Source organism: Oncorhynchus nerka, linkage group LG7 (assembly GCF_034236695.1).
Source record: "Oncorhynchus nerka isolate Pitt River linkage group LG7, Oner_Uvic_2.0, whole genome shotgun sequence".
Lineage (NCBI taxonomy): Eukaryota > Metazoa > Chordata > Actinopteri > Salmoniformes > Salmonidae > Oncorhynchus > Oncorhynchus nerka.
In genome coordinates, this window is record NC_088402.1 from 42,549,959 (window position 1) to 42,671,854 (window position 121,896).

General features: G+C 43.1%; 1 protein-coding gene and 2 long non-coding RNA genes across 6 annotated transcripts in view; 1 reads left to right on the plus strand and 2 right to left on the minus strand.

Moving 5' to 3' along the window:
• The window catches only part of LOC115131710 (uncharacterized), an 84,630-nt gene extending 69,508 nt beyond the window's left edge, over positions 1-15,122 (minus strand). Inside the window, exons 1-2 of one of the 2 annotated variants that reach the window (XR_003863994.2) lie at positions 14,903-15,122; positions 13,556-13,615 (exon numbers count right to left, since the gene is read on the minus strand). This is a non-coding gene — a long non-coding RNA (uncharacterized LOC115131710). The remainder of the gene's footprint in view (positions 1-13,555; positions 13,616-14,902) is intronic. The other variant, XR_003863993.2, reaches the window with a different exon arrangement.
• A 42,842-nt stretch (positions 15,123-57,964) lies between these two features.
• On the plus strand, positions 57,965-121,487 carry LOC115131711 (angiopoietin-1-like). Of its 3 annotated transcripts, none has more exons than XM_029663650.2 (9): positions 57,965-58,990; positions 87,132-87,287; positions 87,785-87,906; positions 90,271-90,503; positions 97,214-97,338; positions 98,362-98,463; positions 100,905-101,071; positions 115,733-115,863; positions 118,941-121,487. In XM_029663650.2, the coding sequence occupies exons 1-9, from the start codon at positions 58,565-58,567 to the stop codon at positions 119,102-119,104; spliced, it is 1,626 nt and encodes a 541-aa protein (XP_029519510.1). In that variant the 5' UTR covers positions 57,965-58,564; the 3' UTR covers positions 119,105-121,487. The 3 variants fall into 3 exon arrangements, with proteins under 3 accessions (XP_029519510.1, XP_029519509.1, XP_029519511.1); XM_029663649.2 differs by having other exon boundaries at positions 57,966-58,990; positions 97,211-97,338; XM_029663651.2 differs by lacking the exon at positions 57,965-58,990 and adding an exon at positions 73,758-73,846 and having other exon boundaries at positions 97,211-97,338.
• Positions 67,317-71,805, minus strand: LOC135572492 (uncharacterized). The gene is made up of 3 exons (XR_010464343.1): positions 69,820-71,805; positions 68,142-68,408; positions 67,317-67,914 (listed from the first exon to the last, which is right to left on the minus strand). It is a non-coding gene; the product is annotated as an uncharacterized LOC135572492 (long non-coding RNA).
• Positions 121,488-121,896: the final 409 nt, after the last annotated feature.

Below are 121,896 nucleotides of genomic sequence, written 5' to 3' on the forward strand. Positions count from 1 at the left end.
AAAATTCTAGGGGATGCGCATCAAAACTTCAAAATGACATATTATATGTCGACTAAATTGGTCAAACTAAGTGCAGAATCACGCTTTAGGATGTTCTAAACGTGCAAAACAATTCTCAGCTCGAACAGACAAACTGACATCGTTTGGTGAATCCTGGAACAAAGAGAGCTCCAGACCCGTGACCCGAAGGTTTTAGCCTGCCAAAGGGCGAGGGAGCGCGCGATTCTCACAATGAAACGCCCCATTGAAAGGAGAAGAGGTAAAGAGATGAAGAGATAGAAACTGTTCCCAGATCCGTAGCTGGTTGGGAAGGGTGGGGGCGATGACGTCAAAGTTGGCCCAACTTTCCTGATGACAAGAGAGAGTTTGGGAGAATGGCTGCCCTGGGAGTTCTGCTTTACATACAGACATAATTTGAACGGTTTTAGAAGATTTATAGTGTTTTCTATTCAATAATTATTATTATATGCATATATTAGCAATTTTTGACAGATTTCTTTTCTGTTTACTATGGGCACGCAATTCCTCCAAAGGGGGCAGTATTCAGCCTAGCCCTAACAGGTTTTAAATAATGAACAAGTAATTAGGGGAATGAAACCAGGTGTGTAAGACAAGGACAAAACAAATGGAAAATGAAAAGTGGATCGGCGATGGCTAGAAGGCCGGTGACGTCGACCGCCGAAACGCAGCCCAAACAAGGAGAGGGACCGACTTCGGCGGAAGTCGTGACAGTATGGATGGATTAAATACAAAATTGTCCTCATCAATCTACACAGAATACCCCAAAATAACAAAGTGAAAACAGGTTTATTTAATCTATTTTAGAACAAGGCTGTAAAGTAACAAAATACGGAAAAGGTCAGGGGGTCTGAATACTTTCCAAATACACTGTAAATAAGATGATGCTGGGCTTGTTCATATGTTGTGTCCTAAATTGGAATCAAATTGGAAAATAATATTCTCTCTACTTCAAGGAGCAATAGGAATGGGATTACATACAAATGCAGCCTCTGTCTTGCTGAGAATGAACTTCCCAGAAAATACACCAAACGCTTCCATGCTCAGGTCACTAACTCTCATTGTTAAAAGGGTCATTTCAAGGCATTGGAAAGAAGAGCACTTGCCGTCATTTGAAGAATGGCTCAAACTGTCAATGACCACTGTGAAATTTGAAAAAAATGACTGCAAATGTAAATGGGAATCTAAAGGAATATGAAAATAATTGTCCAAGTGTGAAGTTGTCTTGGAGTAAACTGAACCAGGGGAAAATGTTATCTATAATATCTAATTAATACTAATCACATTGATACAAAGTTATTTATACAAAATCAATATAACAATCAATAATATGTACATTTACTGTAATACCAGTAATGTACCTAATGAGAAATTGCTGGGTCTAACTCTACCATTTCATGATATTAATTACCTATTTATTTCTTGTTCTTTAAAGTTTTTTTGCAGCCCTCCCGTATATGCAACATTTTTATTTACATTTTTTGTCAATTTAGGAGGAGAGAGATCAACGTTTTCATGTTTACATGTGGTCTTTTGTTTATTGGGGTTTGGTTACTGTGATATGTTGTAAAGATATTATTAATAAAAAATATTCATCATAAAAAAAGGACATCCAAAAACGTATACATACCATACTAAACAAAAATATTAACGCAACATGAAAAGTCTTGGTCCCATGTTTCATGAGCTTAAATGAAAGATCCATTTCCCGTATGCACAAAGCGCTTATTTCTCTCAAATTGTGCACAAATTCATTTACATCCCTGTTGGTGAGCATTTCTCCTTTGCCAGGATAATCAATCGACCTGACAGGTGTGGCAAACAAATAACATGATTAAACAGCATGATCATTACACAGGTACACCTTGTGATTGGGACAAGAAAAGGCCACACTAGAATGTGCAGTATGCCAAAGATGTCTCAAGAGTGTGCAGTTGGCATGCTGACAGCAGGAATGTCACCAGAGCTGTTGCCAGAGAATTGAATGTTAATTTATCTACCATAAAACGACTTCAACGTCAACATGTGGCAGTACATCCAACTGGTCTCAAAACCACAGACCATGTGGAACCACACCAGGACCTCCACATCCGGCTTCTTCACCTGCGGGATCTGAGACCAGCCACCTGGACAGCAGATGAAACTGTGGGTTTGCACAACAGAAGAATTGTCAGAAAACGGTCAGAACCCATCTCAGGGAAGCTCCTCTGCGTACTCGACATCCTCACCAGGGTCTTCACCTGACTGCAGGTCGGCGTCGCTACTTACTTCAGTGGGCAAAAGCTCACCTTTGATGATGAATACTGGTTTCATATGTACCGTGGAGATGGCTGACAGCATGTATGGCGTCGTGTGGGCGAGTGGTTTGCTGATGTCAACGTTGTGAACAAACAGTGTCCCCCATGGTGGCTGTGGAATTATGGTATGGGCAGGCAGAAGCTATGGACAATGAAAACAATAGCATTTTATTGATGGCAAATTGAATGCACAGAGATACCGTGACGAGATCCTGAGGCCCATTGTCGTGCCATTCATCCGCCACCATCACCTCATGTTTCAGCATGATAATGCACGGCCCTATGTCGCTAGGCTCTGTACACAATTCCTTGAAGCTGAAAATTGCCCAGCCTGCATACTCACCAGATATCTCACCCATTCAGCATGTTTGCTCTGGATCGACGTGTACGACAGCATGTTTCAGTTCCCACCAATATCCAGCAACTTCGCACAGCCATTAAAGAGGAGTGGGACAACATTCCACAATCAACAGCCTGATCAACTCTATGCAAAGGAGATGTGTCACACGTCATAAGGCAAATGGGAGTCACACCAGATACGGACTGGTTTTCTGATCCTCGCCTCTACCTTTTTATTAAGATATCTGTGACCAACAGATGCATATCTGCTTTCCCAGTCATGTGAAATCCATAGATTAGGGCCAGATTAACCTTTACTATGTTGATGGCTACCTCTGAGTCCAGGTTGGTTAGATACGTGCTCTGTCACTAGAAGCACACTCCAAAACAAAATTGAACGAAGAACAGAGCTTTTAAACCCCCTGGGCACACACTGGCTGAATCAACGTTGTTTCCACGTCATTTAAATGAATTTACGTTGAACCAACGTGGAATAGACGTTGAATTGATGTCTGTGCCCAATGAAACAGTCCTTCCTGTTATTCTCTGTGTCCACCCGGCACCCTACCCAGAATGCTCTTATCTCTGCTCATCGACAGCACACCACCAGACCATCATAGTAGAGTACGTGTGTCAGTGTCTGCCTCCACAGAGAGAAAACCACAGCGCTCTCTCATGTGGCTATTTACCTTTTTGCCAGGGATGTCTGTTTAGAAGTCCGTGTTGAATGACTCCCTTGGCGTAAGATGGCGGGACAAGAGGTGCTCAGTGCTGCCTGAAACCCAAGCCTCTCACTGATGCCCTACTCTGGGAACATCGTGCGCCGCGTTAAGTCAACTTGGCTGCGTCCGAGTGCAAATATTTACGGAGCGCTGTATGGAAGCGGTACTGCTGGCAGGGGCTCACACAAGCCTCCAAACCTCCAAAAGAGACATTTGGGAACGCTGGGGGATGAATTTGGGGAATGTGCAGGACGTGGGGGTTTCTATGTCTCTGAGTCTTTCCACAGCCTAGGCCTCTTTATTACGATGGACTTGATTGATCAGGGAATGTGAAGGGGAATTTTGAGAGTAAAGTGTACATACTGGATAAGAGCGTCTGCTAAATGACTTAAATGTAAAATGTATATTCGCGCCGTTGATTTACAGTAAACTGACGGCTGGATTTGACAGCTGGACAGGGTGTTGTGATAATTATCAGGTACAGCCTTCCTGGATTCTTTCTTAGTCATATTAAATCTGTCAGTCATTGTTGTACTGTAGCGCGGTAACCATAGCAACTCTCATACTCATGTGAATAGGGAATTGCCTTTCTTTGTTTCTTCTGTGGCAGTCGTGTAATGTGTTCCTCACACCCAAAAAGCTGCACATTGTTCAGTACTGACATTCACCGTTCCTCACCATCATTCCCAAACATCAAATAAGATTTAAATCCCAAGAAGCATTGCATTGTAAGTTATAGTGTTTATGCAAAGTTAATGTGCCGTCACTGACTATGTATCTGCAATATGACATGACGTCTATAGAGTAGTATACAAGTTACAGTATCACCCATAGTCATATAAGTATTCAAAAAATGTAGAACTAAGAACAGATATAGCCCTTGGTTCACTCCAGACCTCACTGCCCTTGACCAGCACATAAACACTGGACCCTCTCTTTCTAAAATTATCTGCCGCAATTGTTGCAACCTCTATTACTAGCCTCTTCAACCTCTCTTTCGTATTGGCTCAGATCCCTAAAGATTGGAAAGCTGCCGTGGTCATCCTAGACCCAAACTGTTACAGACCTATATCTATCCTACCCTGCCTTTCTAAAGTCTTCGAAATCCAAGTTAACAAACAGATCACCGATCATTTCTAATCCCACCGTACCTTCCCCACTATGCAATCTGGTTTCCGAGCTGGTCATGGGTGCACCTCAGCCACGCTCAAGGTCCTAAACGATATCATAACCGCCATCGATAAAAGACAATACTGTGCAGCCGTATTCATCGACCTGGCCAAGGCTTTCAACTCTGTCAATCACCACATTCTTATCGCCAGACTCAATAGCCTTGGTTTCTCAAATGACTGCCTCGCCTGGTTCACCAACTACTTCTCTGACAGGGTTCCGTTTGTCAAATCGGAGGGCCTGTTGTCCGGACCTCTGGCCGCTATGGCCCATTTATTGCCTTACCTCTAATCTTACTTCATTTGCGCACACTGTATATAGACATTTCTATTGTTATTGACTGTATGTTTGTTTATTCCATGTGTAACTCTGTGTTGTTTGTGTCACACTGCTTTGCTTTATCTTGGCCAGGTCGCAGTTATAAATGAGAACTTGTCCTCAACTGGCCTACCTGGTTAAATACAAAATATATTAAATAAATAAACCATCTTTCACAGGGTTAAACCATCTTTCACAGGGTGAAACCATCTTTCACAGGGTGAAACCATCTTTCACAGAGTTAAACCATCTTTCACATGGTTAAACCATCTTTCACATGGTTAAACCATCTTTCACAGGGATAAACCATCTTTCACAGGGATAAACCATCTTTCACATGGTTAAACCATCTTTCACAGGGATAAACCATCTTTCACATGGTTAAACCATCTTTCACATGGTTAAACCATCTTTCACAGGGATAAACCATCTTTCACATGGTTAAACCATCTTTCACAGGGATAAACCATCTTTCACAGGGATAAACCATCTTTCACAGGGATAAACCATCTTTCACATGGTTAAACCATCTTTCACATGGTTAAACCATCTTTCACATGGATAAACCATCTTTCACAGGGATAAACCATCTTTCACATGGTTAAACCATCTTTCACATGGTTAAACCATCTTTCACAGGGTCTGCTAGGTCAGGGGTCTCCAACCCTTTTCCTGGAGAGCTAACCTCCTGTAATTTTTCACCCCAACCCCCATTTATAACTAACTTGGTTCAGTTTAATCAACCAGCTAATTATTATTTAATAATAATAATTACACCGCAGCCCGTCTGGTGTTCAACCTTCCCAAGTTCTCTCACGTCACCCCGCTCCTCCGCTCTCTCCACTGGCTTCCAGTTGAAGCTCGCATCCGCTACAAGACCATGGTGCTTGCCTACGGAGCTGTGAGGGGAACGGCACCTCAGTACCTCCAGGCTCTGATCAGGCCCTACACCCAAACAAGGGCACTGCGTTCATCCACCTCTGGCCTGCTCGCCTCCCTACCACTGAGGAAGTACAGTTCCCGTGCAGCCCAGTCAAAACTGTTCGCTGCTCTGGCCCCCCAATGGTGGAACAAACTCCCTCACGACGCCAGGACAGCGGAGTCAATCACCACCTTCCGGAGACACCTGAAACCCCACCTCTTTCAGGAATACCTAGGATAGGATAAAGTAATCCTTCTCACCCCCCCCTTAAAAGATTTAGATGCACTATTGTAAAGTGGCTGTTCCACTGGATGTCTTAAGGTGAACGCACCAATTTGTAAGTCGCTCTGGATAAGAGCGTCTGCTAAATGACTTAAATGTAAATGTAAATTATAATCAGGTGTACTAGAGTAGAGTTGGAGTGGAAACCTACAGGACGGTAGCTCTCCGGGAACAGGGTTGGAGAGCCCTGGACTAAGTGCTTCCGAGCCTAATGTTGCTGCAATAACTACACTTCAGCTTAATTCACACTTCTTTTTCTTTATTTTTTTTAACAACTATTGTTGTTGCTGTCATTTAATTCTGACAAACCTGCATGTGGAAAATTGGTAGCTTAGGTGTTCTTCGGTCAGTAGCTATCGAATAGGAGGTGAGCCCCTTGCAGGTGTAGTGATAATGTAATGCCTGTGTATGTCTCTTTGTTTGCAGTGGCCTGCTGCCTGTCCATCTGGACCACAGGGATGCCCGGGGCTACCAGGGATAAAGGTGAGGAATCTTAATGACAGACAATGAATGAGTACATACAGTGGCTTGCAAAAGTTTTCACCCCCTTGGCAATTTTCCTATTTTGTTGCCTTACAACCTGGAATTAAAATATATGTTTTGTGGGGGGGGTTTATATAATTTGATTTACACAACCATTTGATTTGCCTACCACTTTGAAGATACAAAATATATATATATTTAAGTATAAGGTTACAACATCCCTTTTGCAGGTCACCAGATTGCTTCTACTCTTTTCACAGGGAAATAGTGTAGCGTACACACAATTACACTGCTAGAGGGCGGTTCCAGTTGTACCATTCCATTCCAGTTGTACCATATAAACATGCATATACAATTATATACAATGATGCTTAAAGGGAAACTTCACCCCTTGACACTATTTGGGGTGTTTTTCCAGTCTCCCTACATAATTATGAGTGATGAGAGATGTTTAAGGCATAATTGTGCACCATAGCGGTATTATATATTTTTCTCACCGGAAAAGTTCAACCAATGACATCATTGGTTGATTGAGCCGGTTGTCTGATCTAACAATGTATGGAGTCATGTTTTTGTACAAATTATTGTGGCCTTTGTGTTTTGCCGATTGCATGATCACACTAGCAGTGAGTAGATATGGTGGTCCTTGTTCAATAAAGCCATTGAACCATTGTCTCAACGATGTTCCTATCTGCCACGGTGCACAACTGAGCAGGAGGACAAGTACATTAGAGTGTCTAGTTTGAGAAACAGACATCTCACAAGTCCTCAACTGGCATTAAATAGTACCCGCAAAACACCAGTCTCAATGTCAACCGTAAAGAGCCGAGTCCTGGATGCTGGCCTTCTAGGCAGAGTTGCAAAGAAAAAGCCATATCTCAGACTGGCCAATAAAAATAAAATATTAAAATGGGCAAAAGAACACAGACACTGGACAGAGGAACTCTAACTAGAAGGCCAGCATCCCGGAGTCGCCTCATCGCTGTTGACGTTGAGACTGGTGTTTTGCGGGTACTATTTAATGAAGCTGCCAGTTGAGGACTTGTGAGACACCTGTTTATCAAACTAGACACTCTAATGTACTTGTGCTCTTGCTCAGTTGTGCACCGGGCCCTCCCACTCCTCTTTCTATTCTGGTTACAGCCAGTTTGCGCTGTTCTCTGAAGGAAGTAGTACACAGCGTTGTACGAGATCTTCAGTTTCTTGGCAATTTCTCGCAGAACGAGGATAGACTGAAGGGTTTCAGAAGAAAGTTCTTTGTTTCTGGCCATTTTGAGCCTGTAGTTGAACCCACAAATGCTGATGCTCCAGAAACTCAACTAGTCTACAGAAGGCCAGTTTTATTGCTTCTTTAATCAGAAAAAAAGTTTTCGGCTGTGCTAACATCATTGCAAAATGGTTTTCTAATGATCAATTAGCCTTTTCAAATGATGAACTTGGATTAGCTAACACAACATGCCATTGGAACACAGGAATGATGGTTGCTGATAATGGGCCTCTGTACGCCTACGTAGATATTCCATAGAAAAATCTGCCGTTTCCAATTACAAGTCATTTACAACATTAACAATGTCTACACTGTATTTCTGATCAATTTGATGTTATTTTAATGGACAAAAAATGTGTTTTTCTTTAAAAAACAAGGACATTTCTAAGTGACCCCAAACTTTTGAACGGTATCGTATATATACACTACATTACCAAAATCATGTGAACACCTGCTGGTCGAACATCTGAAAATCATGGGCATTAACATGGAGTTGGTTCCCCTTTGCTGCTATAACAGCTCCACTCTTCTCTCTTCTGGGAAGGCTTTCCACTAGATGTTGGAACATTGCCGTGGGGACATGCTTCCATTCAGCCACAAGAGCATCAGTGATGTCAGGCACTGATATGGCTCGCAGACGGGGTTCCAATTTATTCCAAAAGTGTTCGATGGGGTTGAGGTAAGGGCTTTGTGCAGGCCAGTCAAGTTATTCCACACCGATCTCAACAAACATTTCTGTATGGACCTTGCTTTTTGCACGGGGGCATTGTCATGCTGAAACTGAAACATTCTGCTGTCAATGTTTGTCTATGGATATGCAAGGCTGTGTGCTTGATTTTGTACACCTGTTAGCAACGGGTGTGGCTGAAATAGCCAAATCCACTCATTTGAAAGGGTTTCCGCATAGTTTTGTATATATAGTGTGTATGAAGTGGGTTAAACAGTATGTAAGCAGTATTAAAGTGACCGGTGTCCCATGTCTATGTACATAGGGCAGCAGCCTCTAAGGTGCAGGGTTGAGTAACCGGGTGGTTGCTGGCTAGTGACAGTGACTAAAGTTCAGGGCAGGGTATTGAGCTTTCATCCAATAGGTCTACAGGATCTGTACTACTAAAGCTGGTGTCAAGGTCATCAGCGTCATTATCATCATCAGCAGCAGCAGCAGGATTAGACTGTAGGATGTACACTAGTCAGTGATTAGCCAACACTTTACCACTTTTTTGTCCCCATCAATAGACACTAAAACGCAGTACTATACCCACCCATCCACCTCTTGTCAATAGATCATTCATTCCAACCTTCAGACACCAGTCAGTCATCACCACCATCCCCTCCTTAATAATAAGGACTTCCGGGTTGGAGCGAGCCGGTCGCATCCGCGCTTCGGTCTGCAGGTTGTATAACTTTTTCATTAGATTTCATTACATTTCATTATAGTACAACGGTCTGATTTGTCTAATCTTAGCAATTTCTTCTTAGCTAGCTACATAGTCGTCGTTGTATCAAAGATTATTGCGTAATTATCGTATTTCGTCGTCTCCTATCTGCCCAACACGTTCACCGTCTACCGTAGCACTGTAGTAACTATCACACTCAACTGAACGACTTGATTAGTGTAGTGTTAGCTAGCTACATAGTTGTCTTTGCTGTTTTCGTATCCAAGATCATTGTGTAGTTTAGAGTGTGGAGTCTTAGAGTGATAATTGCGTTATTATCGTATTTCGTCGTCCTCCTATCTGCCTAGCAGCTAGCCAGCTAGCATACGTTCACCGGCTACCGTAGCACTGTAGTAACTATCACACTCAACTGAACGACTTGATTAGTGTAGTATTAGCTAGCTACATAGTTGTCTTTGCTGTCTTCGTATCCAAGATAATTGTGTAGTGTAGAGTGTGTAGTCTTAGAGTGATTATCTTAATTCACCGAGGTTAGCTAGCCAGCTATTTTGTCGTCCTTAACGTAGGAGACACTCCTAGCTAGCCAATAGCCAGCCAACGTCTACTGAATAGAACTTTCGCATTCGGTCGCATTCCGCTTCGCTCCACAGGTAGTATCACATTTTCATTTCATTTCATTACAGTCCCAACGGTGTGATTTGTTTGATCGTAGCTAGCTACATAGCTAGCTACATAGCCGTCTTTGTTCAAAGATAATTGTGTAGTCTAGAGCGATTTTCTAGGTTAGCTAGCCAGCTATTGTCGTTCTCCTAACGCAACGTAACGTAACCAACACTGCTAGCTAGCCAGCTAGCTCCCGAAAAGCAGCATTGTAGAAACTTCACACTCAACGGTACGACTTGATTAGGGTAGTGTCAACAACGCAGCTAGCCTACCCCAGCAGTACTGTATCATTTTAATCATTTTAGTCAATTAGATTCTTGCTACGTAAGCTTAACTTTCTGAACATTCGAGACGTGTAGTCCACTTGTCATCCCAATCTCCTCTGCATTAGCGTAGCCTCTTCTCTAGCCTGTCAACTATGTGTCTGTCTATCCCTGTTCTCTCCTCTCTGCACAGACCATACAAACGCTCCACACCGCATGGCCGCGGCCACCTAATCTGGTGGTCCCAGCGCGCACGACCCACGTGGAGTTCCAGGTCTCCGGTAGCCTCTGGAACTGCCGATCTGCGGCCAACAAGGCAGAGTTCATCTCAGCCTATGCCTCCCTCCAGTCCCTCGACTTCTTGGCTCTGACGGAAACATGGATCACCACAGACAACACCGCTACTCCTACTGCTCTCTCTTCGTCCGCCCACGTGCTCTCGCACACCCGAGAGCTTCTGGTCAGCGGGGTGGTGGCACCGGGATCCTCATCTCTCCCAAGTGGTCATTCTCTCTTTCTCCCCTTACCCATCTGTCTATCGCCTCCTTTGAATTCCATGCTGTCACAGTTACCAGCCCTTTCAAGCTTAACATCCTTATCATTTATCGCCCTCCAGGTTCCCTCGGAGAGTTCATCAATGAGCTTGATGCCTTGATAAGCTCCTTTCCTGAGGACGGCTCACCTCTCACAGTTCTGGGCGACTTTAACCTCCCCGTCTACCTTTGACTCATTCCTCTCTGCCTCCTTCTTTCCACTCCTCTCCTCTTTTGACCTCACCCTCTCACCTTCCCCCTACTCACAAGGCAGGCAATACGCTCGACCTCATCTTTACTAGATGCTGTTCCTCCACTAACCTCATTGCAACTCCCCTCCAAGTCTCCGACCACTACCTTGTATCCTTTTCCCTCTCGCTCTCATCCAACACTTCCCACACTGCCCCTACTCGGATGGTATCGCGCCGTCCCAACCTTCGCTCTCTCTCCCCCGCTACTCTCTCCTCTTCCATCCTATCATCTCTTCCCTCTGCTCAAACCTTCTCCAACCTATCTCCTGATTCTGCCTCCTCAACCCTCCTCTCCTCCCTTTCTGCATCCTTTGACTCTCTATGTCCCCTATCCTCCAGGCCGGCTCGGTCCTCCCCTCCCGCTCCGTGGCTCGACGACTCATTGCGAGCTCACAGAACAGGGCTCCGGGCAGCCGAGCGGAAATGGAGGAAAACTCGCCTCCCTGCAGACCTGGCATCCTTTCACTCCCTCCTCTCTACATTTTCCTCCTCTGTCTCTGCTGCTAAAGCCACTTTCTACCACTCTAAATTCCAAGCATCTGGCTCTAACCCGAGGAAGCTCTTTGCCACCTTCTCCTCCCTCTTGAATCCTCCTCCCCCCTCCTCCCTCTCTGCAGATGACTTCGTCAACCATTTTGAAAAGAAGGTCGACGACATCCGATCCTCGTTTGCTAAGTCAAACGACACCGCTGGTTCTGCTCACACTGCCCTACCCTGTGCTCTGACCTCTTTCTCCCCTCTCTCTCCAGATGACATCTCGCGTCTTGTGACGGCCGGCCGCCCAACAACCTGCCCGCTTGACCCTATCCCCTCCTCTCTTCTCCAGACCATCTCCGGTGACCTTCTCCCTTACCTCACCTCGCTCATCAACTCATCCCTGACCGCTGGCTACGTCCCTCCCGTCTTCAAGAGAGCGAGAGTTGCACCCCTTCTGAAAAAACCTACACTCGATCCCTCCGATGTCAACAACTACAGACCAGTATCCCTTCTTTCTTTTCTCTCCAAAACTCTTGAACGTGCCGTCCTTGGCCAGCTCTCCCGCTATCTCTCTCAGAATGACCTTCTTGATCCAAATCAGTCAGGTTTCAAGACTAGTCATTCAACTGAGACTGCTCTTCTCTGTATCACGGAGCGCTCCGCACTGCTAAAGCTAACTCTCTCTCCTCTGCTCTCATCCTTCTAGACCTATCGGCTGCCTTCGATACTGTGAACCATCAGATCCTCCTCTCCACCCTCTCCGAGTTGGGCATCTCCGGTGCGGCCCACACTTGGATTGCGTCCTACCTGACAGGTCGCTCCTACCAGGTGGCGTGGCGAGAATCCGTCTCCTCACCACGTGCTCTCACCACTGGTGTCCCCCAGGGCTCTGTTCTAGGCCCTCTCCTATTCTCGCTATACACCAAGTCACTTGGCTCTGTCATAACCTCACATGGTCTCTCCTATCATTGCTATGCAGACGACACACAATTAATCTTCTCCTTTCCCCCTTCTGATGACCAGGTGGCGAATCGCATCTCTGCATGTCTGGCAGACATATCAGTGTGGATGACGGATCATCACCTCAAGCTGAACCTCGGCAAGACGGAGCTGCTCTTCCTCCCGGGAAGGACTGCCCGTTCCATGATCTCGCCATCACGGTTGACAACTCCATTGTGTCCTCGTCCCAGAGCGCTAAGAACCTTGGCGTGATCCTGGACAACACCCTGTCGTTCTCAAATAACATCAAGGCGGTGGCCCGTTCCTGTAGGTTCATGCTCTACAACATCCGCAGAGTACGACCCTGCCTCACACAGGAAGCGGCGCAGGTCCTAATCCAGGCACTTGTCATCTCCCGTCTGGATTACTGCAACTCGCTGTTGGCTGGGCTCCCTGCCTGTGCCATTAAACCCCTACAACTCATCCAGAACGCCGCAGCCCGTCTGGTGTTCAACCTTCCCAAGTTCTCTCACGTCACCCCGCTCCTCTGCTCTCTCCACTGGCTTCCAGTTGAAGCTCGCATCCGCTACAAGACCATGGTGCTTGCCTACGGAGCTGTGAGGGGAACGGCACCTCAGTACCTCCAGGCTCTGATCAGGCCCTACACCCAAACAAGGGCACTGCGTTCATCCACCTCTGGCCTGCTCGCCTCCCTACCACTGAGGAAGTACAGTTCCCGCTCAGCCCAGTCAAAACTGTTCGCTGCTCTGGCCCCCCAATGGTGGAACAAACTCCCTCACGACGCCAGGACAGCGGAGTCAATCACCACCTTCCGGAGACACCTGAAACCCCACCTCTTTAAGGAATACCTAGGATAGGATAAAGTAATCCTTCTCACCCCCCCCCCTTAAAAGACCTAGATGCACTATTGTAAAGTGGCTGTTCCATTGGATGTCATAAGGTGAAAGCACCAATTTGTAAGTCGCTCTGGATAAGAGCGTCTGCTAAATGACTTAAATGTAATGTAAATGTAACTCGGCTTTTGCATGAAGAATCAACTAAGCCTCCATAATACAGAGAACTACAGGAGAAGTTGTAGCCTACTTATAAACACACCAACTACGGCAACAAAACACAGACCGTGTTTATTCTTAGCACCATATACTTATTTGCTCATCGTGGAGTCATGGAAATACTTAGCAAAGGTGACTTACACTAGTTCCTGGTGCTGAGCTTGATGTTGTTGCCACTGCAGATGTTGATGGGATCGGACTCTGTAAATAGAACACGTAGGCCAGTCACGTTACCCTCTGCAGTAGTTAATTAGCTAGCTAACGGTTAGATATGGTCCAGTAGACTGTGGCTAACGTGACCTTATGTAAGCTTGCAAAGTTAGAAAATCAGATTGCCAGATAGCAGCTGGCTAATTACACTAATTTGCTTTGGAATTTCTAACCAGCGTATTTTGACCCTTACAAAAAACGGTTGCAGTTTTGAAACTGCAGTAAAAGTGCACTAGCTGCAGTCGACTGTGGTATTTTGTAATTGCAGAATAATTGCAGTGTACTGCAGCTGAACTGCATTTATACCGGCACTCTAACTTACTGCCGTAAATAAAAGGTGTTATTTGGAAGCAGTATTTGCAGCATAATGCAATTATACTGCACTCTAACTGCAGTTATACTGTTCCCTGCGCCGATGACATGGATGTCAATTAAGGCAGCGCGTCTCTGATTCAGAGGGGTTGGGTTAAATGCGGAAGTCACATTTCAGTTGAATGCATTCAGTTGTACAACTGACTAGGTATCCTCCTTTCCCTTTACTGCACTATCTTTTTCGTAAGGGGTTAAGCTAGCTCGATTTTGGTTTAGATAAATACATGTAGATCGCTAGCTTGTTAGCTAGCTAGATAAGTTAGCCACGTCACCTCTGCTCAACTTCTAAGTAAGATAACCGAATAAATGTTACCTCAGCAGCCCGTGCTTGCTGGTAGTTTGCACATCCAAGTGAACTCTGAGGTAAAAAAAAAAAAAAAAAGCTAAAGAACTCACTTCTCTTTGTATTGACATTGCCTTTGAATGAGGACTCAACTCTTTTGCCAGTTCACTTCACCTATTTTGTGGCCAAGGTATTTTTCCAATGTTCACTCAATGCACTCTGGGTTTGTGCGGGACAAGCTACTCCATCAGAACGTGTTATCGGACAATATACCTACTTACATTTTGGAAGCGAATCGATTGCATTTAGTTAAAAGGTGAAGACATAATAGTAAATAATAAAGAGCATAATAAATGCAGATTAAATAATACTGTAAATGAAAACTGTACACCCAATGCCCCTTTAATTAAGCGCTAGCATTGATTCACCAAATATGTTGTTGTCTTCTCACACTATTTAAACTCCACAATAGAATAAACAGCGTGAACCTGTTAGCCTATATTGCAAGCAAATAATCTGCACATCGTGTCAGTACAAAACGCCTTACATATTTTGTTATCTCTGTGCATCCTTATCAATTGCTTATCTATATTCAAAAACAGCACAAGTTGTTTTCTGCGAACCTGCACATCGCCATCTTCTCTCTTTTGCAGAACCAATGTGAGGGGTTATAGCTGGAGAAACGGTGTTGCAGTAGTCGAGTGTGTTCACATTGCCCTACAAAAGGGAACCCGACCATGGAATTTGAGCGAGTACGAATGGTCTGAGCTACAAACTATTAAAAGCTGTCTATGAAAAAAAGCTCCTCTGTGACGCTCACAAGCTACACAAGAGCCGTCAGAATGTAAGGGGTTCTTCTACATAGAGGATCATAGGAAATCCAAGGACATAGTGTCTGTAACACTATAATAAGCTTACGATGTTGCTGTCACAAACTCCACACAGTTGTCACTGATTAGTTGGATATTAATTTCCCACTGAGCAAACCATTTCTGTACTTCATATAAATCCTGTTTTTGTCAGCTTTTTGCTTTGGCTGACTGTCTTTCTTTTTGACATTTGAATACAACTGTTTATGTCGAATTGTGTTGTGTTCTACTTGTAGCCCTGGTCTTCCAGAGGCTAAATATGAGTGTTGGACATGCAGATAAATGAAAGTCAGAGAAATGATGAATGATGAATGAAGTGGGTTCTTGGGACTGATAGGGTTAATGGACATGCAGTGAAAGATCAGCAGGGAAATGTCCCTTTAAGACTATATCTCCCCCCCCCCCCCCCCTACACACACACACACACAACGGCTTTAGAAACACCAAACACACCAACACCTTTTTTTCATGCAGATGTTTTCAGGATCAATTTCACGTTCTGCGGTGACACACATTCTAACGTGATCGCCTCCCGGGTGCTATATCTCTATGCACAATATGTAAATGCATACCCATTTTAAGACACCACGTGGCATAAGCACTTATGGTGTTGTGTTTCTTTAGAATTTTGGAAATAGCTTGAGGGTTAGTGACTTAGTAGTAGGACAGTGACTTGACTTTCATCCCTCAAAGATCCTTTAGTCTAATACGATGTACTGTGGGGCCATCTGGTGGTAAACAGGAAAAAGGAATTTCCACATTGGGGGCAGACTGCAAGTGTGGTAAAACTGCTACGATTATAGATCAGTGTCAGAACAGATCGCATGCAGTTTAAATGGAATATATGTATATGTTCATGACTGACTGTTCATGGACTGCAGTTAGCAGCCAAATGAATGTGAAGCTGAATGACGCTGTACATTATACTGTCATCTGGCTGCAATGTAGCGGTTTTATCTGAGGAGTCAGCCAAGGTCAGGTTAAGTATTAATTGAAGTGCAACATATCTTTCCATTGAGTTTTGAGTTCCATGGGGACTTTTCTGTCTCCAGTTAAATCTTCCTAATGCAGGATATGACATGACTTCTAGTGGGCATCAAGTGTGACACAGACTCTCTCTCACACACACACACTCACGCACGCGCGCATGCGCACACACACACACACACACAAACGCACGCACACACACACGCGCACGCACACACACACGTGCTCTGACATGTGAGTAACTTGTGGAACTGTGTCACAGTATCTGGCTTGTCTCCAGTTTTCTACTAGGGTAAAGAGCAGGGCCCCGTGGACTCAGTGGACAGAAAATTGAAGGCAGGCACAGTGACAACCCTCTATCATCCCCACTACCCTAGAGGACAAAGGACCAGGCGGACACAACCCATTCCGTTCTGCACTACCTCAGTACCAGTGGACCCTCTCTGTTCTGTCCTAAGACCATAAGGAGGAATGGGGGACAGCCCTTGCCTTCCCCTTTTAGCCATGGCCCAAAGAAAACTTGATCAACTACAGAAGACTGTAGGCAGGCAGAAAGAAAATAGACTGTTCCTCTCCCTCCCAACCCCAATGGACGGAACCTTCCTTTCTCGCTATAGTACTACACCAAAAAGACAGAAGACCATAGGCAGGCCAGGCAGACTCAGCCCTCTCCCCACCTTTCCCCTCCCTATTTCTACCTTATAGGACCATGAGCAGACTGACAATGCCCTCTCCCAGAGGACCATATGCAGCCACAGACCAACCTGTTCGCCTCCCTACTACCCCAGGTCCACTGGACAGAGGCAGAGGACCATATGCAGCCACAGACCGACCCATTTGCCTCCCTGCTACCCCAGGCCCACTGGACAGAGGCAGAGGACCATATGCAGCCACAGATATCCCCCAGCCCTGTGTCCCCTCCCTCCCCTTTCAGAAAGCCGGGGCGATGAGTGACGGGACCTCCTCCAGACAGCATGTCTGGACCCACACTCCCTTGTCACAGCTCTTAGGGGCCCATGCGCCGTAAACGCAGCTCACACACAAACACAGAGCCCAGTCACCATTTTACTGCTCTTTGACAGTTTTTCAAGTTTTGGCCCCTTTCAAAGAGACCAGGAGTTGACAAATTCATGAAGCCTAGTGATTTTAGTAACTAGGCCAAAGTTTGTCTTTGAGCATATTGAACCTGACTGTATTGTTTTAGCCAAGTGACATGTGTTCAGTGAAAGACCATAGTAAATTACAGTAGATGGGGGCCAAAGTGAATTGACCTTTGTTGGTGTTAAGTTAGGGATGTAGTTAAACTGTGCCTCCAACAGGTGGCAGTCACGAGCCAGGCAGTGTAACTATAGAGACCCTCAGTGGTGAAATTAAATAAGTTCTACGTTTTCTTTTTTACCTGAATCACTTTAAAACAACACTGACTAGATTTGTAACATTTAACGTGTGGACTTACTTCTACTGAAAAATAGAATTAGCAATACAGATGATCCTATCTCTGATGAATCAATCTATGTACATGATGAATCATACACAAGTTATATACTGAGTGTACAAAACATTTCCACGACATTGACTAATCAGGTGAATCCATGTGAAAGCTATGATCCCTTATTGATGTCCCCTGTTAAATCAACTTCAATCAGTGTAGATGAAGTGGAGGAGGATTTTAATAAAGGAGGATTTTTAAACCTTGAGACAATTGAGACGTGTGTCTGAGTGTGTGTGTGTGCCATTCAGAGGGTGAATTGGCAAAACAAAAGATTTAAGGTCCTTTGAACAGGGTATGGACACCGGTCGGTTTGTGTTTGTCAATAACTGCAAGTCTGCTAGTTTTTCCACACTCAACAGTTTCCTCTGTGTATCAATAATGGTCCACCACCCAAATGACATCCAGCCATTGGTATAAAATGGGTCATTGCAGGCTGGTGGTGGTGATGGTGCGGGGTGTGATTTCATGGCACACCTTGGTTCCCTTGATAAAAGTGGAGCAACGTTTGCATGCCACAGGATATCTGAACATCATTACCAATCAGGTGCATCCCTTCATGGCAGCAGTGTATCCATCTGCAGGATAATGCCCCATGCCACAAGGCTAGGATTATCCAGGAATGGTTCCAAGAACATTACAGTAAATTCAGCTTACTGCAGTGGCCTGCCCAGTCACCAGATCTCAATCCAATTGAGCATCTGTGGGATGAGATGGAGCGAACTATTCAGAGTAGAGGTCCACTCCCAGCCAACTTGACACAACTGGAGGAAGCATTGGAGTCAACATAGGCCAGCGTCCCTGTGCAACCCTTTACCGCCTTGTGGAGTCCATGCCCCGACGAATTGAGGCTGTTCTGAGAGCAAAAGGGGGTGCAACTCTGTATTAGGAAGGTGTTCCTAATGTTTTGTACACTCAGTCTGCATTTATTACTGGAAAGCTTCAAACCCCATGTTCATCACAATGAGGGTACTCTCTGAGTGGAGGTAAAATATCTCCAACTATCTGTTGGGTTGACTGAGATTAATTCTTGCCTTGTGTTGGGCTCCCACCCGTTGGAATATATTCCACAGCTTCGATAAATCAATATATCAGAGCCTTGTCTCAGAATGTTACATTCTATCCCAGCCTTATTCCCAGCGCAACAATCCATTACACTCCAATCCCAGATTTCCTACAGTATACCGGCGTTCCACAGCCATTCCCAGAATGACCACGGAGGATGGAGAGAGCACATGGCATAAGGATGATTTATCGGAGTTCAACTTTTACAGTTTCTTATTCTGTAGGTGGGCCAGGGTGAAGAAGAGGGGTTGTAACCCAAGTCATGTAAAACACAATTGGAATCAGCAGGTCTTTGTGAAATTGGCAAAGTTTTCTCTACTCAGATTATTGTTTTTGTGGCGTCTTCTTTGATTTGGATTAGTCATCAAATAAAACGGAATATTTATTCAGCTGATTCAACAATATTGGTTTAACACTATCTACTGCAATACATCATATAAAGACTTACGAATATGGAGTTAATTCTAGCAAATACTCATCTATCAACAATTATAGCACAGACGACAAGACATATTAGAAGTCCTCACCTTCCGAGAATTCCATCATCTTCTTGCAGATTTTTGACTATTGTTCTCTGCTAGCTTTGATCAACTTCACCGGCACTTCAGTGCAGATAGCACACAGCCTTGACCGATAACCCACTACCCCACCCTATAGGTGCAGTGGCTTTTGCCCCTCTTTAAAAACCAATCTACCCCCAGAGATGGTGGACAATAGCTGGACTACAAACGCTCCTTTGATCTTCCCCACAAAGCACTCCAGCGCAGTTAATTTAAGATTAGATACCCCCACCCCACCCCCCACCCCTCTACCTCTGACCCCATTCCAGTCGCGTGCCTGTGTGTGCCCTTAAAACAGCAGGTTTGAATTACCAGCCTGATGATGACTCCAGCAGTGCTGCAGTGCTTGTAACCTTTCCTCAGCCCAGACACTGTAGCCGAGATAAAGAGAGGTCGTCTGGACCGTTGCATCAGGAGCTGACATGGAAGACACACACACTCACACTCACACATACCACCTTCCTGAATAATCTGTAATCTCATGAGAAACCAGTGTTTAGTAAACAGAAAGAGATACACTTAGTCAGTCCTCAGACACTCCCCATCAGGATTTGACCCGATTTGTACTGTTGAGGGACCAATGTCCCTAAGTCCACAGGAAAGGTTTTGAGTCTTATTTATGACAAGCCTAAATAAATTCAGGAGTAAAAACGTGCTTAACAAATCGCATAATAAATTGCATGGACTCATTCCGTGTTCAACAATAGTGGTTAACATGATTTTTTAATAACTACCCCACACATACAATTATCTGTAAGGTTTCTCAATCAAGTAGTGAATTTCAAGCACAGATTAAACCATAAAGACCAGGGAGGTTTTTCAATGCCTCACAAAGAAGGGCACCAATTGGTAGATGTGTAAATATCCCTTTGGGCATGGTAAAGTTATTATTTAGGCTTTGGATGGTGTATCAATGCACCCAGTCACTACGAAGATACAGGCGTCCTTCCTAACCCAGTTGCCGGAGAGGAAGGAAACCTGTCAAGAATTTTACCATGAGGCGGATGTTGACTTTAAAACAGTTACAGAGTTGAACGGGCATGATATGAGAAAACTGAGGATAGATCAACAACATTGTTGTTACTCTACAATACGAACCTAAATGACAGAGTGAAAAGAAGGAAGTTTGTACAGAATATAAATATTCCAAAACATGCATCCTGTTTGCAAAAAGGCACTTAAGTAATACTGCAAAAAAAGGTGGCAAAGAAATTAACTTTAAGTCCTGAATACCAAGTTATTTTTGAGGCAAATCCAACACATCACTGAGTACCACTCTCCATATTTTCAAGCATGGTGGTGGCTGCATCATGTTATTGGTATGCTTGTCATCAGCAAGGACTAGGGAATACAGCTAAGCACAGACAAATTTACCTTTCAGCAGGATAATAACCTAAAACACAAGGTCAAGTCTACATTGGAGTTGCTTACCAAGATGAATTTGAATGTTCCTGAGTGGCCTAGTTTACACTTTTAACTTAAATTGTCTTGAAAATCTATGGCAAGACTTGAAAATGGCTGTCTAGCAATGATGAACAATCAACTTGACAGAGCTTGAAGAATTAAAAAAAAGAATAAGTAAGGGATAAACGCACTCGTTCTGTACATTACCTTGGAATTAGTGGACGACGCAGAATTAATTAGACACATTAATAAAGCCTATTAAGCTCGGTTGAATAATGGTTTATAAATGCACTTAACATTTTCATAAGACAAACTCTTATTCCATGTCGCCTTCTAAGGGTTTCACCATTGAGGAACATTCTCACTTTTGGATGGGATGCATTCAATTATGTTTATGAACCCTGGATGACTGACAGGGGGCATTGTATTGAAGCCACAGCGCAGCCGTCTTTGCACTCCTCAATTGTAAACAAGTGTTTTGGAAGCTATAGAAATGCATTTATTAACATCTACATTCGTTTTGACACATTTATTATATTACAGACACCATAATTCATACTTTTAAATTAGATTAGGTGAGCTTAATTAACATAAAAATAAAAATGGAAAAAATATATACACTTTTCCTTAAAGTATATATTTTTTTGAGAGTACTAAAGTTACTGTCCCCACTACAACAACAAAAAAATACTAAAAAATATTTTGTCCTTGAAACATTTAATTGAAAGACTGTAGAATTCCATTCATTCCTATGGAGGGATTATCATACTAGGCAGTGGTGTAAAGTACTTAAGTAAAAAATACTTTAAAGTACCACTTAAGTCGTTTTTTGGGATATCTTTACTTTACTTTACTAATTATATTTTTGACTACTTTTACTTCACTACATTCCTTAATATTGTACTTTTTACTCAAAACATTTTCCTTGACACCCAAAAGTACTGGTTACATTTTGAATGCTTAGCAGGACAGGAAAATAGTCAAATTCACACACTTATCAACCGAACATCCCTGGTCATCCCTACTGCCTCTGATCTGGCGGACTCACTAAACACACATGCTTCGTTTGTAGATTATTTCTGAATGTTGGAGTGTGCCAGTGGCTTTCTGTAAATAAATAAATAATAAATAAATCTGATTTGCTTAATATAAGGAATTTGAAACGATTCATACTTCTACTTTTGATACTTAAGTATATTTTAAACCAAATACTTTTATACTTTTACTCAAGAAGTATTTTACTGGGTGATTTTACTTGAGTTGTTTTCTATTAAGGTATCTTTACTTTTACTCAAGTACTTTTCCCACCACTACTACTAGGTCGTGCCAATATGGCCTACCGGGGGGTTTCAAAGCCTCTCAATAGCCAATATACAGCATCAGCAATCCAGGGTTTATATATGTCATTGGATGCATCAGTGCAATTAGTTATTTATCCAAGTAATTAAGGCTGGAATATATAACTTTCTGGGTGACTTGACCAACTTCCCATAGAAATGTGAGTTATATATCTGTCATTCACATTAAAAGCAAGTCTAAGAAGCAGTAGATCTGTTATATGTGCGCTATTTCTATGCTTCCCGTTCTTCTTCGTTTTCACGTCTTTTACTTTCGGTTTTGTAAACCAACTTCAAAAAGTTTAAAATACAATATTGTTTGTTATTGCACCATCTAACAGCGGTTTAGATGGTACAATGATTCTCTACATTACAATGATTCTCTACATAAACTGAAATTAGGTGAACTATTCCACATAGCGCACCTTTAAGGCATCATGTCAACATTTACCCATCTGTACTACATGCTCGAAATTACTACCACTTTGAAAGGGCCCGAATTGGTTGACACTGACATTCTCATCAGTGTGCAAAATCTAGACATGGGAGATTGCTGCAAAAGAAACAAAGTGTTGTAGACAAGACACACACGTTAACACAGGAGTAAGTTTTACATGCAATATGTATACATTCATTTTGCTGAACAATTTAACACAGGTAGTTAACTAGCTAGTTAGCATTTGCCAGCTAGCTAGCCTTGTGTTAGCTAGCTAGCTACAGTTATTTAACTAGCCAACATTTGTTTTTCTGGCATTTTTGTTAGAGCTACAAACTTACAAACTAACTTTAGCTAGCTAGTTAATGTTAGTTACCATCTACAGAAAACACTTTCCATGCAATCTGTTGTGTTTTTTGGGGATTCGCAAGCTAGTTTTCTAACCCTGACCAGCTACTTAACTAAAGATGGCAAATAGTTATGTGTTAATAGTGTTAGCAAGCACTATTATTGCTAGCGGGATAACACAACAACTAGCTAAGTAACATACCTAACATATAGAAATCATTATGATGATAACTAGTATAGGGTCATGAAAATTGTCATAGCTACAACCTTTTTTAATACCACAAGGTTACAGACTACAGGTTGGGGAAATGCTTACAACAAAGAAACAGATGAAGACAGAGACAGAGTTGATGATTTCCATTGTTACTTGTCATGTTAAAAAGGGAAGAAAAAGACCACCAGAGTGCGCTCAGCTCTGGCCGTTCCTAAATACAGAGCTTTGTCAGATTGTCGGTTGCTAAATTCAAAGTGTTTCGCTCTCGGAGCGTTCTGAGCGCACACTGGACGCTTTGGCCGTATGAATGCTCTGAAATTGGAGTAGATCTTTTGGAATTTAGGAATGCACCCCTAGACTACTACTCACCACCACTATAATAGTGAGGTTTATGTTATTGAGTAGGTCTATATCTTTGTTTCATCTTGTAATTTTCAAAGAAATGTAAGGTCTTGTTACATGTTGCAATAAAGTTGACTAATGGAGAAGCTCACCTTTTGTTTGTAGGTATTTTGACTTGGTAATGAGAAGTAGGTAATTATATAGAAATAGCTCATAGGTAACTTTAAAGTTACACTTAACTCTACACAGGTAAATCCTGTGTTACAACTAGCGACAATGCTTTTGTACGTATGCAGATATTATATGTACTTTGTCATATACTAGTGTGTTTATTTTCTCACTTGTATGGTGCTTCCAGAAGGTTTGCAATTAGGGCCAGATTGTCAGGATGGGTAATGTACTATGTAAGTACGCATTAATTACAAGTAAGTATTGACTAGCGTAATCCCATTTAACACCTAGTAATTACATTGTACTTAAACAGTTTTTACTTGTACTCTGTGGTGTACTTGTGTGTTTATCCTCCCACTTGAGGATGACACCCACTTTCTTACATTGTTAGCCCAAGTGTTATTATATACAGCTGGGAAGAACTATTGGATATAAAAGCGACGTCGATTTACCAACATTATGACTTTCCTGAAGCGAATCCTTTGTTCGGACCTGCACCCTGAACATGGGATCTCATCCCAGAGGCCGGCCAAAAACAACGCAGTCGCTGCAGAAGAGTCAGACGGAGCGGCCTACTGGTCAGACTTAGAAGGCAAGCACACCATCCACCGCTTTCGAGCATATTACTCGCCAAGGTCCAAGCTCTAGACAACAAGGTGGACGAAATTAGGGCACAAGTTGCCTTCCAGAGAGTCATCAGAGATTGTAACATTCTCTGTTTCACGGAAACATGGCTCACTCTAGCTACAGCCACCCGGTTTCTTCACGTATCGCGCTGACAGAAACAAACATCTCTCTGGTAAGAAGAAGGATGGGGGTGTGTGCCTTATGATTAATGACACATGGTGTAATCATAAAAACATACAGGAACTCAAGTCCTTTTGTTCACCTGATCTAGAATTCCTTACATTCAAATGCCGACCGCATTATCTAGCAAGAGAATTCTCTTCGATTATAGTCACAGCCGTGTATATTCCCCCCCCACCCCCCCCCCCCAAGCAGATACCTCGACGGCCCTGAAAGAACTGCACTGGACTCTATGTAAACTGGAGACCATATATCCTAAGGCTGCATTTATTATGGCTGGGGATTTTAACAAAGTTAATCTGAGTACCAGGCTTCCTAAATTCTATCAGAATATTGAACTCGCGACACGAGCTGGTAGCATTCTGGACCATTGCTACTCTAACTTCTTTGATGCATACAAAGCCCTCCTCTGCCCTCCCTTCAACAAATCTGACCATGACTCCCAACCAATAGACAGAAACTAAAACAGGAAACGCTCGTGCTCAGGTCTATCCAACTCTGGTCTGACCGATCGGATTCCACGCTTCAAGATTGCTTCAATCACGTGGACTAGGATATGTTCCGGGTAGCCTCAGACAATAACATTGACGTATACGCTGACTCGGTGAGCGAGTTAATTAGCAAGTGCATTGGTGATGTTGTACCCACTGTGACTATTAAAACCTTCCGTAACCAGAAACCATGGATTGATAGCAGCATTCCCGCAAAACTGAAAGCGCAGTTTTAATCATGGAAAAGCGACTGGAAACGTGACCGAATACAAACAGTGTAGCTATTCCTTCCGCAAGGCAATCAAACAAGCAAAACGTCAGTATAGAGACAAAGTAGAGTTGCAATTCAATGGCTCAAAAACGAGACAAATGTGGCAGGGTCTACAGTCAATCACAGATTACAAAATGAAAACCAGCCCCATCGCGGACATCGACATCTTGCTTCCAGACAAATTAAACAACCTCTTGGCTCCCTTTGACGACAATACAGTGCCACTGACACGGCCCGCTAGGAAAGCCTGTGGGCTTCCTTCTCCGTGGCCAACATGAGTAAAACATTTAAACGTGTTGACCCAGTCGGCATCCCTAGCCGCATCCTCAGAGCATGCGCATACCAGCTGGCTGGTGTGTTTACGGACATATTGTTCTGTCCCCAAGAAAGCTAAGGTAACTGAACTAAATTACTTCTGTCATCATGAAGTGCTTTGAGAGACTAGTCAAGGATCATATCACCTCCACCCTACCTGATACCTTAGACCCACTCCAATTTGCTTGCCACCCCAATAGGGCCATAGAAGATGCAATTGCTATCACACTGCACACTGCCCTTTCCCATCTGAACAAGAAGAATTCCTATGTAAGAATGCTATTCATTGACTACAGCTCAGCATTTAACACAATAGTACCCTCCAAACTCGCCAAACTTGCCCTGGGTTTTGACCTCACCCTATGCAACTGGGTCCTGGAAATTCTGACGGCCCGCCCCCATGTGGTGAAGGTAGGAAACAACAACATCTCCATCCTGCTGATCCTCAACACTGGAGCCCCACAAGGGTGCGTTCTAAGCCCTCTCCTGTACTCCCTGTTCACCCATGATTGTGTGGCTATGCATGCCTCCAACTCAATCATGTAGTTTGCAGAGGACACTACTGTGGTAGGCTTGATTACCAACAACGACGAGACAGCCTACAGGGAGGAGGTGAGGGCCCTCAGAGTGTGGTATCAGGAAAATAACCTCTCACTCAACGTCAACAAAACAAATCAGATGAATTCAGGAAACAGCAGAGCGAGCATCCCCCCATCCACATCAAAGGGACGGTAGTGGAGAAGGTGGAAAGTATTAAGTTCCTCGTGTACACCTTATGGACAAACTGAAATGGTCCACCCACACAGACAGAGTGGAGAAGATGCAACAGTGCCTCTTCAACCTGAGGAGGCTGAAGAAATTTGGCTTGTTACCTGAAACTGAAATAAAAAAAACACTCACAAACTTTTACAGATGCCCAATCGAGAGCATCCTGTCGGGATGTATCACTGCCTGGTACGGCAACTGCTCCGCCCATAACCGCAAGGCTCTCCAGAGGGTAGTGCGGTCTGCACAACGCATCATCGGGGGCCAAGTAAATTCAGTAAAAATAGAAAGGGCCCCTCACTGTCAACTGCGTTTATTTTCAGCAAACTTAACATGTGTAAATATTTGTATCAACATAATAAGATTCAACAACTGAGACATAAACTGAACTAGTTCCACAGACATGTGACTAACAGAAATTGAATAATGTGTCCCTGAACAAAGGGGAGGGGTCAAAATCAAAAGTAACAGTCAGTATCTGGTGTGGCCACCAGCTACATGAATTACTGCAGTGCATCTCCTCCACATGGACTGCACCAGATTTGCCAGTTCTTGCTTTGAGATGACCCCACTCTTCCACCAATGCACCTGCAAGTTCCCGAACATTTCTGGGGGGAACGGCCCTCACCCTCCAATCAAACAGGTCCCAGACGTGCTCAATGGGATTGAGATTCGGGCTCTTCGCTGGCCATGGCAGAACTGACATTCCTGTCTTGCAGGAAATCACACACAGAATGAGCAGTATGCCTGGTGGCATTGTCATGCTGGAGGGTCATGTCAGGATGAACCTGCAGGAAGGGTATCACATGAGGGAGGAGAATGTCTTCCCTGTAACGCACAGATTGCTTGCAATGACAACAAGCTCAGTCCGATGATGCTATGACACACCGCCCCAGACCTTGACGGACCCTCCATCTCCAAATCGGTCCCGCTCCAGAGTACAGGCCCCAGTGTAGCGCTCATTCCTTCGACAATAAACGAGAATTCGACCAACACCCCTGGTGAGACAATTCAGTGAAGAGCACCAGAGTACAGGCCCCAGTGTAGCGCTCATTCCTTCGACAATAAACGAGAATTCGACCATCACCCCTGGTGAGACAATTCAGTGAAGAGCACTTTTTGCCAGTCCTGTCTGGTCCAATGAAGGTGGGTTTGTGCCCATAGGCAACGTTGTTGCCGGTGATGTCTGGTGAGGACCTGCCTTTCAACAGGCCTACAAGCCCTCAGTCCAGCCCCTCACAGCCTATTGGGGACAGTCTGAACACTGATGGAGGGATTGTGCGTTCCTGGTGTAACTCGGGCAGTTTTTGTTACATTTGTGTGTATAAGATAGTCTTTGTGAATTTGTTAGATTACTTGTTAGATATTACTGCACTGTCGGAACTAGAAGCACAAGCATTTCGCTACCCTCGCATTAACATCTGGTAACCATGTGTATGTGACCAATAACATGTGATTTGACTTGGTTTGACTTGAGGATGACACCCGTATGGTAGACCCCAGACAGTGAGGTTGACCTACATCTTATCTGTTTCTGTGAATTCAACCAAGTTAACCCAGATGGTCCACTTTTTGGGGGCAAGTGGTAGCAACAACATTGAGAGGAAATTTTGAAGTGTGCTTTTGCAGGAAGATAATTAGAGCCCATGTAATCTCGGAACATCCAGCGTCTCTGTCCACAACCGATTACAACCTTGTGATCGCTATTACTGAATCAGATGCTGCTGAGTAAGAAATAAAACACTAAATTGGTGAATTTAATGGAAACTTGCCCATTTGTAACAAGCATGGTGACAAGCACTTGTTGTTACACCTCTGTAATTACAGACTGCAATTACCACCAGTTACATGTTATTACAGTGTAACTATGAGTTATTACAATTAACTACAATGCTTGTTAGTTTTATTATACATGTAATTACACTGTGATATGGACCCCTTAAAATAAAGTGGTTTAGATAAAAATGCATATATGCCTTGTCTCTTAGCTTTTATTTGACACCCAATTTGAAATGCTCCTTTGAACTTCACATGTTGGTGCTCATGGGTCCTTTGACATGGAAATGATCTAAACTGAAAATATATAACATGCAAAATATGATTATTCAAAAGCCCTCAGCCTCAAACCTGAATCCCTTGAAGTAGATTCTAGAATTACCCTCATGCCTAGTTGAGCCTCAAGCTTGAGTATCAAGCTCTGCACAATCTAAAATATGACCAACCCATTTGTTTTTCTACAAAACAAATCAACAACAATCCTCAATTTTCGAGGATACACCTAACATCACAGCACATCACATTACATTGAGGAGACGAGGAAAGATAGACGCTTAATAACTAAAGAGGAATGTATTCTGGGTGTGTGTTGTCAGAGCAAAGACCAGAGAGGCATTCCTTCACATAGGGGTTAACAACAGACCAAACAAAGTCTTCTACAGTCAACCATCCTTTATCAGGCGCTTTCGCCGGCATTCTTTACATGTGTTGCCACATAAATGGAACCCTGCAGGCTTCAAGTGGTGGCAGAGCCCCTGCGTGATGAACCGGTGAACCCCTCTATCTGCCTGCATATTCCTGTCAATTGGCTGAGTGGGAGCTAAGTCCTTAGTATGGCATGGCCATGAAGGGCTGGTGTGGATAGTATAGGTCTCCTCTCAGCTAGCTGCGCGAGTGAAAGGCATAATTAGAGAGGGTGGTGATAACTGCAGCTATGGGGCAATGGGAGAATGGGAGAGAGTCATGAGGCTGTACAGCTGAGCTAATGGATAAAGTGCTACTGATGGCTGTGTGTACATACACACATTCAAACCTACTTGTATGGATTAGTCATATACACATAATACTCACTTCTAAGCATAAACACACATACAGCTAGTGCATATTTCTACCCTCAAGGCACAGCTGCCCTGAAAGCAAGGTTCTACAAGGACAAGTCCAGTCTTCATATTGCACATGCAGGCCCAATGGGTCCATCCACTCACACATGTTTTTAAACACAAATAGCTACACTGCCCACCGCACACATACGCAGCACAGGAATTAATTACCAAGGAGATAGTGGACCTTAATTTTCACAAAAAATTCTCTCTGGATATGAGCTCAAAGGGGGACCATACATAACCCAGCGATAGTGTTTGGTAATATGCTCCAAGGCTCTTTCAAGGCTCTTGCTTGTGCATTGTTTGAGAGGGCTAAATGTGAGTACAGAGGTGAAAATGGATGAGATTTTTGCTGCCTCAGTTCAACAGCCAATGCTGAGAGAAAGGTTGTTGCAGTTTATTTCCAGCTGAATGATTGATGTGGCTTCATTCAGGCATATTCATTCACTCACCTTTCAAAGGCTGTTTATAAATCACTTAAAGGGAAGGGAAACCTTTCATTTCCTCACCAAATTATCATCAATTTCCATCCAAGTCTAACCAAAACACTGTTGTGTCATTAGGAACTCTTTTCAACACGGGCAGGCTGAGCTAAAAAATAAATAAACTACCAAACGTCCATAAATAACAAATAACACCTAACGTTTCTTGTTCGTCAAATCTGGAACCCATTTTTTGCATTTTCAGGTAACAACTTGAGTAGCACATTAATGTTCTAGCACAATGACTCCATTCATTAACTGGGCCTGAAATACCATTTCACAGCAGATGCCATCTTTCCACCTGCACGCAGGACGTCGAGTCGAGCCACAGCAATAATACGCATTCCATTTTTTTTGGGCAGCTTTCATCCATAAATGGCTCAGGTATGTATATTTAAGGCTGGACAAAAAAAATACAATAGTCAAATGAAGCAGCAGTTGGTCTGAATCACGAAATTGAGGTCAGATTTATTAAGTCGCTCGAGGGATCTTGCGTCGGTTTTCAGAGGAATTGTGTTTTTCATACCTGATACATATATATATATATATATATATATATATATATATATATATATATATATACACACTCCGTCCTGGCAATGCTATGGCAACCATCGCAATTAGTGAGAAAATATTTCGTAAAATGTTGATAATTGATCGTTTTCATGACTCCTCCTCATATTAGAGATGTCAAAAAGACAGTTGTGTGCAGAGCGAAGCCAACCCAAACACGCCATTACCCAGGCGGACCCGTGGCACTGTCTGATGACCTCGGCTCTCGGAGCGTGTCCAACGAATTGACCCTAATACACTGCAGCTGCGAAGGCCATTGCATAATTACAGATAAATGAAGACATCATATATCCTGGATATCCTGGACAGTGATACCCAAGGTCTGTTAGCATAAAGTCCCACCTTAATTGGTAGAAATTGCTAATTGAGATGTGTTTTGAAAAGGGATGACGCCCACAGTTGCCCAGCACAGTAATTGCCTGTGAGTTTTGCAATAACCAATGACCAATGTGAACAATCCCATGGGCGTAATTCAAACTGATGAGGAACTGGAGGAGGAATGGCACGTCTGGGTGATATAAGGCATTAAATCCGGACTGTATCAATATTTCGAGTTCTTTAACACGCGAGTCGGGATTACATTGGTTGGGCCTTGCATCCGGTTGTTCCAACTTCCAACCTTTTTGTAAAAGGTTTCATGTGCTGGTTTACTGTACATGTATGCAGCTGTCAAGTGGTTAAAAATAGAGGGTGTAAGAGAAAGAGCCGGTGCCAAAATGAAAAAGGACCTCACGCAGGCCTCTCATCCAACACCTTTCAGCAGATATGAGACACTCACAATTAATCGAGCAGTTCGTCCATAAAGGAATTAACCTTTGACAGGAAAGGCCAGCTAGGTCACCCTAGATACAAGTAAGTATTTGGCGTCCATCCATGTCTGAGGACGTTGGGAGATGACGTGGAAACCGGCCACTAGGAGCAGCAGTGAGCACTGTTACCTTTAAGTATGTTTCGGTTTTGCTAGGGCATTGTGGACAAGGATGGTGGATGGGTGTAGGCATCTGCCTCTCATGCCAAAGGTTGCAAGTTGGAATCCAACAATAGAATGTTGTTTTTTAAATTTTTATTTTAAGCCTGTCCCAAACCTTACCCTTACCTTAACCTTTCGGAGTGAATGTCTAACCTTAAGATTTTGGAGTTAATGGCTGAACTTAACCCTTACAAATTCAGAGTTAATGCCTAAACCTAACCTTAAACACTTCTAAATTTGACATTTGGAACAACTTTGAAATTTGACGTTTGAGAAACATGGAAGAACGTCTAATTCTGACGTGAGACTGTGAGAGCTAGTTGGGTAAGGCGGTGTGTGTCTAATCTCGACACACCTCTGTGACACCAGGCTTCAAAGTGGGACTCTTCAACAGTATGGGTGAGCCCTCTCTGGTCTATCCCTTCGTCATTCAATGTATCTTATCCAACACACACACTCACGCACAAGCATACGTGCACAAAGGCACACACACATACACAAACACACACACACACACATGCATATTGCCAATCTACAGTACAGGCATGCACACACCCAATCTAGTGGCTCCTAAATGAGCTATCTTTTAGCTTACACAGCAGAGCACATTCTAACAAAAAAAATTGTGCTATCTAGAACCTAAAAGTGTTCTTCGGCTGTCCCCATAGGATAACTATTTGAAGAACCCTTTTTGCTTCCAGGTAGAACCCTTTTTGTTCCAGGTAGAACCCTTTTGGGTTCCATGTAGAGCCCTTTCTACATAGGGTTCTGCATGGAACCCAAAATGGTTCTGCCTGGAACCAGAAAGGGTTATCCTATGGGGACAGCTGAAGAACCCTTTTGGAACCTTTTTTTCTAAATGTACGTTACACTGCTGATGCTGTACTTTTACAAACATTTTCTCTATAAACATTAATCCACCTAAAAGATTACCTCACGCTGTGATCAAACTGGATGATACTGTACAACAGCCAGAAGAGCTGTATATAGAGCCACTAACATTGTATATCCTTACCAAACCAAGGCGCCAAATAGTTGGCTGAGACATCACTGGGTCACAGTTCAGTGTTTCCAGGCAGAAGTTGGATTTCAGTGGGGTGTTTATCTAGTTGTAGAGGGTGAAAGGAAAGCTGTGGTGATATCACAAGAGGGTGTTAGCCACAATGCTAATGCGGGCTAATACACACACACAGGCCTAAAGCAGTCTTAGAAAGCCTTCCACGTGATCCTCTGGCAAAAACATTGCCATAGACACAACACAGATATGAGTGGTACCTATATCAATAAATCCATTACTATAGTATTTCAACATGTAATTTAGATGATATATTAAATGTACAGGTAACTGACCAAATCAAAATAAACACCAAAATAAAGTGTTTTAATAGGGCAGAGTGCCACCTCAAGCTGTCAGAACAGCTTCAATGCACCTTGGCATAGAGTCTGAAACGCTATTGGAGGGTTGCAACACCATTATTCTGTGAGAAATTCCCTAATTTAGTGTTTTGTTGATGGTGGTGGAAACCCCGTTCCAGAACACTCGCAGAAGTGTTCAATTGGGTTGAGATCTTGTGACTAAGACACACACACATACACACCATTTAAACCCCCTATGCTAATTTGAGACCCATCTTTCGAGGTCAATGAAATTTCTTCTACTAGCCATGGTAGCAAAAATAATGGCCAACTGGGCATTTTTAGACATGACCTTAAGCATGATGGTATCTTTTAATTGCTTCATTAAATCAGGAACCACACCTGTGTGGAATCACCTGCTTCCAAAATACTTGATATCCCTCATTTACTCAAGTGTTTCCTTTATTTGGTCAGTTACCTGTTTGTCAACGTAAATAACTAATGTCTTCGGCGTCATCAACTCCTCTATCTAAAAAGTGAAGAGAGAGATGTTAGTGTTTGTGAAGTAGCACTCAGCTGGGGCTTCAGTACTCATCCTACTGTTTTTTAGTTAACAACTGCCATCCTACGACCCGTTGCCAAATGGGGGGAGAGCAGAGTAGCCAACGGGAAAAATAAGGCAAATTTATTAATGCTCATTGGCCCCTCTTCAACATGTGCACACACACACACATGAATGCACAAATGTGCAGACACACACACATATGTAACAGTATAACTTTAGACTGTCCCCTCGCCCATACCCGGGCGCGAACCAGGGACCCCCTGCACACATCAACAACAGTCACCCACGAAGCATCGCTCCACAAAAGCCGCGGCCCTTGCAGAGCAAGGGGAACTACTACTTCAAGGTCTCAGAGCAAGTGACGTCACCGATTGAAACGCTATTTAGCGCGCACCGCTAACTAAGCTAGCCGTTTCACATCCGTTACACTCACCCCCCTTTTGACCTCCTCCTTTTTCCGCAGCAACCAGTGATCCGGGTCAACAGCATCAATGTAACAGTATAACTTTAGACCGTCCCCTCGCCCATACCCGGGCGCGAACCAGGGACCCTCTGCACACATCAACAACAGTCACCCACGAAGCATCGTTACCCATCGCTCCACAAAAGCCGCGGCCCTTGCAGAGTAAGGGGAACTACTACTTCAAGGTCTCAGAGCAAGTGACGTCACCGATTGAAACGCTATTTAGCGCGCACCGCTAACTAAGCTAGCCGTTTCACATCCGTTACACATACAAATTACAGCCCCTAAGCTCTGCTACTGAGAATAAACGTTGGTGCCCAACTCTCCGATGAGCTCAGCCTCTCTGTCTCCTTAATCTGCTGGGGCTTACAGAAACCATCACAAGTCTGGTTTATAGGAACATCTTGTTTGCATTCTCTCAACCAGATACATAAACTGACATGCTCTGCCAATGTAACTGACTCCTGAGCAGCGATGCTGTTTGTTTGTTAGCGACGGTGGTGGTACTGTTTTGACGTGAGAAGAAAAGGAGCCGCCGTACCCATGACCATTTATAGTAGAGACATTATACTGTACATACACAGTATTCTTTTTGTAATGAACATCTGAACTTAATTCAATCAAAATGAGGAGTGGGGTAATATTTCTGTTAATAGAATAGTTTGGTGTTTAATTTCTCCTGATCACGATTTCGTGGAGAACCACCTGGTGAACACGCTTCCTTTCTTTTCTTTCCCTTCTTGCATGATGGAGGCCTCAGGGGCAGAGTTACTGTCTTGACTGGTCTTTTTCTCGTTCTCCTGTACATTATCACTACTGCCCGCCTCTCCCCTACGCCTCTGCTCCTCCATCTCGCCATTCCTCCTCTCTCACTTTTTCCTCCACCTTCCGCCACTCCGTTCCTCTCCCTCTCCCTCAACTATGACAGACGAAATAAGAAAAAAATCCAGAAAATCACAATGTAGGATTTTTAATTAAATTATTTGCAAATTATGGTGGAAAATACATATTTGGTCACCTACAAACAAGCAAGATTTCTGGCTCTCACAGACCTGTAACTTCTTCTTTAAGAGGCTCCTCTGTCCTCCACTCGTTACATGTATTAATGGCACCTGTTTGAACTTGTTATCAGTATAAAAGACACCGGTCCACAACCTCAAACAGTCACACTCCAAACTCCACTATGGCCAAGACCAAAGAGCTGTCAAAGGACACCAGAAACAAAATTGTAGACCTGCACCAGGCTGGGAATCTGCAATAGGTAAGCAGCTTGGTTTGAAGAAATCAACTGTGGGAGCAATTATTAGGAAATGGAAGACATACAAGACCACTGATAATCTCCCTCGATCTGGGGCTCCACGCAAGATCTCACCCCGTGGGGTCAAAATGATCACAAGAACAGTGAGCAAAAATCCCAGAACCACACGGGGGGACCTAGTGAATGACCTGCAGAGAGCTGGGACCAAAGTAACAAAGCCTACCATCAGTAACACACTACGCCGCCAGGGACTCAAATCCTGCAGTGCCAGACGTGTCCCCCTGCTTAAGCCAGTACATGTACAGGCCCGTCTGAGGTTTGCTAGAGAGCATTTGGATGATCCAGAAGAAGATTGGGAGAATGTCATATGGTCAGATGAAACCAAAATATAACTTTTTGGTAAAAACTCAAGTCATCGTGTTTGGAGGACAAAGAATGCTGAGTTGCATCCAAAGAATGCCATACCTACTGTGAAGCATGGGGGTGGCAACATCATGCTTTGGGGCTGTTTTTCTGCAAAGAGAGCATTTAAAGGTCCTGGAGTGGCATAGCCAGTCTCCAGATCTCAATCCCATAAAAATCTTTGGAGGGAGTTGAAAGTCCGTGTTGCCCAGCAACAGCCCCAAAATATCACTCCTCTAGAGGAGATCTGCATGGAGGAATGGGCCAAAATACCAGCAACAGTGTGTGAAAACCTTGTGAAGACTTACAGAAAATGTTTGACCTCTGTCATCGCCAACAAAGGGTATATAACAAAGTATTGAGACAAACTTTTATTATTGACCAAATACTTATTTTCCACCATAATTTGCAAATAAAGTTCATTAAAATTCCTACAATGTGATTTTCTGGATTTTTTTTTCTCATTTAGTTTGTCATGGTTGAAGTGTACCTATGATGAAAATTACAGGCCTCTCTCATCTTTTTACGTGGGAGAACTTGCACAATTGGTGGCTGACTAAATACTTTTTTGCCCCACTGTATGTGCCCTCGGTTCCCTCTGTCCTTGTCGGTTATTGTTCCCATGTCCGTTGTTTACGACTTCTGCCACCTCCCTCTTTTCTGCAGCCCCATGTTTTTGTATTCGTGTTTGTTTTGGGTGTATTAAAACCCCCTGTTGTGTATTCCTGCGCCTCTCTCCAAAATCCTTCATACCAGTGTGACAGGCGTGACACCAGGTGTAGCAAGCAAATACATTCTACCTCTGTGAAAGAACTCTAAAGGATTTGAATTACAACCATATATTTAGAACTTAGTATTAGATTTAGCTTTCTATTTCCGTTCAAATATGAATACAGTGTTTCCATTGCTCAGCCTGACTTACTATTCTTGGCTTACTTGGCGCACTTTGCGTACTTCACTAAATAACCACACACACACACACCTGGCTGTGCTGTTCCATTTCTCTCTCACACCCTCACAGCTGGTAATCTTGTTGTCAGGGTTATTATTAGGGCTTGTGGCCCTTGGCTAGCCTTTTTATATATTGGTGCTGCTTTCATCAGCCCTATCCTCCCTATTGCTCTTTATCTGTTTGCCCTTAACCTTTCCCCCCATGGCTCCGTTGGCCAATGTTACGCTACTGGAGTATAAAGAACGTTCATAAACGTTTGAATCTAAGGTCTCATAGATCTAGGTCCCCAATGTGCTAATCGCGGCCCGATATTGCACTATAACTGTTATTTTACAGACCTGTTACATGTACCTTACGTTAACCTGAAGGGTTTATTTGTTTGAATCTCTTTAGATATTCATGTTGGAGTACAGACAGTCCTACATCAATGATTCAATATTGTTCTTCTGCATGTGGCAATCACTAGTTATTTGTGGCATGAAGAGGAAAATGCCCGTGTGCAAGAAAATGCCAGTGTGCACAGCATGGAAGATATGTGATACTACATCCATACGGTTAAACTGGGTTATTGGTTGGACCTGGTGCCTAAACACAACCAACTACATAAAATACATGAAAAGTACAGTAACCAAATAACCAGTGGAGGGAGTTTAAAATACATGTTCAATGAAAATACAATTCTTAGATTTTCACCTCTCTCTGTCACCTACATTCTTAACCTTCCACTTGTGTCCTTAAGTCATTTGTACAGATAGATTTCACCTTGCACAATACTAACCAAGCATGCCAATTTCCCACTAATGAACGTGGATTCATAATGCAAGACCTGGAATCTGAGATGTGGAAAGCTTTCCTTTTCTTTTGCCACATATTTCGGTTTGGGCTCTTTCCAATCGCTTATTATGAGGATAGTCCATCGTTGTAAATACACATTTGTTCTTAATTGACTTGCCTATAGTTAAATAAATGTTGAATAAAAAAATGAAATTTAAAAAATAACCATGTTCTCAATTCAATGGTCAAATGCCAAATTTGGTGATCAGACAACAAAGTAGAAGCCTAAATTATTGACAGCCTCGATAAAGATAAGTAATAATGACTGTATAAAATAAATAATTAAAATACTGAGCTATATTGTATACTCAAATAAATGGGGAAATTATATTATGAAATACTAATAAAATAGCTCAGAGAAAGAGATTTTTTTTTAACAAGTAATATTTACAAGTAAAAAATAATTTCGAACCACACTGTACGTCTCCACGTCAGGCCCCTCCTGGGCGAGCTAGATGCCGAATTCCTTCGAAGCTACACGTAGGGTTTGAGTCGGCCATTTACACCCTTTTAGATAGCGCTGACAGTTTGTTCTGACCTGGATTTATGTCTATTTAGTGTTGTAATCCCCTCAAGAGCACTTTAATACTGTAATCAAGAACATATCACTATGGCGGGAAGGACGAGGGTAAAAATACGGTTGATTTATCATCTCCTGTGATGTCCCTTATGTGGCATTGCCAAAGAAAGTGTCAGCTTATTCTCAGAGTCTGTCGACCCGCCTACCTGTCACGCCGCCTGCTGAGTTCAGCACATGTCATATGGGGACCTCGGTGGAGCCACTCTCTCATACAGTCAGGTGTGGCTCTTGCCTCCACCCATCGTCCTCCTCTTCAGGGCTAACGGGGAAAGTGACAGTGACAGACGAACCCGGACTCTGGTCCAGAGGAGCTCATCGTTCTGGGCCGTTCTCCATGTGTTGAGAGCTAACTTGGCAACGGGCTCACAGCATATGAAGGTGCTTAGCACAAGACCTCTCCCACTCTCCCTCACCATGGCAGGACAGGAAGAAAAAAAGAGCTAGCATGTTAAGAGCATCAGGAGTTGGATGAAGTGTTGAAAGGCTGGCGAGTGTCCAACGGAGTATGAAATGCTCAATATGGTGTGATGTTATAGACAAGCTATAGATGATATACAAGTTTTCGTTTTGCGCACATCCGCTGTTCATTATATTCAAATTGGGCAATAGTATCTCTTTGGCATGAAAAGATATATCTGACACAAAATAGTATCTCTGGCACGATCGCATCTTCTGAAAGACTTGCCTTGTGCTGTGTGGTTGGATAATTTCAATAATGAATTATTGAAATTAAGATATGGACCTACATCAGTAAACCACACGCTTCTGCACAATGTTTAATCAAATATAATATTTTCAACAGCTTGTGATGGGTTCACAAAATGTTCTTGGTTCATATTGTTTGTAACAGGGTTTTATTTTAACACAAACTTGGCACAGAGTGAGCTTCAACATTACCTTCGACCTTCTCAATGCTGGCCCCTTGCCTCACGAGCCATGGACCTTCAGTATCATTTTTGACATTCCAGGAGAATTGGAGTGTTAACTTCACATCGAATATAACTATGTGTTTTTAAACCCAACTCAAGCTTGGAAGTGATGAACTGAAAACTTTGTAGTAACGACCTTTCAACCCTTTTATGAACATTGTATTTTGGGAGACATTACCTGTGGCTCCAAAGGCCATAACTTTCAGCACAGCAACTTCCATTGCTACTCAAAAACAAACAAGGAAGTTGGAGGTTTGAGATGACCCCTTGTTGCAGTTATTGTATCAACTGTTTTCAGAACATTGACACCCCAGACGGTTGTGTGGTTATTGAAAACAAAATGGCTGCCATGTTCCATTATGGTAAGTCATGTTCCATGGCAACAATGTATTTTAGTAAAAGTTTCAATACACCGTTTACATTTCCTTCAAAGGCACCACAACACCACCTTTACACCCAGGAGAAGACCATTGCCGACATGGAGACATATGTTTGTGATGGTAACACACATGGCCAGATTCTGGTTTTGGCTGACTATGAAATCCTTGCTGTTCACTTTATTTATCATAATTTTTTTGCCTGCCCACAACCTGAGGTACGGCATGCCAAAGGCTTGAACAAGAAAAAAAATGCCGAAACATTGTCCACAAAATCACACTCAGTCTCTGGCTGCATTTCTAATATTTTCCTCTCAATCATCTTATTTCCATCTGAAACCGATTGACGTGTTTCACATCAAGTTTGCTGGCTTCTAATCACATCTTTGATAAGGAAGTCTGATAAAGTCACGATGAAAGTACACAGTGAATTGAAATGGTCTGCTTGGAACGTTTTTTGACTTACTTACTACCACAACTCACCTCCATCGTCAGTATTCACAAATCCACACAACCATATGCTGCCTACTGCTTTACCACTTCACCTAAACAGGATCTTGAATTTGACTTCACATGGGAATAAAATGCCAGTTGTAACATGCTACTGAATGTTATTATTGGATAGCTGTCTTCATTTATAAGATCATTGTAACAGACTGATTACAACAACCCAGGGTAATTACTCATAAAGAGCATATTGAAGTTGGAATCCACACTTCTGGCTTTGTCAAATGTTTTCCATGTTAAGTACACATGGGCTTCACTCAGTACAGAGCGTCGGGTGGCTGTCACTCAGACACGGTTGAACGAGCAGAGAATGTGCGCTAGCCGTGCCCGCCGTCTGCCCATCTGTGAAAACGGGGAAACGACACTGCATGACCGGTCCCCAGTTCTGTAAACTGTTAAAAAACTAGGATCAACAAACAGAACCACCACAGTCAGCAAGCTGGTCAAACTCTGGGTCAGAAAGGTTGCACACCATGTGCTGGTGCTTTCGGCTCCCCTTTATGGAATTTAGTTCTAGTATTTTTCTACGAGCTAATAGTGACTTCAGTGCATGACAAGTACATAGACATACACTCAAAGAACCACTGAAGCCCGTACACGCCTATCCTGAGGCACAGAGAGAGAGGGAGCTCCGTTGATTGTGTTTATCGTTGGCCTCCTGACCCATACAACAAAGTGACGTGATGTAAACCATTGGACCACTTCTGGTTTTATTTGATGTGACAGTCTCATAGTAAACATATACTTAGCGTGACCAAGCTTATTCTTGTCCTCCACTTTCCACCCTAAAGACTTGACATGAAATTGACGAGTGCAAATTAGCAACCACGTCAACAGAAATGACATAGATCAAAGTCAATAATAAATGTGCTTCGATGGTGAAATTAAGGGGATTCGTTTTTAGATAGTATGTGAAGAATCTAACACCCCGAAATGGAGTTTTTCCACGTACTAAAGTTACTTCACATCGTAAAGAAAAGTGTGGCGGAGGATAGTGGGTCTGGTTTGTACCACGGTCAGTGTTCCTGACAGGTGATCCCCCCCTCATATCAAAAGGAGGATAACTTGCTGTTGGCTGAAGACACGTCGAGCTGACTGTTTTATTATTTTCCTGTGTAATATGGAGCTACATCAGAAAAGTGTTTAAGGTCCTCGCTAAACTCTGTCACCTCATGCAGATCAGTGAGGCACGCGTCACCAACCATGACACAATGATCCTTTACAGACCCTTTCCATATTCAGGGACTAAGAGAAAGCAGCTCTGACTTCCCTATGTGGAAATACTGGACTTATGGTACACTTGGGCTCCATGTCCTCCATCTTCTTCTCATCATTTTTAGTTGGGGTCCCATAAAAGTCTCCCATAATCAGAAAGTCTTGTCAACCTAAGGGAGTGCTGCTGTCAGCAGTGTGTTACAGCATTTATTTATATTGCTTTGACATTACACAACCCGCACACAATCTTAAAGAAGCCTAAACTTAACCTCGCAACAAGAGATAAAGAATAATGACTTTGGCTTCTTGGCAAAGAGATTTAGGAGTACACGTAGAGATGTGGTCATACCGTATCTAGGCTTTTTTTTCACGAAGGTCTTATCGTAGAATAAGCTCATGCCATATCTCTCCTAAATGCATTTGAAAACATCACAGTTTGGCATAGTCCCATGCTTGGCAGAGGTTCTCAGGCTATCAGTGTTGTACTATCAGAGCTTCAATAGGTGGCCACCACTTCACATGCGTACAAGAAGATAATTCGGTGCAAGAGAGCTTCATTTGGATTCTGCTGAGCACAATTTATCTCAGCAATTGAATGTTTCTTTAATGCTGCTAATCTTGGGTTGCTTTTACACTTTCTGTGTGCTTTTCTGAGAAGTACATGTCCTTTTCGAGGCAGATCAGCTTTTGCTTGTACAGATCCAGTTCAAGTGTGCTTCGAGCAGCTTGAGGTTCAGAGTGAGGTTTGTCTCCATTATTACACTGTGGCTTCAGATTTGTGGCTTATTTGGCAAAAAACACTAGAGCTAAAACAATTTATTTTCTCAGGGCGGGTCATCGATCTGGTGAAGAGAATGTGAGAACGAAAGTGATATAATCAAATCACTCCGAGTTAACTGCAAGAATGCACAATCGAATTGAAGAGACGTGGAGGAGATGTCAAAACAGATCGAGAAAGTGTCCATGATAGCTCACATTGACCGGTGCACGTTTGTAGGGTTACCTGGGTAGATTGGTTCAATGTTACATCAACTGACAAAAAGCACAGTCAATGCAATGAAACTTTCGGAGATCAATGAACCTCAGATGATAACAGTACAGGTGTAGAATCTCAGTTTGAGCCAGTTTGCTACAGCAGGAAAATAATCCTGCAGCAACAGGAAATGTGAATTATTATGTGGATTATAATTAATGGACATTTTTGGTAGGGATTGATACATTTTAGTTAGGGCATGTCCAATCAAATCTAGTCACACACACACACGCACACGCACGCACGCACGCACGCACGCACGCACGCACGCACGCACGCACGCACACACACACACACACACACACACACACACACACACACACACAGGTGTAGATGGAGTCTCCTGACATCACAGTGTGACACTAATCATTTTCTGCAGTAGGCATCAAATAAAGGCATGCCATTGAAACGATCCGACGTGCCAGCCAGTCAGCCTTTTAGGGCCTACTCCACCTGTCCCCCTGTACATGGCTATCTAACTGGGTACTATTCTTAGACCAGTAGCTATCTCTAATATCACACAGGAATTCGCAGGTCTGGTGCCAGTGGATGGAAAATATCCGGGGCAGGGGGAATAGGAGAGTGGAGGGCCATAGTCTCTGCAGGTGCTACTCTGGATTTAGATCTAGATACAGGGAGAGAAATAGAAACAAATTGACTATTGTGGTGAGGACATCTTGGTAGTTAATAAATGTACATGTTATGAAATCGTTTGTAAAAAATGTCATGAAAATCTTATGAATAAGTCATTTGTGCATCTCATAGCCAAATGTATACCAATAGAGCCAAGGGTTTCTTTATTTTAGCATGTGAGAGTGAGCGGATGTGAGCCCAATACGTTTTCCACCTTTATTGTGTAAGCAACTAAATATTATATTATAACAATGAGTTCCACTTTACCTATATATTAATTTGCATTGTATTACCAGATATGTGCCTGTATTTCTCTCTAATTTACCACAAAAAACAATTAAAGAATCCTTCCATTACCCTCATTTCCGGACTATTGCTTCACAATTTCAATGTTTCTACAGTGAGCCATTCAAAAGCAGGTGGGGGTGACTCAATACTACTGAGGCTTTGTAAAGTAAGTCAACTGTAAATGGATACAGGATTCATCATCCCACTGTTTGTGTCTGAAAACATGAAAGGGGCTGGCTTTAATTTTATGGGTCACATGGGACTTGGTTGCCATACATGTCGGTTGCCATTTTGTCCAGAGAGCAAATATTTACATTTCCAGTCCATAAAACATGATATAAAACAGTAGGTTGTGGTGGGCATTTATCTAGCTGGATTACAAGTTGCTCCACAGGTGTGTTGGCCTTTGTTTCATACGCAGTCAATGTTTTAGTTCACTAGTGAAAAGGGATTGATTTACTGCTATTTTTGTGTTTAGGTAAAATTGTCTAAATGTCCCCATTTTTTTCCTTTTGCATGTCGTTTTGTTAAACAAGACATGAGACATGTGCACAGATGTGAACTATATTATCATAAATGACAGGCTTTGTAAATTAATGTTTCGGGAAGGCTTAACTCGCGGCATTTCAAATAAAGGTATAATTGATGAACAACAACATAGATACTCCAGAAGATGAATATCATAGAAACATTTAATCACATGAGAAAACAAGGCTGGAACATCTTACATGTAGTGTTAATAGAATGAATTATGAATGAACGTCTTCTTTGGCTTTGCTACAAGAAGTACATTATCTATCAAAGTAGAAGATATGTTTTCATCAGTGCCAAACAGATCTACAGCAACGTGACCTGGATAGTTGTTACATCAAGCACAAGTAAGATTCATCTGTTGTACATGAGTCCTCATATTGTACGTTTCCTGACAATAAAATAAAAAGAAATGTCCTCTCACTGTCAACTGCGTTTATTTTCAGCAAACTTAACATGTGTAAATATTTGTATGAACATAACAAGACTCAACAACCGAGACATAAACTGAACAAGTTCCACAGACATGTGACTAACAGAAATGGAATGATGTGTCCCTGAACAAAGGGGGGGTCAAAATCAAAAGTAACAGTCAGTATCTGGTGTGGCCACCAGCTGCATTAAGTACTGCAGTACAGCTCCTCCTCGTGGACTGCACCAGATTTGCGAGTTCTGGCTGTGAGATGTTATTCAAATCAAATCAAATTTTATTTGTCACATACACATGGTTAGCAGATGTTAATGCGAGTGTAGCGAAATGCTTGTGCTTCTAGTTCCGACAATGCAGTAATAACCAACAAGTAATCTAACTAACAATTCCAAAACTACTGTCTTATACACACAAGTGTAGGGGGATAAAGAATATGTACATAAAGATATATGAATGAGTAATGGTACAGAGCGGCATAGGCAAGATACAGTAGATGGTATCGAGTACAGTATATACATATGAGATGAGTATGTAAATAACATGGCATAGTTAAAGTGGCTAGTGATACATGTATTACATAAAGATGCAGTAGATGATATAGAGTACAGTATATACGTATACATATTAGATGAATAATGTAGGGTATGTAAACATTATATTAGGTAGCATTGTTTAAAGTGGCTAGTGATATATTTTACATCATTTCCCGTCAATTCCCATTATTAAAGTGGCTGGAGTTGAGTCAGTGTGTTGGCAGCAGCCACTCAATGTTAGTGGTGGCTGTTTAACAGTCTGATGGCCTTGAGATAGAAGCTGTTTTTCAGTCTCTCGGTCCCAGCTTTGATGCACCTGTACTGACCTCGCCTTCTGGATGATAGCGGGGTGAACAGGCAGTGGCTCGGGTGGTTGTTGTCCTTGATAATCTTTATGGCCTTCCTGTAACATCGGGTGGTGTAGGTGTCCTGGAGGGCAGGTAGTTTGCCCCCGGTGATGCGTTGTGCAGACCTCACTACCCTCTGGAGAGCCTTATGGTTGTGGGCGGAGCAGTTGCCGTACCAGGCGGTGATACAGCCCGCCAGGATGCTCCCGATTGTGCATCTGTAGAAGTTTGTGAGTGCTTTTGGTGACAAGCCGAATTTCTTCAGCCTCCTGAGGTTGAAGAGGCGCTGCTGCGCCTTCTTCACGATGCTGTCTGTGTGGGTGGACCAATTCAGTTTGTCTGTGATGTGTATGCCGAGGAACTTAAAACTTGCTACCCTCTCCACTACTGTTCCATCGATGTGGATAGGAATACGACCAAGAATATGACTTTCGCGAAGCGGATCCTGCGTTCTGCCTTTCACCCAGGACAACGGAATGGATCCCAGCCAGCGACCCAAAAAAACGACTTCGTAAAAGAGGGAAACTCCAACAAAAGGGGGGTCAATATCAAAAGTAACAGTCAATATCTGGTGTGGCCACCAGCTGCATTAAGTACTGCAGTGCATCTCCTCCTCATGGACTGTACCAAATTTGCCAGTTCTTGCTGTGAGATGTTACCCCACTCTTCCCCCAAGGCACCTGCAAGTTCCCGGACATTTCTGGGGGGAACGGCCCTAGCTCTCACCCTCCGATCCAACAGGTCCCAGATGTGCTCAATGGGAATGAGATCCGGGCTCTTCGCTGGCAATGGCAGAACACTGACATTCCTGTCTTGCAGGAAATCATGCACAGAACTAGCAGTATGGCTGGTGGCATTGCTGGAGGGACATGTCAGGATGAGCCTGCAGGAAGGCTACCACATGAGGGAGGAGGAAGTCTTCCCTGTAACGCACAGCGTTGAGATTGCCTGCAATGACAACAAGCTCAGTCCGATGATGCTGTAACATACCGCCCCAGACCATAACGGACCCTCCACCTCCAAATCGATTCCGCTCCAGAGTACAGGCCTCGGTGTAACGCTCATTCCTTCGATGCCAAACGTGAATCGAACCATCACCCCTGGTAAGACAAAGCTGCGACTCGTCAGTGAAGAGCACTTTTTGGCCATTCTTGTCTGGTCCAGCGACGGTGGGTTTGTGCCCATAGGCGACGTTGTTGATGGTGATGTCTGGTGAGGACCTGCCTTACAACAGGCCTTCAATCCCTTAGTCCAGCCTCTCTCAGCCTATTGTGGACAGTCTGAGCACTGATGGAGGGATTGTGCATTCCTGGTATAACTCGGGTAGGTGTTGTTGCCATCCTGTAACTGTCCCGCAGGAGTAATGTTCGGATGTACCGATCCTGTGCAGGTGTTGTTACACGTGGTCTGGCACTGCGAGGACATCAGCTGTCCATCCTGTCTCCCTGTAGCACTGTCTTAGGTGTCTTATACAGTACGGACATTGCAATTTATTGCCCTGGCCACATCTGCAGTCCTCATGCCTCCTTGCAGCATGCCTAAGGCACGTTCACACAGATGGGCAGGAACCCTGGGCATCTTTCTTTTGGTGTTTTTCAGAGTCAGTAGAAAGGCCTCTTTAGTGGCCTAAGTTTTCATAACTGTGACCTTAATTGCCTACCGTCTGTAAGCTGTTAGTGTCTTAACGACCGTTCCACAGGTGCATGTTCATTAATTGTTTATGGTTCATTGAACAAGCATGGGAAACAGTGTTTAAACCCTTTACAATGAAGATCTGTGAAGTTATTTGATTATTACTAATTATCTTTGAAAGACAGGGTCCTGAAAAAGAGCCTTTTCTTTTTTACATTGTTTACATTGTGAACATTATTGGACTCCCATTCCCTCCATTAAAATACTACCATGGAGGCCTCCCGGGTGGCGCAGTGGTTAAGGGCTTACGACAGAGCCTGGGCGCGAACCCAGGGACTCTGATGGCACAGCTGGCGCTGCAGTATCCCTGGGTTCGCGCCCAGGCTCTGTCGTAACCGGCCGCGACCGGGAGGTCCGTGGGGCGACGCACAATTGGCCTAGCGTCGTCCGGGTTAGGGAGGGCTTGGTCGGTAGGGATGTCCTTGTCTCATCGCGCACCAGCGACTCCTGTGGCGGGCCGGGCGCAGTGCGCGTTAGCCAAGGTTGCCAGGTGCACGGTGTAGCCTCCGACACATTGGTGCGGCTGGCTTCCGGGTTGGATGCGCGCTGTGTTAAGAAGCAGTACGGCTGGTTGGGTTGTGTATCGGAGGACACATGACATTCAACCTTCGTCTCTCCCGAGCCCGTACGGGAGTTGTAGCGATGAGACAAGATAGTAGCTACTACAACAATTGGATACCACGAAAATTGGGGAGAAAAAGGGGTAAAAATAAATAAATAAATAAATTACTACCATGGTGACAGAATCAACAAAACCCTGCTCTGTCTGGTGTTGGCTGCATCATACCTCATGATATCGGCAAACAGCCCCCCAACAGGCGATGGCTGGAGCGGATAGGCAGACAGAGAAACAGACTCTGCCCTGTTTAGGCCTTATCAGATTCTCTACTTCCATCCTTCATGCGTTGGGAGCCAGAGAAGTGTACTGCAAGTAAACCTGAAATGTACCCATCCCCATTCATCTCAGGGGGTTCATGTATCATCCTGTGTGTCATGAAAACACAGGCCAGCACTGTCAAGAAAACCAAGGCAAGGGTTAACTAGAAGAGGATGAACACACACACGAACTCTATCTGTGGCTAATTGCGTGTGACTTCCATGTTTCAGCACCACTTTGGTGCTTTTACATCCCAGTAAGTGAACCTGATAGGCAACTACATTTGAGTCAGGAACGGTTGGATAATGATGGAATAGACGAAAGACAAAGTACCATAGGTGAACACATTTATTGCTCTCACGTGGGTGATCTCATCCACACTCACTCACGCACGCACGCACGCACGCACGCACGCACGCACGCACGCACGCACGCACGCACGCACGCACACACACACACACACACACACACACACACACACACTTTGACTTGATATGTGTTGTTGATTCCACAGGCAACGTGAGTCCAGAAAGTAACCGTGCGATGATGTCATGCTCTTTTCCCATGTTAGAGCGACCAGTCCCATTACCGCAGATGAAAATACAACATGACAAATGGCAGCATGCTGGCTGCATTCGAGATTAAGAGTGCAAACAGGGCTGGCCAATGGGGAAATTAGAAGAGTAAGTAGAAAGATAGCTGGGCTTGCTACGTCTGTCTGATGTACGTCATCGGGCCAATGCTGACGATGACAAAAAAGCTTCCTGTCAGTGACTTTGGGGCACATACATCATGACTCGTGTCAAACAGTGGTCCAGGTAGCCAGCTAAATGAGTTGGGGCTAATTACTGATGCATTGCTATCTTTTCCCCATAGTGGATCGGGTTGCAGGTTTGACAGTGTTGTGGAAGGCTGACAAACACCAGGGACGAAGAATAGTAGGCTACATAGACACTCGCACAGAAGAAACGCATTGTATTGATGAAGTGGATGAGGTATTTATTCAAAGGAAAATAATTGATGTTGAAGGGGCACTGAATGAAATCCTACAATTAGGCGGCTACGATTAGGATTTCTTTGTTAGATCAACAACAACAAATTTACAGGCAAAGTAAGTCTGTTGACATCAACTGGTTTCAGCTTTCAGCAGATGTCAGTTGCACTTCGTGCATGCAGTCCACTACTACAGTAGAATCTTAGCCAAAATGTCACCCCCATTTAATGACAGAGAGCAATAGATCTTAAATGGGACGTTAACTCAATGCAGAGGTATGGGGTTGGGGTCCTCTTTACGCAGACCTAGACTATTAGAGTGTAATTTTTAGAGATCTTCTAATCCATCTTTATGGCCAGTGTATTTGATAGGTCTGCGTTAGTTTAGGCCACTGAGCACAGACGTCAGTTCAACGTTTAGTTTTGATTTACATTTGGATAAGTTGTCAATGTGAAATCAACCAAAAATGTCTCCCTGTCATTGGATTTAGGTTCAAAGTTGGGTCAAAACAAACATGACATTCCCTTACCTTGGTGACTTTTTGCAAATCCAATCAGTTTTCCACATTGCTTCAACGTCATCACATTGAATTTTTGGGTTAAATGACACGGAAACAATGATGATTCAACTGGTTTTTGCCCAGTGTGTGGAAATGGAAGTAAACTTTAAGGGGATATTATTTGCCTTGTTAGCGAGAATGGAGGAGTGTGATTCTAATCTTCCGTAAACACTTCTGAAGGGTCTCTCCTCCCTCTGCTTGCCGAGATAAAAGCATAGCAGCATTGACCACTTGTTTAAGTACACGCCAGATTCCTTCGATTACAGAAGCTAATGGCCCATAGGGGATCTAAACAAGTTTGATCTGGAAAGCCAATCACCCTGGAAATGCAGTGATTGTCCACACTTCAGTGAAGGACCTTGAACTTTCTCCCACCAAAGCAGACCTGCAGGCACACGTTGTTTAGTGTTAACTCTGTTTTTCAGATTATGGAGCAAAGGAAAGGGTAGCTGTCTGTATGACGTGACAGATATCTCTAAGTAGCGCCAAATTCCGCTTGCCTCGCAAACAAGCAGCGAAGATCACGTTCTTTGTTTACGCGTGTTGATTGCATAAGGTAATTCTATGTGACAGACCTGATCAAATTGATTTGTAAAAGAGTCCTATGAATGCTGAAAAAGTTGAAGTATTCAGATATGTGCTTTAGTGTGCTACAGTAGGTACTTGCTCTGTATTGTGAGTGTACAGAGCACATTGCAGATTGTTGAAGGTGTTGTGTGTTCAGGTGCTGTAACAAGCAAGAAGTATAGTTGTATTGGCATGTTAGCATTAGCATGCAAAATGCTGTAGGCTTTCGTAACTGGTTGGCCCTGAAGATTAATGACTACTCAAACGTTTTGCTTGCTTTAGCTACAATGCTAAACTGGTTAGCTGTAGGGGCAAGTACCCATGAGGTGAGAACTTTCATTTTTGCTTCACTACATTTCTAAAGAAAACGATGTACTTTTTACTCCATACATTTTCCCTGACACCCAAAGTACACGTTGCATTTTGAATGCATAGCACAACAGGAAAATGGTCTAATTTAAATACTTATCAAGAGAACATCTCTGGTCATCCCTACTGCCTCTGATCTGGCAGACTCACTAAACTCATGCTTCATTTGTAAATTATGTTTGAGTGTTGGAGAATGGCCCTTGCAATCTGTAATTTATAAAAAACTAGAAAAGTATGCTGTCTGGTTTGCTTTATATAAGGAATATGAAATTATTTATAATTTGACTTTTACTTAAAATTTTAGCAATTACATTTTCTTTTGATACTGAAGTATATTTAAAACCAAATACTTTTAGACTTTTACTCCATTCTATTGTCACTTCTAGATTAGACTACTGCAATGCTCTACTTTCCGGCTACCCGGATAAAGCACTAAATAAAAGTCTGTTAGTGCAAAACACGGCTGCTAGAATCTTGACTACAACCAAAACTGCGTTCATCCACCTCTGGCCTGCTCGCCTCCCTACCACTGAAGAAGTACAGTGAACGGAAAGGCACTGGAGCAACGAACCACCTGGCCGGTTCCCCTCTCTCCACTGGGATTTTCTGCCTCTAACCCTATTACGGGGGCTGAGTCACTGGCTTACTGGTGCTCTTCCATGTCGTCCCTAGGAGGGGTGCGTCACTTGAGGGGGTTGAGTCACTGACGTGATCTTCCTGTCCGGGTTGGTGCCCCCCTCGGGTTGGTGCCGTGGGGAGATCTTTGTGGGCTATACTCGGCCTTGTCTCAGGGTAGTAAGTTAGTGGTTTGAAGATATCCCTCTAGTGGTGTGGGGGCTGTGCTTTGGCACAGTGGGTGGGGTTATATCCTGCCTGGTTGGCCCTGTCCGGGGGTATCGTCGGACAGGGCCACAGTGTCTCCCAACCCCTCCTGTCTCCGCCTCCAGTATTTATGCTGCAATAGTTTGTGTCGGAGGGCTAGGATCAGTCTGTTATATCTGGAGTATTTCTCCTGTCTTATCCGGTGTCCTGTGTAAATTTAAGTATGCTCCCTCTAACTCTCTCTCTCTTTCTCTCTTCTCTCAGAGGACCTGAGCCCTGGACTACCTGGCCTAATGACTCCTTGCTGTCCCCAGTCCACCCCAGTCCACCTGCTGCTGCTCCAGTTGAACCTGTTCTGCCTGCGGCTATGGAACCCTGACGTGCTACCTTGTCCCGGACCTCCTGTTTTGGACTCTCTCTCTCTACCGCACCTGCTGTCTCTAACTCTGAATGGTCGGCTATGAAAAGCCAACTGACATTTACTCTTGAGGTGCTGACCTGTTTCACCCTCTACAACCACTGTGATTATTATTATTTGACCCTGCTGGTCATCTATGAACATTTGAACATCTTGGCCATATTCTGTTATAATTTCCACCCGGCACAGCCAGAAGAGGACTGGCCACCCCTCAGAGCCTGGTTCCTCTCTAGGTTTCTTCCTAGGTTCCTGCCTTTCTAGGGAGTTTTTCCTAGCCACCGTGCTTCTACATCTGCATTGCTTGCTGTTTGGGGTTTTAGGCTGGGATTCTGTTTAGCACTTTGTGACATAGGCTGATGTAAAAAGGTCTTCATGAATACATTTGATTGATACTGGGTGACTTTCACTTATACTTGAGCAATTTTCTACTACGGTATCTTTACTTTTACTCAAGTCCAAAAATGTGATACTTTTTCCAGCACTGCTCATACCTTACATTCCTCCTGTGACATTGCCACATCTGGAAACCGCCAATGACGATGAGAGGAACTAATGCCTCAATCAAGAATTACAATAAAAGACCGCATTGTGAAAATTGACAGGCAGGGACTTTCTTACCTTTCTTTAAACTTGACCTGAACTTTGCCATCTGGGGTGGATAGAAGGGGAGAACCGTCTGCTTTGACAGAGGACAGCGCCCAGTGCCGGTGTTGAGTTCGGTCTCAAGAGTGGAGGGGATAACTAGGAATGGCAGCCCGCTCGAGTTAATGGCTTGGGGGTGTCACTCTTTGAGCCGGCTTACCCTGATGACATCATCCCTCCAGACATATGCCATGTTAGGCTGTTTATAGAATCAGTCAATTCATCTGCTGCAGCAGGAATTAATCCAAGGGGCTAGGAGGCAGACTAAACATGTTGGCCGGTCTGTCTGTCTGTCAGTCACTATCTCTCGTCCGGGGACATGTTATCCATGGTGCAGGCCCGACCTGTGACAAGACGCCCACTTTGTCTCTTGGCTGGTCTTTTCTTTCTGGTGTGTTGAGTGTGTATGCTTCTATTCTTATGTCATTTTTAAATGCACTTCCTTGCAAGGAAATCCGTGAGAGATTGAGCCGCTTAATTTTTTGGGGCGTCTAGGATCTTGGTAAGTGAGCTTACATTGTGAGCTCATTGTAATGTAGGCCTTGTTGAAGCACCCTTATGGATTTAATTGTAGGTGAACAGTCCTCCTCTCTCAGCATACCACCTTGCATCCCGCTGCTGGCTTGTCTCTGAAGCTAAGCAGAATCGGTCCTGGTTAGGTCCCTGGATGGGAGACCAGATGCTGCTGAAAGTGTTGTTGGAGGGCCCGTAGGGGACACTCTTCCCTCTGGTCTTAAGATTGAATCCCAATGCCCCAGGGCAGTAAAGGGGACATTGCCCTGCTCAGGGTGCGGTCTTTCGGATGGGATGTTAAACAGGCATCCTGACTCTCTGTGGTCAAGAATAGGGGTGTTTACCCAGGTGGGTGACACACACTGATGAGGTGAGTTTCCCCCTTATTTCCCCACCCTTATTTAACCAGGTAGGCCAGTTGAGAACAAGTTCTCATTTACAACTGCGACCTGGCCAAGACAAAGCAAAGCAGTGCGACAACAAACAATAACACAGAGTTACACATGGGATAAACAAACGTACAGTCAATAACACAACAGAAAGAAATCTATATACAGTGTATGCAAATTAGGTAAGATTAGGGATGTAAGGCAATAAATAGGCCTTAGTGGTGAAGTAATTACAATTGAGCAATTAAACACTGGAGTAATAAAGTGTGTGTGTGTGTGTGTAAAGCACTCAGAGTACCTCAGTTGGTAGAAAGGCACTATATAAATCCAATCCATTATTATTATTATGATATACTCAAACGCATAGCTACTCCCTTTCACACCAAGACACACACGCACGCACGCACACACACACACACACACACACACACACACACACACATACCCACACACCACACACACACACACACACAGCTTCAATCCCTAATTCTCACCTCTCAACCGTCAAGTTTGAAAAGTAAAGTCATCACGCCGAGGCTTGTTAACATAGCCATTGTGTGTATGCTTTACGGACCCCTGAGACCATGGTGGGACTCAACTGTGGGTCTTTCAGTAGGAACTCAGAATATGACAGGTCTGCCCTGGACTCCAAACTCCAAACAGGAGAATAATACACTGCTATGACCCGCATTAGCACTTGCAATGAATGGTATGGATGCTGGCGCAGGTTCAGCATTGCCATGACAAACCTGGGGATTAGGGGCTTTAGCCTATTCTATGTCCTCATAGTGTCAGTACCACAGTGGAGCTCTGAAAGGATTGCACAACCATGTAATTCATTCAAATTTTCCTTGTTATATACGAAGGGTGTTAAGCTATTGAAGAGGGTCTGAATACGTTGCTTAAGTCTCTATTGGGCTATAACTCTGGGTTAAATTAAACTCACTTTGTGCATTTTGTAACAGTTATCTTTCTTTCATAATATCCCAAGAAAATAATGTGCTATTTATCTATGTAAGAGGCTAATGTGATTTACAGTTGTCATCTGGTCATATGGAGACAACGTAATAATTGTATGACAATTGAGACTTGTCTTCTACGTATAACCATACTTTTTTTATGCAATTTGTAAATTTTTCTATCTTGATATTTATAGACAATTCAGTAGTCTCAATGTAATAATTGTCTTGCATGTATAGCTGTATTGTGTATGTACACATGCATTGAAGAAATCAACTGACAACCAATAAATGTTGCTCATTTTTTTTTCAAAAGCACAACATGAGCCAGATTCCGATTTAGAAAAGCTGTGTAGCAGCCTTGAAAAACGGACATAATCCATGCTGTGCTTGATTGTCACAAGTTAGCCGATTTTCACATTTTGTCAAAGAAAGTGGTATGTCGAAAGACCCACTTGAGACCGCATCAGTTTTTTTTTAAATGACTGTAGTCCTGTAGCTTTGAAACTGCGTTTGTTTTCTCAATGTTCAATGTTTACATTTCTATGAGAATTCAGATGTGAGATTACACAACTCAATTAAGATGCTGCAAGTACGAACATCTCGTGTGTTTCCTCCTGTAGACTTACAACTGCTGCTTGTTGTGAAAAGGCACAGACGATGCCAATATGAGCGGAAAGGAGGTTATTTCTGATATGACAATGTATTTCTGCTTCATAATTTGATAGTACAAAGTACGACTACGTGGCCGCGCACGACTCCAACATCATCAAAGTTGCTGACGACATGATGTTGGTTGGCCTGATCACCGACGACTGGACTGCCTATAAGGAGAAGGTCAGTGACCTGGCAATGTGGTGCAGGAAACAGAGGGCGGGGCAAACACCCCCATCCACATCGAAGGGGTTTGCAGTGGAGCGGGTCGAGAGCTTCAAGTTGCTCAGTGTCCACATCACTAAGGAATTAACACGGTTCACACACACCAACACAGTAGTGAAGAAGGCACGACAACGCCTCTTCCCCCTCAGGAGGCTGAAGAGATTCGGCATAGGCCCTCAGATCCTCAAAGGTTCTACACCGCTTGGTATGGCAACTGTTAGGCATCCGACCACAAGACGCTAGAGAGGGTAGTGCATCCGGCCCAGTACATCACTGCCCAGTACATCACTGCCATCCAGGACCTCTACACCAGGCGGTGTCAGAGGAAGGCCCTAGAAATTGTCAAGGACTCCAGCCACCCAAGTCATAAACTGTTCTCTCTGCTACCACTTGACAAGCAGTACCGATACACCACGTCTGGAACAGACAGGACCCTGAACAGACCCCAAGCCATCAGACTGCTAAAGAGTTAGTTAAATGGTTCTTAAAAAATAGCTATCCGGATTATCTGTATAGACCCTTTTTGCACTAACTCTTTCCTGTATGTACAGTATATAGATATTTTTAAATATATTTTCTCCTAACCCTCCCCTAATTGTAGTAAACTAATGGACAACAACACTTAGATTTCTACTTCCATACATGCTATATACATTTTACGGACACAGTATATTTTACAATAGTTATCTTTTGTTTCTTATAAGTCCCATCCTTCAGCTACCCTCAACCCCTCCCATCTATCTATGAAGACCTTTCAGTCCCAGCCTTCAGCTATCCTCAACCCCTCCCATCTATCCCTGAAGACCTTCCAGTCCCAGCCTTCAGTTACCCTCAACCCCTCCCATCATTCCCTGAAGACCTTCCAGTCCCAGCCTTTAGTTACCCTCAACCCCTCCCATCTATCCCTGAAGACCTTCCAGTCCCAGCCTTCAGTTACCCTCAACCCCTCCCATCATTCCCTGAAGACCTTCCAGTCCCAGCCTTTAGTTACCCTCAACCCCTCCCATCTATCCCTGAAGACCTTCCAGTTCCAGCCTTCAGCTACCCTCAACCCCTCCCATCTATCCCTGAAGACCTTCCAGTCCCATCCTTCAGCTACCCTCAACCCCTCCCATCTATCCCTGAAGACCTTCCAGTCCCATCCTTCAGTTACCCTCAACCCCTCCCATCTATCCCTGAAGACAATCCAGTCCCAGCCTTCAGTTACTCTCAACCCCTCCCATCTATCCCTGAAGACCTTCCAGTCCCAGCCTTCAGCTACCCTCAACCCCTCCCATCTATCCCTGAAGACCTTCCAGTCCCAGCCTTCAGCTACCCTCAACCCCTCCCATCTATCCCTGAAGACCTTCCAGTCCCAGCCTTCAGCTACCCTCAACCCCTCCCATCTATCCCTGAAGATCTTCCAGTCCCAGCCTTCAGCTACCCTCAACCCCTCCCATCTATCCCTGAAGACCTTCCAGTCCCATCCTTCAGCTACCCTCAACCCCTCCCATCTATCCCTGAAGACCTTCCAGTCCCAGCCTTCAGCTACCCTCAACCCCTCCCATCTATCCCTGAAGATCTTCCAGTCCCAGCCTTCAGTTACCCTCAACACCTCCCATCTATCCCTGAAGACCTTCCAGTCCCAGCCTTCAGCTACCCTCAACCCCTCCCATCTATCCCTGAAGACCTTCCAGTTCCAGCCTTCAGTTACCCTCAACCCCTCCCATCTATCCCTGAAGACCATCCCGTTTTGATTTCTATTTGCCATATATTTTGCAACTGTGCTGTGATGTTTCACAAAAGCTCTGAACCTTTCTATTCTCATAGTTTCTACAGGTTGCACATTTAAGATAAACATTTTTTGCTCTGAGTATCGTTGTATTTTATGATCAATTGACTAGGACTTTTTAAATCATCCAGCAGTGCTATTTGCAGAGTTAGCTCCAGGCAAAGGTTACAATTCTTCAGCCATTCCTGAACCTGCGACCCCAAAAACAAGCTACATTATGGACCGTACCAAAACAGATGATCTAATGATTCTGTATCTTCGCAGCATGATTCTGTATCTGCAGAGCTGGGATGGTTGTATACCCCATATATATAACATTCTGTTGGTGGCAAGAATGTTGTATAATCATTTAAATTGAAAAACTCTTTCAAGAGTTGTTTCAGGCGTAATGTTGTGTATCAGTTGATAAACCACGTGCCATGGAATTGGTACATTGAAAAACTCTTCCCAACTATTTTGCAATCTATATGGTACAGCTTTTTTTTTATTTGTATGTCCTTAAATGAAACAGGTGTACTTTTTAATTTGTCACAATTTTTTTGAACCGCTTTTGGTCTTTAATGCCGGGCCGACATTAGTATATTATCAGTTAGTATATTTGAGTTGAACCATAATATTTGTTGTTGTAATATTTGTTCCGTCTTTTCTGGTGGATTCAACTGAAATTGCAACCAACTTTCTATGGCTTGTTTTTAAAAAATAGCGATATTTTGGAGAATATTTCATTTCAAATAACAGAAAGTGAGAGGTCGTAATCTGAATAAAGGACAAAAGGCCAAGTTATGGTACTTATTGTGTATTTATTCCTTGTGTTAATATTAGTTTTATTATTCTTGTGTTGTTGGGAAGGACCCATAAGTAAACATTTCACTATTAGTCTACACCTGTTGTTTACGAAGCATGTGAGTAGATTTGATTAGATTAGATTTTAGATGTTTGCCTACGTATGTATCAGGGTTGAGCTCAATTTAAATTGACGTCAGTCAATTCAGGAACTTAAAATCGCCCCCCCAAATTTTTGTTGCTCACATAAATGGCTTCTTCTTTTCAATTTATTGAGAGGTCGTTGAAAATAGATGCCCTTTTTTCAATAATTGAATTGGAATTTCAGTTTACTTCCTGAACTGACTGCCTTCAACCCTGCTATGTATACAGCAGACTGTATGATAGTATATCTTATTTGACAGCATGGCATTTAAGCGAATGTTCATGGCAGTGCAAGTAGTTTTGATTTAATACATTCAATGACTCTCTGCTTCGTTTGGACTTTGTAACAGTCGCCAGCAAAGTACGTCAACAGTACCCAGATTTCCCAGAAATGTTTGCACATGCTTTGTGTCTTTGGTAGTCTTGGTTATTCTGGGGATTTGTTATCTTGGGTCTCCTCAATGCATTAATTCACACACCCTTCCTCTCCCACACTGTGCCCCCACTATGACAGAATACACACACATCTCACACACACATCGGGGTGGTTTGGACCACAGTGAAGTGATGAGGACCTGGTCATTTGTATCTGTTGATAGCCTGCCCTGAATCCTAGGGATGTCAGGGCACTGTCCATAATAGGGACTTGACCTTTTGACCCTGGGCCTTTCACCACAGTATTCCCTTGACTTCCCTCGCTGGCTGCCGATGAAGACATTCCTCCTCTATCTACTCACTCTTGGATTTCGGTTGTGTTTTCCTGAAAACACAGAGCGCTCTCCCAGATTGGAATTTTGACAGCTTTCGCAGGGTTTTGCACCATGTTGTGGCTATTTTTGGTGGGAGGAGAAAAGAACATTAGATATGATATATCACTTAATTTAATATGATAAAGTATGTAAACATTGAATTCTATTACCACCTAAATGGGATAAAACTACATTTACTAAAAAACAGGGAAATACAACCTTCTGCATGTGTGATCAGCATTGTGAACGCCTGTGTTATATAGTTGAGTGATGGACAGTGAGAATCCTGTGCTGCCTGTTGTTTACTGTAGTGCAGGGGAGATGGGAACAGGCTTAGTGTTTACAGGGGCAGGGCTACCACACAAGCCTCAGGTCACAGAGCTTGTAAACCGATCCTCGCAGTCTGAGCACATCCTCTGTACTGGGGTCCCTTTCTGCCTTACACACACACACACACACACACACACACACACACACACACACACACACACACACACACACACACACACACACACACACACACACACACACAGAGCGAGAGAGACTCGTCCATACACACACATTCCTCTTCAGTCTCTGTGAGGGGCAGGCTCAGAGTGTGCTGGAAGCCTGGTGCTGTTCTTTAGTGAGCCTCACTCCAGTCGTTTAGTCACAGAGGCAAACCAGAGCAGAGACGGAGGAGGAAGAGCAGAGCAGAGACACAAGAGGAGGTCTGACGACACTATCTGCATGCACCGACACTCAAATTCAACACATGTAGACATACATGCACATGCTGCGTTGATACAGTGTAAACAAGGATCCTCTAAATAAACACACAAGCTGTCGCAGTGCAACACGTGTATGTGGTGAGCCCTGAACGACTGACTTCTGGCTGACTTGTGACCGGACTTATAGCACTCCAGAAACCCATTACACGCGCGTGTGTGTACGTGTGTGTGAGCACACCGGCGATGCCCTCCAGACCTTCTCACAGTAGGAGGTCCAGCATGGGGATGGAAGGCACATGTTCTACATCGACTGGGATCCTTACAGCGCTCTGATTCTACTCCAACCAAAGGGAATACTGGCCCAAGACCGCTAAAAGGAAGAAAATCCAGAATCCAACGATACAAGGACTTTACTTTTCAACCTTTCCCCCCAGGCTGATATGATGTTGTGGAACAAGTTTTCCGGCCACTTGCTTTCCTTGGCAGCCCTGCTGGTGGCAGTAAGCTGTGGCGGGGTGGAGCAGAGAAAAGGGGCAGATGGCAGCGCCAGCAGCACAGGACAGGGTAGCACAGGTGGCATCACGGGTAGCAGTAGTAGTACTAGTAGTGAAAGTAGTAGTGGTAGTAGTAGCAGCAGTAATCGGAGGTACCACAGAGTGCAGCATGGACAGTGCACCTACACCTTTATCCTACCTGAGGGCGACGGCAGCGGAGGGAATTCGTGCCGACAAGGGAAAGCCGCGACCCAGTTTAACAGCGCCAATGCGCTGCAGAGAGACGCTCCTCCACTGGAACAGGACTTCGCTTCCCAGAAGATCCAACACCTGGAGCTCGTCATGGAGAACTACACTCAGTGGCTGCAGAAGGTAAGCGAGAAGTGGTCACACTGTCAACAACTTTGGATGAACACAGGTGTTCATTTATGTTTACTTTCAGATTTCTTCTTCTTCTGGTGTTTCGTGACATCTTTAACAGCGATGTGTGTTTGAGAATGACGTTCTCCGGCTTTCAATTTCAGTTCTCCTGAGGTTGTCTTTAATTCGTGTCCTTACTGCATTGTCGGGGATACATCCGTGTTCATATTGGCTGGAGCTGTGTTCTACGAGTCTTTTATTAATGGTTTAAGATCTTGGTAGCGGATCTTGCATTGATGAACGATCATTATGACAAATATGAAACTTTGTGAGCAAATCTCATACAGAAGCCCACGGTACTGAACGAGGGTCCTATTAATCTGGTTAAAAGCCTTTGTGCGACTGTCACATACCGACAAATAACCAACATCCATATATAATTGAAATCCACAAAGCTGCTTCATTACATTCATTGTAAATGAGAACTTGTTCTCAACTTGCCTACCTGGTTAAATAAAGGTGAAATAAAACATTTAAAAATTACGCAACTGTCAACCATCAATCTATTTGTGTAAAATCAGTACTCAGTACTTCTCCGAAAATCTCCGTGCTCCTTGAGTTACGTTCGGCGTCACAAAGTGATGGTAGTATTGTGTTAGTCACCCAGAGTTATCCAGTGTGCTGTCTCTTTAATGACAGGAAACCAATAAAGACCCCTGTGAGAGTGCGAGGGAAGAATGCCCCCTCTATGTGCTGCTACCCAGGACTTCTCATTACTGTAGCATTAGAATAGAAAAAACAACAACATAAATGGCATAATCAGATATTTTCAAAGTGCATTATATTGATTGATGGGACAGGATTAACTAATAGGAAAGACATTAAACCATTTTTTATTTTATTTTATAAAAGGGGATATTTACTTGTTATTGGGAATGCATCTTCAATTTTCCCTTCTGTATCTTTTGCCGTGCAAAATTGTGTATCCATTTTTATTTCAAAGCTCTGGATGCTTTTGAAGGGTAACCTTCAAATTGGATTCTCAACAGGCAACGGCAGTTTCAAGATTTAAATAGAGGTTAAAGCTAATATGATGTTACAACTGGGTAAGGTACAGTATCGCGGGAAACATAAATAATGATTTTGCAACGCAGTGCTCAGTGAATACAACTGGGAAAGCAATCAACAAGCAAATATACTTCTCATTAGGCTTGCCAAGAAGTGTAGGCAAGGAAAATGAGCGGCATACATTTCAAATTGAGTGTTGCTAATTTACCATCTATTCAGGGTTTAAGAGACAGATGCCTGTGGTGCATATGACTATGTCCAGCCTGGTCTCAGAGCGTTTTGTATTACTCTGAAAGTAAATCTGTGAATTTCATTTAGTATGATATGTTATGTTTGGTATAGTTAACTAAGACAGATGGTTACTTAAGGCAAAAATGAAAGGAGGGTGGTTGGTAGGGGTGGATAGGTATGTGTATAATACAATTATTAAGCAACCCAAAGGTTGCGAGTTTTGAATGTCATTACAGACAACTTCAGTATTTTAGGTCATTCGCAACTTTTCAACTACTTACTATTTTTTTTAGCTACTTTGCAACTACTTAGCATGTTAGCTAACCCTTCACCTAAACTTAACCCTAACCTTAACCGTAACTCTAACCCTACCCTAGCTAACGCTACCTAGAATGTGTAACACATCATAAGATTAGCAAATTCCAACATATTGTACGTTTTGCAAATTCGCAAGATATTGTACATTTAGCAAATAAGTAGCATACAGTATCAGTCAATAGTTTGCACACACCTACTCATTCAAGGGTTTTTCTTTATTTTTACTATTTTCTACATTGCAGAATAATAGTGAAGACATCAAAACTATGAAATAACACATATGGAATCATGTTGTAAACAAAAAAGTGTTAAACAAATCAAAAAATATGTTATATTTGAGATTCTTCAAAGTAGCCACACTTTGCCTTGATGACAACTTTGCACACTCTTGGCATTTTCTCAACCAGCTTCAAAGGTAGTCACCTGGAATGCATTTAAATTAACAGGTGTGCCTTGTTATAAGCTAATTTGTGGAATTTCTTTCCTTCTTAATGCGTTTGAGCCAGTCATTTGTGTTATGACAAGGTAGGGGTGATATACAGAAGATAACCCTATCTGGTAAAAGACCAAGTCCATATTATGGCAAGAACAGCTCAAATAAGCAAAGACAAACGACAGTCCATCATTACTTTAAGACATGAAGGTCAGTCAGTACGGAAAATTTCAAGGACTTTGAAAGTTTCTTGAAGTACAGTCGCAAAAACCATCAAGCGCTATGATGAAATTGGCTCTCATGAGGACCTCCACAGGAAAGGAAGACCCAGAGGTAATTCTACTGCAGAGGATAAATTCATTAGAGTTACATTTACATTTACATTTAAGTAATTTAGCAGACGCTCTTATCCAGAGCGACTTACAAATTGGTGCTTTCACCTTATGACATCCAGTGGAACAGCCACTTTACAATAGTGCATCTAGGTCTTTTAAGGGGGGGGGGGGGGGGGGGAGAAGGATTACTTTATCCTATCCTAGGTATTCCTTAAAGAGGTGGGGTTTCAGGTGTCTCCGGAAGGTGGTGATTGACTCCGCTGTCCTGGCGTCGTGAGGGAGTTTGTTCCACCATTGGGGGGCCAGAGCAGCGAACAGTTTTGACTGGGCTGAGCGGGAACTGTACTTCCTCAGTGGTAGGGAGGCGAGCAGGCCAGAGGTGGATGAACGCAGTGCCCTTGATTGAGTGTAGGGCCTGATCAGAGCCTGGAGGTACTAAGGTGCCGTTCCCCTCACAGCTCCGTAGGCAAGCACCATGGTCTTGTAGCGGATGCGAGCTTCAACTGGAAGCCAGTGGAGAGAGCGGAGGAGCGGGGTGACGTGAGAGAACTTGGGAAGGTTGAACACCAGACGGGCTGCGGCGTTCTGGATGAGTTGTAGGGGTTTAATGGCACAGGCAGGGAGCCCAGCCAACAGCGAGTTGCAGTAATCCAGACGGGAGATGACAAGTGCCTGGATTAGGACCTGCGCCGCTTCCTGTGTGAGGCAGGGTCGTACTCTGCGGATGTTGTAGAGCATGAACCTACAGGAACGGGCCACCGCCTTGATGTTATTTGAGAACGACAGGGTGTTGTCCAGGATCATGCCAAGGTTCTTAGCGCTCTGGGAGGAGGACACGATGGAGTTGTCAACCGTGATGGCGAGATCATGGAACGGGCAGTCCTTCCCCGGGAGGAAGAGCAGCTCCGTCTTGCCGAGGTTCAGCTTGAGGTGATGATCCGTCATCCACACTGATATGTCTGCCAGACATGCAGAGATGCGATTCGCCACCTGGTCGTCAGAAGGGGGAAAGGAGAAGATTAATTGTGTGTCGTCTGCATAGCAATGATAGGAGAGACCATGTGAGGTTATGACAGAGCCAAGTGACTTGGTGTATAGCGAGAATAGGAGAGGGCCTAGAACAGAGCCCTGGGGGACACCAGTGGTGAGAGCACGTGGTGAGGAGACGGATTCTCGCCACGCCACCTGGTAGGAGCGACCTGTCAGGTAGGACGCAATCCAAGCGTGGGCCGCGCCGGCGATGCCCAACTCGGAGAGGGTGGAGAGGAGGATCTGATGGTTCACAGTATCGAAGGCAGCCGATAGGTCTAGAAGGATGAGAGCAGAGGAGAGAGAGTTAGCTTTAGCAGTGCGGAGCGCCTCCGTGATACAGAGAAGAGCAGTCTCAGTTGAATGACTAGTCTTGAAACCTGACTGATTTGGATCAAGAAGGTCATTCTGAGAGAGATAGCGGGAGAGCTGGCCAAGGACGGCACGTTCAAGAGTTTTGGAGAGAAAAGAAAGAAGGGATACTGGTCTGTAGTTGTTGACATCGGAGGGATCGAGTGTAGGTTTTTTCAGAAGGGGTGCAACTCTCGCTTTCTTGAAGACGGGAGGGACGTAGCCAGCGGTCAGGGATGAGTTGATGAGCGAGGTGAGGTAAGGGAGAAGGTCACCGGAGATGGTCTGGAGAAGAGAGGAGGGGATAGGGTCAAGCGGGCAGGTTGTTGGGCGGCCGGCCGTCACAAGACGCGAGATGTCATCTGGAGAGAGAGGGGAGAAAGAGGTCAGAGCACAGGGTAGGGCAGTGTGAGCAGAACCAGCGGTGTCGTTTGACTTAGCAAACGAGGATCGGATGTCGTCGACCTTCTTTTCAAAATGGTTGACGAAGTCATCTGCAGAGAGGGAGGAGGGGGGGGAGGGGGAGGAGGATTCAAGAGGGAGGAGAAGGTGGCAAAGAGCTTCCTAGGGTTAGAGGCAGATGCTTGGAATTTAGAGTGGTAGAAAGTGGCTTTAGCAGCAGAGACAGAGGAGGAAAATGTAGAGAGGAGGGAGTGAAAGGATGCCAGGTCCGCAGGGAGGCGAGTTTTCCTCCATTTCCGCTCGGCTGCCCGGAGCCCTGTTCTCAGAACAGCCAACAGGAGCCCAGCCTCGGAAATTGCAGCCCAAATAAATGCTTCACAGAGTTCAAGTAACAGACACAACTCAACATCAACTTTTCAGAGTAGACTGTGTGAATCAGGCCTTCATGGTTGAATTGCTGCAAAGAAACCACTACTAAAGGACACCAATAAGAAGAAGAGACTTGAATGGACCAAGAAACATGAGCAATGGCCATTAGACCGGTGGAAATCTGTCCATTGAGATGGTTTGGGATGAGTTGGACCTCAGAGTGAAGGGAATGCAGCCAACAAGTGCCCAGCATATACTCCTTCAATAATTCCAGGTGAAGCTGGTTGAGAGAATGCCAAGAGTCTGCAAAGCTGTCATCAAGGCAAAGGGTGGCTACTTTGAAGAATCTAAAATATATTTTGATTTGTTGAACACTTTTTTGGTTACTACATGATCCCATATGTGTTATTTCATAATTTATGTCTTCACTATTATTCTACAATGTAGAAAATAGTCAACATAAAGAAAAACCCTTGAATGAGTAGGTATGTCCAAACTTTTGACTGGTACTGAGTAATACAAATTGTAAACCGTAACATATCATACATAATGGTGGATGGACATCCACAAATGAATACATACCATACAAAACTTACCAACTTGGATTTACATACAGAATAATACGAAATTCTCTGAGACCAGGTTGCGCCATCACGTCCTTTTCCTCCAACAAATGAAAACCTGTTATGTATTAGATATTGCAAATAATGAATGAGTCTTTTCATGGTGAGGTGTCATGTTCTTTTGCCTATGTCTGGATAATGATTTGTTTGTAAAGCCAGTTAGGTGTTTAAGATCACAAATACGGTTTCACTGTGACGTTAATGAATTGTGAGGTCATCACTGATACCATTTGGCAACTGAATTGCTTTTCTTAGCTTTGAGACTTTGAAAAGACAGATTGTCTCTCTGAAATGAATACATGAATCAAATAAACAAACTCTAAATTCGGAAAAGCAGCTCTGCTGTACTTTTCACAATATTGTGACTTTCCAATGAGATTAGTAAGGCCAATCTATGATGAATTGCTTAAACACATAATAGTTTATTTTTGTCTGTAAAATGTTGGCACAAAAGTGAACAAATCATTTCACATAATGCACAGTGGATTGGAGATGACACTGGAATTGTGGGATTAATTTAACAGAACGTCATCAACACCCGTTAGCATGCTGTGCCCTCTGCTTTATTAGTAGTTAGTGTACCCTCTTAAAAGCTATTTGGGAAAGCTTCTCAACAGTTTTACTGCGTTTCATCTAGCTCTGAAAGGTTATCTTTTCACTCCTCAGGTTGTGAGAAATAGTCGTTCTTTATAAATGACACAATCTTACATTCCAATGAACTGTTGGTTGAGTTTGTAGTTAGGAAAGTAGCAGATATGTTATTCCTTCTTACTGTATTTATGTATTTGTATTATTTAACCTTTATTTAACTGGGCAAGTCAGTTGAGAACAAATTGTTATTTACAATTTCACTCTAGTAAAGCACAAAGATACGGGTATGTACATATCAATTCCCAAAGAAATGTTTGGCTTTTGCTCAGAAACAGCACGTATCACCATGCATCAATGGTTAAAAACTGCTTTTAAACTTGGAATAAGCTGCGGGTTGTAAATGATTATTGACCGACAGTATATAAATGAAGAAAAACTACTGGCATGCAAAATATTGTTCAGAGGAGAAAAATCACATCACACATTTAGTACCACGTCTATACATTGTAAGACAAGTATGTTGATTCAAAATATAATTGTAAGGCCACCAGCTGTAATAGGATTGTGAGTTTGCTCAACATTTGGGCATATAACTGAAAGAACATACAGTGCCGTTGGAAAGTATTCAGACCCCTTGACCTTTTCCACATTTTGTTACATTACAGCCTTATTTTAAAATGGATTACAGAGTTTTCCCCTCATCGATCTACACACAATACCCCATAATGACAAAGCAAAAACAGGTTTTCAGAAATGTTTGCTAATTTACAAAAAAAATGTTTTTAAATATTACATTTATATAAATATTCAGACCCTTTACTCAGTACTTTGTTGAAACACCTTCGGGTATGATGCTACAAGCTGGCACACCTGTATTTGGGGAGTTTCTCCCATTCTTCTCCGCAGATCCTCTCTGTTTTCAAGTCTCTCCAGAGATGTTCGATTAGGTTCAAGTCTGGGCTCTGGCTGGGCCACTCAAGGACATTCAGAGACTTATCCCGAAGCCACTCCAGCGTTGTCTTGGCTGTGTGCTTAGGGTCGTTGTCCTGTTGAAAGGTGAACTTTTGCCCCAGTCTGAGGTCCTGAGCACTCTAGAGCAGATTTTCATCAAGGATCTCTCTGTACTTTGCTCCGTTCATCTTTCCCTCGATCCTGACTAGTCTCCCAGTCCCTGCCACTGAAAAACATCCCCACAGCATGATGCTGCCAGAGCCATGTTTCACCGTAGGGATGGTGCCAGGTTTCCTCCAGACGTGACGCTTGGCATTCAGGCCAAAGAGTTCAATCTTGGATTCATCAGACCAGAATATCTTGTTTCTCATGGTCTGAGAGTCCTTTAGGTGCCTTTTGGCAAACTCCAAGCAGGCTGTCATGTGCCTTTTACCGAGGAGTGGCTTCCATATGGCCACTCTACGATAAAGACCTGATTGCTGCAGAGATGGTTGTCCTTCTGGAAGGTTCTCCTATCTCCACAGAGGAACTGTAGAGCTCTGTCGGAGGGACCATTGGGTTCTTGGTCACCTCCCTGACCAAAGACCTTCTCCCCCGACTTCTCAGTTTGGCCAGGCAGGCAGCTCTAGGAAGAGTCTTGGTGGTTCCAAACTTCTTCCATTTAAGAATGATGGAGGCCACTGTGTTCTTGGGGACCTTCAATGCTGCAGAAAATGTTTGGTACCCTTCCCCAGATCTGTGCCTTGACACAATCCTGTCTCAGAGCTCTATGGACAATTCCTTTGACCTCATGGCTTGGCTTTTGCTCTGACATACACTATCAAATGTGGGACCTTATATAGACAGGTGTGTACATTTCCAAATAATGTCCAATCAATTGAATTTACCACAGGTGGACTCCAATCAAGTTGTAGAAACATCTCAAGGATGATCAATGGAAACAGGGCGCACCTGAGCTCAATTTCGAGTCTCAAAGCAAATGGTCTGAACACTTACTGTATGTAAATAAGGTATTTCTGTTCTTTATTGTTAATACTTTTTCAAAAATGTCTAAAAACCTGTTTTCACTTTGTCATTATTAGATATTGTATGCAGATTGCTGAGGCTTTTTTTTATTTAATCAATTTTAGAAGAAGACTGTAACGTAACAAAATGTGGAAAAAGTCATGGGGTCTGAATACTTTCCAAAGGCACTGTATATTCTCATGTTGAATTGAATGTTCACTCAATTTGAGCTGAGTTTGTTGAGTAAACACACTTTAATACATTAGCTCAAATTTTTGTCCTTTTGAAGTCCGCTCAAGTCACAGAATAATGCTGATTAAGCAATTGGTTATATTGGCTTTTAAAATTATTATTTTTACAGTGTAGGCCTACTGTCAGGCCATCCTGTGTAGAAAAGAGTCTGAGTTTGAATCCGACTGAAATTGAATCTCACTGGTCTTTATCTTTGTTCAGTGGACCTCAACACACTATACAGCATACTATAGAAACAGTACTGAATTCTAGGCTAATGAGACCGCTGGCATAACTTTTCCACAAATGTAAAAATGTGAGTGTTGCGAAAGCATCTGCCATCACCACTAATACCACCATGTTTCTTCCCTGACACATTTGCGTTCTCTGCAGACCTCTGACATTTTTCATCTGAAGCGAGAAAATGAAGGGGGGGGGGGGGGGGGGGAAGGGGGAAAAAAACATGCACCCAGCATGTCTTTATTATTCGGAAAGAACAACATTCAATAATCTTGTCAACGATAAAGTTGATAGACAGGAGAAGTTACAGTAACCAGTTGACGCCAACACAAGAAGAATTAGAAGAGACGCTTCACGAGGCAGCTCTGAAGCACACAGCGATAATTCCGCCTAATTATGGACGTGCAGGAACATCCGGATGCAGTTAACATTTTTCATTGGACAGAAGATTAAGTGTCCCAGCCAGTCTATCTATCTTAATCACGTAAGCCTTGGCTGCTTGTCGAGAGGAGAGCTGTCCCTAATGCTACACCAGCCACTCTGGTGAAAGAATCAACAAAGGATACCACACACACTCCCATGCATGGGCGCTTAACTGTTGGGGGTAGATGCAGCAAGCAGCTGTTTGAGAAGCATTAGGCTGTCCTGATCATTCCCACTGTGGAATTCTGCTTGGCCCAGGGAAGAGCAGGCACTGATAACATTCCTGCCCAGTCAAAGGTGGCTTCTGTTTGTCTGAATATTACTTCTCCAGCAGACCTGTAAAGAAGGGGGAATTGGATCAGATTGTCTGTGATCTTTGGGTATTTGTCGCTGGAAACGAGCCACTTAATAATGCATCCCCACTCCAGGCCATTGCTGCAGGGCTTGGGGAAGTGTGCATGGTCAGTTGTAGAGGAAAGATCATTAAGTTTGCCTTTAAAAAATAAAAAATAAAATAAATCATAGTTAAAATGACTTGGGCTGAGATGTTTTGTATCACTCACCTGATCACTTCCAGATGCATTCAACGTTTGAAAGGTATAAATCACCTACAGGAGAGACACACTCCAGATCCCCTTTCTACGTCCTCAATATTTAAAGGACAACTCAAGTCATTGGAACTTGGACGAAGGTCCATTTTGAGGAGCCAAAAAAAACCTTCTGCTTCTAGCGAGTGAAAGTGATAGATCTTCACACTTTGACTTCAGTGCAGACAGTAGAAAGGGTTTTCAAACCAACGTTTCTTCAGAGGGAGTCATTGCCAGAATAAGCTGTTGAAGTCAAAAGAGAGACAAAAATCAGTGTGTACACAGTGCTATCCCTGTGAAATTCCCATTGCTGTGCCTTTAAACTGAACATGGCCATGCTGGTTAGTGTAAACACAGGGGTTAATGGATGTACAATGTGGTTAATACAGTGAAAGGCTGAATAGTTCTATTCGTAATGCTACTAGAAGGCCACACAGCATGCCTAAAGAGCCAAGGAAAGACCAAGCTATTTTAGGGGTGACTTCCTCTGTATCAAAGTACATTTTTGCTGATAATGCGGGCCAAAACTAACAAATCGGATGATGCATAGATTTAGTGGACATGCAACAGACTGAGAAGCGCTTCCTTCCTGTCCAGCGCAAAACTTGTAAGACCGCAAAAATAGCAGAACGCGTTGTTCTATTCTGCTACTGCTTCCATAAATGAATCTTTGCCTCCCTTGCACTAGCAGAGAAGGTGAAAAGAGAACAGAGCTTTCTTCTCAACATGTCAAGGGAATAAGAAAGTCCATTACGGCAATGCCACAGTATTTCCACATGGATGTGGACACTGAGGCCAACATGGTTAATGTTCTTGGTTTTCAGGAAAGGGGCATTTAGTATGTTTGTCACAGTCAATATGGCAGTGCACTTAGTTTCAAACTCTTTTTCCAGGAATCATATTTCTTTGTGGTCGTCAGCCTCGAACCTGTTAGAACTTTTGATATTGGGCAGAAAAGTCCTTAACTTTATACTACAGTTATGCAACCGAAATTAATGGTGGAGTTAATTTCTCTGTAATGTTACCCACGGTCTGGAGAGGCTCTCTGAGAGGCATCATGGGTACACGTGGTTAAACTTCCTGCATTCATTTTAATGAATCACTCTCTGGTGGGCACTTTGTGCAGGATTTATCTAGCTTTAATTGCTATATTATTTTTGTATTTGGTGAGGTGTGTCAGGCTTTTGTTATATAACCCTCAAGACATGTCACTTAGTGCTCTGCACTCACTAGTTTATGTGTTGAATGAATTGAGAATATACTGCATTATGTTTGGGTTTCCTTCCTTTCTGAGTATATTCCATTCTTAATAATGGAATCATTTTTTCTTCCTGTGAGTACCACAGGTATTATAAATTAAGGGCTAGGCGTCCAGTCAGCGGGACACCTGTCGACAACTTCCGGAGAAATTGGAGGGCGCGCAATTCAAATAAATAATCATAAAATGATGCATATTAAACATCTAGGTACATATGTGTCTTATATCGGTTAAAAGCTTAAATGATTGTTAATCTAACTACATTGTCTGATTTACAATAGGCTTTACAGCGAAAGCATGCCATGTGATTGTTTGAGGACGGTGCCCCGCTTCAAAATGATATTCAAACAGAACAGGCTTCGTAAAATCACAAATAACGATTAAATATTCACTTACTTTTTGAAAATCTTCCGCTGATTTGCAATCCAAAGGGTCCCAGCTACAACATGCATGGTTGTTTTGTTAGATAAAATCCTTCTTTATATCCCAAAAAGTCAGTTTAGTTGGCTCCATCGATTTGAGTAATCCACTTGTTCATCATGCAGAGAAAGGAATCCAAAAAGCTACCGCTAAACTTTGTTAAAACAAGTCAAAATATGTTTATATTTAATCCTTTAATCATAATTAAACTATAATACTTCATATGGAAAGAAGTACGTTCAATAGAAAAGCAAAATAAACAAGTGCGCGTCCCCTTCGTCGCACGCGCACAGACTGATTTCCAACTCTGACTCCCAGTACCAAAACTCAAAATTCTTCCTCGTTTGGGAAGAAACAATCCTGAAACCTTGAACGAAGACTGTTGACATCTAATGGAAGCCATAGGAATTGTAATCTGGGAGCTGGAATTACATATGACCCATAGCTTTCCATTGGAAGTGCATGGGCTCTCTCCAAAAAAGTTGTGGTTGGTTTTTCTTTGGATTTTCTCCTACCATTGTAATTGTGTTGTAGTCGCATACATTATTGTAAAATTTCTGCAAACTTCAAAGTGTTTTCTATCCAATGGTACCAATTATATGCACATCCTGGCTTCTGGGCCTGAGTAACAGGCAGTTTAAAGTGGAGGAAGTGGAGAAAAATAGACCCTAGCTTGAAGAAGTTTTAAAGTGAGTGTGCTGCAGCATGTCACTCAGGTGATATGGATCTTTTTACCATGTAGGCCTATACTGTATATCAGGTAACTAATAGTTTGAAACAGTTAGTGGCATTTGACCTTGTTTTGAATAAGGGTTAAGTATCACATACCTGTGAAAGGAATTAATATAAATAATGTTGTTTTTGGCAAGCAAGTGGAAGTCGTTGTGCTTGTGTTTAGAAGTAATTACTGTAGCTTGCGAGTATTGTCAAACGTAGTCCATAGTCCAATGCCCTGGCAAATGCCTTTCTATGGCACGGGTGAGTGATTTTGACCCAAATAAAAGATGGTCCCATTTTTATATTGTGGAATTGGAATACTATACAATACTATAAATGTGATTGTTCGGTCAGTGGTCAAATAAATTCTGCTATCACAGTTTACTACAACATATCAATACTGAATTTGGAATCCAGCTGTGATAAGAATGGTGTATCACTGGCTTCCATTATTTATATATGTCACAGGCTATAACTCATGTCATCATTTTTCTACCTTGTTAAGCTTCTGTCATCTTTCTCTGAACTTATCCACCGGGTAGCCCGTTCTGGTTAATTTCAGTCCTGTAGAATTCCACCAGGCCCTACAAGAGTCTGCCTTCATATAAATGTATACAGCTTTTGTTCTTCGAGGGACAGCGATCGCAGAAAAAAAACATGCAGGTCTATGCTTTCTATTTCTGTTTTCTGGCATGCGGCAGAAACGAAAGAGACCGTCGAGCCGCTGTTTCTTTGTATCTCTTTTTGGGTTCAGCCAATCTTTAAGTTCACTGTAGAGTTTCATCGTCTACAAAATCCATCGGAATTCTCTTCCATCGGACAATTATTCATCTGAGAGATAAGGCTGACTCCGAGGAGTCGGGGTAAATTCCTGAAGCATCCCCATACACTGCCATTGAGCTCTAATCTCCTTAGAGGTTGTGTCCTACAGATGTTCCATTGTGAGTGGCTGCCTTTGTCTGTCAGCACTGAAGCCGCTTGCCAAAGTCCCAAAGGACACCATTTCACCTTATCTGAGAGTTCAGCTTCTTCAACTTTTCCATGATTACAAATCAAAACATCACAATTGGGGATGAAAGAGAGCAATGGAATAGTTTCAGTTGAAGCGGAGAGGCTTTGAATACATGAACAGAACAGCAGATAAATATCAAGTCATAAAAGCACCCGCCGTGTGGGAAACCGAACGAAGACAAGCAAGTGAAGGTGGGGAGAGAGGGAAAGAGTGTGGGAGATATTGGGCAACAGATAAACATTTTCACTCCCTCACAGCCAGAGTTGGATCTGTAAATGATGAATAGCCGAGTTTTCCTTCTCTTACTCTGTTCTTGTGCCGTTGTTGTCATAAGACTTCCATGAGAACTATTTGCAATGACCCCACTAATTTATTTATTCCATGTCTTTGGTGCGAGTAGGGTTTAGGGAAAAGTTGCTTGATGAAGAATTGTTTGTGGTCCATATCTTATGATATATTAACATGCGGTTTGAAACTGCACAATATGGTAGGCCACTCACAACTCCTTCCAGTGCGGTGGGTGGTTTTGTCTTATGTGTGGGACGTGTTTGGGTCCTGCTTTATCAGTTTAGAGCTGTGATCGGCGTGACACCTCATCCACACCCCTCACACACACACACACACACACACACACATTATATTGACAGCTCTGGAGAACATCTTAACCTTGTAAAGCACTGTGTTTGCCTTGTCTGGGACCCAAGCCAGGCTTCTCACATTCCGCACAATACCAGGGCTGTGGCTGGCAGAGTCAACTGGAGATAGTGTGCTTGCCCCATTCCCCCTTTTCTCCCCTTATCACATCATTTTAGACCTCTGCTTAAAATTGGAGTCAAAGGTCAATCTGCATTACACCCCAACTTTTTAAAGAGAAGAACTGTACTCAATTTAGTCTCAATCACCCTTATGATAGAGCCCTAGCAGGCTTTGTTGGGTCAGGATAAGACTGACCTCTTGTACTATAAAACTGTAAGTGTTTCAGGGATAAACGGATAGTTTCAACAAGAGGTGTAACAGTAGTCGAGGGTAGAAATTCAGAAACTACCAGACTGATGCAGACCACCACCAGAGAGTCACTCAACGAGACAGCCCCAGAACACACGTCTGCAGCTGTAAAACGAATGGAGCTCTAAGCCTGTTAAGTCATAAATGGGTGCAGATGTTTGTATGAGTGGACGTATCTGCCAGGGGGAGCTGCAGGCTGGGGTTGTGGGGGTTAATCCTCAGCAGGTCTGGAGGGGCTGTGCATGGATGGACTGGAGGAGCATGGGGTGGGATTCAGTCTGACTAATGGTGGTCTATACTGTAGAAGGTCAGGTGGGATCTGCCTCTGTTACCCCTCAGAGCTCATTCACCGAGCTTGAAACATTACGCATTAAGTTCTCAAACTTCTTAACATATAGTAGTGTATGTCATCGTGTCAATCTGCCTGATAATTTTGTTTTGTTTAACTTTATTTGACCATTTTTTTTTTGTTGTACTATTCAGGACATTTCAATAATGTTATATTGCAGGGGACTACTGCGAGTCACGTGTTCTCAATTTAAGGGGAATCTAAAGCATTCAAAAATAGGACAAATATTACATAATAATGTTGGAGTATTATATTCTATAGCATACAATAATATGGTAACCGTAGTCTAGCGCAGGGGTCTCTAACCTTTTCTAGCATGAGAGCTACTTATGTAAAAAATAAAAAATAAAATACTGAGCTACTCATTTTTTTCCAGCTTTCAAATAGGCACATTATTTTCTTCTCCTCTCCACTGCAACTCCTCCCCGGGTCCTTATTGTACAAGAGGAAGTGGTGCACTATGTTTTCTGTCAATATACCTGGTAAAATAATGGTTAATAAACAACTCTAGCCATTAGCATCCATTTTCCCTTCTGGTATGAGCTGAGGTCAGGGGCCGTATAAAATCTGAGATTTTTTTCCTCCCAAATTATGTTTGATATTTTCCCAAATGATACTTTCTCAGTTTTATTTTCACACTCAAAATTACAATTGTTCATACAGAAACAACGAAATCGGATGTTCTGAGTCCATGCCAAAGCTTAAATCACATCAGGAGACCCATTTTTATTTAAGTCTGGAAGAAAACTAACACATTTAGATTTTTGAGTGTAATCCCCCTTTAATTGCACATCTGGCCCTTTAATTGTGCATCTCGTGAGTGAGGAATGTGCTTTCTAATGTGCAGGTCTAACGACGGTTCTGTACTGCTGCTGCTCATTTCAAGGTTTGCAAAATAACAAATTATATACTTCTGCCAGGTAAGCCTACTTCTCCGGTAACATTTCATTGATAAGGTTTTGGGGGAAGTATTTCTGTCAACCAACCCACAAGACGGTTGTGCCTACATGGATTGATAGACAAACGCGTGTACCACAGACAGACAGGGGCAATTTTGCTGGAAATTAATGAGCAAATATTATGTTAGCGTTGGCTTTTTAAGCCAATAGTGGCTAATCAGAGGTGGGATAATGTCAAAGTTGCGTTAATTAGATAGAAGCTGGGTGCTTGCGGTGTATAATACTTGCGAGATTTGTTTATGACAGTTTGCAGAGGAACACGTGAAAATTGCATGTACTTTCAGAATTGTTTGGCGAGCAAGGCTACTCAGAGTTGGGCTGAAAGACAGTGATATCTCGCAATTGACCTGTTGGAGACCACTGGTCTAGCGGAAAGGATCCCTACGCATCCCTTATCCTTCAGCTCAGCCTGGGGATAATGCACCTACCCTACTTGTCTTTGGGGTGCGCTGGTTTCGATCATCTAATCTCTCCCTGGTTGTCACCATGTGTATACACACTTCTCCTGCACTTCAGTCTCAGAAAGCAAAAATAAACAGAGATCCAGCCAGATGAAAAGCCGGGGATATGGCGACATTGTGCTGCGTATCCTCTGTGTGTCGGCCGCTCTGCTCTGGGCCCTCAGAGGAGACAGAGCTGTAAGAGGCTGGAGAGGACCACGCTGGGTTATGATGATGTTACAGTGTTCAAACAGAGCTCTACTGTGCAGGTCTGGTCTGCCTGGGGATCTTCCATATGATATGACTATGAGCTTCCACCGCTCCAAGGGTGGGGTTTTGCTTGAAGGGAACTGCATTCTCTCCATGTTGACATGGTTAGCCAAAGGAAAGCGGGATGAATTAGTCAGTGTTATTACTTTACAAGACTTGACCTCTGAGTTGTTGGTTAGGATGTGAAACTAGCTATAACATTGCAGAAACATTGGGATATCTTCTTTAAGATTTGTGACTTAAAAAAAATAATATTATAGACATTTGAATCTATGAAAGAGACACTCTGCCTCAGCAGTCGTTAGCATCCATTTTCCCTTCGTTACACTGCTATGAGCTGAGGTCAGACCAAAGCAGTTCCATCTGGTGAGGGCTACTGTACCTCTTCCTGACGCTTTGTTTTCATTCCACTGTTGTTCAGCATGCACCGTAACTGAGGAAAAAAGGGGCTGTTCCGAGCCACTGCCTCTGCGGCCTCCATGCCATTGACCCCCTGTGCCGCCCCCCCTTCCGCCCCGTACTACCCCGGGGCACGATGACTACCGCTGTCAGCACAGATGCTGGATATCAAAGCCCCCTGTCCAGAGTCCAGACCCACACAGCCACAGATGATACATGGTTCAGTCTCACCCCACACTGTGAGATGAGGCAAAGAAGTGCCTCATAATTTAGACCTGATGTAACAGTGTGGCTCGTTGTGTGATGTACACTTAGAAAATAAAGTGGGGCTTGGGTTTGACTTGGGAGCTTATATAGGTTTTTTGGTTTTGTGAGGGTAACCCTGGATGACTAGAGAATTTATAAACTTTCGCCTCTTTAGCGGGATGATAGCGGGGGAAGATAAACATGGACGTGACGCTGAATGTAACAATCGCTGTCATTGAATGGCCATTTATTTGATTAGAAGAGGCAGCAGTTCTGATAGATGTTTAGCTGCCTCTGGCAGTGAGGGAATATAGTAGTTATTATTATGTTATGAGAAACCCCTACCATATTCTCAAACTTTGAGATTGCAGACATACCAAATGTATTATGGCTTTCTGGCTATCTTGAGGCAAACCAATTCCACCAATTCCAAATGTCTGAAATGTGCTGGAAGAGAGAGAGAGATACTCCCGAATGTTTGGATTTAATCACCCACCTCCCATGGGTTGGTATTCCTTTGTGTTCTAGGGCTAGGAAGATTGAAACGGCAATGCTGAAAGGATTACTCAGCCATTATCGGCCACATTCCTACTTGGATTGAAACCCAGTGGAAACTTTCCCATGTTTGACAGAATCACTAGCTCAAATCCTCGGAAAACTGCCCTGGTACTGGGGGTCCTACTCCTCCGAGCAGAGTTAAATTTGTTTGGTTGTTTGGTTCTCTTTCCGCATTCCCATGTCTTGGATGAATGCACGTTTCCTCTCCCAAACGTCCAGATACACATAATTAATTGGGGTAATTTGAGGGCCCGCTTTGACATAAGAGAGCTCCTTGTAACTCGAGGATTTGTGAAAATATACATCCCTACACAATCACGGCTGCAAAATATTTATTTTCACTCTCGATGAATTCACATGAATGATGCTAAGTAACCTGAGCTCAACAGAAGGAAGCAAAACAGTAAAATATGGTTATTACAATGATAGCCTATAATTCAATTATACGTTGATTAATATAGATAGTGAAAATGATAGGGTGTATTAATAGACTATTACTGTTCTTAATCTAGTTTTCGGACCGGGTAAAAACACCAATTGTTTCCCATTTTTGAGATTCATCAGTGTGTTGCCACTGGAATATGGTCATATAAGATAGCCAAATAATCCTTGTCTAGACCAACTCTACAAATTCATTTTCAGAGTCTTGATTGTAATAACAAACAAACCTTCCACATCACAGTACCCAAATCAAAAAGAGAAAAGTCAACATTTCTGTTGGACAGGATCCCTCCGGCTGTTCGGAGAGGAGAGCTAAAATTCAAAGCAAACACTTTCTCCGTCCCTCTTTTCATGTTTTGAGTAAGTTCATGTTTATAAGGCAGGATATCAAAAATTAATTGCTTCTTGGTTATATTAACTTCTTCTTCTTGTGAAATGGTCTCTTAACGTTTTTTTGACGTTTTACCCATCTGTCATTGTCTGTGAAGTGATAGTAGCTTGTTGCCGAGGATGTGTTTCGTTTAGTACATGATGCTGACTGTTGAAGACCTTGAATTGATGTCTGAGATTTCTATAAATAGATTGGGATAAATTATTCCAGTCACATAAGAATGAATGTAAGGCCATATTTCCCAAAAGGAACAGGACAATTTTGTCCGTCACATGTTTAGATTTAGTTAGACTTTTTTCAGGCTTTTTTCCATTTGTAAATGTTTCACCTTTGTCAAGGCTTTATAAACCTTTGAATCTTTCATCTGATTCAAGTTGTGCTAAATGTTACTGTCCATGTACATGATCTATATTTTGCGTTACTAAAACTTACTAAAACATAAATAAATAGCTTTGACTTAATAGTTTGTATAAAGTATTTCACAATCTGCCCTAAAATCCTGCCCTAAAATCCTTCAGTCCAAAGAGAAAAAAAGTATTGTCTGATTGATATTTTGATTTTAATAAACAGTGCTACAGTGTCTGTACTTTTCTCATGATCGTTTTGTTTACATAATTGTACTAGCGGATTTTATGTAGGATCTCTCCAGGTATTCCAAGATGCACTGGCTCCCCTGTGCTTGTCCTTCACAGAAATCATGTACAATGATTCAGGTTTGAGTTGTTACATAACAGTAATAAGTGGCAACCTACAAGCACCCCACCCCATTCCACCATGGCAGGCCACCTTTCCATTCCCAGGTTCAAGCTCCAGAGCTTTGGCAACAGGGCCTTCTCCAGGGTTGCTCCTAGGCTCCGTTACTCTGAGACGTTACTCACCATCTTTCAGTCACTCCTAAAGCCCCAACTCTCCCCAATTGTAAAAGTGTTTCGGTCTTATGTAGCAAAATTTGAAATTGTGTTTTTTGTTGTTTTACATTGTATAAAAGTAGAGGCTCAGAGCTAGAAAAGGGTATATTATACATTGTAGTTGAGGAACAATGGCAAAGTAATTCTGCTTTGACAGATGTTAAACTTGTAACCCCACTTTTGAGAAAATGGGCCTTGAATGTTCTGGTACATTTACTGGAGAGCTCCTCTTTGTCACCCATTCAGCATCCTTCACATGCTCTTAAGCATTAGCCCCACCCATCTCTTTAAGGATTCACATGCATGACATCAGCAGCCTGGTGGTCCAAAATAGCATAACTGGTGTATTTTAACACCAATAAACCCATCCGTTTAAAAATACATTTTGTATATGTCAATCTAGCAAACCAGGCTACTAAGCAATGTTTTGTTTCGTTTATAGCTTGTTAGCTAGCTAACATTAAATTAGCTGGCTAGCCAGTTCAAATAATGTCCACATCATATATCTGAAAACATCTTAACTTTCGCTAATTTGTAGTTATTATTACAGGAAAATAAACTCACAACAAGATCGTTCTTTACAAGTTAACGGCAAGCTAATTACAAAAAATTGCTTAACGAAATAAAACCAGGGCATTCTACCAGAGAATTTTAGAACTTGAACACTGTCTCATTGGCCTAACTTTATATTCTAATTTGACTTTTGTGTAGGTCATGTTGTTCTTCACATTACCGTTTCTGGTAAACACACACTGCCAAATAAAATCAAAGTTTATTTGTCACATGCACAGGATACAGAATGTGTAAACGGTACAGTGAAAAGGTATCTTACATAGTGGAATCTTTTGTTTAGACATGTAGCTAGCTAACTAAACAATGATCCATAATTCCAACTCATAAAAACTAGGTTCAATGTTAGCTGGCTATCTAACATTAGGCTATAACTAGCAATGCAAATGGCTCTGAGAAACTAATAATAATACTACACAGATCATAAATGTAACGTTAGCTATCGAGCCAGCTAACATTAGCTAGCTAGCTTACAGAATGCTTTAACTGGCAATGAAAATCACTTTCAAAATTAGAAACGTATAATATCTGAAAAGGTAGCTAGCTAGACTCTCTTACATGGATGAATGCTTCTCCCTTTCTGTCACAGATGTCATAATGGCCTGGCCTTAGTTTGAAGAGGTAACACGGAGACGGGTGTTTTATACAACAGCCGTCTGTGTGTTCTTTTTTCGACTCCCTCCGCATATTTGCAATCAAACACCAGAATTTTTTTCCATCTCCTTAGCTATCCACTGATTTCAAAACTCTGTCCTCCAGAAGGTGGAGAGCAACACAGTTATTCGCAATATCTTTCAAAAAAGCTGAGTTAGAAAGGATTACCTGCACATACTGAGTAGCCCTTTGTTATAGACAGAAGCGTGCTACATGGCAGACTAATCCGAACTCATCCCCCGGCATGTCCAGCCCATCCATTATCTCAGCCAATCACAGGAAGGTTCCTACCTTTTTCCGTGGCTAAACCAATACGGCTCGTAATTTAACAATTGTATTTGTATTTACAGATGGAATACAAGTTTGTTGTTAAGGCACATAAAAGTTCACATGTTCCATAAGGCATTTCTGCCAAAAAACGCATTTTGATAAAGAAAATTATGTTTACGTTCAAATGCCTCTCCTGTGAAGTAGTGACGTGTGACATACGCCTAGTTTCTTGAAACGAGTCATATATAAGTCCCATGTATTATTATTATTATTAAATATAGTGACAATTTAATAATGTCAAAGAAACTTGATTTCGATTTTTTGTTTATGCATTACATTTTTAATGTCTGGTAAATGGACCATGTAAATGGAAGAGAGATGTAGTGTGGCAAATAAAATTGAGAAAATTCTGAAAGTGAATTTTCTACACTAGTTCCTGAAAATGTCAGATATTTACCTCTTTCCTTACATGATTCGGGAAGGATATAATCTTATTAGATTAGTAAATTAAATTGGATCATCTGAATTTGCAAAAACGCATTAAAAAAATAGCAACCAATCGGATTTGGAAATTTGAAAATCCTTATTTTCCTTACTGCACAAGAACATAAATCAGATAGATTTGAGGGAGTTTTGTAAACAAAAGAAAACGGCAAATCTCTAGAAGTCTTCACCAGTGGGCACGATTTTCAACATGTGAAAATGTTGAGCCTAGGAGCCTTTGATGGACAGAAAGGGGTGTATGGGCTCTACAGTACTTGCCAAATTACTTTGGGCACAAGTTTTATATGCAATGATTTGGGTTGAGGATGGTTGGTTTGGTTTCAGGTTGTGTACACAAGACTAATTATGTCCTTGGAATAGGATAACGAAATCAACACAACAGCATCCTGACAGAAAGAGAGAGAAACACAGAGGGTACTTGTGGGTCCTGGCAGTAGACTGGTTGGATAGAGTGTGACTCCCATGGGGCTCTGGTCAAAAGTAGTGCACTATATGGGGGGGAGACAGACAGAGTGAGAGGCATTGCGTTGCGATTTGATAAATGCCTGGTAGCTAGCCATGAGGGTAAAGGTTGTAGAGGTTAACTGTGAGTTCAGCCTGAGTTTCTCTCCTAATTCGTATCGTCTCAGTGTCTCACTCACTGTCTCATAGGGACTTACTGTGTCTTCAGAAAGTATTCACACCCCTTTGTCTTTTTCCACATTTTGTTGTGTTACAGCCTTTTTAAGTCAATGGCCTACATTGTTTGGGGGAAATCCAATACATCACATTACTGAGTACCATTCTCCATATTTTCAAGCTTAGAATGGTGGCTTCATCATGTTATGGGTATGCTATTAATCGTTAAGGGCAGGGGATTTTTCAGGATAAAAAATAAACGGAATGGAGCTATGCACAGGCAAAATCCTAGTGGAAAACATGGTTCAGTCTGCTTTCCAGCAGACACTGGGAGATTCATTCACCTTTCAGCAGGACAATAACCTAAAACACAAGGCTAAATATACACTAGAGTTGGTTAACAAGAAGATAGTGAATGTTCCTGAGTGACAGAGTTACAGTTTTGACTTAAATCTGGCAAGACCTGAAAATGGTTGTCTAGCAATGATCAACAAAAAAATTTGACAGAGCTTGAAGAATTTTGAAAAGAATAATGGGCAAATGTTGCAGAATCTAGATGTGGAAAGCTCTTAAAGACTTACCCAGAAAGACTCACAGCTGTGATCGCTGCCCACGGTGATTCTAACATGTATTGACTCAGGGGTTTAATACTTATCTAATCAAGATATACAGTGTTAGTGTTTTATTTTTCATAATTTTTTTACAAACATTCACATTTGTCTTCCACTCGGACATTACAGAGCAGTTTGTGTAGATCGTTGACAAGAATATTTCAGTTAAATCTATTTTAATTCTACTTTGTACACAACAAAATGTGGAACAAGTCTAGGTGTGTGACTACTTTCTCAAGCCACTGAACCGTACAAACAACCCACTACATTTAGGCTGAAGCTGGGGCAATGAGACAGAGTTATATCCCATATGTATGCTGTCTATTCAAAATGATGTGCAACCACAATTTACACAACCCATAAAAGTCCTGGGCATTGTGTGTTATTAATACCACAGGTTTCAGAGAGCATATTAATATGGATCTATACGCACTGACTCCATCTTGCACTGACCCTACACACACTCACTAGACTGTATATACATACCATGTTCGCATGAACTCACACACACTACATTGACACTCCCACAGGAAACCCACACAACATTCAAATACACTACACACACACACACACACACACACACACACACACACACACACACACACACACATAACACGAACGTGCATCCTGACAACACAAATGCACATACATACACATTACATACGCACACTCACACACTTTTACACTCATCATCTGCTGCTGCTACTCTGTTCTTTATTTTACTCTTATTATTATCTATCCTGATGCCTAGTCACTTTACCCTGCCTTCATGTACATAACTACCTCAAATACCTTATTATTATCTATCCTGATGCCTAGTCACTTTACCCTGCCTTCATGTACATAACTACCTCAAATACCTTATTATTATCTATCCTGATGCCTAGTCACTTTACCCTGCCTTCATGTACATAACTACCTCAAATACCTTATTATTATCTATCCTGATGCCTAGTCACTTTACCCTGCCTTCATGTACATAACTACCTCAAATACCTTAATATTATCTATCCTGATGCCTAGTCACTTTACCCTGCCTTCATGTACATATCTACCCCAAATACCTTATTATTATCTATCCTGATGCCTAGTCACTTTACCCTGCCTTCATGTACATATCTACCTCAAATACTGCACCTCGTACCTTAGCACATTGATCTGGTACTTCCTAGTTCCATTCTTGTGCATTTCATTTTATTCCTCTTGTGTTACTATTTTACCAGCGCATGTGACAAATAATATTTGATTCGACTGTTGTTTTGGCGATAAGAAGGCGTTAGCACATTCGCTGGCATCGGTCTCAAGGTGCCCTGTGTTATAGAGTGAGGTGCTAATCGACAGTAACAGCTCCTTTACCATATCCATAAAGGCTTTTCCGATGGTTGGGCCCCGTCAGCGGGAGAGACTCCCCCAGACCACAAGAGAGCCAGAGATAAGCTAGGCGACAACAGAGCACGAAGCATTAAAACAGTCCAGGCCTACTGTCTGTCTTGTAGCGCTGCCTGCAGTGGCTCCCAGCACCACGGCTGTTTAGAAAACAAGCTCTCAAGTCTAACCATGTCCATCCCTCCTCTTGGCTAGAAAGCCTACAAATGTCAACTGTCAGGAAAATGGTAAACATTTTAGCAATCCGTTACAATGATGTAAGGGAGTATCAGGTTATTTTGCTTCTAGGAACAGCTTGGAAGCCTCTGCTACGATATCAAGGACTTTATTTTTGGTCACGTACAGCCATGGATTATCTTTTGTATTTTTTTTTGCATAGTCCTGTATTGTCTTGTGAAAGAATAGTGTTCTACTATTGGGTCGTTTCCCAAATGTCTGCCCTTTTTCAATGATAAACTGTCCCTCTGGCCTGAGCCTCAAGTTCCTTGCTTTCGCACCGTCTTCATTTTGTTCCACACAGCTGAAAACAGATTGTTTTATCATTAACTGGGAGCCGCAACTCATTTCCCACAGCTCATAAAGCTGCTAAATGACTGAGGCAGGCCTGTACACGCAGCTACAGTGGCTTTTGCGACCCACTTAATGCCGCAAAGGAGCCTTGGACGCCGTGGCGAGGGGGGTCAGCGTGTCAGGCAGTGTTGTTAGTGAAGCTACGGGCGGTCTAGACGTACCCAAGGCCCTCCAGACCAGAACTCCTTAAACCTTTATGCCTTTTTTTGTAAAGTAGCAGTTTGGGAAACATAAAGTTCTGTTTATGTGGCTCTCACTTAGCTCACGGCGATTATGTAAAAAGAGGGCAAGATTTAGTGGTTCTCAGAGCAAGGCTATTGTTGTTGCACCTTCTGGAATGTCACAAAGAATACATCTTACTTTGTCACCTCGAAAAGCCACGGGGGGGAAAAAGGAGAGTTTAATATATGGCGTGTCGTTATTTTTCATGGGAAGTGGTGTTACATTTGAATTTCTTTCCGGTGTCAAACTGTCAAATGTTTGCGTTTCATGTTGATTATGAAGTGACAGTGTTCTTGACAAGGACACACACACACACACAAAAAAATGAAACTTCTTGTAGAATAAACATAGTTAAAGAGCGCAAAAGGTAGATGCTGTATGAACTTGAGAAAGCTTCAGATTGTCTCGATTCGGACACGACGATGAATGGGTTTTTGATAACCCTATTGAGGCAAGAACTTGCGATGATATATTGCTCAAACTGGTCTGCAGGGGAACGAAACATTGCACACAGCAAAATAAAGAAAACAGACTTGTAAATCTGCTCTGTTTTGCCTTATTATAGACACATTAACATTTATAACATGTTACCGTAATATAGCATGTGTAAGCAATAAGAAATGCGTAAATCAGTCACACAATCCCTATCACCTTTATGCTCAGTGGCTCTGATAATGATACACAGTCTAGGTAAGAGGTTAAACCTGACACCATAGTTATGGCTGACCTCAACTTATTTGGACTGACCCCCAGCTGGTGGGCTGTGTGTGGAGTTTAACCAAGAGCTCCGGCTGCTGCTAAGCCAAGTTGTACTGGTCCCAAACATGGTTCCCCTGACTCGGATAATAGCACAGATTCCTCTCTATCAAATGTGAATTTCTTATTAAAGAATCAGAGTGATTCATTGGCCAACAGCTATTTGTATGTTGCATTTAGATGGAGCACGGTGGGTTTCTTTGAGTAGTTTCTATTTGAATTACATTGCTGAATTTGAGTGCATTTCGTAGGCTAACTTGTGTTTCTTGTCTGGTCAGATGTCAAGGAGAATCAGACTTTGGTATTTGGCCAGCTCCGCATACATATCATGCACTTTTAGTTATTTCATCATCGCTTTCCCAATTCCCGACAAGTGTGTACCTCTTTACTCACTTTCCACCACTGGCAATGAAAGATACTATTTGCTTTATCCTGCTTTCTAATCCTGTGCTGTTCACTGCCTGGGAAAGTTTGGTCAGTTTGCGTTGGGTGAAGAACAGCCAAATAACTTGACACCCACATATATTTTACTGCTTCCTAAGTGTTTTTGTGTGTTTTTTTTTTACATGATGGGGGCGTGTTTGTGTAATCTTGTTTCTCCTTGGTACTTTCCGTTTATGACCCTCGCCAGATTGATTCGTGAGTCGAGCACATTCCCTGGGAGGCCGTGAGCGACGGGGCTCTGAGTTTTAGGTTTCTGAAGGGCCGCCGGTGTCACTTCCAACATGGTCCTTCCAAGGTGACTTACGCTGGCTGCAAGCAAAGCCTATCAGGCAACATTTACACAGGCTGGTATTAACGGATTGGCACACTGATATAAAGAGTACGAGCAGCATTGAAGCATTGGATAGTACCACAGTGTATCACCATTAAAGGCAGAGGTCTCCAAAGATAAATACTTGAACTCTTAAGTTGAGCAATGAGCCTGAGGTTATCGATTCAGACTGTTTATAAGCCAGTTCAATCCGTTCTGATATTGGGGTTTCCTAACCGCGTGGGTGCCAGACTCTTCCTGTTCCTTCCAAAACTCCTTGAACGGAGTTTGGAGGTTTTGTGGGAGGCGACACTTATATCAGTCTGCTGCACTTCACCACCAAAGGAGCGCCATTGTATCTGAAAGCGGGCCTGAAACAATGCTACGCTTCACTTTTCTATCATTGCCAAGACAGGGACATCACAGCGAAAACACTGATTCCAAGTGACAGAGATTTGCCGATGGCTGCTGGGTAGAACGCTGTCACAGTTGTAGAATTGAAAGGAACTGTCTGTGCTCTGTCTGTATTATTGTCTGTTCACTCTCGGGTTGGTCGAAATGTTGAAATCCATCCTTTGTATAGGCAAGCAATATGACAGTTGAGTATTGTGCCAATCTTTTGAACATGTTATGCACCTTAAAGTGACTTCACTCTCCCAGCTCTAATGACCTTGGTCTTCTAACTCTACTGACGCAGGATTCAGCCAAATATATGTATGTTCTTATTGTGTGTTATTGTGTCTAAACTAAATACATCTTCTCCCTTTTGTCTCTATTTTGTTCCTGCAAACCGTTTGTTTTTTACAACTGTGGGATTAAAAATGATGTCGGTTTTGTGCACATTACCCTAAATACAACTACAATGGAACACACACATGATACACTTTTAAAGTGGCAATCTGCAGTTGAAACAATAACAAAGTGTGTTCCCCAGCCCTGTTTCAGTTAAAAGCTGAGGGATGGGCCTGGACAAATGAAACCACTCGCAGAATTCATATACAGAGCTATGGATGCAAGGACTGACCATTCATGATATCAAAATTATAGTTTTAACCATGTCATGAGGCTATATAGTGTTTGTCTACGTTTACTTTGTTGACACACATTGGCGTAAAACAAGCTTTCCGGTTCTGATGGGGCATTTTACAAGTTATAATTGTCACGTCCTGACCATAGAGAGGCCTTGTTTTCTGTGGTAGAGTAGGTCAAGGCGTGACTGGGGGGGGGGTTAGTCTAGTTTATTATTTCTATGTGGGGTTCTAGGTTTGTTTTTCTATGTTGGTGATTGTGTATGATTCCCAATTAGAGGCAGCTGGTAATCGTTGTCTCTAATTGGGGATCATATTTAAGTAGCTGTTTTACACACTTGTGTTTATGGGATATTGTTTTGAGTTAGTGCACGTAGCATCTCTGTAGTCGCGGTCCGTTGTTAGTTTATTGTACATTTGTTTTTTGTCTTTGCTTAGTTTCACTTTCTAATAAATAATGTGGAACTCAACATCCGCTGCACCTTGGTCCGACATTTATCCCAACGAACGTGACAATAATCTTCAAGAATGAATGGGTACATATCATTAAAGAGTTCAAAAATGTATATACCGTAGCAACCGCTGATTACCCCTTTAAGACTTTACAGTCTTTAAAGTTCAAACTTCCAGAGTCTTTCAAGTTTAAACTAACACTCGTACACTAGCTATAATGGGCATTTTAAACAACAACCCCATCATTCTTCCATTGAAATCCAACATAAGGTCCTGGCATGAGCATGAAAGACTCGCCTGTCCAAGTGCCTGTGCTATCTATGATCGGACTGTGAGTCACTCAGTCATAGTGCAAGCCAGGTCCCCGGGGGCCCCACGTGTAAGGCTCCTTCAACCATGTTGTCATAGGGTATCACCGGATATCATTGCTAATGTGACAATTACGAGCGATCTGTACTTTCACGGGGATGGAAAAATGGAGTGACGTCACAAATGGTTTCCAGAAGCATCTCACAGCAAAATGTTTTCCTTCACACTCCACTGAGTAGTGGAGCTTGACTGGTGACGTCTCCGCGTGTGCTGTTCTATTCGTTCAACAAGGTGCCTGTGCGCCAGGAACAGTTGCTGACTAAGGGCATTCAACACTAATGTTTGGTACTGGTTGATGCGTTCCTGAAAATGCCCTAGTAGAGAGTGAGCTCAGAAGGGCTACAGTCAGATTGATGTTTGAATAGATGATTCATGTGACGGGCCGAACATCACAGCGTGTGCATGAACTGACGCTGATGGTTCGTTTGCGTAAAAAACCTATTCAGACACTGCCTCGGCCTTGTCATCCGTTCACTTTGCGAGATAAGGGATGAAAGAGTGCTTTCAAGATAAGCACCAGTGAGTATCGGGCCATCTCTGTCTCTTCCTTCCTTAGCTAATGACCTACATCTGGATCCACCTATATTCTGAAGCTCATTCTTCACTGGTGGTTTTTTGTTCACATTATGAGGTGGAAAGACACAATCAACTCAGTTGATCTACTGTATGACATAGAGATGCTGATAAGAAAGCCTTTGAAATGTTACAATGATAATAGAACGTATGACATTTTTTATTTTATTTTATCTTGATCAATGTCGAGGGTGTTTCATGCGCTGTGTCTCATCCATCCTCTCATAAATGATCTCTATACGTTGGGTGTTTCAGATTGAGAACTACATAAAGGAGAGCATGAAGACCGAGATGGCCCAGCTGCAGCAGAGTGCCGTTCACAACCACACGGCCGCCATGTTGGAGATGGGCACCAACCTCCTATCCAAGACGGCCGAGCAGACGCGCAAGCTAACGGATGTGGAGACGCAGGTAATATATCCCCCCCAACCTTATCGCACTCCCACTGGGATCCATCTCACGCACCATTGACTCAGCTATTCCACATTAAACCACCCCCAAGAAGGCAATGGGGGGGAACTGGCCAAAGAAAATATGGATGACATATAAATAGCTACGCTCTCTTTATGTGATACAGTAAGCATACTGTATGTATGTTTAAGTTTTCAACGTCTCTTGATATCTGGGGTGGCTTTAGAAGGAAGTGAACAAGAGCAGCGCTTGTGGGGGTGGATTTTTGCTGATGTGCAAAAAAAGAAAGAAAGGTGCACTAAGGGAAATCACTCCCTTCATATATATGCAACTGAGTATTACCATGTGTCAGAAGAACAACCGCTCTTTATGCAAAACCTATACTTTATTACCTCTTCCTAAAGAGGACATGATGATTTATAGCGTACCTACATTTTGTTTCGCTGGAACACCTCTGTGAGGCCGGATACCGCTAACCTATTTCTGTCTTGGGACAGGTTCTGAATCAAACCTCCAGACTAGAGATTCAGCTGCTTGAGAACTCCCTGTCCACCAACAAGCTGGAGAAGCAGCTCATGGTGCAGACCAATGAGATCAGCAAGCTCCACGACAAGAACGGGTAAACTCACACGCCATCCAACACAATGTGACGCGTTTAAAGACATCATGCCCTTTGTCCGGAGACTCAGTCATACACAGATGGGCTAAATGTACAATCAGACACCCTGATGTATAACAGTATGAAGTGCATGAGGCTATATTTTCCTACATCATCTTTTGCTTGAAAGTTGAATGATGTTGCAATGGGAGCAATCGAATGTGGCTTTTGGATGACTTTTCCGAGTCCTGTTTGTTGATTGGTCCAGTGGGACTGTCTCTCACTGTCCGTTTAAAAGCTCCCTCCCGTCCCCAGTGCTCACTGTAAATACAGTAACACAGCTGTACTGAATTCTTTCGTTAATATGCTTTCTGAAAAAAAACGACCTCAACTGATCCCAATGTTTGAGAGCTGCACTCAAAGTTCATAGACAGGGATTCCTTTACTGAGAGAAATTTGCAAACGCTTGTGCAATTATGAAATCACCGCCCATTTATTTTTCATTTAGTTCTGAATCTGTTAATCAATTCCATGTAAGACTATATTATAATAATTATAATTATAAAATGGAAGACCATTGGACACAGTTAAGGTTTACGTTAATCTACAAAGTGTATGATGAAATGTATGTATGTTTATTGTCCGTGTGCAACTCATGGTAACTGAATCCACTGACATAAACATTTGTACTTCTATTACAGTCTGGGCATAATATATATACAATGCATTCGGAAAGTATTCAGACCCCTTCACTTTTCCCACATTTTGTTACGTTACAGCCTTATTCTAAAATGGATTAAATTGTTTTCCCCCCTCATCAATCTACACACAATACCCCATAATGACAAAGCAAAAAACGTTTTTTTTTAGAAATGTTTGCAAATGTATAAAAATATATATATAAAATATCACATTTACATAAGTAATCAGACCCTTTACTCAGTACTTTGTTGAAACACCTTTGGGAGCGATTACAGCCTCTAGTCTTTTTGGGTATGACTCTACAAGCTTGGCACACCTGTATTTGAGGAATTTCTCCCATTCTTCTCTGCAGAACCTCTCAAGCTCTGTCAGGTTTGATGTGGAGAGTCGCTGCACAGCTATTTTCAGGCCTCTCCAGAGATATTAGATCGGGTTCAAGTCCGGTCTCTGGCTGTCCCGAAGCCACTCCTGTGTTGTCTTGGCTGTGTGCTTAGGGCCGTTGTCCTGTTGGAAGGTAAACATTCACCACAGTCTGTCCTGAGCGCTCTGGAGCAGGTTTTCATCAAAGATCTCACAGTACTTTGCTCCGTTCATCTTTCCCTTGATCCTGACAATCTGCCTGTCCCTGCCGCTGAAAAACATTCCCACAGCATGATGCTGCCACCACCATGCTTCACCGTAGGGATGGTAAAGGGCCAGGTCATGAGCGGTGTCTGGTTTCCTCCAGACATGAAAGTTGGCATTTATGCCAAAGAGTTCAGTCTTGGTTTCATCAGACCAGAGAATCTTGTTTCTCATGGTCTGAGAGTCCTTTAGGTGCCTTTTGGCAAACTCCAAGCGGGCTGTCATGTGCCTTTTACTGAGGAGGGGCTTACGTCAGGCCACTCTACCATAAAGGCCTGATTGGTGGAATGCTGCAGAGATGGTTGTCCTTCTGGTAGGTTCTTCCATCTTCGACAGAGGAACTCTGGAGCTCTGTCAGAGTGACCATCGGGTTCTTGGTCACCTCCCTGACCAAAGCTCTTCTCCCCCGATTGCTCAGTTTGGCCGAGCGGCCCAGCTCTGTGCCTCGACACAATCCTGTCTCGGAGCTCTACGGACAATTCCTTCGATCTCATGGCTTGGTTTTTGCTCTGAAATGCATTGTCAAATGTGGGATCTTACATAGACAGGTGTGTGCCTTTCCAAATCATGTCCAATGAAATGAATTTACCACAGGTGGACTCCAATCAAGTTGTAGAAACATCTCAAGGATTATCAATGGAAACAGGATGCACCTGAGCTTAATTATGAGTCTCCTAGTAAAGGGTCTGAATACTTATGTAAAGTTGCCATTCCACACGTTACCCTAGTTACAGTTCAGAACATGTTTTGGGGTAGAGAGAAGGGCATATGCTGCAGCAGTTTTAGAATGACAATTCACTTGCTTGATCTGTCAAAAGGAGGCATGTGGAACATAACATAGAAAGTGATGGAATTCCACTGTTTTTGACAATCACAAAGAAATACCAGTATTTATTTGAGAACTATTATGTAAATTCCATACAACCATGTAAGCACCAGATTACGAATAGGGGACTAACCCGATAAAGAAAAGTTAGTTATAGCTTTAGATTACAGTTCTCTATAAACTGAAGCTATATGCATAACTAACTTTCCTATGCCGGGTTTCTGACCCCCAAGGTTCCTGGAGCAGAAGATGCAGGAGATGGAGTCTCGTCACCAGGAGGAGTTGGAGATGCTGCGGGAGGAGAAGGGCAGCCTGCAGGCCCTGGTGGCGAAGCAGAGTGGAGTGATCCGTGAGCTGGAGACCCAGCTGACCAGGGCCACGGGCAACAGCACCGCCATGCAGAGGCTGCAGCAGGAGATGATGGACACCGTGCACAACCTCATCAGCCTCTGCAACAAAGACGGAGGTAAGGAGCTAAAGGTCTAGTGTTGCCGTACATCATGCTGTATTCTCTTTCAAGAAGATCCCTAGTTGGGGGCTCGACCCTGAAGACAACAGTGAAACGCATGCATATGTGGTGTAGATAGATGTATTTGACTATTTAAAACACAATGCAACCCCACATGTGGATAACACAAAGAAAACGACACAAAGTACTAGGTATACTTTGGTTACATATATAACATGGCGCCGGGAGAAGATGGCAGACGTTATACGTGCCCCCATCACTGCACTGTTGGTTAGGGGCTCGTAAGGAAGCATTTCACTGTAAGGTCTATATATATACCTGTTGTATTCGATGCATGTGACTAATACAATTTGATTTGATTTGATAACACATAATAAAATAAAGGACAGTTCCCCTCTAATCAGGGACTGAGGTAGGTGCAGTTAGTTATCAGGTAGAAACAGAAAACCAGCAGGCTCCGGACCTCGTAGGGTAAGAGTACCTCTGGCCTAGAGCATTACATACAGATATGAAGAAGATCATGTTTTATACTGCTCGATGGTTATCCAGATTTTGACATTCTTTTTAAATGAAGTTATGGTCGTCATGGTGTTGAGTTGCTGTGGTAGTTTGTTCCACTCGAATGCGCCGGTATATAAAAAGGTGTTCTTACCAGATAGACTCTTAAATTTAAAACAGGCAATATCAGTCTCTGGTTCTGGTGTTATATTGTTAGACATTCCTAAAAATGTCTAGTAACTGAATAGTCAGTAATAATTCTATGGACCAGACCGTGTTGAATTAACATGATCCTGTTCTCTACAGATAGTCAGCCAAGCTGATTAAAATGCTCAACCTCCAGATAAGTACGAGGGGGAGTTTAAGTACAACTCTCACCGGCTTGTTTTGGCTGGTCTGTAGCGTATTCATGTTTAGAGATGCTGGTGAACCATGATGTGCACGCACAACCAACACTGAACAAGTGCACCTGCCAGAGTCTTTAGGTGTCACTATCAAGATATTTTTTGGTTTATCTTTGTTAAAACCTTTAGGGTCATAGTCTCACCAGTCAGGTGACTATCCAATTCACAACCAAGGTAGCTGACAGAGTTTTATAGTGTAACCACTGAGTTGTCCACTTTGACACTAAAACCAGGGGACCTTGCAAGCTTTACTCTGGAACCAAATAAAGATGGATTCTGTTTTTGCAAGATGCAGAGAAGGTTTGTCATCTGAAAGCCATTTACTGATATTGGATATCTCTGCAAGAAGGATCTCTTCTACTAAGAATTTGTTCTTATGGGACACCAGTAGAGCAGAGTCATCCGCATACAAAAACAAATGACGAGAGCATGTTCATTTCATTTCATCATTTCATAGGAAGATAAGTGGGCCCTGGGTGCTCCCCTGTAGGACCCCACAGCTAATCACCTTCGGCCTAGAATGTTTTCCATTAACGTCCACCACATCCACCATTTGAACTTGTAGAGCATGATACTATGATCAGCTGTGTTCAACGCCTTCTGCAGATCCAGCATAACCCTTCCCCAGAAATGTCCCTTGTCAACTTCTTTCCTGATAAAGTCCGTTAAGAGCAATAGGCGTGTGTCAGTGGAGTGGGACCTTCTAAAACCAGACTGTGGTTTGTATATTTAAAAAAAAAAAAATGTATTGCTAGTATATTCTTCTGTTCATAAGACAGCACAGTCAAAATAGATACATGTCTGTAGATGCCCTTGTCTGTTTTGCTGCCCTTCTTGTGGATAGGGGTCACTCTTAGCATGTTTCAAATCCATGGGATCTCTACCCTGCTCAGAGATGTTGATTAAATGGGTGACAGAGGGGGGTCAATGAGCTCAGCACCATCTCTTTAAAACCTGTCAGGGATATTGCCGAGAGCCTGTAGCTTTGGAGAGGTTTCGTTCAGACAGTCTCTGGACAACTTCAGCCTGAGAGACTGCTGTAAAGGATAAGGCATCAGCGTGTGCATCCATCTTGCAGTAATAGCCTAGGACCTGACCCTCCCCGTGCACCCCAGTACAACCAGGTAGCTTCTATACCAAATTTGAGGCAATTGATGCGAAATGTATTGAGATTGCCGGCTACCACCCCCTTTACTCCTTTATTTGTTATTACACGTGCAAGATAAGAATGTGAAAATACAAATATTAAATGGAAAAGGTGATTTGGAAACTGTTTTGGCCTCCCCAAGGGGAAATTGGATTGCGATAGAACAATACATGTTTTGTCCACACTAGAGTCCTATCATGATGCCAATACCATAAACATGGTTCCATACAGGGAGGCAGAGGGATGCCTAGTCCCTTAAACTCTGCTTGAGGGAGAAAGCCACAGGGGTCATCCTTTTCCAAGAAGCACCCGTCACGCTTGTTACTCAGCGTGGTGCTCTCTTTACGGTAATGGCTTATCATACTGCACCGTAACAGCCTAGGCTGTGGTTGCCGCTTGAGTGAAATATCAAACGGACACCATTTTGAGTAATCACCTATCTTCTTCCTTTGCGTCTCCCGGTGGCGATAATTAGGAGGAGCAGGGATTTCCCTTCGGCCCACCGTTTGACCCCGTCAGCAACACGATCCTCAGGTTTAGTCAATGCAGTCAACTCATTACCCCCCCCCCCCCCCCCCCTGTCTCGACACAACAGAAAAACCCACTTGAATCCAAGTCTGCCCTCCGTCACATTCAGTCACAGGAAATGTCAAGTAAAAGTGTGTTCTGTGATTGGTGGAGTTGTGTAGAGAGAAATCTTGCACTCTGTTCGTGTTCGCTACTTCCTGCTGTGACGGCCTAGACGCCACACTGTATCCTGTAGCTGTTCACCCATCCAACAGGAAATGAGCAGGCATGAATGGATATCTGAGCCATGGTGAGTGGATATGTGCATGACATGGTTAAGGCGTACTTTGTATTAATCATGCTGTTGTACTTCATAGCTTTAATGTTCCATGCAAAATGGATCACCAGCGGCCTCTTTTCATAGCTCTGACAGTAGGAACACTTTATGGCAGGAGGTCCTTTGAGTGTCATTAAAGCTCTCGACTGATTGGCTCATATCAACCAATCACTGTGACGTGCCATGTTGTGACCCAAATATGTCATTAGGGTTTATTAGGTAGCTAAAACAAGTCGCTAACTGAAAAACATGTCACTAACTGAAAAATAAATCATTAACTGACCTGGCAAGTAGTCTGCCATGTTCCACTTTGTCATATAGTCAGCCATGTTATCTCCCTGTCAGCTCAGGGTGTTTCTGGGGTCACAGGGGCATCCAGCCTTCCGCCGGGATTGGTGGCTGCTTTAGCGAGAGGAGAATGAAATGGGACATTGTTGTCCTGGCTCTGTGGTTGGTCCGTTCCTCCTCCACGGTGGCGATGAGGGCCAACCAGGCACTGGGGTCACCCGATTCACCCCTGACGAATAATTCAACCTATAATGGTTCCTAGGGGAGGTCCTGTCCAGTGGAGGTAAATGGGTAGGTAGATCTCAACTGATTGCCTGTTGCAACACTCCCGTTCCCCAACAGTGTCTAAATCTAGATGCGATGAAGCTCAGTTAGAAGGGATAATTTTCGGGGGAGGATTTGTTTGTTTACCAAACGGATTTGTGTTTTTGTTCGGGGAGGGTCAGCTTTTTGTGCCATTGGATGGCGTCTACTCGAATTAGGTTCTGTTTTGAAAACTGAGCCCTATAATTTTCTTTTAATGCTCGGATTCAAATCATCATTGACACTTACTATGTGGAACAGTTTAAAAAGGGAGTTCAGATTCTAAAATGCCATAAACATTGTTACTGAAGTTTATCCAGAAACGTACTTAAATATACTTATTTACATTTTCAATGCCTTTTCAACTTTTGTACTTGTTCAATCATCTTTGATGAGGCCAGATGCCACTGAGCTCAGGTTTGGGTCGTGATTATTACCGAACCCTTATTATAGTGCAATGAGCCAAGGACCGTTATTAATGGTAATTGACCTCAGTGTTGGAACACACTTAAAAATCTCTGGCCTGCTAGATATGATTTTCTTTCACAGTATTCTATTATCCCACCTAATGAAAGGCATCAATCATTTTTAAAGCCGGGATTGCCATGTCTGGAGGGAGCAGGATCTTATTTTAATTCCCTGCATTTAGCTCAGAGCTCTATGCATATCATCATCAGATGGCTTCTATTAAAGCATTTTATGATTGAACTTTACTCATGTTTTAAGCATAATCATTTGTCTTGATGTGACACCTGACGCTGCAAAGATACTCTGGAGGAGATAGAGAGAATATCCATGAGGTGTGTAATGGTACCGTCCATCATGGACTTATCCCAGACTTATATTGACCCTATTTGGGTTTGCTTGTCTTTCACTCAGATCATTGTTTGTGGGTTTGAGTCAATTTCCTTTTACTTTTAACATCTGTTCAAATTCAATTGAGTCTGTCCATTTTGGTACCCTTTCTTGTGTTTGTGTCCACGTGTGTCCATTTGACTCCATGGGGTGCCTTCAGGGTCCACATAGAAATGCATAAGGGACCTTTTCAATCCTCAGGGGTCTTTGAGGGGCCTCTCGGGTCTTCTTGCATCCATGTAGGTTCATGAGAGTCCTTTTAGCCCCTGCGTCTTGGCCTCTCTGGGTCCATTTGGGCTCATTTGGCAAGGGTACTGATTTATGCAAACACCCCAGCCCTGCTGTTCTTTTCACATGAACCCCCCACTGAATACGAGTCCCCACTGAACCACAAAATATTTGTCTGTAAATAAATATTGGGACATAAATAATATTTTCAGAGCCAGGCTGAAAGCTGTTCAATGGTGCCGCTCCTATAGCAGGGAGTCCCCAGTCTCTGGTAGACTTCGACCACGCCGTTGATTGTGAAATGTGTCCTCCCTGTGACGGACTGTGAGTCAGAAGGTTCCCCTTTGACACCGACCTCTCCCACCTCTCTAATGCATCCTGCCATCTCCCAGTGTGAGGTAAATTGAGGCACGACAGGGCCGGCCTTTTGTTGTGTTAAACTACGCAGTGCAAGGTCCCACTCCATCAATCTGTCACAGCAGGATATTCTTGTCGCTGACACTCAATACTTCGTCAAAATGGCCGAAATCATACGCCTAACGGGCAGCCTGTGTCTCCACTGACTGTTTCAGCTGAGGGGGGAGGATCAAAGTGGAGTCTAAGGATCACTGACACGTTTCGCTTTCCAGTGACATCCCCTTTGCCTAAACAATCCCAATAGTAAAAACAATGGTGTAAAAACTGAGATGCTCCCCCTCATTTTGGAGGGGGGGGGAAATGGAATTTCCATCGATATAACAAGGGCTTGGAGGGTAAATATAAGCCACTTGTTATAACAGGAACTTGAAATGTATAGCTTGTAGTATTTTGTCCTCAGCCCCTTGCTTGGTTTCAAAATATTGCCGCCATAATTATCTACAGATGGAAATAGACACAGCTGCCTCTTTGAACAGGCCTGTCAAAGGGAGACACCATCTCTCTCAGGGCGGGAGACCATCCACTTGACAAACTGCTTTTGTCTTGCTAATAAGCCATTCAGTCACTCTCTGATTTTATCACGAGCTATGTGGATATCCACACAGAGACCTTGTAGTTCGGCTTCTGTGTCACGTTTCTAAAATATTCGTTTTCTGGAATGTAAAGATGGTAATCATGATAAATGGACACTGTCAGTTTTGATATTACAACCCCCCCCCCCCCCCCATGCTTGATGACTCATATGTGACATGAAACTAAAGGTAGTTCATTATTTCTTTAAATACTGTGTTCATAAATGACATACCAGTATGAAACGTCAAAGGGTCAGTCACTGGGTATAGATTTATATTACTCTGTAAACTCAGTGTCAAGGTCATTCACATTTCTACAGATACAGATACACAGTACCTGAAATGAATTTGAAAACGGTGTTACTGTAGGCTACATTTTGATTTCAGCGGTGCACAGCATGCTGAGACAAGAACAGTCGATTATGTACGTCGTTATACTCTCATCAGCATACCCCCCCATTTGACTTAATCTCTTTTTATCGCTTAAAGCATACCTATGTTGGATGACCTTTCTACATGGAGCTCTCTTCAATGCATTCTAACTCACACCTTATGTAGGTTATCTGACAAGTGGAATGGGTGGACGCGCAGAAACAAAATGTCAAGCGACAGCTCGGCTGTCATACACTATATTTTGGTAATGGACAGAAAGCAGTGGCCAAGTGCTTGAGCACAGGGCTTTTTCTTTTTTTTTTCTTCTTTTTTTTACTAGGCAAATCAGTAAAGAACAAATTCTTATTTTCAATGACGGCCTAGGAACAGTGGGTTAACTGCCTGTTCAGGGGCAGAATGACAGATTTGTACCTCGTCAGCTCGGGGGTTTGAACTTGCAACCTTCCAGTTACTAGTCCAACACTCTAACCACTAGGCTACCCTGCCGCCCCTTTTAAAAGACCTCATTGACATCTGTCAGTTAAATATGTCATTTGAAAATGACGGCATAAGGAAGTTGCTCGTTGACACTTTGAAAGTAGAACTCCATTTAACCCGTGACAGTTTAAAAATGCTAAGTCTGAGACGGCTGGTGTTTTGTTTTGCTTGGAAGTACAATAGACGACAGTGTCTATGTCCTGGAGTCTTTCTAGTGCCCGTCTGAAGTTCCACAGCCGGACGTTGTGGTGCCAAATACGTGTCCCATGTTTCCTCAGTAGTCCCAAACAGCACGAAGAGGGTGGACGAGGAGAAGACGTTTCGGGACTGTGCCGATCTGTACCAAGCTGGCTTCCACAAGAACGGGCTCTACACCATAAACATCAATGCCCAGGAGACCAAAAAGGTGGGCAGCCAGACAGAATTGAATATAGAGACTGCCATGTGAAAAAAGCTACCATTTCATTCAATAGCTACCGACACTCTTTGATGGGTGTTTAATGGAGTTTAGTGTGTTTTTGTTACTAGAGCAAGCTTTAACTCTGTCAAAGAAAGCCAAAGATATTGATCCACCGGAGAGCAGCCAATGGAGGGGTGCTATGATAGTTATTGGCTGCTTCAGTGCTTCAGGAATAATCAAAGACTCAAAATATACACTTGGTAGCCTGATGAGAGCAAGGGTACACAAGAGGTTGGCGGGGGATAAGGAGGGGGGTGAAACAGGTGTTCGCCACCTCAACAGGGTGCTGCCAGACCTCAGACAGATGGCAGGGAGGTTCGAGGGGGACGGTTGGTGGAGGAGTGAGCGATGAGGCCGGAGATTAAGGAGAAAGCATCACGTCTGGTTTCTGAGAATAATTCTGTCAGGGGGGGGTACATCTCTTAATTATACCCAGACTGGGCGCTGTGTGTTCAGCTGGGGTCTTGGCCGGGGTGAGAGACCTCCTCCAGACCTTCTCCACTCCTCAAACAAAGAGCACCACAGCAGATAGATACCCCTGTTATCAGCTTACACAGGACAGAGGCCAGGGTTAAGGGCCATGTTCCACCCAGGTGTCCGCTGGTATGTGTCCAACTCCACTCCACTGGCCCCCTCCACTTTAATCTGAACCAGGCCTGGGATTGGGATCACCTCCCGGGAGTTGTAGGAGGTTCAGGAGACATTTATTAAGCTTAAATTCCCTCTGATGATTCATGAGAAGGAATCACTAGTTAGGCCCGCTGTATTTCAGAATGATGGTTCACAACAGCAAGTTTAACCTACCATGTCTATATTTGTGCTCTAAAACGTAAGTTAGGAGCACGTAGAATGTGTTTGTAGGCGGTCTGAGAACTTAATGAATGTCCGTGTGTGTGTGTGTGTGTGTGTGTGCGTGTGTGTGTGTGTGTGTGTGTGTGTGTGTGTGTATGTGTGTGTGTGTGTTTAAAGGTGCATTGTAACATGGAGACCGCTGGTGGCGGATGGACGATCATCCAGCGAAGAGAGGACGGTAGCCTGGACTTCCAGAAAACGTGGAAGGAATACAAGACGGTAAGACGAGAAGAAGAACACACAACCCAAATCTACAGCGACACACCCACAAGATAAAGCCAGGAAATTGATGTGGAGTCTGTTTCCAACACACATCCTCAGTAAACGATGACAAAATGGGTGTACTCTCGCCTCTCTGTCTTGATTTAACATGTTGAAATTGAGGTAGGATTCTCTTGTATTCTCAAGTGTGGCCAGGCCCATGTGGAAAACTCCATCCAGATGTGACCTAACCGGCAACACCGGCTGTACCTCTAGAACATCTGCACACTGAGAGGGATTCCCCAACCCCTCAGATTAGAGACTTACGTGTCGGAGGCTGGCGTGAAGCCCAACCCAACCCTGGGCCTGACACACTGTTGTTGTTCTTTTTAAACAGGGAAGCATTAGTCCGAAAACAATACATTTGTTTAGTCATACGTAACCGTGCCAGGTGTTGTAATCATCATCACCTATTGAATAGGGAATGGATAGCGACTGGGGGGCTAATAGAGGCTCTGTTTGGCTTTAGGCACGATGAGTGACCCCATTGCCGTTCCTATTAGCTGTAATGTATGCTACCACAACGTAGTTAGAATAGCAGCTGGACACCAGATTCAATATGGAGGGCCGATCTGGGCAGATGGTAATAGATGATCTGCAGAGGGTAAACATAGATTTGGCAAGGGTGAAAAGGTTTGGGCTCGTTTGGAGGGTAAAGAGGTACGGACAGAGAGTCCAGCTGGTTAGATGCAACGAGGGAGCCAAGAATGGAGAGTGTGGAATACATGTGGCAATGGAATCAGCACGGACCCTGGTACTGCCACCGAATACCCGGCACACCATCGGTGTGGTCCTGAAGGTGATTGATAGTGTTTTATTGTGTGATGAAATGAACTGCTGTTGGTCACTGTGGGCTCGTGCGAATAAATTCAACACACTTGAAGGATTCATCAATATTACAGTCAAACTTCGATGGGCTATTCCCATTTTGTCGGAGGATGGAAAGCAATCGGGTAGCGTCCCCTACTATTAGTATGTGATCTTATGACCGTAATGTTTGTAATTACATGAGCAGTGCTGGATAGAGTATGTGTAGCAGGAGAATAAACGGTGCGTGCATTCTCCAACCAGTATGAGACACAAATTGATTTGACAATTTGCATACCTTATTAAATACGTGTTTGTCTGTACAAGCGTTTGTCAGGGTGTATGGCACACTTTATGAAATCAAACTTTCTATCGGTCTTGATCATTTTACAAAAAAATGTACTTCTCTACCCAACAATACTTCAAACCTCCTCCCTGAAAACCGGCAGGTGCATTCAGCCAGGTGTGCTTGTGTATGAACACTCTAGTGTGGAACAATAGGAGGGAAGCACTAGTGTTTGACTCCAACCATCCCTGCCTTCAGCCAGGTTTCCAGAGATGAAACGGGAGTCACAAGGGGTGGCATTGTCCAGCGCTAAAAGGCAGATCTTTCAGAGGAGGGAGTCGGATTGAGTTGAGGTCGTGGCCCAGCCACTTTCTAATTCCACCCACACAGCAGGACGTGTCTCAGGCTGGAGGAATGCCCCATATTTACTTTCCCCCTTCCACTCTCCTAATCACCACATGCTCTCGGCACAAACACAGACATCTCCGCCTTCAACCCACCCCCAACCCTTCCCGCCAATCATTAATGGAACAGTCCAGAGCTCCAGATCCGTCTCTAATACTCCCCATTGCAGGTTAGTTACTGCTGCTGCTGTCAAAGGCCCTTTGTCTACGATGGGAGTCGTTTGTGATCACATGTAAACGTGGTAATTGTTGAAATGATATGAGAAGGCATGCATGGCATTGCGTGCGCCAGTTGTCGTTCTTCTGGACTGTGTAATATAGAGGGTTTATTACGCGTTTGGTTTGGTGTGGGTTAAAGGGTGGGAAAGGTGCTTTGTGTGCCTTTTATCAGCCGGACCCAGTTTACGCTGTCATAAACAGGTAGGGCTATTCATGCGCGGTTTCATACTCTGTGTTCCACTGTATGAAATAATCCATGTTATGTGTTGTAATGTCTACCTGGTTTCACATTGTTTCGCTGGGTTGAGTGAGCCTCTCTCGTGGCAGTCACTATTAGTGAGACCAAGCCAATGTGCATGAACAGAAGAGTGCGCATAAGCATTTATACGGTATAAAGGGACATTATCAATGGTAGACACGATAGCCCGGTCTGAAGTCAACATTTAATTTGCTTTGGCGTCAACCCTGAAGCAGTCATTGATGATGACATCAAAAAAAAAGGTCTGAAATAATAACTGACAAAAATGTTTATAGAAAATGGTGGAGAGATTGCATCTTTTCCAGGAAGACCTTGGAAGAGATCGGGAATTACTTATATCCTGTATCCCGGATTTGACAGTAAAATTCCTTATGGGCCTGAGTGATGACTCTGGCCTCCTCTTCCTCTTCTTCCTCTGTTGCAGGGCTTCGGGACGGTTTCTGCAGAGCACTGGCTGGGGAATGAGTTTGTATACCTGCTGACCAGCCAGAGGCAGTATGCCCTCCGTGTGGAGCTGACCGACTGGGACGGACACCAGGCCTTCTCCCTATACGACCGCTTTCACATCGACAGTGAGAAACGCAACTACAGGTACTACGAGCTGTATCTACAGTGCCTTCAGAAAGTATTCATACCCCTTGACTTATTCCACATTTTGTTGTGTTTACAGCCTGAATTCCAAATGGATTAAATATATTTTTTCTCTCACCCATCGATATACAATTACAACGTGAAAACATGTTTTTAGTCATTTATGCAAATGTATGAACATGAAATACAGAAATATCTCATTTACACCCCTGAGTAAAAACTTTGAAGAAGCACATTTGGCAGCGATTACAGCTGTGAGTCTTTATGGGTAAGTCTGTAAGAGCTTTCCACACCTGGATTGTGGAACATTTGCTTATTATTCTGAACCAGGTTTTCCTCTTGGATTTTGCCTGTGTTTAGCTCCAATTCCATTTCTTTTTTATCCTGAAAAACTCCCCAGTCCTTAGCGATTACAAGCATACCCATAACATGATGCAGCCACCACTATGCTTGAAGATATGGAGAGTGGGTACTCAGTAAAGTTTTGTATTGGATTTGCCCCAAACATAACACTTTGTATTCAGGACAGAAAGTGAATTGCTTTACCACATTTTTTGCAATATTACTTTAGTGCCTTGTTGCAAACAGGATGCATGTTTTGGATTTTTTTAATTCTATACTGGCTTCCTTCTTTTCACTCTGTCAATTAGGTTAGTATTGTGGAGTAACTACAATGTTGTTGATCCATCCTCAGTTTTCTCCTGTCACAGCCTATCAAACTCTGTAACTGTTTTAAAGTCACCATTGCCCTCATGGTGAAATCCCTGAGCGGTTTCCTTCCTCTCCGGCAACTGAGTTAGGAAGGACGCCTGTATCTTTGTAGTGACTTGGTGTATTGATACTCTATCCAAAGTGTAATTAATAACTTCACCATGATCAAAAGGATATTCTGTGTCTGCTTTTTTTTTACCCATCTACCAATAGATGCCCTTATTTGGGAGGAATTGGAAAACCTCCCTGCTCTTTGTGGTTGAATCTGTGTTTGAAATCCACTGCTTGAGTGAGAGACCATACAGATAATTGCATGTGTGGTGTACAGAGATGAGGTAGTCATTCAAAAATCATGTAAAACACTAGTATTGCACACAGAGTGAATCCATGCAACTTATTATGTGACTTGTTAAGCAAATATTTACCCCTGAACTTATTTAGGCTTGCCATAACAAAATGATTGAATACCTATTGACTCAAGACATTCCAGCTTTGCATTATTTATTAATTTGTAAAAAATATCTAAAAACATAATTCCACTTTGACATTATGGGGTATTGTGTGTAGGCCAGTGACACACAACATCTCTATTTAATCGTATATTGATGCGCCTCAAATTCATGCTGCCACTACTGACTGATATCCAAAATGGAGACATTGCTGACATTCTCTAGTCTAAATTCCTTCTCATATAATGGTATCATATGTCATAACAGATATTTATATAAAGTAAAGTGTTCCCCCCCAACTGATACTTGGTTCTTGAATAAGGGGTACAACTTTTTTGCTTCTTTTAGAGGGTTAAATATGCTTCAAACTGTGGCAGATGCTTGGATTCGTTAGATGTGTAAAACTACTGGAATGTTACAGAAGGTTCCGAGGAATCAAATGTCTCTGAGAGGAGATGGTCTGACAATTCCAATTGAGGTGATTCACCGGATTTGTAGTCCTTTCTGATAAGAAGCTACTTCAGTTTCTAAATGTCCTCCTTTCAACTTTAGATGGACTTCTGTTTAGTTTCCAAAGATATTATAGCCATTTATGTTGCCGGGAAGGGAGACACTTGCAGCATGGCTGAAAAACCTATACTTCTATGGTGTTTTGCAACGTCGGGTAGAGAGCGAGGCGACGGTCATATCTAATTTGTGGAAATGTCTTGGATTATATGACGACAGGATTTACTTTAAGAAGTCCGCCTCTTAAAGGGTTAGGACCTGGTGCGCACACTCTCTAGGTTTTCTCTGTGAGCTACAGAAATGTTACGAATAACGCTAATGGGAAAGGTCAACCAAGTTGTTTTGATTTGCTCTGAGACTAAATTTGGGTTTATTTGTCCCATTGTGAGGATTGGATAACTCCCTTTTTACCTCTCAACGTTTGATACTGACCGCACAGGCACTGACTGTGTTTGGCAAAGGGAGATTTGTTAAGTGCAGAGGAGGACAAGGGGTGATAATTCAGGTATGTTTATCTCTGTAAAAGGACACTTGAACAGGGATAGTGATTTATTTCCACTCAAAGTACATTATTTTGGACTATGTGGTCTCCCTTCCTCCCGCTCTCTCTCTCTCTCTCTCTCTCTCTCTGTTTCTCTCTCTCTCCCTCCCTCTCTCTCTCACTCTCTCCGTTTCTCGCTCTCTCTCTCTCTCTCTCTCTCTCTCTCTCTCTCTCTCTCTCTCTCTCTCTCTCTCTCTCTCTCTCTCTCTCTCTCTCTCCCTCACACACAAAAAATAAGCAAAGAGCCGCACACATACTGTAACCTCTTTCTATTTTGATGGGGAAAACTGTGGTTGTTTGTGTCTTCAGGGCAGCAAGAGGCGTCTTTGGGCCTACACTTTAGTTTTAGGGAAGGAAGGCTCGTCTGGATTGAGTGGAGCAATCTAATCGGCCTGCTGATCACTATAAATAGATTTGTTCTCGCAACTAGTTGTGGTATGATAATCACTCATTGCTTCTCAGGAACATTGGCCAAAACAAACCAGAGGTCCAGGCCTCAAACAAACTGGTTGGAGAGGGCTGCCATCTATGTTCGGGTTCTCCTCGGCTCTGGCACCTCCCCTTCGGAATCCCAAGCAATCTGCGACAAGTTGTTCAATTAGCATTTGTTGTACTGAGAAGTACGAGATTGTAGCGAGAGATAGCATGACATTTTGTTTTGTTTTTGGATTCTTTTGGGCATCGGTGGTGGGGGCTTTACTGGAACTTCACAATCTACACTGATGCAGACAGACATGTTTGTTAAGACACATAAACAAAAATAGTACGGTTATGCACACTCACACACACAAACAAACACATACCGGCCCACAAACCCACACGCAGCCGTTGGAAACCGTAGAGGGCGATTTAAATACCGATGTTCGAGTGTTGCCCATTTGTCATAAACAATGTGAAGCTTTGCCAGGAAATGTTTGCTTTACTGCCAGCTCCTTGCTTGTGTCTAAATATCAAGCCAGACAAATCGATCTTGGTTAGAAAGAAGTGAAATGATTTCCCAGAGAAATAGAAGATTCTAATCCTTAATCTAAATCACATACAGCAAGGGATAACTGTCACATGTCTTACTGTTCTCCCTATTTTAAGGATATCCAAAGCACAAAGGCTGAGTAAGACTTGCCAACACTGTTTTGTTCAGTATCCAGCCAGCGTAATAAATAAAATATAATAAAGATATTAAATCAATACATCGTAATGTAGATCTTGGTTATTCAAAACATATCTGTGAGTAGGTAGTTGGAGAAGTGAGTCATTTGGCCTGGGTCTCTTCTCGGGGTGTGACATAGTCATTTCCAGATGACACGATAGCAGTGCATTGTGGGATTGATGCAGACGTCTTGGAGAGTCTATGCAACTCTTCCCTTTTCATTGTGTTGAAGCTTTGCTTAATGATGCTTGTGCTGGCAATAGCTTGCGTCCATATAAACATGAAATCATCTGATGAAACAGTATCAGTATCTCGTCAGTATTACAGCAAGGGAATACAGTGTTTGTGAAACTATTATCACTCGTTCTGACTTGTAAATATGAAGCGGTGTGTGCAGCTACTTTTCGTCTTCACAATAGCTTTTCTCCCTCATATTTTCCCATGATGTAAATGACTTATTTTACCCCAAAAAGGACAATGCCTACCATGCCCGTATTACAATATACTGTAAACTGGCATCAACGATACTGCTTAACGTCACTGTACAAACACTGTTGACATTGTTGAAAGAGTGTTTACGGGCTGACCTTGTAGATCAGAACTACACAGCTCCCACTGAACCATGACCACACAGGCTTGAGAAATGTTCTTTTTGGTTTTCGCTCCATTGTCAATCAGGTTACCATAATTGCTGAATGTTATGTCTCTCTGTAAACCATACAAGGGAGCAGTCTATATAATGGACTGAAATTGTTAGCTTGGTGAAATAGTGGGTTGCAATTGAAATAGTGTGTTGTACAGTAATTTAGTCATGACCCGCAAATAGCATTGTAGTTAACTCCATTGTATCAACACATTAGTTTGATAACACTCATTTATCAACATTTACAGAATGGGCCTCAAAATTAGGTCTTAGACCCTGTTAGGTGTCTTATTAGAGAAAGATGGAGGGAGGAAAGAGCAGGAAAGGAGAGAGTGAGAGAGAGAGGGGTTTTTCCTGGGAAAACAGGCTGATGGGAAGAAAGAAATTCTTACTACAGAGGAGCAGGGAGGGGAAATAGATGTTAGATGTCCATAACACAGCCAACATTTGTGGGACCATCATTCAAATGACAGAATACATGAATTTAGTTACTCATCTGTTTACACGTTATCGATGTTGATGTCTATAATTCCTAAGAATGTAATAATCAGCTCAATGGATTTGGGTTCAAATTGTAATTTACCTAAGAGGATCAATACTGTCCAACAACAGCATCACTTACTGTTGTTGGACTCATCAACCATTCACACTGCCAATCTGTGGACAGATCTTATTTCTAATCATTTGTGTCTAATCTTGTTTTACTAAGTTTTGTATAATAATATTCAAAGAAAATTATGGTTGTAAATTGTTTCGAAGGTGTGCTGTGAACTAAAACATCAATGTTGTTGCAAAGTGACTTACAAATGGATGGGGCCTCACATTAAGTTTTTTCGTTTCCAGGATATTTTGTGTGTGTGTGTGGACTGGGAGGTCAGGGAGAGTATTTCCGGGGGTCGGCCAGGCATGAGATAGCTCCACATACATGTTATTCCTCATGGGACGGGGTCAAGTAGACAGCCATCAGTCAGGGGTCAGAGTTGATAACATGACACACGCTACAGAAGGGCTCTGACCCATGTCTAACATCCTTTTCAACATAAGTCTGAGTAGTGGCCCTGTACCACAGTGGTCCAAGGGAAACATTTGACATACTAGCAATGCATATTGAAGTACTGAATTTTGGAACTGTTTAGGCTACTTGTTAATCCTTTATAGGCTATTTAGAGTTTCAATAAATATAAAATACTAACTACAGTAGGATGATACATTTTTCTACATTATACATTTCTTGCTATTTTTATATTTTTTCCCCCTTTTTCATGATATCGAATTGCGATCTTGTCTCAACACTGCAACGGGCTCGGGAGAGGTGAAGGTCGAGTCATGCGTCCTCCAAAACATGACCCGCCAAGCCATGCTTCTTAACACCCACTGGCTTAACCAGGAAGCCAGCTGCACCAATGTGTCGGAGGAAACACCGTTCAGCTGACGACCGAAGTCAGCTTGTAGGCATCTGGCCCGCCACAAGGAGTCGCTAGAGTGCAATGATCCAAGTAAAGCCCTCCCCGGCCAAACCCTTCCCGAACCTGGACAATGCTGGGCCAATTGACTGGGACTCCCAATCACGGCTAGTTGTTACACAGCTGGGATCGAACCCCAGGCTGTAGTGACACTGAGATGTAATGCCTTAGATCACTGCGCCACTCGAGAGGCCTGTAAACAGAATCTTTGCAAGGATTCACATGTTATTTTGTGCTTGTATGCATGTACCATATCGTATTTGGGTCAGGGAATGTGTGTCTGAGTATATTTTACTGCATTTATGCTTTAATGTTGCATGTGAAGATTTAATGCAGCGCCCAAGGCATTAAATAAAACAATCAATTCTGGATTTAAGAAAAATAAAACTATGTTAAAAAAGCTGTATGGGAGTTGCTAAACGTATGCACGGACACAAGTGAGGTTTTACAGCTAAACGCTCCCCTTCTTCACATGTACGCCGAAATCCTCTCCGTTGGAGAAAAGCACTATATGTTTACTCTTCAACTGACTATTACATCTTTATTCAATATCCTTCCTCTCCAACCAGCCAAGTTCCCTAAATCCCGGGATTTCTCCATATGATAATGGTAAGATCCCTGGTGGAATCAGAAAATCCCTCAGATGTATTTGATGTAGGAATTTGGAGGAGGACTTGGCAACAGGGGGATTGTCTAGCTCGGCTGTGACCCCTCTGTCCTAGCCTCGCACTGAGATGGGATCACTGATACCCTTAACTCCTAGAGCTCAGTTTACTCATCCAACACTCATCCGCACTGCAGTCTGCCTGAGGCAGCAATGCTGAATACTGTCTGTCTGTAAATCAAATGCTAAGGTAGCTGTGTTAAACGTTATGTTGTAAATATAAAATTCAAAGATCATTTAGGTGAGAGGCTGTAGTACTATTCTGATATTTTATTGCCCTTCCGTTGGGTTGCGGTTTAATGTTCTACTTGAAAGACATTAACAGGGCATGCATACAGTATTATCTACCTCAGTGATTACAGTCGGTGTCAACTTGGAAAGTAAAAAATGGTGAGTGTGTGTGCACATACGTGTGTGTCTGTATATCTGTCTGTCTCCATGGTGTTATTTGACACCCAGCGGCAGGCGAGCGAATGGGCTACAGCCAGACACCTCTGGGTCGAAAGTGATCCATTGAGCATGGTGATTAACCTCTGCTATGAGCCAATCAGGCTGCGGTTTAGCAGGCTAATGACTGCCAGGTGTGCATCAACACGCACTGCCTGGACCTCAGCAGGTTTGGTTGTCTCCAACCTCCTTCTCAGACAGATAAAAGGAAGGAAGCCAGCAGGCTAGGTTGAACTGTGTCAGTCAAGAGATGAAAGACGTAAATTTGAAAGACTGCCACGATTAGTGTTATGTTACACACATAAAAGGAGAGAGAAAAATACACCTAAATCATTATGTAGTGTAGGATAATGGGCTTTAGAGTCATCAAAATGTATCAGTTGTAGTCATCCAGAACATGTTATTTTTTCCCTCCAAATATTTAACATATTTTCCCAAGTTGACACCATCTTTTGTACAGGCATACATACTGTATATAACAAAAGTACACGTGGTCTCCCGAGTGGTGCAGCGGTCTAATTCAGTGCTAGAGGCGTCACTACAGACCCGGGTTCGATCCCAGGCTGTGTCCCAGCCGGCCGCGACCGGAAGACCCATGAGATGGTGTACAATTGACCCAGCGATGTCAGGTTAGGGGATGGTTTGGCCTGCCAGGATGTCCTTGTCCCATTGCGTTCTAGCGACTCCATGTGGCGGGCCGGGTGCATGCATGCTGACTTCGGTCGCCAGTTGTACAGTGTGTCCTCTGACACATTGGTGCAGCTGGCTTCTGGGTTAAGCTAGCAGTGTGTCAAGAAGCAGTGCGGCTTGGCAGGGTCGTGTTTCGGTGGTCCCAAGAGGGGGTTGCAGCAATGGGACAAGATGGTAACTACTAATTGGGGAGAAAAAGGGGTCAAAAATATGTTATGTTATGATGTGCTTCTCTGGAAAAATCCCTTCAGAATGTCAGTACTGCATAATAAAATATGACACATACTGTATGCTCTCATTGGCTGGCCTTCACTACATATCCATCGCCAAACCCACTGGCTCCAGGTCATCTATAAGTCTTTGCTAGGTAAAGCCCCACCTTATCTCAGCTCACTGGTCACATAGCAACACCCACCCGTAGCATGTGCTCCAGCAGGTATATTGTACTGGTCATCCCCAAAGGCAACACTTCCTTTGGCCGCCTTTCCTTCCAGTTCTCTGCTGCCAATGACTGGAACGAATTACAAAAATCTCTGAAGCTGTATCTCCCTCTCCATCTTTAAGCATCAATTGTCAGAGCAGCTTACCAATTACTGTACCTGTACACAGCCAATCTGAAAATAGCACATACAACTACCTCATCCCCATATTATTATTTACCCTCCCAGTATCTCTACTTGCATATCATCATCTGCACATCTATCACTCCAGTATTAGGGCTAGGCGGGACAACTTCCTGTGAAACTGGAGGGCGCGCAATTCATATAAATAATCATAAAAATAATGGATATTAAACATTTCGGTACATACAAGTGTCTTGTATCGGTTGAAAGCTAAAATTGTTAATCTAACTATTCGATTTAGAGTAGCTATTACAGCGAAAGCATGCCATGCGATTGTTTGAGGACGGCACCCCACATCAAAATATTTTTCCACCGGCACAGGTTTCATAAATTCACTCATTTTTTGAAAATCTTCCACTGATTAGTCATCCAAAGGGTCCCAGCAATAACATGTAGTGTCGTTTTGTTAGATAAAAACATTTTTTATATCACAAAGTCAGTTTAGTTGGCGCCATTGACTCGTTCAACGTGCAGAGAAATTCATTTGAAAATCTACCCCTAAACTTTGTTTCAACAAGTCAAAATACGTTTCTATTTACTCCTCCGATAGCCTAAAATGCAATCAAACTATAATATTTCCTACGGAAAGAAGTATGTTCAATAGGAAACCGATTTTAGCAGGTGCGTCTTGTCTTCATGGCACGCCCAAACACGAATTTCCAAGACTGTGTCCCTGTACTAAAACTGATGACAAAAGCTGAAAAAAAGGTGAAACTAAGTCTGGGATACATTTTTTTAATGGGGCATGCTTATTTAAGGAAAGCACTTTTAAAGAGCAACCAGGCATCCTCTACTGACGGGATGAGGTCAATATCCTTCCAGGATACCCGGGCAAGGTTGAATAGAAAGGCCTGCTCGCTGAAGTGTTTTAGGAAGCGTTTGACAGTGATGAGGGATAGTCGTTTGACCGCGGACCCATTACAGATTACAGGCAATGAGGCAGTGATCACTGAGATCCTGGTTGAAGACAGCAGAGGTGTATTTAGAGGGCAAGTTTGTCAGGATGATATCTAAGAGGGTACCCATGGTTACGGATTTAGGGTTGTACCTGGTAGGTTCCTTGATAATTTGTGTGAGATTGAGGGCTTCTATCTTAGATTGTAGGACGGCCGGGGTGTTAAGCATATCCCAGTTTAGGTCACCTAACAGTATGAACTCTGAAGATAGATGGGGGGGCAGTCAATTCACATATGGTGTCCAGGGCACAGCTGGGGCTGAGGGGGGTCTATAACAAGCGGCACGGGTGAGAGGCTTGTTTCTGGAAAGGTGGAATTTTAAAAGTAGAAGCTTGAATTGTTTGGGCACAGACCTGGATTGTATGACAGAACTCTGCAGGCTATCTCTGCAGTAGATTACAACTCCGCTCCCTTTGGCAGTTCTATCTTCTCAGAAAATGTTGTAGTTGGGGATGGAAATGTCAGGATTTTTGGTGTCCTTCCTAAGCCATGATTCAGACATGGCTAGGACATCAGGGTTCGTGGAGTGTGCTAAAGCAGTGAATAAAACAAACTTAGGGAGAAGGCTTCTGATGTTAACATGCATGAAACTAAGGCTTTTGCGGTTACAGAAGTCAACAAATGAGAGCGCATGGGGAATGGGAGTGGTGCTGGGGGCTACAGGGCCTGGGTTAACCTCTACATCACCAGAAGAACAGAGGAGGAGGATAAGGGTACGGCTAAAGGCTATAAGAACTGGTCATCTAGTGCGTTCGGGACATAGAGTATAAGGAGCAGATTTCTGGGCGTGGAAGAATAGATTCAAGGCATAATGTACAGACAAGGGTATGGTAGGATGTGAGTAGAGTGGAGGTAATCCTAGGCATTGAGTTTTGTCTCTAGAGCCAGCAGTTAAGCCAGGTGAGGCCACCGCATGTGTAGGGGGTGGGACAAAAGGGCTATCTAAGGCATATTGGGCAGGGCTGGCGGCTCTACAGTGAAATAAGACATTAATCACTAACCAAAACAGCAATAGACAAGGCATATTGACATTAGGGAGAGGCATGTGTAGCCGAGTGAGCATAGGGTCCAATGAGTAGCAGTAGGTGAGTCAGGGAGCCGATTCAGTAGTCGCTACTACGCTAGGCGAGCTGGAGACAGCTAGTAGGCCGGGGCTAGCATATGGGCCTTCGGCGACGTCGCAACGGAAGAGCCTGTTGGTATTGTAGCCCAAGAATTAGCTGGTGGACCTCTTTGGCTAGCCGGGAGACGGGCCTAGCTCGAGGCTAGCTTAAGGCTAACTGGTGCTTGTTTCGGGACAGAGACGTTAGACAGAAGTAGCCACTTGGATTGCAGCTAGCTAGCTGCGATGATCCAGTGTAAAGGTTCAGAGCATGCGGTAGGAATCCGGAGATGTGGTAGAGAAAAATAAGTCCGATATGCTCTGGGTTGATATGTGCAGACTGGCAGGTATTGACCGAGCTAAAGCTGGCTGGTGTCCGAGTTAACGGTGAAGATCGCTAGCAGTGGCTAACTGGCTACTAGCTAGTAGCTAGTTAACTGGCTAGCTTCTGATGGAGGTTCCGGTTCTAAAGTATAAAAATAGCAGACCGTACCACATTGGGTGAGGCGGGTTGCAGGAGAGTATATTCAGTCCGTAAATGGAAAGTGAGAATGAAAATATACACTAAATATATCAGGGGAAAAAACTGAGGAAAACAATATTTACACGGGACAAGACAAAACACACATCCGACTGCTACGCCATCTTGGAACAAATCTGTGAAGTCTTGGAAATGGGCTGTGGCCCTGGCCTATCCACAGGTTGTTTAGCCGCAGTCTGACATGTCTCGTCTCGTGGAGGGGAAAGACATATTTATGATGTTCTCTATTTTTGCAGTGTTTGGGGAGGAATGCCGCCTCCACTGAGCACGCCTGATGTATGGACCTCTATGGCAGGCGTGACTTATAGCACTTTGGGGCTGTGTTTTTTCCCCCAGCTATAGTGGAAGTCTCTGTTAAATGTAACTGTCGCTGGTTGAGCCTTGGTGGTTTGATAGAGCCTTACAGATACAGGAACTCAATTACTGCTAGCTTCATTGCAGGCAGAAGGGTGAATTCAATCCAAACGTCTCTGTGAAATATGCTGCATAAATGCAGGTTTTAGGTAAGCCTAATGCAAGTGGTTGAAACAGAAGAGAAGTGAGATAGATTGCAGCAGTTCTATCTTGATGTAATTCAGCCTAGAATGAGCAAACTCTACATACTTTGTAGGACCAATATGGCCTAGCGGTAAAGTGTTGTTCTGTGCTTCTAAACATGGTGTTGTAGTTTTGACTTTACACTAATGATAGAGTGTTGCCCTAATGCATTTCATCATGCACCTTGGAGTGGGCTTTAAAATCATTGTTAAAGACTGCAGGCAGGTTGGTTCCGTGGACGAGTCGATGCATATTGTGTCATTTGGCGCAATAGAATACTCTATATGGTTCGGCAAGGATGTATTGACTATATTTTGGGAAAGCTTGGCTATTGTTGTCCCTTCAAGTTTCAAATTATCACTTAGTTTCATAAAACAACCATCCTCAACTGACCCCAATTTTGGTCACAAGGTAAAAATCTATAATTCTGCCCCTGAGCACGGCAGTTAACCCACTGTTCCCCGGGCACCGAGGACGTGGATGTTGATTAAGGTAGCCCCCCTGCGCCTCTCTGATTCAGAGGGGTTGGGTTAAATGCGGGACACATTTCAGTTGAGTACATTCAGTTGGACAACTGACTAGGTATCCCCCTTTCCCTTTGCAATACTCCAGAGTCCTTTCCTTATTGCGATTGAAATCAAAATCTGCAACAAAGTGGTAATAATGATGTGTAGCATTAATACTATTACCATTTGTATTCCTTTTGAATATATCCTAATATCCAACATCCGGCGATGAAAGAGCACTAACAAACCAGCATCCCCTTTAGACATTAGCAGAATGAGATGGCAGGACACCAACACTTCTTCCCTCAGGCTGTCATTGAGAAAGCCCAAATCAATCTCCCACAATCCAACATTGTGTTTATTAATGAGCCTTGGCCAATCTCATTTGCTCAAGAGCCAATCAGATCGGCTCGGTTGGTCCTCAGAGGCTTTAAGGGTCCCGCATCGGTTGTGCAGATGTTTGACACTAGAGATGAAATACAGCCTGTGACACGACACGTTAAACGTTTCTGCCGAGAAACAGAGACGGCAGAATAACTGCACTCGCACAGGAAAACCGTCTCCTCCACTTGAGCGACTCTGTTACTGCTGCCTCGGATCGCCCTACTTATCAGTTGAGCACATAATAGACACGACATGACAGGACGCAGATGTCAATTGGAGTTGGATTAGCTGGTAAACTGTCTGGTAAATACACAACACACCCATTCAATACAGACCAAAACGATTTAAAGGTCAGACGAGTGTCATGCGGAGAATCCCTCTTCATGGCGTGTCTTGGCAATGTTTCTGTGTGCGGTCATAAGGCTGTGTAAATGTCTTCTAAATACACAGCCTGTGTCTGTTCTTTATCGGAGCAGTAGCAGGCTACATCCTGGACTGTGTGGGCCAGGAATTAGCATAAGTTACACTGCCAGGAAATCAAGCTGCGTTTTGGGATATGAGAGGTATAGGCCCTACGGTAGAGTATCTGCGAGGACTTCTGTTGTCTTGAAGGGTCAGAGTCGTGCTTCGGCACGTGTCACAGATGAAGACTCACTACTCCCACCACGCACACACACACACACACACACTCAACTCCGACCCCCATAAATGCACACTATTTCATCACCCCACTACCATGTCTAATTTCAACATGTTCAATTCATACGACCTTTCTTTGATTTCGATTTAACCACTGATTAGAGCCATGACTCTCCACTATATAGTACAGTATTGGTTTAGTGGCTTAGTTGCATACCGAACAGTGACATAGTCACTTCTTTCACCTCTCTCTGTACAAATCATCCATCTACACACCTGTCTAAAGACTTGCTCCAAGAATACACACCACTGACCGTTGTCTCCACTTCATGAATCTAACCTGAAACCACATGGCTACAAGCATAAGTGTCAGTCAACCACATTCTGTCAGTCAACCACATGAGGGGCAACGGAATTGATCTTTGCATTAATTCGTTGCACATAGATTTTGTAAGATATATTTTACCGCCCTTCAGTTTCATTGGGCATGTCGTCTCTGGCTACACACTTTTCTTATCCACAACACTGCCACCAGTATTGCAGGTGGGAAAAAAAATCCAAAAAATCAAACAGCTTATCCAACCTTTCTCATAGGAGAAAACACAACTTGACCAAGACTTGTTACCCGCCTACTCCCCTGTCCATTCCGATTGACGCCAATGGATCTCAGGAAATGATTTTGCTCAACAGAATATGATTCAGAGTGCAGAGCAGACACATTGGCAAGGTCCTCTAACAGTGTTTATTGGCTCTGAGAGTCCATCTTTGGGGAGAGAAAGCTCTTAGGCATGTGATAATGTGGGTTAGAGAAGGGCAGGCCACAGAATGAGCTCCTAATGATGCAGGTCACAGCAGGATAGAGAAGACCCACAATACAGCATTTCTGCTCTCATACCAAGAGTATGAAACCCTCAAGTGTGTTTAGACACATATAGTTCCTATTCGTTTCCAGTTGAGGAGAACTGTTAGGGGCTGAGTGGCGAGAAAGATCGAGTCGGATCTGATAATGGTCACGGAGTGGGTGGATCGATGAGGAAAACTCTGAGGTGTATGGATTGGAGTCATTGACTCTATTGGATCATTGAATCAATCGTCAGCAAGCTTCCAACGTTAGTCGATGTCAAGTATCCTAATGACATCGTAGCACAAATCTGCATTTGAGATGCAAGAGTACGCTTGTCAATCACCTCGTCAATCAACACTGTCTTGTCTCCTTCCAATGCCAGTCACTCAACCTAAAAATAGAACACCACAAAACGCATTGTTCTGGGGACATGGCAGATGTCCGTAGATCAGCATGAGACAACAGCCCAACCCCAGCCACGGTGCCTCCAGACTGGGGCTCCGTCATGCTGGTCCCCCCTCCCCATCCTGTATGTTGCCCACTGGTTAACTGCGTCTCTCACCAGTACATCTGGAGCCCTGGTTGATTTACAGGTTCCACATGTGCAGGTTAGACTGAGACAGCAGGCCTGCCATACTGTAACATGCAGTGTCTTAGGGTTAAAATGCTTTCTCTCCACAAAAATAACCTACTATACGGTAATAGTAATAGGCCTGTCATAGTAAGCGCAGGAGGCCTCTGTGATCATTCTGACAGAGAATACTGTATCAATCTGTACTGTATGAACACAGGAGGGAAGACAGTGGGCATAGTGCATACACACAAGGAGGGACATTGTGCATCTGAGACATACAGGACTAGGACCAGTAGGAGAGTAACAGTATGTAGCCTACTTGATGGTACCTCAGTGGGCTGTACCTGGATCAGCCCTTAATGACTTGGTCTTTGGTCTCTCTGCTCCTATTATACTGTAAATGGCTGCTCTGAGCCCTGCAGGTGAAAAACGTACGTTCCAGACAACTCTGTCTACCCTTCTCCCTGTTTTCTCTCTCTTTAATGCGTTTATGTTGACTCAGGTGGAGAGACTGTTTGCAGAGCACATGCACACAGTCAGTCACTGCTGAAAATATAACTCTCTCAGGAGGTCTCTTACAGTTTGTTATGTCTTCTCTCCCTCTAAACCCCCTCTTCTATTCCGTCCCCCTCTTCCTGTATTCTTCTCCACTCTCCCTCTAATCCCCTTATTCTGTCCTCCTCCTCGTCTCAGACTGTTCCTGAAGAGTCACAGTGGGACAGCGGGCAGGCAGAGCAGTATGGTGATCCACGGGGCAGACTTCAGCACCAAGGACATGGACAACGACAACTGCATGTGCAAGTGTTCCCTCATGCTCACAGGGGGTAAGTACCAGTGTCCCCATAATGCACCACACTGCAGTGTTGAAAATATAGTTTACCAAGCTGCCAATTACGTCACAATGGAAGGCGTTAAGCTACCCCTTAAAGTTACTTTGAAAAAGTAGTTTACTACATCCAAACGACTTAGGGATAAATAATAATATCTAAATCTGAAATGTCATAGACTACAAATTGAAAGAACAGGTCACTCTGGGGTCATATGTTAAAAGAATGTGTAATTTAGCCTATTAAACACAAAAAAACGATGTTTCAAGTGAGAATTGGGCAGGTCTGATGCCGAATCAATTGTCAATTGAAATTAAATCATTAGGCCCTAATCTATGGATTTCACATGACTGGGCAGTGAGTGAGTGGGTGAGTTTTTCCCCACAAAACGGCTTTATTGCAGACAGAAAGACTCAGTTTCATCAGCTGTCCAGGTGGCTGGTGTTAGACGATCCCACATGTGAAGAAGCCGGATGTGGAGGTCCTGGGCTTGGGTGGTTACCCGTGATCTGCGGTTGTGAGGCCGGTTGGACGTAATGCCAAATTCTCTAATATGACGTTGGAAGTGGCTTATAGTAGAGATATTAACATGAAATTCTCTGGCAACAGCTCTGGTGGACATTCCTGCAATCAGCATGCCAATTGCATGCTCCCTCACAGCTTGAGACATCTGTGGCATTGTGCTATGTGACAAAACTGCACATTTTAGAGTGGCTTTTTACTGTCCCCAGCACAGGGTGCATCTGTGTAAAGATCATGTTGTTTAACCAGCTTCTTGATATGCCACACCTGTCAGGTGGATGGATTAACTTGGCAAAGGAGAAATGCTCACTAACAGGAATGTAAACACATTTCCTGGATCTTTTATTTCAGCTCATGAAACATGGGACCAACACTTTACATGTTGCGTTTATATTCTTCTTAGTATAGTAATGCATCCTGGTCAATTGTCTAGAGAACTTGGTTCTACTAGAAGACCAGCCTGACTCCGCCTAGCTCAAACCCTGACACTTGTTTGGGTTATTTTGGCACGGTCCTGTGCGTGTGGCATTGCACCACAGTACAGAGTAATGAGGCATGTGTGTGAGCTTACTGCATCCTCTAACTTCTGCACCCACAGCTCAACACAACAGCACATAAGGGATTTCAAATGAGCACCACAAATGTCCATGAGCCGGGCACCAAGTGTCAGGGAGATTCAAAATGACTCTAATTCTCGGGCAATTGTATCCACTCCGATCTAAGGACCGCATATTTTCTTCATTCAACCAGCCAGTCTCACAATCCAGCAGTGTGCTTAACAGGGCACTGACTTCAAACCATATTCACTGTAATAATATTTACATATTATCAGTGCAGTAGTAAGCGATGGGGTCAATAGACACATTGAGAAAAACATTAGTAACCAAAGAGGAGAAAAATATTAAGAAAGTAAAGTCAGTATGGCTATAGGAGGACGGGCTCATTGTATGACTGGAATGGAATAAATCGAATAGTATCAAACACATACACCAAATGGAAACCACATGTTTGACTCCATTCCATTTATTCCATTTCAGCCACTGAAATTAGCCCGTCCTCCTATAACTCCTCCCACCAGCCTCCACTGACCTACATACAGTGCATTCGGAAAGTATTCAGACCCCTTGGAACAGCCTTATTCTAAAAATTGATTTACTCATCAACACACAATACCCCATAATGACAAAGCAAAAAAAGGCTTTTATACATTATTTTTTTTCGTAAATATTGCATTTACATAAGTATTCACCTCCCTGATCAAGGCTCTTCTCCCCGAAGGACAATTCCTTCGACCTCGTGGCTTGGTTTTTGCTCCGACATGCACTGTCAACTAAGGGATCTTATATAGACAGGTGTGTGCCTTTCCAAATCATGTCCAATCAATTGAGTTTACCACAGATGGACTGTAATCAAGTTGTAGAAACATCTCAAGGATGATCAATAGAAAACTGGATGCACCTGAGCTCAATTCAGAGTCTCATAGCAAAGGGTCTGAATACTTATGTAAATAAGGTATTTCAGTTTTTAATTTGAAATACATTTGCAAAAATTTCGAAAAACCTGTTTTCCATTTGGCGTTATGGGGTATTGTGTGTAGATTGATGAGGATTTTTTTGTATTTAATCCATTTTAGAATAAGGCTGTAACAAAATGTGGAAAGAGTCAAGGGGTCTGAATACTTTCCGACTGCACCGTACATACATACAGTACAAGCTCAGTCATACTAAACAGACCTAACCCAGGCCTACTGTATGTTCATTAGTGTACTGAGGTGACAATGACAAAAGACTATCCGGTTCTGGAAACAGATCACCAACTGTTTCTAACGGGGGCAGCTGTTTTTACAAGATAGTAAAAGCTCGGCCCTGGAAACACAAGTCACAGGGAACCAATGGGAAACCTTCATCAACGCGACACCCATGCTAAAGGCAAGGACAGCGGTACTAACTGTGGGACTCACTGGTAGGTCTTCTGTGAAATGCCACAGCCCAAACTGGCACTGGTATTTAGGCCTGAGGGGAAAGGCTATGCCCCAACCTCCGACTGGCACGTCACACCAGCCACACGATGAAATGGAAACATTTGTGTTGCTCATTTTCATGTGCTCTTTGGTCCTAGTAATGTATTTGGATAAAAAAAAAAGTATATGCAAAGGTTAAGCGAGAAGAAGAAAGGGGTGCAACAGCGTCATATGCAGGGAATGCAATTCTTACAAATGCCATGCACAACAGAGCCTATTTGAGCCCTTTCACCTTTACCCTTTCTCTAAATACCATTGGGTGTAAACAGGTCCCAAAAGTGGTTAACAACAGGTATCGGCAACCCCTGTGTACCTACACCACAGTGACCCGATACCTTTGTGATACAATGCTGGAGTTCACGTAGGCACACTGTCAAGGTTCAACATTACAGAACCAGAACAGAGAAATTCAATGTGAAGTTTACGGTCTTTCTTTTAGCGTTTCATACACACTAATGTCTGTTTTTGTCATAGGGGTTTAAAAAAAATCTCATTCTCTCCCCCCTCTCCCCTCCGTTCTTGCTCTGCCCAGGTTGGTGGTTCGACGCCTGCGGCCCGTCCAACCTCAACGGAATGTACTTCACCAAAGGGCAACACGTCGGGAAGCTAAATGGCATCAAGTGGCACTACTTTAAGGGTCCCAGCTACTCGCTACGAGCAACAACCATGATGATTCGACCACTGGACTTCTCATAGACATCAAGTGCATCTGAAATGGCCCCCTATTCTCTATGTAGTGCAATACCTGGTTCAAATTAGTGCACTATATAGGGAATCGGGTGCCATTTCAGATGCAGTGTTAGACCTTCTGCCCACGCTCTCTGTTCGACCACTGGGACAACTATATTGGGAGGAACGCTTCCTGCTTTACCCTGTTTCTATCGTCTCACCATAACGACTTTGGAGTTTGTTACGGAGGTGAACTCTACACCACCTGGCTGTTGCTTGGTAACTATACTCCAGGTGTCGGCCTGGAAGTGTGGTTGGAGAGAAGAGGGCTTGTGGAACGAGAGGGGTCCCGTAGCTGAACTGCGACTGGTGAACTTGCTGCGGTTGGAGGACATACTTTAGCTTTGCTCTTTTTTATATTTGAGGCACAAACTCAAGTAGAGTTCAGCTCTCAGCTCTCACCCCAGGCCTGTGGACTACTGGACTCCTCTCCTTTTTGGGAACTAACTGCAACATGGCAGCTTTGTCTGTATAGGTAGACTACCCGTAGACTACATGAGAGACTGCATAGACTCTTTCAGACTACATGACTCCCTATGAACTCTGTGCATCTGGAATGTCCTCACAACCATACGGGAGATATATACATTTTTATAGAGGTGTGGCACAAAGACATTGGGACAGTGAACAATGTTTTGTATTTCTTGCTTTTTATTCCTATATAGCCTAATACATTTGGAATGACGTGATGTTTTTTAAAGTTTTTTTTTTACATAAGCCTCTCTGGATCGTTTCTGGAGAGGAAAAACCACAAGCTCACAGCTTACAAGGTCACCTTCCATATAACATGTTGGTCTAATATGTACTGCGGACGCCAAAGGCAGTTCTGAGAAAAAGTATGGCTCAGTATACGGTTTTGCTGCCACTTATATAGTTGTTGTCCTGACAGAGTGCAATGATTATCTTCAAAGTTCAAGATGCCATGTTATTATTGGATTTGGCCACGGATGGGGATTTGTCTGCATTTGCTATTGGCTGACAAACAACCAATGCTTGCCAAGGCTCAATATCTGTTGATGTATTTGTTGATTCCTCATTTAAGTACGAAAAAGAACATACTGTAATGAAGGCAGGTTGCATGTAATATTAAGTCAACTGGTATAACTGTGTATGAGAAGGACAACATTATTTGTTATACCAAACCAATTGAAGGTAGTGTATATTATATCATACTTATCTTTATCTTATGTATATCTGTTTGATAATGGTCAGTTTCCCATCTCAAGTATTGTCATACATCTAGCCCCCTAAAACGTATATGGACATGGATGGTGTAGTTCTAACTTTCCTGAGAGATTTGAAATCCTTTGGACATCAGATTTGAATTTTACATTTGAAAACACTATAGTATTGGGCAATAGCAAAGTCTAGATGATTCGGACCATTCCGACCACATGTAAAGCCCTACCGAGAAATGGTGAGTGCTTGGATCGGCGCTATTAGAGTCAAATATAATAATCTACTCAACAAAAGTGTTTCCAGTTTAAATGTTGGCCTAATTGATGTTATGCTGTCTACAATGACTCGATCCACAATCTCATACATGTTCCCTTCAAATGGTACTCCTCAGTTTGCTTTGCTTTTGCAATCCCATGGCTTTAAAAAGGGGAAGAGGTTATGTTATGGAGTAATCACCTTTTTATGACTTCGGAGGTGCTGTAGGGGCCTTGACAGAAATGTGGTCTGTCCGTATTTTGAGCTCTAACCACTGACCAAAAGACACGTCCCGTTTTATTGGAAACGCCCCACAACGTCCCTCGAATGCTTCTTTGCTTAGACAGACGACCACACTAAAACCCAATATCCAGACAGATCTGTCTCTTCCATCAATGCAGCTTAGAAACTGTCGTTTTAATAACGCTTAGCTGAGGCATAAAATGGATGATTCATTTAAGTGTAGTGTGTGTACTTGTATTGCATTACTGCCAGCATGAAACAACAAGAAAGAATATACGGTTTAATATACGGTATTACTAAGGGTAGGCTGCATATACATGTTGAAGAAGGACACATGGTATCTGGAACTCATTACTATGAAATTCCATGTTTATTAACATACTCAAATTGTATAATTTAATGAGTGCATATGTAAAATTACTTTCCTGAGGAAAGCTACTCCTTTTCGTTTTTGTTCCTCCAGAATCACTGTGGTGTTTGAAGTTGAGCATAAAATATAGAAGTAATAATAATAACAGTTGAGAAACGTGCCTTAAATGATTCTGCTTTTACCTCATTAAACTGTCGATTTGCTATTTTATTTAAACTACATTTTTTTGTAACAAGTTGTCAAAATGCCATGTTTTTGGACGAAATAAAAAAAAGCATGTGATGCACTAATGTTTTCAATCTGGTTATGCATTGGGTGTTTTTTTTTTATGTACAATGCGTTGATTTTGAAACTGACCGCTTTTGGAGTCACAGGTCTCTCTCACCGCAAGTTCCTTTGACACATATACTCTCAGTTCCCACTGGGCACACACTGGTTGAATCACTGTTGTTTCAAAGTAATTTTTCAATATATTGTGACATGTAATCAACGTGGAAAATACATTGGATTTGAAAAGTTATCAACCAGCACTGTTTTCATCTATATTCAACCAGCATTGTAAAAATTGAGATTAGGATAATCGTCAATTTAAATACATGAACTTGTTACTTCAATCTAATTTCAACATAACCATAAGAACTATGTATACGTATCACGACTCAGGATAAGACCCAGATACAGTCAGTTTGAATGTTTCACAGATGTTTATTGA

What these genes read in the sequence shown, in the direction of transcription:
- LOC115131711 (XM_029663649.2), top strand. Translation starts at nt 58,565, where the DNA reads ATGATGTTGTGGAACAAGTTTTCCGGCCACTTGCTTTCCTTGGCAGCC. An exon ending in TAACGGATGTGGAGACGCAG is followed by an intron (nt 87,288 to 87,784) that starts GTAATATATCCC and finishes GTCTTGGGACAG; the next exon opens with GTTCTGAATCAAACCTCCAG. An exon ending in AAGCTCCACGACAAGAACGG is followed by an intron (nt 87,907 to 90,270) that starts GTAAACTCACAC and finishes CTGACCCCCAAG; the next exon opens with GTTCCTGGAGCAGAAGATGC.